The sequence below is a fragment of the Barbus barbus genome, assembly GCF_936440315.1.
Source record: "Barbus barbus genome assembly, chromosome: 18".
Lineage (NCBI taxonomy): Eukaryota > Metazoa > Chordata > Actinopteri > Cypriniformes > Cyprinidae > Barbus > Barbus barbus.
In genome coordinates this window covers 1079845-1186888 of record NC_136746.1, presented here as the reverse complement: position 1 = coordinate 1186888, position 107044 = coordinate 1079845, and the positions used below count along the sequence as shown (strand labels likewise).

At 39.8% G+C, this 107044-nt stretch overlaps 1 protein-coding gene across 2 annotated transcripts; it reads right to left on the bottom strand.

Moving 5' to 3' along the window:
* Nucleotides 1-5951: 5951 nt before the first annotated feature.
* heatr5b (HEAT repeat containing 5B) lies at nucleotides 5952-81935 on the bottom strand (the record flags this gene model as incomplete). 2 transcript variants are annotated; one of them, XM_079439597.1, is made up of 35 exons in its annotated part: nucleotides 5952-7274; nucleotides 8318-8531; nucleotides 10980-11131; nucleotides 11200-11418; nucleotides 13102-13365; nucleotides 13834-13978; nucleotides 15218-15345; nucleotides 15432-15659; nucleotides 17583-17814; nucleotides 20390-20569; nucleotides 23126-23194; nucleotides 24538-24719; nucleotides 26765-27025; nucleotides 30447-30626; nucleotides 33976-34123; nucleotides 35746-35915; nucleotides 39355-39544; nucleotides 41841-42000; nucleotides 44043-44233; nucleotides 45074-45179; nucleotides 46193-46368; nucleotides 48296-48455; nucleotides 48545-48658; nucleotides 49879-49978; nucleotides 50069-50221; nucleotides 51902-52013; nucleotides 54363-54613; nucleotides 55891-56046; nucleotides 56667-56916; nucleotides 59892-60046; nucleotides 66082-66253; nucleotides 67163-67312; nucleotides 72527-72635; nucleotides 80882-81093; nucleotides 81810-81935. In XM_079439597.1, 35 exons carry the CDS (start codon nucleotides 81933-81935, stop codon nucleotides 6967-6969), a joined length of 6123 nt encoding a protein of 2040 aa, XP_079295723.1. In that variant the 3' UTR covers nucleotides 5952-6966. The 2 variants fall into 2 exon arrangements, with proteins under 2 accessions (XP_079295723.1, XP_079295724.1); XM_079439598.1 differs by having other exon boundaries at nucleotides 13102-13359.
* Nucleotides 81936-107044: the final 25109 nt, after the last annotated feature.

The following is a 107044-nucleotide window of genomic DNA, read 5'->3' as shown; positions in this document are numbered from 1 at the left end:
AAACAAGCAATTGTCCACAATGAACAACTGATTGATTTCCCTCATTATACATTGGATTTGATATAAATAAATAAACAAACAAAACTGTAATCAAGGTTTTGTGATGCATGTGCTGCTTAAATCATGAGCAATCAATCTTAATGTAATAAGTTAATTAACAGGCTCGTCTAAGTGTTTCATTCTACTATATGTTTCTATTACATTCAAAAACCCTTATAATATAAAACCCCTTTACTGTTAAAAAGGGTAACACTTTATTTTAAGGTATCCTTGTTACATGTTACATGCAAGTAACTCTAAACCAAACCCTAATCCTAACCATATAGTATGTGTATGAAGTTAATTAATATTACTCCGTACTTTACTTGTGTAATTACACTGTAACAAGGACCCCTTAAGATAAAGTGTAACCAATATATTATATATTATCATGTACATTTATGTGTAATGCTAGATATCATGATTCAAGCACTAAATATGGAGTTTAAGTCCAAAAAGAACCAGTTAAAACACACAAGAACAGCCCAAAAAAAAAACAGGCAACCAAATCCAAAATGTAGCCTAATCAAATAAACACAAGAACTGCAGATTAGAGCCATAATCAAACATACAATACCTGGAAACACAGGAAACGCAGCTCAGCTAATGAGACTTTGCAGTGAGTGAATGAACGGGCTGCTCATTTGGACATACAAACAGGACATGAAGCACAGGTGATGGAAATGAGGGCGTGAGAACCAGTCAGTGATCAAACAAACACATACTGTTTTCTACCGAACACTGACTCCTGACACCCGGAAACTGTTCACTACATTCTCCTCTCTACGCCAACCACCTCCCACTTCCTCTGACTGCTGATGACTTTGCCAGCTATCTGATACGATGGCATCCATCAGCAACCAGTTCTCTACAGCCAACCTCCACCCACATATTTCCCCTCTGCTTTCTCACCCTTCACAGAGAACAAGGACTCCAAAGTTTTCTGTGGCAGCCTTCTTCTGTCCGATCTCACCCACACTGCTACCCGCTCTGACTCACTCATCAGCACATCTTTCACTACTGGCAACTTTCCCACTGCATTTAAGCAGGCTGGGGTAACCACTGCTCAGGCTACATCCACAGTCATCCAGATAAACTTTTTCTTTATGTTTTAGCCTCTGGTCTACACAGAGTCCAGCGAAAACAGAGGATAAATTAGAAAATGCAGCTTTCATGTTGAAGTGTGTGGACTATGAAAACGGAGGTATTCGAAAACAATGACGCATATCACAGTATGTCATGATGCATATTGTACCCACACACATCTGTATGTTGTGCCTGCTATTCATTTCATTAATTCATGTTAGTAAATATATGTTTATTTCACTTTACATAAGATTCATATTACATTTCTGCAAAGATATTTACTCACAATTGTTTTTCTGTGGGAAAAGATGACGACAGCTGTGTTTTAGATCGTACATGGAATGGTGATTTTGAGTGATTCTCGGTTCTGTTCTTTGTAACCTGCTCATTGCTTCTGCAGAACAAATGACAAATGCAAGATCTAATAGCCTAATAGTGCTAATTACGTTCTGGCTAATTAGGTTCTTCGAGAACAGATGCAGATTTGATTAGTATAGCTGGATTCAGTTGCCCAAGATGTGGTACAGAGGTAGAAAAACATTTGATTGATTATTTCTTTTGAAAATGTAGTCATCCTGTTACTTATATTAAATAAAATCTTGTTAAAAGAGACTAAATATATGGAACTTACATGAATTTTTGCAGCATTTTCTGCTTCTTCCATATAACTAAACAACTTGAGGACAACAAAAATTCAAATGAAGATACAGTTGCTTAAGTAGCTAAAAATACCACAGAAACCCAACAAATGTGCTTAAGGACCAGGTACACTTTGTGAATGGCATGGCATACAGCACTTTTCACTAGTCAAGTCAAGTCATCTTTATTTATATAGCACTTTTAACAATACAGATTGTGTCAAAGCACTTAACAGTATCAGATTGGAGGATAGAGTGTCAGTAATGTATAATAATAAGATTAAACTCTCAATTTTCAGTTAAAGGCATTTCATTATTGAATTCAGAGATGTCATTGTCTAGCTCAGTTTAGTTTAAATAGTATCTGTGAAATCAAATCGATGATAATCTCTAGAAATGAAGTGTCCCCAGGTTCTCTACATCTCCAATGCTGTACAAGAAAGTGCTAGTCCCAAAGAATCTCAAGAGGATGCATACTGTCTTTGGTGAAGTTAAAGCCTAGCTTTATTAAATTATTCATTTGTGACAAAACAAAAACCAGCAAATCAATACTGAAACACCAGGACATAAATACACAGAGGAGAACAAAAAGGCATGAATTGCCATGGATACTAACTGTCACACACAAGTACTTTTCTGGTGTGTTTTCTTTCCCCTATATCAGGGGTGTCCAAGCTCGGTCCTGGAGGGCCGATTAGCTGGTTTAGGTGTGTTTAATTAGGGTTTGAGCTAAATTCTGCAGGACAGTGGCCCTCCAGGACCGAGTTTGGACACACCTGCCCTATATGCTCTGTGATTCAGTCCTGATCAGACCATATCTGATATTCGTTTCGTTCATCTGTGTCTCATTGTGCCCTCATTAGTTTATCCTCCTCACCTGTCTGTCCCTCATTAGCACCCCTATTTAAGTTCATTCTGTTCAGTGTTTCTTTGTCTGATCTCGTCAATGTCTGCGCGTATTTCAAGCCTTCCTGTGTGGATTATATTAAAGACTGTTTAATAGTCTGTAATATAATAATTTAATACTTTCATCTTCATCTTTGTGCGAGTTTATTTGACACCGAAACTTGACACTAACAAATACACCGAGTAGCTAATGAAAAGTCCTTTCCAGAAGACAAAGGAACACAGACAAAGGTCCTGTATCACCTCTCCTTATAAAGGCGCAACCCAATCCTGTTTATGAGAAATAAGCCTGCTCCCAAGTTTACAGGCATTTCTATGACAGCAACTTCAGGATGAGCTTCGAGGAACCAAACAATCCTGGATCATGTCAAAACACCAACAGGTAAATCCACATAACTGAGTTATCAAGGTACAAAGAACAGACCCCTGAACACACACACACTAGAAAGTGGTGGGATATTTGCCAATAAAATAATTGTGCCCGAAGAATAGTGAGAGAAGTATTTCTAGTCTCTCTGTATCATCTTGGTGAGCATTTTTGACATTTTATGCATGCACAGAAAGGTGATTTAAGTGTTTTCAGATGTATCAATGGACAACTACTGGAAAATGCTACTGGAGAGCATTTTTTTTTTGTTTTTAAGTTTTAAAATATATCCAGATTAATGTGGACGTACCCTCAAAAAGCCACCACTCAATCCTATAGCAGTTAAAAACAACAGAACAATCTCTTCTTTTTCAGTCAAAAACTCTTGAAAGAGTTCAATTATCTCTTTGCTTTTCTCCAGCAGAACAACCTACTTCACGGCAACCAGTCTGGCTTCAGACTGCCTGCCCTGCTGACTATTGTTGAAACTCTTTGGCTGGCCAGAGCAAACTCCAAATCATCTGCCTTTATACTGGACCTGTCTTTCTCATTCTCTGTAATGCCAGTCCAAGCCAGCAGGTGGTCCATGGCTCTCTTGGTGGTGTCTCAGCAAGCCACCAAAAAGTGTGGTGTATATATATTTTTTTTACAGAAAATTACTGATTGTTTTGCTAGATAAGACCCTCATTCCTTGGCTGGGATCGTGTAGAGCCCTTTGTATCTGCACTGAAACTGCATTTTGGACTTTCGAATCTTTGGCCACCATTGAAGTCCACTATATAGAGAAAATCCTGGAAAGTTTTCCTCAAAATAAAAAATAAAATAAAATAAAATTGCATAATCGTGGATGACATGGGGGTGAGTAAATTATCAGGAAGTTTTTATTCTGAAAGTGAATTTATGCTTTAAGCCCTGGACATTTTTCTCCAGGGCTTAAAGGATAAGTTCACTTCCAGAATCCCTGCACTTCCTTTGCTGCAGAAATCCCCAAAATCTTTCTGACACTGAACTTAAGTGGCCAGTTTGCTGAACACCTGGCACTTGCTCCTTTCTGTCCTGGTGAAATTGGATGCTTCTGTAAAAGGCAAGTAGTGGAGTCTTTATAATAGGTGGATTTAGTTTGGAAAGGCACACACCTGGGTATATAAGGGCCCACAATTTACACTGCATTATCTAGACAAAACTCAAGCCATGAAGTCCAAGGAACTGCCTGTTGATCTCTGAGATCAAATTGTGGCAAGGTATAGATCAGGCCATGGATAAAATAAATGATATTTTTTAAATATTATTATAAAATGATATAAGGCTTTGATTAGAACTCAGTGGTCATTCTGAAAGATCTCCAAAAGTCCTTTGCCATAAGGGCCTAATGGTTTTCTGTCCAACAGGTTCTTCCATCTCTGCAGAGTGGCCAGACAGAAGCCACTGTTATATAAAAAGCATATGACAGCTTGCCTGAAGTTTTCCAAACAGCATGCAAAGGATTCTGACAACATGGGGACAAATATTCTCTGGTCTAATGCGATGAAAATTTAACTTTTTTGACAGAATAGTAAGCACTATCCAATCCGATGGACCTTGAGAGTGTCTGCCATGAATGATGGTATAAACCAAATTGAGGTATGCAAAGTGCTGGTGGTGGAGATGATGGTGAACCAGATGACCAAGGTGAATAAGCTGGAACCCCACAGGGGTTGGTGGAGGAGGAAAGCACAGGGGAGCTGACAGGGCAGCAGGAGATCTCTGGAGTGTTGGCAGAGATGGTGACCACCATGCTGAAGCTGAGGGACATTGTGGAGCAGGCATAACTGAAGGAGTATAACTCTTGGTGGAATCAAGGGACTCAGGCTGAACCGACACAGGAAGAAGAGCTTTCCTGGCCATGATAAAGAGAAGACGTGCTAACGAACGAACTACTGACCCTCACACTAGGAATGGACTCAGGACCTCCAGGATCACTGGACTTCTGGACCACTGGACAGTTTCCACCCCTCCCACTGTGAAGGGGATCCTCATAGGAACACCTATTTAAAACACGCAAAAAAAGTTAAACTGAGGACTATCTGGGCAGGTGTGCCTTGGTCTGGGAATTGAGTTCCACATAGAAAATGCACATAAGTAGTCCTCTAATGCAACCTTGTGTATGGTCCTCGATTGAGCGATTCCCCTGGGTGAGGGGGATTTGTACTGCTGCAAGATCCATTATTGGGTCGTTATTCTGTAACGTTCAGGTAAGAAGAGGGATTGAAGTGCACTAATTTATTAACCAAAAAACTGAGGATCACGATGAAGACAAAAATTGGCCAAATGGCAAAAAATCAGTATTGATAAGAACAAACACAATAAGCAACAGTGAACTGAAGCAACTATACACAGAGGATAATGAGTAACAAGGAGTAGGTGAACATAACCAAATACTTTGGCAACCAATGAAACCAAGCAAATGCAGGAAACAGTAACCTTAAAACTCAGATACAATAGAATGAAATATCAAAACTTGGAACATAAACTAAAGTAACAATGAAATTAAGACAAAACTTAGGTTACTCAACATGTAAACTTTATGTCTCAGTTGAAGGTTTGTTTATGTTAAAGTTTGTGGGGTTCATCATTTAGAAGGTTAAAAGGGAAAGGAAGTTTTGTGCAGTGCTGCATGTTACAACAGCACAGCTGCAAGGTTTTACCAGACAGCCAACAAGAGAAGTTTCCCCAGGCCAATGACATGTTCGACCACCAGATGGACCCCACAGAGTCTGTTCTTGTCACATCTAACAGCCAATTGGCACATTTAATGTATTGTCTGCATTACTACAGTATATGCACTTCTGGTTAGATGCTTGTGTACTTGTACTCTTTCACTAGCCACTATTGAAATGTGAAGTGGAAGTCCACTTAATTTTTTTTATAGACTAAAATCTAAATATAAGTTTATTGGAGATAGGAAGTCAGTTCATGCTTAAAAGTGAGGTGAAGATGACATCAAAAAAAATAATCTCAGGATTGTGTCACAACACCTCCAAATTACAATATAATGAACACACAGACTTTTGATGGCATGGACTACTTCAGCAGAGAACTCGCAACAGTACATTTTTAGAAGGGTTCTTTATATGACACCCATTTCAGATCTTTGAGTCTAGTTAAATCAGGCGTTGATTCGGGTGCTTCATGATCAGCACAAACAAACAAACTCAGGTAACACTATCGTATTTTAGGTTTTACACCTGTTAGCTCAATTACATGAGAACAACTGTGCAGCTGTTGCAGCTCATCAATAATCGTCCAGTCTGTTATGGAAAGTTCAGAAATATTGATTAATACATTACTTGTGGACAGACAAAAAGGTATATATTATATAGTTTTACGTTATGAATAACCAGCAAACATCTGACATTACAATCAAGTTATTAAAATCTCAAACAAAACCCTAAACACATACATTAGACCCACAGACTGCAAATCATTTAAAGAGATTCAGATTCTGTATACACTGACATTCACAACACAAGTCAAGTAGTTAACACTTTCAATAATCTTGAACAGTAGTTCAAAACAATGCTCATCAGTTACCAAAATCACAAGCATAATTAAAAAAAAAAAAAAGGTAATATGAGATTTAAATGATCATCAGATAGAAAATAATAATTAAAACACAACACCATTGCAGAACATAGTTATAAACAAAAAACATGGGAATGTGGTCAAGAAATGGGAATTTTTTATATTTCCACCTGTGTTATTTGAACTTTGAAAATGAAGTTCATCAGTTTGACTTTAGGTGCATTTCAAAACAAACAAGATGCACTAATGCTTGTAACAGACCCGAAGCTTATGAGAATGTCTCTGTAACCTTTATTCACTTTATAAGGGTGACTGCATTCACCCACATGACATGAGGCAGCGCTGTGGATGGACAGGTGTGTACAGTGACTAGAAGAAGCTGGTCTTGAGTTTGATGGTGGGAGCCGCTTGTACAGTTGGCTGCGTTTGTCTCGCTGCAGTCTTGGCTGTACTGTTGGCTTGTCTGGATCTGATGGCCGCCTCGAGTCGGGTCTTGAGTTCCGGTGCCGCCCCGATAACAGTCTTGAAGGCAGCAGGGTACAGAGGACCAGTGTGCATCAGGTTCTGAAGGGCAAACTCATGCAGGCCTTTAGAGGCGGTGGAGGCCGTGGAGAAGGTCGTCTCATCCAACAGGTATGAGATGAGGGTCGGGACCAGCAGAGCCAGTAACTGAACTCCTGTTTGAGACAGGAAGATGGATCACAACTTAACATGAAGGTGCTCATTGTCCTATTTTCAAATGAATTATTCTGTTGAAAGGGTGTTAAATAGTGATGAAAATGTAAACGCATTAGTAAATAGACTGCATAACTTTGGAAGGCGTGATTTTGTTTTTAATTTGCTTTTATTTAAAATTTTGGAATATAAGTGTATTGAACCTTTAAACAAAAAAAAAAAAAAAGTGTGAATGTGTTTTGCTGAGTATCAAATCATATGTAGCATGATACAGTGAATAAAATTGAGCTGTTTGAGCTCCACATTCTCAGACTCAAACTAAGAAATAATATGAATTTGCTGCAGATGCTGATATTTCTATGATGAAATTCTGCTGCTTGTAATGTACATCAATGTTATCTTTATAACAGTGCGGCAGACACTGACATAAACTGATCTAAATATCAGTGGTTGCTCTATCTCCCCAATAATATATCTGAGTAAGATGACATTGAAATGATTCAAACATATAATGCAATGCTGACTGAGAGATGAAGAAATAAGCGCTCCTCAGAAGATGTGAGATGAAGATCATTCCTCCGCTGAGGAACAGAGAAAGTAAAGCTTCTGGAAACAAACGCTCCTCAAAAGATCCTGATGATCAGATTTGAGACGCACTGATTTATCTAGAAAATGATTGATGGAGAATCAAGTAAAGCTGAGCTGCTTCAGTCCAGTAAGAGTTCATCTGGAGATATTACTGCAGTTATTCTGACGATCAGTTATTCAAGTATTCAGAATCAGTCAAGATTTGACGGCAGAAAGACACTGAAGCAGCAGCTGAAGCTGGATGTTTGTATGATTACACTAAAAGAGCTTTTACTGGATAAAACACTCTAAACTATCAACCAGAGACAGAAGATACGAGGAGATTGAGTGAAACATGTTTAACAGCAATGTTTTAATCATGCTGAACACTTGCTTAGAAACGTTAGAAAGTGTCAGATGTGTTACTGTAGCTTTTTAGGGTTAATTGCCAAAATCATTGTCCCAACAAAGCACTTACGGTTCTGTTCCTCTCCCATGGCCACAAGGCTCTCCAACACTTTAACTCCTTCCTGCACGGCCTGTAGCTCAGCAGGTGTGGACGGTCTGCTGTGCTCAACGGCCTTCAGCTTCTCCACCAGCACCGGCGCCAGCGAGTGAATGTAGGGTGTGGAGAGACTGCGACACGAGTGCTGGAACACAGACAGCAGCAGCTGATAACAGCGGGCCTGAGTCTGCAAAACACACACAAACAGTGCTTTCATCAATACAACATTCATCCTCCTTGGCCTTCATTCAGGTTTTGAATATTTGCTATAGTGGTGTCAAAACTAGTACGTTTTTCCAGTTTAACGATGGTAAAAATATGTAACGCAGGGGCGGAGCTAGGGTTGGCCACCCTTCTCATGAATGCTGCTTCGGTCTCTTTTTTCTTGACAAGAATTGTGTTTATTTAGATACAGAGCGTCTTCACGAGCACATCAAACAGGAGACTTTCACTCCAGCTTCGTCTCGTCGTCAGGCGCGAGTCAAACGAGTGCGGAAACGGTACAGGTGACGAGGAGCTTCAGTACTGAGATGCTGTCAGGCCATGTGTCAGTAAAAAACAGTTTTCCTGTCCTGTCAGCCGTTACACTGCGCTCGTAGCACGTGCTCTGCAATTCATAGCTTTCAGTCACGTGGGGTGGTGATGGCGCAGTGGATAAGACACATGCCTTTGGTGTGAGAGACCCGGGTTCGAATCCACTGTGAGACACCAATGTGTCCCTGAGCAAGACACTTAACCCCTAGTTGCTCCAGAGGCGTGCGACCTCTGACATATATAGCAATTGTAAGTCGCTTTGGATAAAAGCGTCAGCTAAATGAATAAATGTAAATGTGACCGGCTCGACGGCCTGGAGGGCAAAACATCCATAGAACTGCAGCTCAAGCCTGTCAGTTTCCCAGCCGCATATATTTAGATCACCTCTCAAAAGAATAAAAGAAAGGTATTAAACAGTGCAACAATAGGGTGTAAAAACACATAAGTGCCTTAATATATTTGAAACAGTAATATTAAAAGATTTAATTGTTTTTTTGATGAATAGTTGAAAAAAAGTTGTTTTTTTATTTTCTTTGTGTACAAAGTATTCTCATCGCTTCATTAAATTCAGATTAAAGCACTGATGGCAGATGGACTATTCTGATGATGTCTTTCATACTTTTCTGGGCCTTGACGGTGTTAATTGTTTGGCAGTCAATGGGACAGTCACAAGCCTCCCGGTTTTCATCTGAAATATCTTAAACTGTGTTCCGAAGACAAACAAAGCTTTTATGGGTTCGGAACGACATGGGGGTAAGTGATTAATGACAATTTTGATTTTAGAGTGGAGTAACCCTTTAATGTTTTCTTTTTCACTAAAAGTTTAGATTTTATAAAATTATTGTGTACTCATGATTTTTCTAGAGTAACTTTTGCTACTGAATTATCCACTAACCTTGTTCATAATAGTAATTGTGCCATAGAATATGATTATATATATTTTTCTGTTTGTTATTTTTTCTTTATTATAAGAAAGTTGTTTATATTTAGTAGATTGTGTGTAACACACAGAGTGATGATCAGTTCAACACACATTGAGGTATAGAAATTCTACACTGATTAAAAAAAACTGCGTTGGTATCGGATCGATATCAGAATTGGCCGATACTCAGAATTTTTGTTATCGGATAGGTTCTGAAAAAGTGATATCCAGCCAGCTCTTCGACAAACTTTGCTCAGGCATTTCAGAATGACCATAACAACATATAGATGCTGTGAACGAGATCAGTCCGCTGCTAGTCAATTCTCTCGTCTCATAGCGCAAAATCCCATGACTTTTTCAATGTGCATGGAAGAATTTGTTCAGTAAGAGCGTTTCCATAATTTATGCACATTTTTTTTTTAAATTGGATAAAAAGTTTATACTACTCAAATTTTTATGCGCATTTTTAAAATGTATGCGCATCTTGCATGTTTTTTTTTTTATGTAATATTCCAAAATGCACACAAAAATAGAAAAAAAAAATGAAAAAAATAATGGAATGTGAAAATAAAAATAAAAATAATTTAAATAATAGAAAAAAAAAGAACAATTTCCTAGAGACATCAGTAGTATTGGTATCAATGATACTCTTCTTCAGTCATAAAAAAAGCCAATAAACAAATAAAAAAAATATACTCTATGCTGTTTCTACATAAATTTGAAGATTAAATGTGAAATTATTGTAATATAAAATATATTTTAAAAGAATTGTTAGGTGGGATTAAATCGCAATTAATTTCAGAATAAAATGTGCAATTAATTTTTATTATTTTTTTTTTAAATCGACTGACAGCCCTAATTTGCTACTAATCAATGCAAAAGCACTCTATAATTGCAAAGTGCTGCACTAATCCGGACACTGTATTAAACTAAATTAAATTATGAGGTGGTGATGGCGCAGTGGATAAGACGCATGCCTTTGGTGTGAGAGACCCGGGTTCGAATCCACTGTGAGACACCAATGTGTCCCTGACCAAGACACTTAACCCCTAGTTGCTCCAGAGGCGACCTCTGACATATATAGCAATTGTAAGTCGCTTTGGATAAAAGCGTCAGCTAAATGAAGAAATGTAAATGTAAACTGATTAGATTAGAACAGCACATAGCACATCTACTCACCCAGGGATCAGCAGAGTTGAGTCCATGTCTGAAGCGCTCAATGCAGCCTTTCTGCAGGACGGAGACGCCAACCAGATCACTGCTGGCCGACAGCAGAAACAATGTGACGGCCGTCAGCAAACTGACTTCATCCACCCCGGCCCCGCATGCATCTACAGGACAGAGAGTGTCAGAAACCGCCGGGTCACTGCTGCTAAACACAGACATGCGTCGGTCTCACCTGGCTGTGAGTGCTCGAGGACGGTGGCCAGACTGCTCCTGACCAGAGCCCTCCACTGCGTCTGGCTCTTGGGTGCCAGCGGAGAGCTGAGGATGGTTTTGATGGCCTGCAGAGCCGCAGACACGGGCACAGGGACCGAGTTATCAGACGTCTTCACCGCCGTCTCTCTCAGCACACCAGTGATCAGGAAGAGCACCGTGGGCAGAATGGTCATGCTTCCTACAGCAAGTAATAAAACTTACTTTAGTTAAACTGATTCATTTAACCCTATAAAGTCTGCTGTATCAGATTTAATAGCTCTAAAACTCTAACAGCTGATCATAGCTAATAATAATAATAGTTTAAATATTAAATCTAATAGCTCTAACTCAACAATCTATTAGCTGCTCACATTAAATTCAAGGCATTAATGTTTGCCTACAAAACCACCTCTGGCTCTGACCCCTTTACCTAAATTCATTACTTCAGACTTATGTGCCTCTAGAAGCTTGTGTTCTGCAAGTGAACGTCACTTTATTGTTCATCAAAATCACTTTCACAGACTTTTACATTAACTGTTCCCTCCTGCCCAACTCAATCCCAGCAGCTGAGTCCTGAACCATCTTCAAGAATCGGCTAAAACACATCTCTTCCATCTTTACTTGACCCTCGAACTCCAGCACAGAAATGGTCCCTTTTAGACTTGCACTCTCTTCATTTACTAACTGCTTGTTTTCTCTAAAAAAATACTAACACTAGCTTCTTTATTCTTTATGTATTCCATCTATGTTTTAGTTTTATTCATTATAAAATTAACAAAAAGAAAAAAAAAGGTCTCTAACACGAGCTTGCTCGATTCTTTTTCTATTCTATCAGTTTTCTTTTTATTTATTATATAATAAAAAATCAAAAAAACTTGCTATGTGTACTGTGTTAAGTTAACTGAGACTTGTTATAGCTTGCATATCATTGCTCTTTTGTTGATTTTTATTGCTTCTATTGCCATCATTTTTAAGTCACTTTAATCAACATGATCAAACTTCACGCTCAATCTCCTCGTATCTTCTGTCTCTGGTTGATAGTTTAGAGTGTTTTATCCAGTAAAAGCTCTTTTAGTGTAATCATACAAACATCCAGCTTCAGCTGCTGCTTCAGTGTCTTTCTGCCGTCAAATCTTGACTGATTCTGAATACTTGAATAACTGATCGTCAGAATAACTGCAGTAATATCTCCAGATGAACTCTTACTGGACTGAAGCAGCTCAGCTTTACTTGATTCTCCATCAATCATTTTCTAGATAAATCAGTGCGTCTCAAATCTGATCATCAGGATCTTTTGAGGAGCGTTTGTTTCCAGAAGCTTTACTTTCTCTGTTCCTCAGCGGAGGAATGATCTTCATCTCACATCTTCTGAGGAGCGTTTATTTCTTCATCTCTCAGTCAGCATTGCATTGCATAAAACTGAGCTGTTTCCCTCCATATTTTCACTATATCAGACTATATGAGCCATAAAATCTTGATGGATCAAATATGATATAAAACATAAAACACATATGCAAACCTTTTTTATTATTTAGTCTAAATGGTAATACTCTGTTCCATTAAAAAAAAAGAAAAAAGAAAAGTCAAATTTTACAGGGCTAATAAAAGGCAGAAATAAATATTGTTTAATAAATTCTATATTATTGAAATTGTAAATTATTTGTAAATGTCTGTAGTGCTTGTTTTATGCTTATTTAAACAAAAACTAATCATTGCAATGATACAGCAGATATATCTTTAAGACTCTCATCTCAGGTACTGACTTTTGATGTTTTTGAATGTGTCATTGCTGCATAAAAGCTGCACAATAACATAAGAGCATCTGTTGTAAACTCTGAATGAAAGTGTCGGGCTAAGTGCGGTGTGAAGCAGGTGTGTGTACCTGCAGGAGAGCAGAGCGAAGGCAGCTCGGCGAGGACCGTGACCGTGGCTGCCACCATCCGGTTGCTGTCGTCAGACAGGTGCTGAGGTGCTTGTCTGACGCTATCTGTGTCCTTTACTTTCAGGTGAGGCACATGACGCACCAAGATGAAAACCAGCAGCTCCATCGCAGCAAACACCAGAGATTTTCCTGGAAGTAGCTCCCCGGTTTCCCCTCCTTCCCCGAGCACTGACACACACTCCTCATCTCCACCGTCCTCTGCAGCTGCCACAAAACACACACACACACACACACACACACACACAGTGATGCTAATGCCAAACACAGGCTACACTACACCACCACTAAATATTGCTGCCAGTCTGTAGAACATGTGACCAAATCATCAATTATCAATGTATGCAAATTCAACCACAGCATTTGTGGTAGTTTGCAATTATAATTTACCATTATGTATACACACACACACATACCACAAACATATATACACAGCCAAAAAAAGATCAAAAGTTTGGAATAATAAAGATTTTAATGTTTTTGAAACAAGTCTATTATTGCTCACCAATGCTACATTTATTTGATCACAAATACAGTAATATAATATAACTGTAATATAATTTATTTATAATTTTGACTCATACAATGTATTGTTGGCTATTGCTACAAATATACCTGTGCTACTCATGACTGCTTTTGTGCTGCAGGGTCAGCTATAACTGTGACTTTACTCACTCTTGCTGCTTCTGATGTGCTCCAGATGCTCTTGGGCAGCGCGGATGGTTTTCTGCACGACTGTGGTCACCTGCAGCTGCACGCTGGGAGGGTCGCGTGTTAACAACAGCCGGTGAAGCACGTTGAGCAGCTCCACAGCCAGCAACTGCCACACAAACAAACCATCAATTACAGCCTTTAAAAAGGGTACTGCGTAAGGGTGTGCAATATAGATTGTCTGCGGTAATATCGTAATTGTTGTTTTAACCATGTGTGGTTTGACATTATAGAGTATATCGCAAAAACCAAACAAAACACACCTACAGAGCGCAGACTTACATTACGTGATGAAGTCTAGTAGGTTAGACTAGTGCGTGTGCGAATGAGCTCTTTCATTGCATGATTCAGTTAAAATGCATTTAGAATTATCAACATTTAAGACATGGGGGCAGAAAACATATAATTTCATATAGTTAACATGAATAGTGCCATTTTTTTCCTTCAAAAACCAGCATTATAACAAATGTGATATTAATTTTTTACAACAGTTCAATAACTAAGAAGTTAATTAAGAGAATTACATTTTAGACACCGTATTGCCTGTTCTTGTTCCATTTCGACAGCACTGTTTTGCGTCTCTGAGCAACATGACGGTGTTTTGTTCCTGAATGAATCAACCGTTAAATGATTCGGTTCAATTGCAACGACTCACTTATTAACAGTGACTTGCTGCCACCTACTAGCAGTTTTAATTTCACATTTAAAGTCTATTTTCATTTTTTAAATAATTTCAAATATCAGTATTCAACATTTTATGTTTAAAATATCAAAACATTTATGCATTTTTAACTGCAGGTTAAATGCATTCATGTCCTGCATTAAACAGTGTGTGAATACATCTAAATGCCACTTCAGATGCAGCTTTTGTGTTTCCTCTGCATTGTAAAAATTTATTTTGTTGGTACTGATTTCATTTGCTTAGTAACAGCCCAAATGTCTCATTATTCTAATTCGCTGATTAAATGTAAGAATTTTACTCAAACGATAATGCACACTTTTAGAAAAATGGCTTTATATATAGTAAAAAAAAAAAAGCCCATAAAATGTAAAAATCAATTTAAACTTTTTGGAAAAGATACATTTATATCAGTGTGAACTGACCAGTACACAGAATATGAAGAATATCAGAAACTTCAGGAGTCAGCTGTCCACAGTAGTCCTTAAGATACCAGCACAATAACACACTCAGCAAAATATCGTCTGATTATCGTTATCAATAAAATCCCAGAAAATAGAGATATCATTTTTTTTTTCCAATATCGCGCACCACTAGTCCTGCGTTTAGAATGCTTCACTACTGCCTGAAGTAAAAGGAATGATAAAGGTGTGGAGAAGCTGCTCTGACCTGGTCCTCTGCGATGTGCGTCCGAGCGCTAGGAGAGTCCAGCAGTGTGCAGAGAGCAAACAGACACGACATCACATCCTCAATGGGCTCCTCGGCCCGAGGGAAACACAGGAACTCAATGCTGATGCCTGAAACAACGCCAGAGACATCAGAGCCTTTACATACTTGAAGAGGACCTGTTCAGAAGTCCAAACGAGTCACATAGACAATTTACCCAAGAGAAGGTGCAATCGGTCCTTCACCAGGTCATCAGTGTTTTTGGCTGGAGCAGAAGTCACTACAGGTCCTGTGAGGGGAGCACTCTTGCCCTCCGCAGAGTCTTCAGCCGAACCGAAGCCTGTGCTGCTGAGCCACAGGGCCTCCGCGTGCAGGACAGACGCCCAGGAGCTTCGGTAATGAAGCCGTGCTGTGTCTATGGTCTCAGGAGTGTAGAAAGCCCCCCCTGATCAACACACCATTAAGATAAACTGGTGTTACTGGTTTCCACTGAGCAAGTACAACAATAAATTCAATTCAATTCTATTCAGATGAAATAAACACACTATAGCTTGATCTCAGCCAGTTGATCATGTAAGCAACCCACCACTCAGAACAAACATCTGAAGTTACACGAAATGTGCAATTCGCCCGCAAGTGCCCTGCAAAGTGGACATCACATTCCGCCACGATTCCAGTTCGAAGAGAGCGTATATGTTCCATTCAAAGGGCATTAAAGTGTGTGAGATGTGAATTTAAAAATGGTATTTATTTACAGGGGTATATTATGTCACACACAACACTTGTCTAGTAAGTTTTGTCTGTGTGTGAAGACGCTGCGCAGCGAATCCATGAATGAATGTTCTGAAGTGAAGTAAACTTCAACGGATTTCCCCCGCTCAGGGAGTAGGGAGCAGTGAACACTGTGTAGGGAGCATGTCAATCGGAACACAGTTCATGCATGGAGCTCTCTTCTAACGAGCTGGTTATCTGAATCAGGTTAAACAAAACAGACATGCAAAATATGCAGAGCGGGGGTAATCATCATATCGCCTTTCTCAATGTTAAAGCATTACGGATAAATAACAGTACGACCCTCTGTAATGCAGCTCAAAAATTAATTGTATCATATCAAATCAAATCAAATCACTTTTATTGTCACATCACCACAGCACGTGTGCCTTCGTGAGTGAAATTCTTGAGAGCGTGCTCCAGACACTGCAAAAACAATTTACATATAGACATTACCATACATACGTACAGACTTATACAGATGACAATGTGTAATATACACATACATATACTCAGTACACACAGTATTGTGTATTGTGAAAACGCTACACCAAATAGGTTTTACTGGACTTAAATGGAATAAATTCATGATTTCTTACAAAGAGTTGCTAAACAATGAGTCCCTATGAACACAGAGTTATATCACACATAACATTTCCAAACTGTTTTCATACATTATTCATAGCGTGAGCACTTATAAGTTCAAGCGGATCGGAAGTTATGAATCTGTAATAAATAACAAATACAAATGATGTTTATTTTCATAGAGCTATACTTTCATCATTGTGTTGTTTCAAGCTGAAAAGCAGAAAATTGTAGATCCGTCTCCACTAGCAGATATGGCAGTTCATAACACAGCACGCGTTCTCAAATTCTAATGTGTTTTTAACTGTATAATATCAATTTTAACATCTACCTCCATTATTACCCAGTTTCTACTGTAGTGTCCGTGCCCCAAAGAATCAGAATGCTGTGCGCGGTCACATTCCCATTCTCTATATTTTCAAATGTACATCAAACCTATCAAAATTTGAATACAAAAGGAATTAGAGGTCAACCGGAGGTGTTTAATGTGTTTAAAGAAAGGCAATAAACAGATTATTGTGCAGATACTAATACAATCTATATGCTGTTATATACACACTATATTGCCAAAAGTATTGTAATGAACATGTTTGACTACTTTAGTAATTTCTATGAGTTGCTGAACTCCTCTGGTGTTACTTTATATGCAGACCTTGAGCCAAAAACTCATCACCAAACACCAATGACTTGTGCATAAGGGTACTGTCCTTTTAGACACGTCCAAAAAAAAATAATAATAAACATAAATATATATATAAATAAACATTGATCATAAGCAATCACTTGGCATAAATGTGCAGTATTCACTGATTGTGAACTGCTCTGAAACCGTGAGCCTGAAGAACCAGAAACAGTGCAGCATTTTGACCTTTGAAACACGCAGTGCTCACATTTATTCAGTTATAAAATAAAGATTTTTGTTGCAACAATTTGACTTCTTATGTCATTAGATTTGATCAAATTTAAGGCAAGACATTAAGAGTTAGTAAGGACTTGCGGGGTTTGACTTTACCTTCAGGTGGCAGCTGGCTGGAGAACTCTGCAGGCAGAGTGAGCAGTGCATAGTCGCTCAACACAGCCAGCCACAGACGGCTGAGAGACGGCAGCTCCGGCTGAACTAATGTCATCAGGCTGTCCGGAGGAAGAACATCTCCTTCATCTCCCACATCCTCATCCTCTCCCTGAGGAGGACACGCCGGCATGCACTGAGACTCCTTCTTTATGTTCATGGCCACGACGAACACCTGAAACCAGAGACGGTAAGTAATAGGGGCGTAACGATCCATCGATATGGATCGATACAATGTGTCAATGTCACACATAAAATATTGATACCTGTAGTATAAATAGGCACCTTATTTTGGCACTGTCCAGATTTTCACGCAATGTCCGTCTATGCATTACCACCAAAGCATGCATTCTCCATTAAACTCACGATTCAAGTTGTGTAATCAGATTACTTTTTTTAAGTAACTAGTAAAGTAACATTACTTTTTAATTTAGACGGAAATATCTGAGTTACTTTTTTAAATAAGTAACTCCAGTTACTTTGTTTCCCATGTATTGACTGACACTGAATTGAGTTCTCTTCCACTTTTTTTGTGCTTGGATGAACAAATACAGACAAAATGACATCAAAATGCGCGTCTTGGCGAATATCCTAGTAAACACCGTCGAATAGGCCTTTTTTATTAACGTAAACAGTTGAAAGAGAAAACGCATGTGTATCAGTATATTGGATCTGTGCTTTCATTCTTAAAGTAAAAGCAGACCAACAATGAACCCGTCAAAGAAAAAGTAGTGCTCACTGCTCCTGACTGATAGCTTTTGGACCGTTAATAATGATTAATCTATGTTTTATTTAGACAGTGAAGACTATGCAGTGTTATTTTACATTTGATTATGAAATATTTGTATATGAAAATTTATTTTGGACCCACCCGAAAAGCCTAAAAAGCAGAGTTTATTTAATTTGTGTCTTTGTTCTATTGTATTGCGCTACTTGTAAGCGCTGCCACGAGGCACTTTAGCACTGAGCCCATAGTAGCAGCTAAAAAAAGTCTCAAAATTAACTTAACTTTTGTATTTTTTTATATTTATTTTTCTACATTAATGTATTTTTCTACAACTGGAGTACCTCGTTTTTGTTGTTTCCTAATGAGGATTGACACTATTTTACACATTGCACATTTTAGCACAAAAGCCTGAAAAACTTTCTTGACTGTTGTCATGTCACAAGATTACTGATCTTATGTATGACTTGCTTTTATTTTTCCAATTATTTATTTTTTTGCCAAGAATTGGGCTACTTTAACACTGTTGCAGCATGTTGTTGTTTATGTCCGCAGCAGTGTTAATTTTGGCAGGCATTTTTGATTTAGTCTTAATCTTTATCTTGAGACGAAAATGCTTAATAGTCTTAGTCACATTTTAGTCATTTGAGTCTATCATAGTTTTAGTCTAGTTTTAGTCATTTGAGTCTTTCATAGTTTTAGTCTAGTTTTAGTCGACGAAAAGTCATTGCATTTTTGTCAACTTTTAGTCATTACTTTTAGTCAAACTGCAGTTACCAACATTTATTTTGGTAGCTATTTTATATGTAGTATTCAAACAAACATAGTCATCAATACTTCTCTCTTTAGACCAAATCAATTAAGCTTAGTTATGAGAAATTTGAATCAAGGATTGAATTTGGAAAAACTGGAATAAATTTTCATTTTTTGGTAGAAATATAAATTAAACTCATTTTTCAGATACAGTAGGTTTACTTAACAAGTATACATTTATTTAACATCTTTTGTTGGATAACATTAATGACAGATAATTAGGAATGCTGTCCATTTAAGACGGAAGGTATGTATGTAATAGCCTACTGACATACATTCAGTTTTCATCCACCTGTTTAAGCTCACTTAAACCATAACGGACTGTATTTCCGTGAGATGCTCTACATGAGAGACATGTGGACTGCTGTGTGTGTATTTGAGCGCTGAGAACTGATCGCGCGCTGTATGAGAACTGAAGAAGTGGAGCGCGCGCGAGAGAGAGCACTTCTATCAGCGTGTTTCCATCTATCGCACCTTCACTGACTTTAAGTTAATCCACAATGAATTGTGACTCCCGGGAACGTCTGGTCACTCACTCCCTAACCCTTCGGGTGCTGAGGCCATTGTTTCAGATCGCTAGTTCGCGTTTTGGTAGGCTATCCGTCCACCGCGGCTGCCATACTGAGACTAGATATGCAAACGCCCCTTATCCAATGACAGAGACGCACATTTTGAAAGACAAGGCAGTTAACTTAGCCTATAGGATGTATTTTGAATGTCCGGTAGTCCTCAAATAACATTTTAGTCCCGTCTCGTCTTGTTAACGAAGACGCGCATAAATTTCGTCATAGTTTTTATCATCAGATATTAGTTTTAGCTCGTCAACGTCTCAGAAAAAATGTTCGTCGACGAATATTTTTTGTCGTCGTCTTCGTCAACGAAATTAACACTGGTCCGCAGCGGGTTGAAACAACCCCGATAATGTGATATTTAGCCCCTGGAATACGAATTTTACCAGAGAAACCCCTCCAAAAAAACATGAATTTTATCCCCCAAAACGCTATTTTTACTGGTGGACCCCCCTCGAAAAGCGATTGGGCTAGTTTTGAGTTGCAATTGTGTGGGTTTTGTTGTGAAAAAACCTGACAACCCATCCAATGAAGCTCTAGTAAGTAAAACACTGGGAGGATGTTGATTTATATTAAAAGGCCACTATCATTGCTCTTTGTAAATGTAGGTGCTAAAGGGGCACAGCTGTAAATATTTAACTCACCTCGGCCCATGCTTTCAGCACAGCCAGTTTCTCCATAGTAGTGGCGCTCTCACTGTACAGCTGGCTGGACTGGCCCTTGCCAGCCTGGACTTTGTCCAGAGAGGAGACCAAGAGGGTGTGGACGCGCCGCAGGTCATTGAGGTCACTGACAACACCGCTGCCTATCCATGCACTGCACACCTGTACAGCGATATATGAGAGGAACCACTGTCAAACACTGAAGAGGTATTCTTTAAAATGAAGTCAAATTCAAAGCAAGAAACTACAGGTGATTTTAAACTAACAGAAATCACCATACTTTGGCCAGATGATTAATCACAGCACACAAAGACAATAATGTTTTGTATTACAAGTTTTCTGAAATGTTATGTTTAATTATGTAATTGAGGCATTGTCTAATTTAAAATGCACTCGTTTGAATGAATGTTCAGAACAAATGTGATCACTGGATAAAGTCAGGTTCAAAATTCTGGTCTCACTTTGTTGACATGTTAAAGGCTTTTCCAGGGGGATTTTGGATTTCTATTTTCATCACTCCATCAGAAAATACTGCCAACAGCCCGAACAACATATATTTCCATCATGTTTTTAGGAATAAAATGCCATATGAACAAACCCCACTCTAAAAGCCTTAAGAATATAGATTAATAAATAAAAATAAAAAATAAAAAAACTGGTGTATATAAGCGGTATATAATAACTCCTTGTTCAAGCTCTTGTTGTGTCCAGGCTGGACTATTGCAATGCTCTCTTGGCAGGTCTTCCAGCCAGTTCTATCAAACCTCTACAATTAATCCAGAACACGGCAGCATGATTCATCTTTAATGAGCCAAAAAGAACACACATCACACCTCTGTTCATCAGTTTGCACTGGCTACCAATAGCTGCTCGCATAAAATTCAAGGCATTAATGTTTGCCTACAAAACCACCTCTGGCTCGGACCCCTTTACCTAAATTCATTACTTCAGACTTATGTGCCTCTAGAAGCTTGTGAACGTCACTTTATTGTTCATCAAAATCACTTTCACAGACTTTTACATTAACTGTTCCCATCTGGTGGAATGACCTGCCCAAATCAATCCATATTCAAAGGCCATCTTCAAGAATCAACTAAAAACACATCTCCTGCATCTTCATTTGACCCTCTAACTCTAGAATTCTCTATTCTAATTCTATTCCAATAATAATTTTTTTTTTTTTAAATGCCCCTTTTTAGACTTTTAGCACTCTATTCATTTGCAAACATTTCTTAAAATAAAATTTTTTTTAAATAAATAACACTAGCTTCTCTATTATTTTTGTATGCTATCTATTTGTTTCCTTTTTATTTATTATACAATTAACAAAAGCAAAAAAAAGACCTAACACTAGCTTGTTATATTCTTTTTCTATCCTATCTTCGATAGCAGCCATATAACCCTGCAGCCCAAAACTGGTTGCTCACTGAAGCCAAGCAGGTTTGAGCCTGGTCAGTACCTGGATGGGAGACCTCCTGGGAAAACTATGTTGCTGCTGGAAACCGAGGTCCTGACTCTCTGTGGTCACTAAAAATCCCATGGCAATTCTCGTAAAGAGTAGGGGTGTTGTCCTGGCCAGAATCACCCATAGACCTCTGACCATCACAGCCTCCTAATCATCCCCATATCTACTGGCTTCATCACTCGGTCTCCTCCCCACCTGTAGCTGGTGTTCTGGCGCACTATGGCTGTCTTCGCATCATCCTGGTGGATGCTGCACACTGGTGGTGGATGAGGAGATACCCCTTCTATGTAAATTGCTTTGAGTACCCAGAAAAGCAGTACCTTGCTATGTGTAATGTGTTAAGCTAACTGAGACTTGTTGCAGCACTTGCAAATCATTGCTTTTTTGTTTATTCTGATTGCTTCCATTGTCCTCATTTATAAGTCGCTTTGGATAAAAGCACCTGCTAAATCAGTGGTTCTCAAATAGGGGTATGCGGGGGTACTGCAGGGGGTACGTGAGAGAAAGTGGAATCTGACATTTAGGAATAAATCATGAAAATAGGTTATAGTATTTTTATATGAAATTAGGACTACACAAAGATGCATTAAAAATAAAGTCATAAATTAAAGTTATTTATTGAGAACAGGATTTACATCTACTTCACACAACCCTCCCTCAGCACTGTGCTTTTTAATCGGTGAGCTCTTAGCTAACAGCCATCTCATCTTCAACGGCATCTCCAGACTAAACACCCACATCAGGTCGGGAACTCACTGGAGTTTTTCAGAAGACAATTTCATGAATTTACATCATGCCAAGAGAACATGAAAAGAGACACCATATGCTGTGTCTTTACTTTTGGCGAAAGCTAAAAAGCCATTTAGCCTGGCTGAGGAACTGATAATTCCTGCTGCAGCTGTGCTCGCTGAGACCATGCTGGATAAAACAGCAGCAGACAAGATCAAAACTGTACCACTGTTTCGCGTAGAATTGACAAGATGGGGACTGATACAGTTGAGCAACTGGTGGATAAACTCAGGGCTGGTGAATCATTTTCACTTCAACTGGATGAATCGGTTGATGTCAGTGGACAGATGCAATTGGTTGCTTTTGAGAGATGTGTGGACACCAGCAACATTCGCAAACACATACTTTTTTACAAAACACTGAAGGGGAGAACAACTGGACAGGATTAGGGCTGTCAAAACAATAAATAAATTAGAATTTCGAATATTCATCAAATTTAAAATAATTTATTTTTTAATTTTCACCTGGCAGGCTTTGGCAGTGATGTCTGAGGGTGTGTCTGGGGAAAAGGCTGGTCGGAGTGCAGCGCCAACCTGTGGTTTAAGAAAATAAAATGAATGTCAGCAATCAGCATGGAATGAAAATACACCCCATCTATTTTCTGAAAGCATGTTACACTGTAGATCTTCTGGTCCATGCATAGGTTTCAAATTTTATCCTCACTGTTTTGACCTCATAATGCATTAAAAAAAACAGTTGAAGACAACTTCTCTTGTGACGTATGCAGGACTACTCCAATCATTCAAACCTGCCCCTGAAAGCTCATGCTACACCCTACATTACTTCTTTATCAATAATCTGTTCCACCTGGAAGAACAGATCTACTTCCGTTTCATTGCAACTTCAAAATGTGTATACTAATGAAACGATACCAAAACAAAATATCAAAAGGACACAGGTTTGATAATCTCTGCAGCTCAGTTCATTTTGAACTTGAACATTTGGCTGGAACTGAACTAAAATAAATGAGCATGTGCTAGCAAGGGGAAATCATTCATCAGAAAAATCTTTAAAATGTGCTGTGTTTGAGCAGAAAATACTACTTAACGGACATGTTCGTTCAAAGTGTGTTTGTCTCTTAATGGGGTTTCTAACAAACGAGTGTCTACCAGTGCATTAACACATATGAGTGAACGGAATCAGCCAATCAGTGTTGGGTAAGATACTCTAAACAAATAATTCATTACTAGTTACTAATTACATCTGCAACAGTGTAATTACATTACTGTACAAATGACTCTCCAAAAAGTATTTAATTACTTATTAATTTCTAAATCCTATATCAACCTCGACAAGTTAATGATACGAGGATAGACATAAAACAGCTCTTTTAATTCTGTCAAGTAACCATCAATTATTCTGCTCACACTTTAGATTAGAGTCCAATTCTCACTACTAACTAACTATTAACCATGACTTTTGCCTCAATATACTCCTAATTACTGCTTATTAATACTTGGTAAAGAAGTTAAGGTTAAGAATTGGGTAGGATTAAGGATTTAGAATAAGGTCTTGCAGAATAGGACATTAATATGTGCTTTTTAAGTAATAATAAACAGCCATAATAAACCGTAATATTCATGCTAAGTTAATAGTGAGAATTGGACACTAAAGTGTTACCAATATAACTCAAAGTATTTAAAGTGAGAAGAGTACATAAAAAGCATGCATTTTAAGGTTAGACTTGACATTTTGATGTTAAATCCACTAATGTTGTGTATAAATGTTCTACAGTATTAAGTTCAATTACATAAGTAACTAATTAAATTAGAGTAATCCCTTACTTCATTTTTTCAAAGGAAAAGTAATTAAATCACAGTAACTAATTACACCCAACACTGTATTTCCAGCACGAGGCACAGACTGAGGAACTGACATTGGCCTGGTACTGCTCCAGTATCACATGACCAGGGAACTCTGGCTCCGGCACAGCGGCGAACTTCTTAATGATGTCCTCGAGAGCCTGCAGACCAGCCATGCGCAGCTGGTTACTGTGGTCCGTGGCAGCCATGAACGCCATGCGAATCAGATCACACAAGTGCAGCACCAGGAAGTCCCCTGCACAAGACACCACAAACATATTCAATTCACTCCCTAACTCACGCCACGCACAGGTCAATCACACGTTACACTTCATTCATACTTCACATGTGCCTTGCAATTAGGGCTGGGCCATATAGCTAGAAATGTATTACGATGTAATGTTTCATATCATTCGACAACCATAATTATTGCATTTGTTTTTACCTTTTTTTTTTAAAACAGCAGTAGAAAAAATATTTAAATGTAACCACTGTATTTTTAAATTACCCAATTTATTGAGTCAGACAACAACTAATTTTAGTTTTAACAGTCAAACACAAAATAAAATGTCTTATATTTTACATGCAGATTAAATGAGTGTCAAGGAAACTCTTGGCTTGTCCCCTGAGGCCACAGGAGGGTGCAATGAGCAAAATAATGCAGCGCATTAAACGGTTTATTCAATGCTATGAAATAACAACTGTCAATTTAAAACAAATTGCATAATGTCTAAACTAATATTTATGAATCAAATGATTTCATAAATTGCATAAACAATCATGAACAAAACAGCATCATGTATTTATGCATAGCTTCATACCAACAGCCAAAGCAATTCATCTTTTCAATATTCCATACTCTTCCAGACTCAAATTTACAAACCTCTCAGTAGATTTTTGAACCATATTTATGGTTCACAGATTATTATTTTCAGCTTTATATTTGGTATATATTACAGTCATCTGTAAATATTTGTATTTTTTCAGGGTTTTTTTACATTGATTTTCTCTAAGTGACTTTTGCATGCACACAAGCAATATTTTTGTGCCCTCGAGAAACTATTCACACGCACATTTTTTTGCATGCTTACGCATTACAATATCTACTTTTATATAACATTTCCTTAATTAACAGATGTACTTGCTCAAAATTTGGCTTTCCTTACGGTAGTCCCTCTAATATCAAGGCCTACTGTCCAGTTTAGCACATCCTCTGACAAACCATGCAGACAAACCATGACATGAAATGAGCTGATGGCAGAATACAGCTGTGTGCATTGTCCTGTTTGCCAACTTCAAGGGTCTATTAAAAAAAAAAAAAAAAAAAGGTGTTCAAATGATGGCTTTGGTTAGGGCAGTGTGTCATATTTCAAGGCCTTAGGTCTCTTTAATGCATACTCCATGTCGGCACAACAGGTGTCTCAGTGTGCATCGTCCTATATGCTTAAGTTTAATGGTTTCTCGTGCACACATTAAAGTCTGTATATTTTTTATTTTTGCAAAGGTCTTCGAGGCTATGTCATACGGTGCTTTTTGTCTTTTTATCCTCATTCCAAATGATCAGAAAAGAGGAAACCAACAACAAAACAGGAGAAAGTACTAAATTATTAGAATAACATTTGCAACATCCTCACGGTACAACTTTTTATTAGCCATTTGGTGATTTTCTCTCACAAATCTCACAATTTACTCACACGCTATGAACTGAACTGCTTCCGCATCAATGACACAATAGCTCACTTGCTCTGCTATTTCCTCCAACACTTTGAATAGGAACATCCAATCAGAATAGGTCTAGAATCGAAGTACTACATGTCTGCCATCTAGTGGTAGGGAATACAAATGAGATATTACACCATATTAGGAACTACAGTCTATTTTATTAAGTATGATGTCTTGTCGCAATTTTGCGACTTTGGCGCTTAGAGGGTTAAGCACACTTAACATTTGATTGCACCGTTTTTGCATTCGAATACAAATGTTTATTTTAAATTCGACTAATATTCCTTTGTTTGATTCACAGTCTCCTCATCGCAGGCAGACACGGCACTCATTTCAGCATGTGTTCGCGTGTTCTGTTGGCTGTCTGCTTGTCACTCATAATGCACCTTTAAATTAAAAAAGCATGAAACTATCATGCACCATATCAAACATTTTTTTCTACTGCTACCGATGATAAATATATCTTCGATAAATATCAATGCTGTTTTATCGCCCAGTCCTACTTGCAATGTTCAAATAAAATGGAAACTCCTTCATTTTTTACTCCTAACTACTGCACGATGAGTCATAGAGGTTTACCTTCAGGGTTTTTAGTCTTGGCGACACGTGCATCGGCCAGGTCAAAGTGGGCCTTGTCTGCATTCTCACAGAGATGAATGATACGGCACAGACAGTCGGCAGCAAACACTCGTGTGACCCAGCGCGGCGCCACGGACGGCTTGGACTTGTCATCCTGACCCAGTGATGTGAACATGATATCATCATCCATCTCATCCTTCTTCTCAGAGTCTTCATCCTCTTCCTTCCTTCTGCCACCAGACGCAACAGTCCCACCGACCTCTGCAACAGAAGCAAAGAGGGAATACAAGCTGGAATGAGAAAATCCTGCAGATTACAGTACACCGTTTCTAACATCCAATCAATCTCAAAATAAAGGATCACCAACAAATAAAATACAGCCTGAGCCAACACAACATTATTACTATAAAACAACGGTAGCATTTTATTTTACAGTCCTGTTCTGCATGTACATACTGTACACTTACTATAGTAATACTTCAGACTTATGTGCCCTCTAGATGCTTGCGTTTTGCAAATGAATGACGCATTATAGCACCAACCCAAAGAGGTATGCAGCAGAGTCCTTCTTCAAGAAACAGCTAAATCACATCTCTTCCGTCTTTATTTGACCCTCTAAGTCTAGCACTCTCTATTCTAATTCTATTTTAGGGGTTCAAGTGCATAGTGCTATTGTAATTGTTAGAATGGTCACGGATGAACGATTTCCACGTAAAACTGATCGTGCAGACCAAACCGTAAGTCGTAGAAATTTGAAACTTGGAGGGATGGTAGTACTCACACCGCCTACAACATGACCAAGGATTGCCCCAATCGGCCTGACGGGGGCGCTACAGCGATCGAAAGTATTAAATCACTCATAACTCCTAAACCGTCAGTCGCAGGCTCATTTTTTGCAAAACCTACTTTTGCGTACTAGTCCTAGCTAGGTTTTTTTGCCTGATCAGAACCAAAAAAAGTGCAGAAAAATGTTCTGGAGAGTGAATATTAATAATTAACTAAATAAAATTGAACCTTCGACTCACCGTCGCAAAGGAACACAAAACGTTTGAAGGGGGGCAGGGCCACTTTTAGTAAAATGCCTATAACTCCTGAACGGAATGAGATATCTTTGCCGAAACTTGGAACACTTATGTAAGAGCTCAAGCTGAGGTCACGGGGGGGGTTTGACTATAACTATTTTGTTATAGTCAAACAAAAATGACTATAACTAGGCAAACATCTGTCCTAACAACATGAAATTCACTGTGCACAGTCTTGGTCCAAAGTGCCACAAGTGTCTATGGGGACATTTGCATATCTCAAAAAACATAGCCACCATTGGCCGACAAATTTTGAGCACCTGTTAGACAAGGTTAACAGAGGCTGATCAGAACGAAACTTGGTGGGCCTGTTCAACTCACAGGCCCAAAAATCAGAGAAATTTGAAAGAAATCATTCAGTGGGTGGCAGCATCACATTTTTCAAGTGCGTAAACGATTGTACGTTGCACTGTTTTCCGCACATTCACGCGATATTCGTATCGTATGATAGACTTCCTCGTTCCGATAAACTTTGCCTCTAGAACCACTGCTCAATCAAATCGCTTGTTAAATGATTGAGAAGATGTAAAAAAAAAAACTACTTTTGCGAATTTGTCCTAGGTTTTTTGCTCAACCTGGAAAAAAAAACACTGCAGTGCAATTCTCTGGACTCTCTAGGTCAATAATTATCAAAGAAAAAAAAACAGTTGAGATTTACCCTTTGGGAAGCTTTAACGGGGTTGTTTAGAAATTTACCCAAGATCCTATAAAGCAGGGGTCTCCAACCCTGCTCCTGGAGAGCTACCGTCCTACAGATTTCAGCTCCAACCCCAATCAAATACACCTGGACCAGCTAATCAGGTCTTCAAGGCTACTTGTTAATTTCAGACAGGTGTGTTGGAACAGGGTTGGAACTGAAATCTGCAGGAGAGTAGCTTTGGTTTGGAGATCCCAGCTATAAAGCCTATAGGAAAATGCAAAACTTCACAAAACCTGGTGACCACGGCTGTGTCCAAATTCAGGGTCTGCATCCTCCTTAGGATCCTTCCTACCCGGTTGAAGGAGGAGGGATCCTCCGACGTCCCCAAAACCCGGAAGTCGGTGTTTGTGAATTTGGACAGCCTACCCTTCTTTCAGTTCCCTCCCTTACCCGTTGCTCATATCCTGTCGCCTAGCAACCGTGACAGCGCCAAGCAAGAAGCGGGAAAATGGACAAACAAAGAGTTATTCTCCTCATTTTAATTATTTTGGAAAAAATAAAGCAATTAAATAAATTAAATACTTTCTTTGCTCGTTGTCGGAGAGTTTTTTATATCAGACTACAAGACAGTCACATCCAGGTAAGCCATTATAGCCTATTTTTATTTGTTTTTAAGTATTCTACTAATTTCTCCTACAAATTCATTGAGCCGAAGCATAAACTTTAGCTTGTTTTGTCAGAGAAACTCCTCTCCCACTCCGCTACCGCTCGCTTCGTCCGCCATTACGCTCTGCCGAAAAGAATTATGGGATAGGTAGGACGGGAAAGGATCCACCACACCCATCCTTCCAATTCGGGGAAAAGGAGGACGTATTTGTGGGCCGCATTTGAAGGATCCTACGAATTTGGACAGCCTTCGTCGCGGCGCTGTGACGTAACATCCTTCAAATGAGTACTCCGAAGGATGCAGACCCTGAATTTGGACACAGCCCACATGTGACAGGTGATTCTAAACAAGCATGCAAAGTTTTCAGGAGATCGGACCACAGCTGGCGCTATAACAGTCATAAACATTAAAAAACATCACATGTCTATGATAAATTACCTGGATTTGCCAAAAATGCTTTTAAATCACTGATTTAGGTGAGTACAGTCTTTCTAAACAATATGTAATGTATTTTTCCTTATATGCTTAAATGCCTTAAGCTTGCACCTATATAACCTATTTGTTTTCTTTTATTTATTTATATAAAAAAAACAGTTGATCCTTTTTGATCCTTTGAACACTTGATCCTGCTTCAGTTGTCCTCATTTGTAAGTCGCTTTGGATAAAAGCATCTGTTAAATGCATAAATGTAAATGTAAATGCAACTGGGTAACGACTAGGTACTAACCTTAAATCTAACACTTAACCTGTGTTCCAAGTTCATGTAGTTACATTATTTATACCTTATAGTTACCTCACTTTCTAGAACCTTGATGTATGCATCGCCTTTTATGTCAGATTACTAATTTAATCAATAAATGTATCAAACTAAATTTTTGAATCTTTTGGTTTGGTTTTGGTCAGCTCGCATATTGTTAAAACAATAATTAAGATATTATTGTAGATGATATATATCTCTCACACTCATATCCCTAGGATAATAGGCATGTCAAAATGACAAGAAAAGCTCAGAAAACTTAATAGTTATTACAGTGAGAAAGTTGGCTTGATTTAGTGAAAACCAATCTAAAGATTTAGGTTAAGTAATCCAAAAGATATCTGGATAAATGCATGAGGATGCTTTATTAAGTCCTTATGGCTGCACTTTTAGACAATTTATTTGTATCCTACCCTGTAACTCATTAGAAAAATGCAATACTTACAGGTGAAACCTGTAATGTATTGGTTAATTTGATTCTAGTCATAAAGCACTGTGACCTCAGCTCACAAACAGTGCCAGAGAACGGCTGTTACCTGTAGTAGCTGCCAGAACATCTTTGCAGAGCTTCAGCCAGTGAGGAAGTTTCTCCACAGCCAGAGATGAGAGCATGTGACCTAACGTGTCATGAATGTCCGAGCACAACTTCCTGTCCGTCTCACGGTCCAGCATTCCAAACAGAACACCTTCCAAACCAGTCTCTGTGATGTTCAGATCTGAAAAATATTAAATGACCAGATAAAACTGAATAAATGTGACCCTGGACCACAAAACCAGTCATAAGGGTCCATTTTTTTGGAAATTAAGATTGAAAGCTGAATAAATAATCTTTCCATTGATGTATGGTTTGTTAGGATAGGACAATATTTGTCTGAGATACAACTATTAGAAAATCTGGAATCTGAGGGAGCAACAAAATCTAAATATTGAGAAAATCTCCTTTAAAGTTGTTCAAATGAAGTTCTTAGCAATGCATATTACTAATCAACAATTAAGTTTTGATATACAGTGCACAGCATAAATGGGTACACACTGAAATTTAAATTCAGCATTTACTCTTTACTTAGAAGACATGTTAGGGTTCTTTAGAGATATAATATTCCAGCAGGTTGGCTTTACCAGTTACCAAAGAAGAATGTTACAATTATTCAGGAAAATACAATTTTCTTATCAAAATGCTAAAATGTTGGGTTGCAAAAATGAGTAAACCCTCCTGAAAGTTACTAAATAATTTCTAGTGTAAGGTTAAGGCAAGTTTTGATCAACAGGTAAGTATGTTGAAGCAAAACGTATTTCTTGACAATTAAAAGTGTTGGTGGTGGTTTGAGGAGAGATCCCCATATGATTGTAAAGCTTTTTGGGTGTACAACAATACACTTTAAAGCGCTATATAAATGCCTCATTCATTATATAGCCCACTGAATCATACTCCGACTTAATGCTGACAACAATGAAACCACTCGGGAGAGAACTGTCAGGAGACTTATTTCTTAGCATAAAAGAAGATAATGGTACAAGAGGAATACCAAATTATTGTTTTAAGTGTGAAAATATAGCAAAAGTAACGGAAATTCAAAAACAATGGACTTGTGAAAAGGCCCCTGAAATAATTAGTTCTTCACTTTAAGCTTTCATTTAGTGAGGAGTGAGTTTTTGCTAGAAAAAGAGCAGGAGAAACACCAATAAAGCGTCTCAGAGCCGGCAAAAGCTATGAAAAGAGTGACACTTTGTCACAGAGTAAGAAGCGGCCTGCAGGAGTGACTTGCATGCTTGTTTATTCACAACAGAATTACTGTAGCCAAAGCACAATAAACTCATTTAACCTTTTCCGAGGCACATACGGTGCCCTCCATAAGTATTGGAACAGTGAAGACAAAATTGCTCTGTTGGTTGTGGAGTTAAGACATTTGTAAATATGATTAAAAGATGAATATGAGACAAAACTACAGAATGTCACATTTTATTATTAGCCGTTTCAACACATAGATGTTTTAGCAGCTAAGAAGTTCAGCACTTTTAGAGTTCATCCCTCTATCTGATGAGAGCATAAGTATTGGGACAGTTGAACATAAGGCAGATATAAAAGATTAAAAGCTATTATTTAGTTGCAGATCCCTTGCACACAATCACAGCAGTGAGTCTGTGACCCATAGACATCACCAGACTCTTTGAAATACTTTTCCCAGCCTTTAATGCAGCCAATCCCAATTGTTGCTTGTTTTGGGGAGTTTCTGCCTTTACTCTCCTCTCCAGCTGGTGAAATTCATGTTCAATCGGATTTAAATCTGGAGATTGACTTGGGCAATCTAAGACTTTCCATTTCTTTGCTCTTATAAATTCCTTGACTGAACTGGCAGGGTGTTTTGGGTCATTGTCCTGATGCAATATGAAGCACTTCCCAATGAATCTGGTGGCATTTTCTTGAATATTGGTAGGCAAGATGGTCTTGTACCCTTCCAAATTCATTCTGCTACTATCATCATACATTAAGTCATCAGTAAAGTTGAGAGGGCCTGTTCCAGAGACAGCCATGCATGCCCATGCCATGACACCACCTCCACCATGCTTTACAGATGAGGCTGTATGCTTGGGATCATTGCAGTTCCCTTTTTTTCTCCACATTTTTGCTTTCCCATCACTTAGATAAAGGTTCATCTTTGTCTCATCGGTCCATAAACACAGATCCAAAACTCTTCTGGCTCACCTTTGTGCTTTTTTGCAAACTCTAATCTTGTCTTTCTATGTTTGGTGCTGGTCAGAGGTTTGCATCTTGCTGTGTAGCATCTGTAATTCTGTGTCAAAGTCTCCTGAGGACAGTAGATTGTCAGAGCATCACCCCAGCTTTCTGGAAGTTGTTGGTGATTTTACAGACACGTCTTTTAGGATTCATTTTCACAGCTTTTATGATTTGTCTGTCATCAACTACTGTTGTTTTCTCAGCCGATCAGGTAGTTGTTGGTTGTTGGTTGCTGGTGGTTTCCAAACTCTTGATTTCTCCATGTCCTTTGTTTTTGCTATAGCTCTAACTGACTTCCTCTTTTCTTTTAGCATCCAAATTGCTTGCTTTTCTCTCAAAGTCAGCTCCCTCATCTTCATCCTGGTTTGTGTGTGTCATCATCGAATGCAAGATTCAGAATACAGAAGTAATGGATATAACTGATACGACACATTCCCTGCTTTTAATATCTGAAGAATTAATGCAACAGGACACAGCTGATCACTTAGAAAGACCCGTGAGGCAACTGCTCCAATACTTATGCTCTCATCAGATAGAGGGATGAACTCTAAAAGTGCTGAACTTCTTAGCTGCTAAAACATCTGTGTGTTGAAACGGCTAATAATAAAATATGACATGTCTTAACTCCACAGCCAACAGACGCAATTTTGTCTTTACTGTTCCAATACTTTTGGAGGGCACTGTATTTACACAATTCTGTAAATCCATACTCTTCTATTCTTCTGGGAATCCATACTCTTCTATTCTTCTGGGAATCCATACTCTTCTATTCTTCTGGGAATCCATACTCTTCTATTCTTCTGGGAATCCATACTCTGGTCTCATGAGACAACATTTCAGATCTAACAGCAGTGTTGCTAGTGGAGGAGTACAGTGAGAAGTGCCTGGTTCCCTCAGTGATGTTCAGTGCTAGTAAAGCTCTTCTATAGGGATGAACGAGTGCTGAAGTTGTGAGGGAGTTGTGCTTTATCAATGCTGTCATCAGTTCACACACCACTGAGGGATGTAATACAAAAACTTGAAACAGAAGATGCTACCCTCCCCTTATTCCCTACATTGTATGGCATTTTTTCAACATGATAATGAAGATATTCATTCTCCCAAGGTGAAAATCCTTCAGTGGACATGTATTTCACTTAATCTTAACACTCTTGAGCAGCTGTGGGGGATTCTGGAGACGAGCTGAGCAAAACTCCCCATTAAAGACCAGGGCATTTAAAGGGGTGGTTTCACTTTTTTAACATTAGTTGGTGTGTAATGTTGCTGTCTGAGCATAAACAATATCTGCCCAGTTTTGGAACATGAACATGATGAGGCAGGTTACGCACTGATGCTGGTGTTGTTTTTGCCGTCTCCGGCCCTCCTGGCGAGACTCATGGCGTATTCGCAGACCTCTGCAGCCTCGCGCTGAGCCAGCTGCCGGAGACACGCCACCGCGGCCCGCCGTAACAGCAGGTGAGAGCTGCACAGATGCACCTGTGCACACACACAAACACACATCAGAACCTGCTTCTACTGTTCAACTGCATGTGCTCTCCATATATTCACAATCACCTATTTATTATTATATGGCGGCCAAAGCTGGGTAGATTACTTTCAAAGTGTAATCGGTTACTGATTCCAAACTGAAGTAAATAACGTAATCCACTGCATTACAAAATTTGGGTAATATAATCAGAGTACTTTTTGATTTAAATAGGATAATCTTCCTAATCTACAATTTCCAGTGTTGGGAAGGTTACTTTGGAAATATAATCGGTAACAGATCACAAGTTAGAATGTAATAAGTAGTGTAACTATTTCAATTACTTTATTCAAGTAATGTAACTGGTTATATCCGATTATTTTTTTTCTAAATGTCTAATGTTTTGAACTGATAATCATTTTGAAAGCTGTAAAGCAGGCAGGGTTAACCTTACAGTAGAACTGAACACTGATTACTGTCACTTTCAAAATCCTTCATCACTTTAATTAAGATTATAATCATTTCATTTTAAAGCACAGCCACCACAAAATCAGACTTACTTTAAGATCGATCTGAGGTTAAATACAGATTTAAAATCATAAATAAATTTATGAAATAGGGTAACACTATTTTAAGGTGTCCTTGTTACACATGTACTTACTATTATAATAACAATACATTATGCATAATCACATGCAAGTAACTCTAAAGCAAACCCTAAACCTAACCCTAACCCTATAGTAAGTAAATGTAGTTGATTAATATTACTCAGTACCTAAATGTATAATTACACTTAAACAAGGACACCTTAAAACAAAGTGTAACCAGAAATAGGTTAATATCTATAATACTGTTTTTCCAAATCAAAACTTGTATAGCTATGACAGGAAACACTGGCATCTAACAACGCCTTGGAAAAAAACTGTTAATCTTAAAAAATAAAGCATATGCATAAACCCAAATAGAAAATAAAACTGTTACCAAATAAGCACGCGTCCTATTCTGTCCTGAACTCGTGAAACATTGCGTCTCATATTTTTGAACAGTCACTGCATTTATGAAAGAAATCAATTAAATCTATGTGTGTGTGGAAATGATGTAACCCCCTTTGTAATCATTAACATTTTCATAAGTAGCTAATTTAATTACACATTTTTCTCAGTAACTGCAACTGATTACAGTTGCATTCATTTTGTAATTAAATTACGTAATTTAATGACATGTAACTAGTTACTTCCCAACACTGACCATATCGATATAAAAATGCAAAGAAAAAGAAAATATATTCCAATCATTGTTATTGATAAAATGAAGTGCATTAAACATTACATTATCAAGGTTTCCCCAACCTGGAGTTCATAAGGGAACTGCGTGTTTGTGAGTTGAATGAAAATCAAATAATTAATGAAAGCATACAAAATGTAAAATTATTTTAATATGATTTATTTTAATATCAAATTAAAACTGTACGAAAAATGTAAATATTTTATTTGTTTACCTGCATGTCATGTGACAATTAATGTCAGAGGTACTTTAAGTTGAAAAAAAAAAAAAAAGTATATATTTTTTTTCATTCCCAAGAACAAGTTAGTTAATCCCTCCATTACATGTAAAAAAGAAATAGCAGCCTTACACAGAGGCTGGGCACCAGGCTGGACAGGTTGACGTGTCGCGGTGCGAACATGTGCAGCTGCTGCAGACAGGAGATGGCCGCTGCCTGGACCAGAGAGTCAGAGTGATCCTGCATGATGGCACAGCCCACCAGACACGACGAGCGGATCGTAGAGATGCTGCCGCTGTTCCCTGGGATAAACAAACCAGAAATAATAAAAATACCCTTTTCCTTTTCTGTTCACCTATGTCAAACCGACAGAGCTGAGGATGCATGAGACAGTGGAAAATGTGAGATGTGATAATATGCCCGATCACTTTTTAATCATCTTTAAGTAGCTTTAAACACGTTCTCTGCTGAAAGAAAACCTAAACTAACTTCCCAGAGTGCCTTGCCAGTTTGAAGACAGTGCAATAAGACAAAAAAACTTGCATGCTGTCTAACAGGCGGTTTCTATGCAGTTTGCGTTTATTTAATTACCTATTATTAATATTAATTACCTATTAAGAATAATAGGTTGAGAAATTTTTACTTACATTGGTTAGGCTAGGTTTTTGTTGTTGCATTGAAATTGGTGTTGAGAGTTGTGAAATTCCACTGGAATCTAAAATGTTGCAACAACCTAATTTCCAGCAAAAATAACTATATTGTGATTTATTACTCATATCGTGACAGCATTTTGGTATCGCCCACTCCTAGCATTAAAAACTCTCAAATAGAGGTATGCGCTGATTTGTGACTGTGTTTTGAGTTTGAGCTCCATCAAGTTGATTCTTTATTGTCTATTTTCTATCTTAAAAACAATTTTATACACTATAACGTGTGAATATATCCCATAACACTCCCCTAATACTCCGTGTGTTTCTCTGCACAGACCCTGTGCACCCAGGACGCAATCTTCCCAGATGTCCTTCACTCCGGCGCCAGGACGCCACGGACCCTGGGTGCACCAGCACCGAAAGACACGAGCCAGGCACCGGGCGACGACCTCTCCCGCTCCACCGCCTCCGGTCTTCGAGATCTCCACCCGGAACCACTTCGCTCCCGTCCGCGAGATGGAACGCGACGCTGTGATCCTTCCTCCCGGGTTTCGGCACCAATGTAACAAAGTTCGTAGGTCGGGAAGGAGGAGGCGGGAACCAGCAAACATTCACGTATTTAATAATCAAAATAAACAAACGTATAAGTACAGCGGCAGCCCCTCACGGACGACTGCCGCACACAAAACACAAAATAAAATCCAGGCCTGGTCCTCTCTCGTCTTCCACTGTCATCCCTCCTCCTTTTATCCTTCCGGAGCTCCTCCGTGGGACTCGAGACCGGTGAGTGGCGCAGGTGTCGCTCATTATCATTAACTCCACTGGCCTCGCTCCGCTCCCACGGCTCTCGGCCCCGCCCCACTCACTACTACAAATAGATAATAACCAAAACAATCCAAGGTTCTTATTTAGCACAGTGTCTAGATTAACAAGAAAACAGACGTCACCCGATCTAAAGATTCCCTCACAGTTTAATAGTAACGACTTTATGAATTTCTTTACTGATAAAATAGATAACATCAGAAATACAATATCAAATGTATATTGTACTACGTCTAGTGTTTCAGCTTCATTCATCGCACCTATAGAGCTTGGTCGAAAAAAACAAGAACACATACACCGGTCAATCAACAGGACGGCAACATTCCGGAAGAAAATAATACTCACACTATCTGTGGTCATAAAGTTAATTAACGACCAGCACCGCGCTCAAGCATCCTGCTCTGCTCTCCCTAACGCCTCACGAGACCCCTAAAAGAAAGGCATATGTGTGGAAAAATCTGGAACGTATTTAAAACAGGACTTCACGGTTGTTTCTTATCACTTAAGCATAATTCAACCAGAAACAGGACAAGACCTTGTCATTTGGAGAGACTCCGGCACAAACCCTCCCCGATTCCCTGACCATTAACGCAGTAATTCAATGATGTTATCTACAGGGAAGACGGTTTTACAGCCGACGTCCGAACTAAGCAAAACACCAGATCTCCAGAGAGTGACCTTCCCGTGACCTCGCGTTTCTCCCCATTTTAAAAGGGACAAATTATACTAATTTCTGCTATTGAAGCAATATATTCAAAACAATGTATACAATATATATTAAGGTTGTTTTCATGTCATTTATAAGCTTGCTGTGTTATTGGAATCTATGTTATTGTTGTAATCTTTTGATGTTTAACTTTCCCGATCACTATTGTTTAGTTTCACATGCTTGGTGTGATTATTTAGAATTAAGGATTGTTTCATGTATGGCTTAACCGCGTAATAGATACAGCTGATTTCATTAGCAGTAATCTGGTGTGGATGAGAATTGTCTTTTCTCATCAAGGTATGATTACAATACAAATAGAAATCTGCTGTCAATAATTTCTTCATGTGATAAAATAACTGAACAGATAATGTATGCACGGAAAAAAAGATGTGCAGGGCGGGGCTCCGCCCCACAGGAAGAATCCGATTGGGTCCGTCCCAGTTTAGTCCCAATTGGGGATCCCAAATCGGCCCGTTAAAGACAGACACCCAACTGTGTCTCTATTGTTGGAGTTGGAGTTTTAAGTTCGTTGCTTGCGCGTGCTCTCTGGTTGCTCAGCGCTCCCAGCCGTTAAACATCATGGCCGAGCAGTGACCAACGATCAGGACTCAGTCAAAATTCCCAAGCAACTTTAACATCTAAAGCCTCAGAAACCGGGACAATGATGCTTCCTGAGAGCATCATCAAGTCAGAACGAAGCCAACCAACCACTGAAGAGTATTCCCGTGACGACGACCTACCAAGCCGCCAATCCGCGCACGATCTTTCCTTAACCCGGAAGGAACTGAACTCAACTGAAAGCAAGGAAAGTAAAACAATATTTCCTAAATCTGCTGGAAACAGGTTGTATTTATCTTTTAAGAGTAAAGATAGTAAAGTTCCATGCGTGTGATTCCCTCAGGTTGAAGTCAGAGCATTCTTGAAAACGAGCATTAGAGCCTAGAACTCTCTTCAGATCAAAACAATTAATTGCCTGCAATTTGTGTGCGTTTACGTCTTCTGTTTGTGTTGTGTAGCTTAGTATTGTGTTACAGTAGTGAAATAAACTTTGATTCTATTAAGAAATCTCATGTCTGTTGCTATATGATTTTTCAAGTTTCAAAGTATTCTAAACAAATGTTAGACTTATAGACAAAAAAAAGATAACACTATTTTAAGGTGTGCTTGTTACACATTACATGTACTTACTATTATAATAACAATAAATTATGCATAATTATGCAAGTAACCCTAAGGCAATCCCTAATCCTAACCAAATAGCAAGCACATGTAGTTAATTAATATTACTCCGTACTTAATTACACTGCAACAAGGACACCTTAAAATAAAGCTTAATTCTATGAACTAATTCTTAGTTCATTAACTTAAGTAGGTAAGTAATGAAACCTTATAGTAAAGTGTTACTGTCGTTTTCAATTAAATCAAAGCCTTTTGTGATTTCGTTTTTAGTTTAATTGACAGATGCTTTACTAAAACAATGGCCCAAAACACAATAGAGATCTTATGTTATAATGAGAAGTGTAAATATTTAAACTCAATGGGAAACACTGATGTGTTTACCCTGTAGTTCTGGGCCCACGGTGGTGATGAGCGCTCCGAGGCAGCGGCCCAGACACTGATGCACCTCGGTGTGCGAGGGAGGGACCGTCAGCAGCAGCGTCAGCACCAGAGACAGGGTGGGCTCCACGTAACCGCGGTACATGGGCCCGCTGGAGTCCACGATGAGAGCCAGAGAGTGCAGCGCCCACGTCTGAAACCACCAGAGGAACAAGTCACTAGGGGTGTATAATTTAATCTTTGAATAGCGACGCAGACGTGGACAATTCTGCATCGATGCAGTGATAGACCGTAATCCATTATAGCTTGCTGGCGTTATGCTCATACGTACTTGTCACGCCAGTATTAAAAAAATGCACCCACTATTTTTAAAGGGGTCATGTGATGCGATTTCTTGTTTTCCTTTTCTTTAGTCTGGTATGTAGCCGTTTGTGTATGTATACGATCTGCAGAGTTACAAACTCAAAGTCTCCCACAAAAGGATTTATTCCATCTAAAAGAGAAGGCTGATCCAGACCGGGCTCCTCATTCAAACACACCCCACATGTCTACGTCACGATGTGGAAATATCTGTGTAATGTCACGCAAAGAAAGAAGGCTTGGTTTCAGTAACCGCAGTAGTGTTGATGCAGCCGTGTCAGGGAGACGCTGTGTGTTTCTATGAGAAAGCAAAAACACTTTATTTATCCTTCCCAAAGTAGATGCATTTAGGAATCATTGTTAAGATTTGTTTACAACAGAACAGCACAACCCAGATGTTCGAATATTCTGACTTTGCTATGACAATCTGGCGCTTCTGAATCAGCGTCTATAAGTATGTTTTGTTATTATTTTAAGTATTTGCTATTGACTGTTCAAATGCGGAGTTTTGCACAGTTTAGAGTAACTTGTCGTGTGTGTGTGTGTGTGTGTGTGTGTGTGTGTGAGAGAGAGAGAGAGAGAGAGGGGATCAAAGTGGAGTCAGCTGTCTTAAATCGCGGTTTGTGTGCAAACACAGACGAGCTTCATCACTGTTTGTCACGCGACTCTGTTCCCCTCTCGGGTTTGAACTGATGTTAAAGCTAAGGACATTAACAACTGTCTTTATATTTACTTTGCAAGCTGAAGCTCGCGATTATGGTAAGGAGCGTTACATTTCCGATGCGTCCTTGTGGTGTTCGGCCAATCACAATGCAATGTGTCAGCTGACCAATCAGAACAGACTGCACTTGTTGGAAGGAGGGGCTTTGTAGAAAACGACGAGAGAGGCGGGGCATAGAGGACCTACAATAATGTACAGTAATTGAAAAATAATGTGTTTTTTGAACATTAAAGCATGTCAACATATTCTGTAACACCAAATACACAAAATAATGATCTTTAAAAAAGCATCATATGACCCCTTTAAATCTGAGATCTGGGCACATTTTGGAAAACACAAGCTTAGTGTGTGCGCTAGAGACAATCACGGCGGGCTTCATTGCACAGAATATACAACAATATGTAACAAGGACACCTTAAAATATTGTTACAGTTTTAGTTCATGTTAACTAAAGTAGGTAACTAATGTTAACTAATGAAACATTATTGTAAAGTGTTGCTGATTTTTTCAGTTAAATCAAAGCCTTTAGTGATTTGATAAGCGCACTAAGCCATATCATGATTTCGTTTTTAGTTTGATTGACAGACACTTTACCAAAACAATGGCCCATTGTGAGACACGTGTGCATTGCTTGTTATTTCAGAGTTTTACTTTAGATATGCTTTCATTTCTGCCGTTTGTAATGCAATACCCATTAGATGCCGTAAACTTGTGTACGGACAGACTTTCACAGCGCTTTGGTTTTGTCCTGAAGCTCAATCACGGCTGCGCTTAAATTAACTTGCATCTCCGCATCCAAAATACTTTTAAGATTCAGGATTTTTTATTTGTCACATACACAATACGTGACATAAAATGAAATGAAAGTAAACACAGTCGGTTATGTTTTCAGAGCATAACATCTGATATGTGGAAACAGATCCGTGCATTAATGCAGCCTATTAAAGCTGCCGCTGTCTATGATCTCATCAGTAATAATCAAATGGCAATAATGCTGAGAAAAAAAGAAAAGAAAAACCCATAACTATGATTATCTGTGAACATTCGTATACTTAAAGCACACTCAGGTACTGAAAGTACTTTTTGTTTATCACTTGTAATTGCCTTTTTCCCCTTTATTACTTTATATTTGCTTGTATGTTTTGAAGCTATATTTATTTGGTTAAATTCTTAATTATTTTGACTTATTATTTGTAATTAGTTTTAAAAGTAGCCTGCTTATATAATTTATTAAAAATACCCCAAATAAATTTGATATAATCGTGAAGCATTGGGATATCGAATTGAATCGCTGACATAATCGGATCGAATCGTGAAACCAGTGACGGTTCACACCGCTACTCATCATGCATCTGATTGGCCCAGCAGCAGAGCACGGTCCAGACACCTGTGCTGTCTCAGAGCTCACCTGGACCTCGTGACACGTGGCGTCTTGAGCCAGGGCCAGCAGGATGCTAACACTGGTCTTGAGGTGCTGGCCTGACCCAATGCCGCCCACATAACGGTGCAAGCAGCCCAAAGCCAGAGAGTGACCCGTCCTGGACACCACGTCACGCGCCGACTTCAGCCTGCGCAGAGCATCGCAGACAGAAAAACTCAAACACCGAGACAGACATAAGAAACGGCAAGAGATCTCACAACATCCATGCCACGCTTCGGTCCTGCACAAAGTGACAAAGCCACAGCTGATCATTAGGGTTAGGAACCGAGACCCAGGCCTTAATCAGAGCCAGTGATTTTCTTGATGATTTTACAATGTTTGCATTCTTTTTCTAGTCATTATTCTGTACAACACAATAAATGCTTTTAACCCTTAAATACATACCTCTGGTCTTTAGCGACCCGGGACATCATTCACTACCCTCTCGCTCCTTCATTTTTTAAAGTTAGACATTATTAATTCTAAGTATTCCTCAATCTATTCACTATAAACAATAAAAAAAAGACTGCCTGTTTTCAGATTTTTTATTTTTTTTTGTAAAAAGTGTATAGGGTCACTAGTAGGGATATCTTATCGTTTCTGACATACCGGTAAAAAAATCTCCCCACGATAAGAACTTGTCTTCCTGCGGTAATAACGATAAAGTCTAGTTGTTGACATATTTCTGTGTGTGACCGTGCGGAGCAACATCGCAGAAGGAGGACATGAAACTGAGGAGGGGTTTAATCGCTAAATGAGGAGCTGCCTCTACAATCTAGAACTTGTTTGGTCAGGGCTGTACAGTCCGACAAATTTTTTTAAATATATCGGTCTGTGCAATGAATAAATGTACTACAGAAGCATGTGTGCGGTAAAGTTGTGTATGTGTATGAGCCCGTTTACAAACCTGTTGTCCAACAAAGAGATTTACTGACATACTTTTACTACAAATTCACTACATAACATCAGTCTATTGTTTGAAATAACTTATTTTTGTAAGCAGACGTGGTTTCATATCACAAAATAAGGCAGAAATCATACATATTTGTAGTATTCTATATAGTGATAAAGACTATGTCAATTAGCATTGCATTATAAATATACTTATTCTTACAACAATACCCTAGATGGCTTGAAGAACACAGATAAACCATATGTCGTCAAAATTGTGTGTTTGTCTTCATGTTTGATCAGTTTAAGCATTTCTATCATCTTTTTACTCCACTACAGCGATAGCTGGATCGGTCGTCATCAGTTCTATTACTTCTGTGATGCATATGCTGAGTTTATGAGCAAGGGCGCCCTCTGGTGTCCAGTATGAACAAAACAGACATTATATTATATGTGTGCTCACACAACACCCTATTTTTGGTAAAAATAGGAATTATAATACTTCTCTCTAAAGAAACAGGACTTTTTTTGTCTCTCAGTGGATGCATATGATTTATCATCATTGATGTCGTTATTGCAATAAATTCCAGAAAATATCACCCATCCCTAGTCGCTAGAGACCCGAGGTATGTAAATGTGCAAGTATATTTTTCCTGCACAACAACATTTACATATCTGATGACTCAATACGTGCAATGCATCTTTATTCCTCGAGGTGGCACTGTTTGATACACAATGACGATGTGATGTTTCACTCGTAATTACCGCAGGCCTAAAACAAAAGAATATCAGCAAAAATTGAACTGGTTTGAATGGCTTTACTGCAGAGCAATCACTGTATGCAACGAGAAAATATAAATGCCACTGTCATGGTGGATGTGGTGAATAAGCTGCCAAAATACTGATTTTGAAGTCATTGAAAACGATAGTTTTGAGAATATGGTTAAGATTGCGAATATGAGCCAGATGCTGGATGTACTGTGGAAGTGCGCTCTGACGATGACCTGTTTCGTTATCTTCTACATTTCAGAAGATAACGAAATATACTTTATTTGATTCTTCTGTAATTTTTACTTAAAATATATGAGAGGTTTTTGCTATTGCAGCAGCAGTTAGAGATCCATCCATGCTAGATATATAGGTCTGGGTCGCTAAAGACCTGAATATGTAATAATGATTGGTGAAACATTCATGCATTTAAGGATTAAATGTGATGTTTTGAATGTGAAGAGGAAGACTGTATGCAAGACACGTTCTTGTATTCAGTCATACTGTTGCTGGAGGTTTGCGCTTGCATACTTGTCAAAGCTGTGCTGTGCCATCCTGGCGATGAAGGAAGCTTCTCCCACGACTTGTGCCATCCGGCCCAGAGCCTCTCCAGCAGCGCAGCGCAGGATGGGGTTGGGGTTGTCCAGCGCGCCCATCACAAGCGCTAGAGCAGATTTACGCACCTCCTCCGGGCCGAGACTGCTCTTGTTCTCAGCCAGACCCTGTACACACACAGAGGCCAATCAACATTATTAATAGAGATGAAACGGTATGAAAATTTATGATCACGATTATAGTGACCTAAATCATCACAGTTATCATCAGTATCAGTGTGCTGGAAATGTTCAAAAAGTACTGACACAAATCATTTCATGAAGTTTTGTATTTAAAATCAACAAACAATAGATAAAATTACCTTTTGTTTGCATAAACACTAAAACAATAATATTACTAATGATGTCTTGATTTTAAAATGAGAACATGACATTGTCATTTAGCAGACGCTTTTATCCACAGCGACTTACAGATGAGGACAACAGAAGCAATCAAAATCAACAACATGCAAGTGTTATGACAAGTCTTAGTTAGCATAATGCGGTACACATAGAAAGTTTTCTTTTTTTTTTTATAGAAAAAAAAGAAAGAATATAGAATTTTTTTTTTTAATAAGAAACAAATAGATAGAATAGAAAAAAATAAATCTAGTGTTAGTCTTACAAAAAAAGCAAGCAGTTAGAGAATAAATATGCAATTGATTTTAGGGTTTATTGAGTTTAGGGTTTATCTAATAGCATGAACAAAATGTTCAAATAAAGCTTTGTAAAAGTTTCATAAAATTATAACCTTTTTATTGAAAGGCTGAAATGTAAGGTTTAAGTCAAAATGATAATTGATTAATAAATGATGTATTTTATCTGCTCCATAAATAATTCAGCATTGAATTCAGTGATGTCAACGTCCAGCTCAGTTCAGCTCAAATACTATCTGTGGAATCAGGTCGATATAGCTGGAAATTAAATTCTTTATGTTGATGAAGTGAACTTAAGCAGATATTCAGTCACCTTGAGAGCGCTCAGCACCGCAGTGAATATGTTCAACTGCACAGCCTGCTGACGGACTCCTTTAGCTTGTTTAATGCATTCAGCAAAGTGATCCAGCATTTGTAACCTGGAATAGACAACAAGACATGAAGTAAATCACAAACAATGATCTGTAACGAGAGGAATGGCTAATGATATGAACCTGTCAGACCAAGTCATTTTTTCTTTATTGAACCAAACAAAGCCAAGCATTCTTGCTAAATAAAAATATTGATTTCTTAAAGGGGTCATCGGATGCAGAATTCACTTTTACAAGTTGTTTGAACTGAAATGTGTGTTGGCAGTGTGTGTACACATCCACCCTATAATGATGAAGATCCACCCAGTGTTTTTAAAATCCCCATAAGTCATAAGCAGCATCTCAGATCAAGCTGTTCACAGATGCTTGGCAAAGTTACATCACTTTGCACAGGCCCCTCCCACGATTGTTGATTGACACTAGCGTTTTACCTTAGACCCGTCCTGAGTGAACCGTCATCAGTCCGCCATTGTTTCACCGCCGGAGCAGATGTAGACAACACAACAAATCCCGACAAATGATGCCTCGTTCTATTTATGATCTGCAATGGTTGCTACGTCTCGTTCACTACACTACATTAAGGTTGCCTTTGTTGAGGGTTTATAAAGGTGTTTGTTAATGGCTAATAAATCATTTACAAATGCATTTTAAATCGTTTTTGAGCAATTATAACTGCATGAATAAGATTGGTGACTTTAACGGAAGAGAGGGGCGGGGTGAGCAGTAGCTCATTAGCATTTAAAGGGACATGCACTGAAACGGCTCGCTGTGAACAGAGCTGTCAAGGTAAAAAGGGTGTTGTTTTACACTACCATTGAGAAATGTTAACCAAAGCATGTTATAGACTTTTCATTAAGAGCCTAAAGAATCATACCAACTTGTGGAAAATGGGTGAAAATCCAATGACCCCTTAAAAAAAAAAAAAATGTACTGACCCTTTTTATCTTTTATATGGTACTGTATTTGAACTTTAATATACAGATGGACTCCAAGTCCATTTGTATGTGACCCCAAGTAAAATATAGAAAGCAAAAGGCCAACACAATACTGAGTGGAAGCACCTGTGTTTGAAAGAGACGTGGGGAAAGACGACTCCAAACAGAGCGACAGAGGCGTCTATCACAGACACGCCGAGCGGCAGCGGTCCAGGCACGGCCTCCACGGCTGGGATGCGCAGGTAAATGGAGGACGGGTCGTGTTCGAGAGCGCCGCTGCCTGACGCACTGTTGGGCTGCAGCTGTGGCACAAACACATCACAAACACTGTGTTAAAGTCATGCTGAACAGATCCTGTGCACTAAGAAAACTGCAGAGAAGGCCAAGCACAGGGGTTATAATGTGAGATATAAAATGCACAGTTGCCAGTACTGGAGCTCCACACACACACACACACACATATAAATATATGTATATACACAAACATATATATTATATACAGAAATTGAAAATATAAATGAATCCTTAAATCTATAAAAGTTATTGATTTCCTCTTTTATCTTTGATTAACACATCACAGCAGCTATTAGCTGCTATTACTTTAAGAGCTGCTGCTGAACGTGACGTGGATCTTACATGCTACATGCACAGTTTTAAGGCAGCTTTAATCACCTTTTTGTAACTTCATGACTTAACTGACCACGACAGTGCAGGCATGTAGTTTATTTTGCACGTTGATATAAAAAAAATACAGGCTACAGAAAGCACAGTACAGTTTCTGCGCTCATTTGACTTGAGCCTGGCGCTGAAGTGAAGCTGGAGCACGCGTCTGAAACGTCTCCAGATTGATGTGGTCGTAAAGACGTCCTGCAACTGAATAAATGCACTTCTTATCAAGAACAAAAGTGGCAGAAACAGCAGTTGAGAGTGGGGTGGCCGTCCCTGCGTTAATTGCGTCAAACATTTTTAACGTGTTAAACGGAAAAAAATAATCGGCTGCGTTAACGCGTTAATTTTGACAGCACTAATGTATATGTGTGTGTGTGCATGTTTATGTGGTTTATGAGGACACAAATTTGTATAATGACATGGGTATGACAGAGGTACAATATGAAGGTGGTTTATGAGGACACTGCCTATGTCCCCGTAATTCAAAAGGCTTAAAAAACATACTAAATGGTGTTTTTTTTTAAATCTAAAAATGCACAAAGTCTCCTGTGAGGGCTAAGTTTAGGTGTAGGGTTGGTGTAGGGCAATAGCACACACAGTTTGTTCAGTATACAAACCATTACGCCTATGGTGAGTCCCCATAAACCACAAAAACCAACGTGTGTGTGTGTGTGTGTGTATATGTGTGTGTGTGCGTGTGTGTGTGTGTATATGTGTAAAAAATGCATTTTACGGAGGCAGTAGGCTACGCACATGTGAAGCATCATTCCCGCATCCATGCCCGCCCTCACCCCATGTTTGCGGTTGAATGCAAATGATCATAACTGATAGACAACTATGTCCAGGAAAAGACATCAGCAGTCCGCCCCCGAAATAAGAATGAAAAAGAAAAAAAAAAAAAAGAAGCCCAAGATGAAGCCTGTGCATCACTTTCAGGTAAATCACGTTCATAATCCTGTGAAACGTTTTTTAAGTAATAATTTCACCACCAACAACGCATCTGCTTTTATATTCTAGTTTGCATGACTTAAAATGCATTATATAAAAACAATGAGGCAATAATTATTGGTAAATTAATATTAATCAGGTTTCACTGAATAACACTGTTAAAATACATAATGTAATACAAAATAAACAACTTATGCGCATTACATTATTAAAAATGCCAGCAAGGTGAGCCAAAGGCCTGATAACTGCTGTTGTTACACTAACAGGACAAACAAATCCTTGTTTAATATTGAACAAACATTTCATTCAAAAATCCACTTAAGCTTTCATTTCTGGCCACCTTTACGATAGAAATGCAACAGCCTCTTTTATCATAGTTTTATCAGGTTTTATCATAGTAAAACTGCTTAGTTTTCTTTTAAGTGATATCTGAATGCTTAAGACAATAAAATCATAGCATTATGTAACTCTATAGAGCTACAACTGTAATTTATAAATAATAATTTTCTTTTATGTATTATTAAAGTTCTATTTTGACCCCCCATTTGGCCGGCAGCGGCCCTGGCAGTTGCTATTATTAATCAATAAAGGAACATCGTTAAAATAAATTACCTGATCTTCAATGGACTTATGATCTGTTTCCTGAAGCCACGAGCCCATCAGCACGCTGTCGTCGTAATGACAGAGCGAGCGCAGCAGAGATGTGGTGGTGTTGGCCGAGTTATCTGTGAGCGTGAACTCTGCCACCAGCTCCCTCAGAAGAGCGTTAAAACTGCCTGTCAATCATGGGGAAATCATAACTCATAATCAGCTCTCATGTCATCAGTGCTGTCAGCAGCAGTGCAGCTGTTTGTGAAGGACTTGCCTTCGTATGTCTTGGGCGGCAGCAGAGCCAGTATGTCGTAGAGTCGCAGTCGAACCATGGCAGCGCTGGCCTTCAGATGAGCTCCGTGAACCTTGATCACTGCAGGAACGCTGCACAACAAAAACACGTCTGTGATGCGGTTTGTGCATTTTAGCACAACGGTGCAAAAAATAAACACTGCCACAGCACAACATGAGATGACTCAAAACATTTTAAAAAATCGTACAAACTGTACACCACATTTTATCCAGGTGTTATGAAAAAAAATAGTAATTTTGACTTTTCATACCTTAATTCCGACTTTATTTCTCACAATTCTGAGTTTATATCTTAAAATGTTGAATTAACTCAAAGAATTGCCAACCTGCCTGATTTTGTCGGCAAAAGGATTTGTCCGAATCACAAAATGTATTTTATGAACAAAATATTAATTTTGTGAATGGAATATGTGATTGTTAAAATGAAAATGAAATGGAATGTACCAAGACATTTTGGGATGCAGACAGATTACATAAAAATGATATAAACTCAGAATTCAGAGGGAAAAAAGGAATTGTCAGATTGGAACTCTGAACAAAAACCTCACTGGATTATTACAATTAATGGCTAAATGAATGTTTGGAAATGTAAACTGATATTTCCTACTGACACACTACAGCAGAAGATAGAAATAACTGACTTAAAACCATTTTTAGCTCCTGATATACTAGTGTTCTAATCATTCTGGCCATCACTGTAGATATTATGGATTCGCTTCATAAATAAATTTGTATGAAATTGACATCACTGTAAATGATCCAGATGTTGATTTTTAGTTTTAGTCGCCTGATAGAAGCTAGATGAAATGTGTCCCTGCAGCACAAAAGCAGTCATCAGTAACACAGGTATATTTGTAGCAATAGCCAACAATACATTGTATGGATCAAAATTATACATTTCTCTTTTATGACAAAAATCATTAGGATATTAAGATCATGTTCCATGAAGATATTTAGTAAATTTCCTACCGTAAATATATCAAAACTTCATTTTTCAATATTACACAATATCCACAATATTCATTGCTAAGAACTTAATTTGGACAACTTTAAAGGTGATTTTCTCCATTTTTAGATTTTGTCCTATCGTAACAAACCAGACATCAATGGAAAGCTTATTTATTCAGCTTTCAGATGATGTATAAATCTCAATTTGAGAAAATTGACCCTTATGACTGGTTTTATGGTCCAGGGTCACAAATATGATATCATACACCAAGCACTTCTCAGTTCCTATGATTTCAGCTCATCAGTGCTGAGCGGTGGCATAAACACTGTGCTGGGTCACTGACTGAGACATCATGGTCATGGCACACTCGATGGGCGTCATCAGTCTGCGGATCACGTCCTCCGTCAGCAGCTCCGGACAATGAGCCACGAAACTGCGCATGGCTGCGAGGAACAAGCAATATGAGTTTTTCACAATGCAGACTGAGAAACAGAGCAGAGAGGGTGATGGAGGAATGGTTTGAGGTGTTTTACCGCACAGAGCGCCGGCACGACCCTCCAGCATCACCTGCCAGCTGAAGGAGTCTCCTCTGGCCTTCTCGGCCTCCAGCTCCTTCTGAGAGCGAGGAAACACGTTACGCCACAGCAGCAGCATCTTCGGCAGGTGGTAGCGCACTAAAGACGGCCCTGAGAGGATGACCACAGGTTCATGTGTTCAGGTTAGGGCTGCAACATTATATTCCAGTATTCGGTTTTAAAAAATAATTTTGCCCGAGTCGAGTAATCTGCTAAATTTTGTTGTGTCCAGGCTGGACTATTGCAATGCTCTCTTGGCAGGTCTTCCAGCCAGTTCTATCAAACCTCTACAATTAATCCAGAACACGGCAGCATGATTCATCTTTAATGAGCCAAAAAGAACACACATCACACCTCTGTTCATCAGTTTGCACTGGCTACCAATAGCTGCTCGCATAAAATTCAAGCCATTAATGTTTGCCTACAAAACCACCTCTGGCTCGGACCCCTTTACCTAAATTCATTACTTCAGACTTATGTGCCTCTAGAAGCTTGTGTTCTGCAAGTGAACGTCACTTTATTGTTCATCAAAATCACTTTCACAGACTTTTACATTAACTGTTCCCTCCTGCCCAACTCAATCCCAGCAGCTGAGTCATCTTCAAGAATCGGCTAAAACACATCTCTTCCATCTTTATTTGACCCTCGAACTCTAAAAAAAACCCTTGCTGCATGTATTAGGCTAACCAGGACTTGTTATAGCACTTGCATATCATTGCTCTCTTGCTGATTTTGATTGCTTCTATTGTCCTCATTTGTTAGTTGCTTTGGCTAAAGCGTCTGCTAAATGACTAAATGAAAATACCAGAAGTGGTGTATTTCACAGACAAGAATACATGAAACACATTATTAGACCGTTTTCCAAGACTGCATGATATTAAACCCATTTAAAAATCATAAAGCATAATGCTATTGTGAATTCACAAACGCTACGACTCAATTAAATAAATCTGCGATGCAGGTTTAACATGCTTTAATTATTAACATGCGTGTAGGTTACGTGCGTGCGTCTCCGTTCACAGTAAACGCTGCTCTGCACAAACTCTTATCATTTACATGTGTGGAGCGTCTCAAACTCATCTCTGCATGCTGTTGTGAGTTTGAGTTTATTATAACCTTCATCTGGGAACACAACGTGCACCATTTCATCAGATTTGTAAGGTAAATCACCTACGCAAACACAGGAGAATACATTAATATCTTTCTCAATATGCTAACGGTTTATCAAGATTTAAAAATAAAAGCTCAAACCCTCGCTCTGAGTTTACACATTCTGATGTCCACATATTCAAGAAATTACAGCAGCTACAGGATTTCTGTCACAAAGAAATGGCCAAATATGAAAGATTAAGTGGACATTTGAATCAAATGATGTTTGGTCAATATTAAATGATTAGATCGCACAGGAAACCGTAAAACAATCGTCAGGCCATTGGTGTCCTCTGCAGGCCTTTGTTAATGTGTAATGTGCATTAGCTTTGTTTATAATACATTATGTATTTTAAAAGTTTTGTTCAATAAAACCATATGATTACTTGCAGTTGATACTTTATTAGAACTGATTATTATTGCCTAATAGCTATAATGCATTTTATGAAGTCATTTTAAAAGCTATTCTTCGCTTAGGTCTATTTTTATTAGCACAAAAAATGAATTATAATTATCAGATTACTTGATTAATCGTCAGAATAATCGACAGATTACTCGATTACCAAAACAATGTTTAGTGACAGCCCTAGTTCAGGTGTCCTTGTGCTTCTAGCCGGAGTCTGAGGGAAGGGATGGACTCACCTAAGGTCATGAGGGCTCCTAACAGCAGCCAGCCCGCTTGAGTGCGCTGCAGAGACAGACGGCTGTTCTGGGCTGCGGAGCGCAGCAGATCTTCTGCTATACTCACCACCATCTGAAACACATCCAGCTCAGTTACACTACAGTAATCTGACAGCAGAAGCATAGGTGTTGCTCTAAAGGAATCTGCAATAGTAGCTTGAGTTTCTGCAGTGATTTAGTTTGAGACAATTTTTTAGCTTTTTTGTGAAACTTCTGATAAAACTGGCTTCTATAGACCAAGTCTGTGTTTGCAAACAGTGATGATGTTTCTTTGTGGGCGGAGCCTATCTGGTGGCAGACCATTTCAGTTTTCAAGTAGCAGTCTATGGAAGGCATGAAATAATAAAAGAAAGGTGACGTAACTGCTGCAAGTGATGTAACTGTGCCGTCTACTCTGAATCGGTCTATTACTCTAGCTTTAAAGCAGGGGAGTCCAATCCTACTAGATAGTACTAGGATAGTAGAACAGAATTAATGCTTTTTCACTGGGCAATGTAAACTGACTATCGCAGAACTGTAAAGCCTGCCACTGACGTCACTGCCATTGTATGAATGTCTTCAGGTGTGTTTATTTAAGGTTGGAGCTAAACTCAGTGACAGTGGTCCTCCAGGAACAGGACTAGACACTACTGCTTTAAAAGGAGTGTTTCATGCCGTTTATTATCACAATTATTGTCCATCAGTTTGTAAATATGAATGTAAGTCACACTAACAGTAATGCATGCTATGGATGTCTATAAAGCAATACACCAGGATAAACATCCAAACATGATTGCTTTCAGACTTCTGTGTGTAAAAGACTTTATTATAATCAGCGGCCCTTCATATTTGAGAGATGTGGTTTAAACTTGCATTCATCTGGGCCTAGTTTGCTGGATACTTTAAGGGATAGTTCGCCCAAAAATGAAAAATCTGTCATTAATTACTCCCGTAAGACCTCCATTCATCTTCGATGGTCAGAAAGCTCTTGAATTTCATCAAAAATATCTTAATTTGTGTTCTGAAAATGAACAGAGGTCTTACGGGTTTGGAACAACATCAGGGTGAGTAATTAATGACAGAATTTTCATTTTTGGGTGGACTAACCCTTTAATAGTTATAAAAAAAAATCATTTTTATAAAACTGAATTTTGGAATTGCGTGATTTGTAGGGCTGCATGACATAAACAACTCACACTGAGACATGTTGAATAGCTATATTTGGAAAAAACTAATAATTTGAGAAAGATTAGGGGTGATTTTGTTGGAGTGCATCAGCACAGCACATTAAAAAAAGGACAGTTTTCTTCAGGGCTGAACGATTTAAAACAAATATGGGTTTTCCAAACATGGCTATACTCTTCACAAGAACTAACTCCAATCTCTTTTAGTATCCATAAAGTGAGTTTAAAAAAATGGTTATTATTAAATCAAAATATTAAACAAAATAAGAATTATATTGCAACAATACTAGAGTACTGTAAAATAAAAAATAGAGTATCTAATTAAAATGACCTTATAGTGCAACTGTAAAATCACAATACTACTATTTACATCTTCATTTTCAAATGTTAACCCATCAAGCTTTTTTTGGCTGTTTACCAGCAAACATGTGCTGCAGGTTTCAGAGCAAAGCGTGGCACTGTGTTCATTTACACACATGCAGCTCACAATATAGTATTTATAAGCATAAATGGGTATCATGATCTGCACGCGTGTAGATGAACACAGAGCTGTGCTTTACTCTGAAACATAGTCAAATCAAAATGTATTCAGACACCTTCAACATTTCTCAAATTATATCAGTTTATTGCTATAGTTTAGAAAACGGTAATAAAATATGAGAAGAGCTCAGAGTTAAACTGTATCAGAACAAACTGATCTTGATAACGTCAGATAACTTTGACAGAAAAAGTATGTAATGAATTGGGTTGAATAGCTGTCAGCAAATTTTAGTACACAATTAGATAATACCAATTTAGCTCAACCAATTACCAAGCAATGCTTCATTCTATTCAGTCTATGGTGTAGAAAGATCACATTAGCAATTAAAGAAAAAACACTTGAGCAAAGCATGCTCAGGTCAAAGTCTCGGAATCATTTTTACTCCCAAATTTGACTGCTAGTCCACTGTATGAAGAATCTTTGTGTATAATGTGTCACAGTTTACTTTATTTTGCTATCCTCACTTACAGAAATTAACTATAGTGCCCTGCACCCACTAGTACAATAAATAAATAAATAAATATAAATATATATATATATATATATATGGTGTCTGAATAATTTTTGGATTTAATTAATTTACTTAATCAAAATCACAACTTTTGCAATTTGATAAATTTGCATGCCATAATGCACTATTGACTGGGTGTATAGTGCAGCCCTTGTTATAGTCTAGATGACATGTTTCACTGGCAGTGTGGGGACTGTAGAGTCAGACCTTGCCCTTGGAGTGTGGGATGCCCAGAGGACACTGATGCACGCCCCCCAGCAGAGCGGCCATGGCGAAGCTGTAGCCGCTCACAGCCTCGGGAGAGTTCTTCAGGTTGTTGATGCACTCGGCGCAGCGCTCCAGGAGAGGCGTGAGCTGGTACGGCAGAGCCACAGCGACGCAGCGCAGACACCAGGCCGCAGCCAGACGCGCAGCCATGCTGGGGTGCAGCAGCACCGACGTGACCGTCTCCAGCAGACCTGCCAACACCAGCACAACATGCCCAGAGAGTGAGTCTGTGCACAGGGACAACGCTGCAGAGCTCAAGAGTGCACCAGTGCACATGCGGAAGACTTTTGCTTACCTTAAAACACAAATGTGACCCTGGAGCACAAAACCAGTCTTAAGTCGCTGGGGGATATTTGTTGCAATAGCCAACATTATATTGTATGGGTCAAAATTATCCATTTCTCTTTTATGCCAAAAATTATTAGGATATTAAGATGATATTTTGTAAATTTCCTACCATAAATATATCAAAAATTCATTTATTTTTGATTAGTAATATGCATTGCTAAGAACTTCATTTGAACAACTTTAAAGGAGATTTTCTCAATATTTAGATTTTTTTGCTCCCTCAGATTCCAGATTTTCTAATAGTTGTATCTCAGACAAATATTGTCCTATCATAAATGGAAAGATTATTTATTCAGCGTTGTATAAATGTCATGATGTAAAATCTCATATGATGTAAATATTTCTAAAAAGTGACCCTTATGACTGGTTTTTATGGTCCAGTATAACAAATTATTTTTTAATGAAGACAGATTTCTGTCCCTCCATTTAAAGTCCATCTCTCTTAAAGCTTCAAGAAGTTCATAAAGAGATTGTCAAAGAAATCCGCATCAAATATGGTAAACATAAGCTCAAAAGACATGACAGAGCAGTCCTCATTGGTTCTTGCATGTCAAGCACACACATTTGAACTTTGCTTTACCATATTTCATGTGCTCAGCAGCACACGTACATGTGAATAAAAGCTTAATCTGTTCATCATCAAGTGTCTCTTCAGAAGACTTGGATTAAGCTGCTTGATTCATATGGATTTTTGAAGGGTCAATCGTTTGGTGGAATGGACTTTCAATGGAGGGAAGGCAATGTCTCAGGTTTCATTACGAATATCTTCATTTGTGTCTTGAAAATTAATGACAGCCTTATGGGTTTGGAGCGACATGATGACATGAGTCGTCAGTTTTGGGCAAACTGTCCCTTCAAATAAGTGTATGATTTAGTGTGAAAATGATTATATATAAAAACATTACTGGTGTTACTGGTGGCAGTCCTTTGTTGTTGTTCACATCAACATTTCTAGTAATGACTGAGATAGTTGTGGCTGATATTTCACTTGAGCATTGAAGGTAATAACATTTAAACATCCAAAGACTTCTGATTTTGAATTTTGTCCAGCTTGGACAAGACTGGCACCCTGTTTCTTGTACCATAATGCAACACAGTGTGGTTAAGTGCTCTTTCCTACCGACAGACGGCTCCTGGATCAGAGGGGAAGCTGTAGCGCTCAGACTCTGGACCAAACTGCCCAGCTCTTTCAGAGCACACACCATCACATGCTGGCTGGCCGACACGTCTGCGGCCCCGGCCCGGCCCTCACCGCTGGGGTCATTCACTACAGACTCTGTGAGAGAGAGAGAGAGAGAGACGACACACGGTCACGAGAACACAGCTTGCTGTCTTTAAATCAGATTTATTTGAATCTCTACAACTAATGAGTATGTAGATCTCGTCACAACTATTAAAAAACATAGGGTAACACTTTAATTTAAGGTGTCCTTGTTACACGTTACATGTACTTACTATTATAATATAACAATAAATTAATTACATGCAAGTAACCCTAAACCAAACCCTAATTCTAACCATAAGTACATATAGTATGTACATGTAGTTACACTACCAGTCAAAAGCTTTTGAACAGTAAGATTTAAGAATTAGAGAATTAAAGTAGTTTTTTATTGTAGTGATGTTAAGTAGTGATGTTATTAAAAAATTATCTTCTGCTCACCGAGCCTGCATTTATTTGATCCAAAGTACAGCAAAAACAGTACAATTCTGAAATATTTTTTACCAATTAAAATATTCTATTTGAATGCATTTTAAAATGTAATATATTCCTGTGATTTCAAAGCTGAATTTTCAGCATCATTACTCCAGTGTTACAGCAATCGGACAATGCCAATGTAGCTCAAATGCAGATTTCAGACACACGGATGAGACTGACTGAGATCTCCATCTTACCCACGGCTCTCATCTGTTTACTGATGGCCAGGCAGATCTCCTTCGCTGCAGCTATTTGAGCTTTCTCACCCAGCAGACCGCCCAGCGTCGCCCGCAAGGCGAAGGACACGCAGCGGCGGGAATACACAGCCTCCACGTGAGTCTGCGTGGCCCGCGGATGAGCCACCAGCTCCAGCAGGTGAGATAAAAACACCGCAAAATTACGCTCCAACCACTGCCCGCCCAGAGTGGTGACGAACACAACATATGCCTGTGCAGAGAGACATGAGCAAACCATACAGTCAACATAACTCCACTGAAACAGCTTCTGTTGCTTTATGGTTAATCAAATCAAAATTAGAGGTCGACCGATGTATCTGTTTTGATGATTAATCGGCACGATAGTTGATTGCTGGTAGTGCAACACGATATATCGGTACTAAAACTGTATCGCAATACCCTACTTTTAAAAACAGCACGACTCTGCATTTTACTAGTACTGTTACTTTAGGAGTGCATTTTAATAAGAGCCATATTTCCTGAGTAAAACACTGGGATGAATAGACTAAAAGTGACAATGAACATTAAGCTGTAAAACACTATTTAAATATGAATCCTGCATGCTGTGCGTGTCTCTGTGTGAATGAGTGGCGCAGCCGCACAGATACTGAAGCACGCGCGTGACTCTCGCAGTGATTGCCGTCTCAATATCGGAGTACAGGAACACATGAACATGATCTCTAGAACTGCTGTGAGAGTCACTTCATGAGCATTTCACCGTTTCATTTCAGTAAAACTATCGTCATATCATATACAAACAAACTTAAAGGTTTCAGAGCAACCTGTCAAAATAAAAGTTTGGTTTAACTTGACAAATATATTACTTCATGTAAATGATAATACTACTACTACTAATAGCCAACAGAAAATCCTGCCGCGCCACAGAGTGCCATTCACAGAGTTCTCCATTAAATTACATTATATTTGTGCCAAATCGTTATTAAGGTACAAAAAGACCTCACGCTAGGCTGTAAAGTTGTGTATTGCACCTTTTTCAGCAGAACGTTTGTCTTTCTGTGGCTCTAATAAAGTCTGTATGCTTCATATAGAGTTATAATATAGATTGCGCTTTCTCTTTCCATTTGCTCTGTTTATTTAAAGAACTTCGAACTCATCCATGCCACTTTGTTCATTCCTGAAGGTAACTTTTGCCTGTTTGTTGATTAACTGTTTTAGACCGCCGCTCGAGTTGAATGTGACGTGCCCGGTGTGTGTGATACCTGGTACCTGTGAGTAGGTCCTAGAGATGCAGCGCTGCACTTTTGCCCGGTGTGTGACAAACATATTGTTAATTTGATTAGATAAATCACAAGTGTTCTAAAACGGAAGCATATAAAGTGTGAGAGTATGCATACAATATCCATACGTATGTAATGTCAATGTTATGGCCTTTGTGTAGATATTTAAAAAAGGCCATCTTTAAGCATGACTGTTGAAATGAAATGGCAACACTTTAAATCCATTTGTAACATTAAGATTTAGGGATGCATGGTATTATCGAACCAATATCGGAATCGGCCCGATATGAAAAATTAAGCCGATATGTCTTGCTGATAAGAGGAATACTTTAACTCACATGAGCTCAGGGTGTGCTAGAGATTAGATCACGTCAACAGTGTGGCGCATTCTTGAAGCAACGTTTTGCCTGAATGATGATTAGATTCACCGTTTTGAATTACTGCATATAAACTGTGAAAACATGTACAGAATGATGCATTGGGTGTATGATAGAGTAAACAGTAATAGCACATGCAGCGGCAGCCTCCCCCGGGTCCTAACGCCCGCTCAATAAGGAGTTTTAATTCCCTAGGGAGCACTGTTGGCCTACTTCTAATTAAATGAAAGCAAAATACACAAATTACATTTAGACTGTGTTTCTGATTAAATGAAGCAGTAATTGATGCCATAAAATCATGAGTTTTGATTTAAAAAGGTCAGACGCTATAGCTTACGTGAACAAAAAAATTAAATAAATAAATAAAAATCACTAACCACTAATATGACACTTAAATTAAATAATTTTATATACTGATGTAATGTTATATTTTTTAAACAAATTATGAGCTCTAAAAGATCATCAGAATTTTTACAACTCTTGCTCTAGACCATTTACAAATGTTAAATCTTAAAATAAAATGTTAAGGTTACCACTGCATCTTTCTGAAAAAGAAATGCAGCTATTGAATAGTTTAGTTATTTTCAAACCTTCATTGTACTGTCATTATAAGAGAACTTCTTTACTCTTTATTTAATTCTAACAAGTTATTAATAATAATAATAATAATAATAATTCATTATATATAGCGCTTTTCTGCTTTTTCTAAGCACTCAAAGCGCTCTACATTGTGAGGGGTGGTGTCTCCTCGTCCACCACCAGTGTGCAGCATCCACCTGGATGATGCGACGGCAGCCATAGTGCTCCAGAACGCCCACCACACACCATCTTACTGGTGGAGAGGAGACAGAGTGATGAAGCCAATCAGTGTAAGGGGATGATTAGGAGGCCATGATGGTCAGAGACCAATGGAGAAATTTGACCAGGATGCCGAGGTCACACCTCTACTCTTTTTGAAAGACATCCTGGGATTTTTAATGACCACTGAGAGTCAGGACCTCGGTTTAACATATCATCCGAAAGACGGATAAAAACTTATTATTTATTGTTAAAAACTAACTAAAATTTAAAAATAATTTGCTTATAATTTCTGCACAGAAGAGACTTGGTATTGTTTCCAAACAAAAAGAAATATCGGTATCGGCTATTGGACAAAATGAGTTGAAAAATATTGGCATATCGGGAAAATCCAATATCATGCATCCCTAGATTAATGAAAGCTGTATAAAGTATTGTTCCTTGTTAGAGTCAGTTCATTTGAACATTTACTATCACTAATACATTTTACATGTTCAAGTTTCTTCTGTTAACATTAGTTATTAAACTAACTTTAATGATGAATATAATAATCAATATTAATATCTTTGTTCATTTACAAAGTATGGTTCAGTACTGTGTTAAAAATAGTAAAGCACTATCGGTTGATTAATCGTATCGGCCAGTGTGGTCCAACCTTGCTATAGGTAAAATCCACTATCGGTCGACCTCTAATCAAAATCATGGTTTACCAGACTGAATGTTAAGCACTAGTCATGAGTTTCCGAGGTCAGAGCGATTGTTTCTGGTCTCACCTGAGTGACGCCGACCCGCACCTCTCGGCTGACTGACGCTCCTTTCAGCATCTCTCCTCCGCTCTTCAGGAAGCCAGAGCCTCCTCGCAGGAAGCCTGTGGCCATCAGCTCCAGAACCTCCTCTAGAGTCGCCCGCTTCACGTTCTGACGCATGACTGACACGCAGCAAACACAACAGCTCAACTCACATATCACTGACAAATCACTCCCAATGAGTGTGGAGTACAGACACAACACTGGGATCTCTGTGTAGATCACACTAGAAAACACTAGTAGCTTGACTGATTTAAGTTTATTGCCACATCAGCTTCACAGGCTATTTCATGGCAAACAAAGACTATACATTAGATAAACAATACATTAATGCACAATACAAAACACAAAAACTAAAAGCAATGTTTTGAAAAGTTTTGTACATAAAATTCTATAAAAGATTTTTTAAATTTACTATTGAAAAAAATTAATTTTTAAAGTTTTTTTGGGTTCATCTTATAAAACAAGTCCTTAAAATAACCTTTGTCTCATGACATTAACTATTGGGCAGACCAAAAGCATGTTTCACCATTAAGTGAGTCCTGCAATATGGATATTTTGGTGCTTCTTCACCAATTAATAAATGTCGATGAGCTAATCTAGTATGTCCAATACGACACCCTGTATACAAAATTTGGCCATTCCTAGATTTAAGAGAATAAATATTTCTTGTTCCTACAACAGAATTTATTTTAAAAAGTTTGTCATTTTGACATTCTTCCATTCCACTTACCATTTCTCCAATATGTGAGAACACCATTAACGTTTTGTGTCCCGCTAATACAGTAATTATTACAGTTGAGTGGGAGCATCTGAATGCAGATACTGGCTGCGCACTGAATAGTACACCAGAAGTATCACACACTACACTGTACTTGCATGATCTGAGAGTTCTGCATGTTTAGTTTAGGAAGTGGCATCCAGATAGCTCATAAATAATAATGTAATCATTTTTTAATCCAAATTTTTGTACAAACGTATTTGCTTCCATCCATCGGATCAAATAATGAGATAACGTATTAAATTATGGGATACGGTTTTGCGCAACATGCTCTGGTTGTAAACTGTACAGCATTCCAGTTACACCTTGCATACCGAAATGTGACTCTGCAGCACAAAAGCAGTCATGAGTAACACGGGTATATTTGGAGCAATAGCCAACAATACATTGTATGGATCAAAATTATACATTTCTCTTTTATGACAAAAATCATTAGGATATTAAGATCATGTTCCATGAAGATATTTTGTAAATATATCAAAACTTCATTTTTGATTAGTAATATGCATTGCTAAGAACTTCATTTGAACAACTTTAAAGGAGATTTTCTCAATATTTAGATTTTTTTGCTCCCTCAGATTCCAGATTTTCAAATAGTTGTATCTCAGACAAATATTGTCCTATCCTAACAAACTATACAACAATGGAAATATTATTTATTCGATACTTAGATGATGTACAAATCCTGATTTCAAATTGAAATTGACCCTTATGACTGGTTTTGTGGTCCAGGGTCAGAAATACTGTGCAATAGAGGTGGGAACCTTCAGGCACTTTACGTTCCGATTCTGGGAGTCACGATCTGATTCCAAAACAATTCTTGATCTACATTTTTTCCCCAATTAATTCTTCTGCTGTGCAAATACATCTTTACAAATTTACGTTTTAACCAAAATTGGAGTTTCAATGCTTTTTGTTTATAGTTGGAATATCTGTGTATCAGTACTGCCATTTTAAAAGAAGGGGTGTGAATCTTGGTTTCACCATTCATTTCAAATATGATTATCATTATCAACTCAATAACACGATGCGTCACATTCTCAGTTTTCAATATTACTGCACACGACTACATTTTCATATAAATTTTAAATAAAATGTATTTTGTGCAAAATTTTCTTTATTATTTGTTTTATTATATAAAGCAGGCTACTTTTTAAAACAAATACTTATTTTAAATAAGTGTTCCTTAAGTATCCAAAAGTTTACAGACAATGGTTATGGGTTTTTCTTCTTTTTTTTCTCAGCATTATTGCCATTTGATTATTACTGATGAGATCATAGACAGTGGCAGCTTTAACAGGCTGCATTCAGACTAATGCACAGATCTATTTGGATATATCAGATGTTTTGTCCTGTTCTGAAAACATAACGTAACCTCGGTTCCCTTAGATATGGAACAAGTACTGCGTCGCTAGACGCTATGGGGAAAACTCCTTTTTCTCCGAGGACTGAAGACTTTTTCAATCACGCAGTGTGACTGCACAGCCATTGGTTCGTGCAGTACTAAAAAACGAACCAATGGCTCGTCAGCGGCGCTGCACGAGCCTATGGCAGCAAAGCCCGCCAGAGCCCGCCAAAAGGGGTGGGGTCATCTGGCTATACAAGCGGGCGCTTCGCCATAGGAAAACAGGCCAATTCGACTGAAGCGACGACCTGAGTTGTGCAGCTGCATGGCATGGCATAGTACGCAGTACTCATTCCGTATCTAAGGGAACCGAGGTTACATTAGTAACCGAGTACGTTCCCTGTCGATACTTCACTCGTACTGCGTCGCTAGACGCTATGGGGAACAAATACAATCCCGCCATGCCATGAAGAGAAACGACAAACATAAACTGGCCTTGAGCAATAAGGCTCAGAGGGACCAATTATAAGCAGGAAGAATCCTGCAGGAGGCACGAGGACCAAACTCTTATAGGTCAGTCCAGCCTAAAAATCGTTTCAACGGTCATAAGTACAGCCTAAGCACCAGAAATGGGCCCAAGAGCGTTCCTAGACAATCAGGCAATGCCTGAGGGGACCGCTTAAGACAGGCGTGTGCCCTCTAAGCAGAGAGAACCCGAGCCTGTAAGGCTGGGACATCCAAGCTATAGAATCTGGCAAATGTGGACGGCGAGGCCCAGCCGGCCGCCGCACAAATATCTGCCATGGACACACCACTAGACCACGCCCAAGAAGAGGCCACACCTCTAGTGGAATGGTCTCTCACTCCAATGGGGCTCTGGAGGCCCAGGGAGGAGTATGCTAGTGCGATAGCGTCAACTAACCATCGAGATATTCTGTGCTTTGTGACCGGAGACCCCTTGGTGCGCCCGCCAAAGCAAACAAAGAGTTGTTCCGTCTGCCTAAAGGGAGCGGAACGCTCGATGTACATTCTCAATGCCCTGTCCGGGCAGAGAAGGTTGAACTCTCGGTCCTCCTCAGAAGAGGGGAGCGCAGAGAGCGTAATAACCTGGGTTCTAAACGGAGTGTAGAGCGCCTTAGGGACATAGCCGTGTTTTGGTTTTAGGACGACCTTAGAGTCGTTAGGCCCAAACTCAAGACAGGCAGGGTTTACAGAGAGAGCCTGCAAGTCACCTACTCGCTTCACCGATGCTAACGCTAGTAGCAGAGCGGTCTTGAGCGACAGTGTTTTTAAGCTTGCAGATTGCAGTGGCTCAAAAGGAGGGCCCTTGAGGGCTCTCAGGACCGTGGGCAGGTCCCATGCAGGGACTGTGAGGGGTCGGGGCGGATGGAGCCTACTAGATCCCCTCAGGAAACGGACAACCAGGTTGTTCCGGCCCACCGACTGTCCGGCTATAGGACCTGCTATAGCTGCCACGTAGACTCTGAGTGTGGAAGGGGCGCGGCCCTTGTCCAACAGCTCTTGTAGATATGACAATATCGCTGATATGTCACATGTTGTCGGGTCTTCACCGCGGGCTTGACACCAGGTGGAGAAAACCGACCACTTAGAGGCGTAGAGGCGTCTCGTGGACAGGCCTGTTCAATGGTATTCAGGACATTCTCGGGGAGATCTATTGAGTCCCATCGAGTGCCCATAGATGCAGGTCCCACAGCTCGGGCTGGGGGTGCCAGATTGTTCTGTTCGCCTGAGAGAGGAGGTCTCACCTCAAGGGAATGGGCCACGGAGCCGCTATTAGCAGCTGAGATAACTCCGGGATCCAAAGCTGGTTCTTCCAGAGTGGGGCCACTAGAAGCACTTTGTGCTTGCATTCCCTGATTCACCTGATTACTTGAGGAATCAGAGCAATCGGGGGAAAAGCGTATAGAAGGAGGTTGGGCCATTCGTGGGCCAACGCGTCCTTGCTCTTCGAAAAATAAATCTGGCAGTGAGAGTTGTCTTTGGAGGCGAAGAGGTCGACCTCTGCCTTGCCAAAGATTCGCCAGATTTCCTGAACCGTCTGTGGGTGGAGCATCCACTCCTCTGAGGGGACGTTGTTCCGAGAGAGCATGTCGGCTCCTTGGTTCAGTACGCCGGGCACATGAGCTGCTCTCAGTGAACACAGGTTGAGATGTGCCCATAGTAAGAGGCGCTCTGCCATCTCGAAAAGGCGTTTCGAGGTGAGCCTGCCCTGGCGATTTATGTATGACACCACAGTCATGTTGTCCGAGCGGACTAGCACGTGGTGTCCCTTCAGGACTGGCAGGAAGAACTGAAGAGCTCGACATACTGCCGTCATTTCGAGGCAGTTGATGTGCATCTGTCCTTCTGCGTCCGTCGAGGAGCCGAAGGTCGGATTGCCATTGCACAGAGCTCCCCAACCTGTGTTGGAGGCATCTGTTGTAACAACTTTCCTTCTGTAAACCAAACCCATTGTCACACCTTGTTCGAACCAAGGGGAGAGAGCCGCATCTATGCAACTTCGTAAAAGTGCAGGGAGCTAGAGCCAGCCCGAAGGGCAGGACCGTGTATTGATAAGCCACACCCTCGAAGGCGAATCTCAAGAATCGTCTGTGATGGGGGGCTATCTGGATGTGAAAAGCGTCTTTCAGATCCAGCGAAAAGAACCAGTCCTCTGGGCGAATTCGCAAGAGGATCTCCTTCAATGTAGTCATTCTGAACGGCCGTCTCAGACGTCTGAGATTGAGGATGGGCCGGAGGCCGCCATCCTTTTTGGGGACGAGGAAATTGAAGTGTGTAACCTCTTTCTATAATGCCCAGAACCCACTGTGACACTCTGGGGATGGCCCGCCAGGCCTTGGCCCGTGTGGAAAGGGGTTGGATTAGTTCGGGTGGTGAGTCGTCTTGTGGGAACTCGACACACTCTGTAATTGGAAGAGGAAATTTGCTCTTTTTTTTTTTTTTGTCGGGGATTTTTTTTTGTCGGGGATTTTTTGTCAGGCCTCGGCCCGTGTGGCAAGGGTGTTGGAATTCATTTGGGTGGTGAGTCGCCGTGTGGGGACTCGACACACCTGTTAAGAGAAAATTACTCTTTTGAAAATGTTTGTGTTTTATTTTTCCTCACTATAGCAGTGATCGGCTGTGTGGGCGCTATATGAATGGGCCCAGTTCACAACAGTATGTATACAAACACATTGCCGTCGACACGCCGAGGTTTCGGGTGTTCCAGAGGCCGTTTTGCAGCGCTAGACTCAATGCTTCCATCAGGAGAGCAGTTAAATTCCCTGCGCGAGCCACACTCGCAGTGCGACATTTGCAACAACGTCGCTTGAAATTTTGCTCTTTCAGAGAAATTTGATTTTAGACTCACCGGATGGCCACAGGGGACGAGGCTGGCATCTGCACAGTTCGCTGGAGCAGCTCGAAGAGCAGGAAGAGCAGCGAGAGGGAGCAGAGGAAAAGGCAGCTTCTATCCGCAGCGAGGCGTTTCTACGGATAGTGTCTTCCAGTCTCGAGTGTCAGCGAAGGGATGATCGTCGTCGCTGAAGGAGAATTGGCTTGTTTTCCAATGGCGAAGCGCCCGCTTATATAGCCAGATGACCCCGCCCCTTTTGGCGGGCTCTGGCGGGCTTTGCTGCCATAGGCTCGTGCAGCGCAAAAACGCAAGTTTCGTGCATCTAATAGTACTGCATTCCAAACGGTATAAATGAAAGCATATCTACAGTAAAACACGGCAGGTGGAAGCACACACTGTAAAGCAATTTGTACGCATCTCACAGCGCAAATTCTGTGCAATGAAGCCTGCCACGTCTCTAGCACGTACACGTGCTATATGCAAGGAAAAAAAAAAACAAGCTCAGAATCTATTCAGAAATATTCAGAATCGTTGAAGAGAGAATCGCGATGCATCGGAGAATCAATTGTTTTCTCCCACCCCTACTGTGCAATGTAGATTGCAAAAATAATATGATTGTGTTATTTCCTGCCTAGGCATGGTTGATGAAAACGTTTACACAAATCTGCAAACTGACCTGTGGCCTGTTTGGGCATGAGCGCTGTGGCCATGGCGGTTCCCAGCAGCGTGGATACAGCCACACGCACACTGTACGTAGAGCCTTCCAGAGCTTTAAAACACAGCGTGGCCACATTCTCCAGCTCGGTGGTCCAGATGAACACGGCCTCGTTCTGCAGCTCTAACAAACACTGGCCGATCACAGGAACGATCACATCATCATCAGGCCAGTTCACATTCAGCTCTGATAAACATCCACTCACAAGACCTGTGCATACACTACCATTCAAAAGTTTAGCATCAGTAAGATTTTTGTTAATATTTTTATAGAAGTCTCTTCTGCTCAAGGCTGCATTTATTCAAAAATACAGTAAAAACAGTAAAATTGTGAAATATCATTGCAATTTCAAACAGCTGTTTTCTATGTGAATGTGTTAACCTGTAATTTATTCCTGTAAAGCAAATCTGTATTTTCAGCATCATTACTCCAGTCTTACATGATCTTCAGAAATCATAATAATATGCTGATTTACTGCTCAAGAAACATTTCTGATTATTATCAATGTTGAACACAGTTGTGATGCACAATTTATTCTCATGCATTTTTTCAGATGAATAGAAAGTTCAAAAGAACAATATTTGTTGTTTTAACAGAAATGATTTGCAACAATATACTAATATGATATAACATTAATAACTGCAAGCTTTTAAATTATATAGTGTATACTCTATTTTTATCAATATTATTATTAGCAAGTGAAAAGCAATAATCCACTTAAAGGTGTGTTACAGTGATCTTTACCACAGTTAACAGGTTCTCATGCTGAATCCTACCACTCTTGACCATGGTAAAATCACTGTATAATGCACAGTGTCTTGTGGCTTATTGCTTTATAAAACAGCTGCAAAATACACAAGACAGCCATGTTCAACAAGCAGACCTAATTACATTTATTAATAAATAATAGGAAATGCAAATATACAATTATTGTGCCAAGAGTGTATACATCCAACTATTTTCACTAGATGTGCTGTTCAGACTAAAAGACGGAAGACTGGAAAACACAGAAAAAAGCCCCATCTCTCTTTATAATGCTTACCTTTGCGACGGCACAGCGCACCGCCATGGATCTGTCCGTCAGCAGTGAGCGGGCATTCTTGAAGATGTCTCTGTGGCAGGAGGCCGCCGCGCCGCCGAGACCGCTGAGCACTTTCTGCAAACTGAGCAGGATCTCGCCTCGACCCTGAGACTGAGACAAACATGCTCCAGCTTGACAAACCAGCACACCCAACTAAATTATTCACTGCATGGATGAAATCAAGTTAATTGAGGGCAGGATTTCCATCCAATAAATGTGTAACCACAACTCATAAAAAACAAATACATGCAATGAAATGTAATTGAGTTGGGCCAACTCAATTTGATTAAATATAGTTTAAATGAAACAGATACATTTATGAAGTAATATTTATATGCTTGTTAAACTAAAATAAAACATTTAACTGAAAACTAAATTATTAGGCAGAAATTAGGGATGCACGATATTAGATTTTGGCCGATATGCAATATGCTGATATTTTTCAACTCATTTTGGCCGATAGCCATTGCCGATACAGATATATTTCATTTTGTTTGTAAACAACACCCCATCTCTCCTGTGTGGAAATTATAAACAAATTCAGGGGCGTAGCGTCTGGGTACGCAGGTACATATGGGCCCGGGCGGATTGGGGGCCCACCGAGCCGGGGGGGGGACTTTTATTGAAACAAGGGAACGAATATAGAGCCCTGCACAGGCCCGGCCCTTCTCTGACAGCTGATGAGAATTCTCCGCCCGAGTCCGACCTGAGCCTGTGTCTCTTTTCTCAGCCATTAGCCATCAGTTGTAGTCATTAAAATAGTTCAGTTTTGTTTTTTAATGGCAAAGTGGTTATATTTAGTTTCTTTATTAAGTTAATTTAGAAACATGATGGGGGGGGGGGGGGTGTTTTTAAATACCAACCTGCCAACGCCACAGTGAGCTGAGCATATGTTTGATCAGTTTAGCTTTCTCAAATAAACATGATTTGAGACAAAAAGGTTCATGCATGTCACAATATAAAATAAACAAATTAAGATAAATGTGTGATAAATATCCAATCGTTTGTGCGAAGAGTGGAAACTGAAGCGCACTTTGAAGGATATGGAGGCGCTAGTGTGATCACTTGCAATTTTTTTTTCTTAAGAGTGGAAAATTAAAATACGCTGTAATTTTCTTTTTTTTTCTTTAAAATTTTGTAATTTGAAGTATACATCATTCGGAGCTGCAAATAGTTTTATTTGTGTGCACTCACAATATCAACAAAACATTGTGCCTTTGTAAAATAAAGAAAACAAACAGGGCTCCGTTTCCCAAAGGCATCTTAAGTTTAAGTTGATCATAAAAAATATTGCACGAATCATCTTAGACTTGCGTACCGTATCCTAAAACCATCGTAACTTAAGTAGTAGGCCTACTTGGCCTAGAATCTATCTTCGTAGATTCATGGATCGATTCTGATATTTTCCGAATGCATCGCTATTCCTCTGGAGTCGCTTCTGAGGTTAGCTTTGAACAGCAGGTGGCGCTGCATGCTTCAGAATCAGCCGTACTCTGCTTGTTTCCAAATCCTTACTCACTTCAACCTAAAATAATCATTCATTAAATTAGAAAAGGTTGAAGTGAATTACAAGGGTGTTCCCAGTGGGCTGTGTTTACATTTATCAGGCGTCATAGAAGCATTCTGAGCCGAGGTGAGATTACAGACTCAGCCGTACACACAAGCGCTCTTCTTCATCAGCATTTGAGTGTGTGGATAAAAACTAGAGTAGAGCACCATGTGCTGTTAAAATATAAGCTCAGAATCCACTCCAGAGAGAATCACGATGCATTCGGAAGATCTCAGAATCCATCCAGGAATCAATTCGGCATCGATTTATCATCCCAGCCCTACTAATTTCCCTATTATAAAAGACAAAACCTTTCAAGGTAACAAAAAAATAAATAATAGCAGATATTTAGGCCAAAGTGGGCGAAGATAAAAATCTGTGTCATTATTTTATCTTTGTTATTAAAAAATAAGAACAAAGATACACATTACAAATACACATAATATACAAATTAAACAAACAGTGCTTTATTTTCAGGTACAATAGGTGTATTTAGCAGAGCATTCAATGAGACTGAATGAACAAATATAAAAATAAAACACTAGATAGACTGATTCCTAAAGCAACTGTATTAAAGATTTTCAGTCAAGAATAGTGAGTGATTTTTCTCTTTGTGTTTTGTTGTTTTGTTAATGTTAAATGAATAGTTCCCCCACAAATTAATATTCTGTCATCTGTCTGTCAATTCTGTCATAATGTTGTATTTTTATACCATCATTTACTCAAAAGTAGTTTTAAACCTGAATGGGTTTCTTTCTTCTGCTGAACATAAATGCTATTTTGAAGAAGGTGGAAAACCAAACAGTTGCTGGTCCTCAGTGACTTCCATAGGATTGTTCTTTCTATCAAAGTCAATGTAGACCAGCAACTGTTTGGTTACCCTCATTCTTCAAAATATCTTCTTTTGGGTTCAGCACAAGAAATTAATAGAGGTTTGGGACAACATGTGAGTGAGTAAATGATGACAGAAATTAAATTTTAGGGTGAACTATCCCTTTAATGACAGTCGACAGCATGTTTAGTGTCCTGTCCCTTTAAGAGCTGCACGCATCTAATATACAGACACGCATCCGTTTCTCTCTTAACTATTTACTTTCATTTTAGAGATAACCAACTGAGTCTGTATGTAAATGTGTTTTGACAGTATTAGCGCAAAAGATAAGTTAGTTGAGTAATCAGGCGCTGTTAGACAGGGTTTTTAGTGCGCGTGCTTCAGGTGTATGCGCTCAGAAAAAGCTCAGACCAGCACGCGAATTAAACATTTAACCAGCAAGGCTTGTGTGCAAATAATGTACTTTTGCGATCGCGAATAAGTGCAGTGTCCTGTCAGAGTAACTCTACTGCTGTATGTGGTGTTGTACAGTATATAGAGACGGAGACCAGAACTGTATTTGATATAATGTGTGCTGCAACACGATACTACGATATTTCTTCAAAAGCAGATCGTGGAGACATTTTTATCGTCCACGATCAAAAATCGTCATATCGCACACCCCTGGTTGGAGCTAAATTGTGCAGAGCTGTGGCCCTGCAGGAATTGAGTTTGAGACCAATGGTCTAAATCAGGGCTGCCCAATTTCGGTCCTGGAGGGCCAGTGTCCTGCATAGTTTAGCTCGAACTTGCCTCAGCACACCTGCGAGAAGTTTCTAGTATGCCTAGTAAGAGCCTGACTAGCTGGATCAGATGTGTCTAATTGGGGTTGGAGCTAAACTATGTAGGACACTGGCCCTCCAGAACAGATTTTGGGCACCCCTGGTCTAAATGTTATTTGTGTATTTTGCTTTCATTTTATTAGAAGTAGGCCAACAGCGCCCCCTAGGGAATACAAACTCTTACTGAGCGGGCGTTAGGACCCGGGGGAGGCTGCCGCTGTTTACTCTATCACACGCTCAATGCATCATTCTGTACATGCACAGATTATATGCAGCCATCATCTGTGTCCTTACCTGCAGCAACATATTTTTGGGCTTCTTTATTTGGAAACTGCCAAATAAGTTTTGTATCAATAACAAAATTAAGGAAGTGTCTTACAAAATACTTGATAGAATTTATCCTGCTAAGCATGTTTTGGAAAGATTTAAGCTTAATATTTCATATACCTGTGAATTTTGTGGTCAAGAAAAAGAAACTATTTTGCTTTTTTCCCATTGTATTTACTCAAGATTATTTTGGAAGGATTTGGAATTTTATATTAACTGAAAAATGGAATGTATGATAGAAATTTGTATATTTTATGTACTTTTTATACAGAAAACAAAACTTTTAATTGTAAAGAACATGTTATATATGTGACCCTGGACCACAAAACCAGTCTTAAGTGTCAATTTTTCAAAATTGAGATGTATACATCATCATCAGCTGAATAAATAATCTTTCCATTGATGTATGGTTTGTTAGGATAGGACAATATTTGTCTGAGATACAACTATTTGAAAATCTGGAATCTGAGGGAGCAAAAAAATCTAAATATTGAGAAAATCTCCTTTAAAGTTGTTCAAATTAAGTTCTTAATGCATATGACTAATCAAATTAAGTTTTGATATATTTACAGTAGGAAATTTACTAAATATCTTCATGGAACATGATCTTAATATCCTAATGATTTTTGTCATAAAAGAGAAATGTATAATTTTGATCCATACAATGTATTGTTGTCTATTGCTACAAATATACCCGTGTTACTGATGACTGCTTTTGTGCTGCAGGGACACATAATTGTTTATTTTGTCAGGAAAATTCAATAGCCTATACATAAGAAGAAGTGGTCCCAATGTAAACCAAATTTTGCACATTTTATAAATGACATGTAAATCTCTTGAAACAAACAAAAAAGCATTGAAAACATGTAATGCTCTGAAAGAATTGAAATTGATGTAATTTTCTTCCTTTATTTGTTCTCTCTCTCTGGCAGCTAATGTTAATTTGAGCAAGTGAATAGGTAATACTTCTTGTTTTTGTGGCATTGAATCAGCAAAGCATCAAAAGAAAGGCAGTGATCCAAAAGAGTGAATCTAATCATCATTCAGGCAAAACGTTGCTTCAAGAATGCGCCACACTGTTGACGTGATCTAATCTCTAGCACACCCTGAGCTCATGTGAGTTAAAGTATTCCTCTTATCAGCAAGACATATCGGCTTAATTTTTCATATCGGGCCGATGCGGATTTATACATTTAAAGCCATTATCAGCCAATTCCGATGTTGGTCCATTAATATTGTGCATCCCTAGCAGATTTACATAACTTCAGGCATTAGCCATGAGAAGGTTGTGTTACATCTGTGGCATGCCCAAAGTAGTTGTTTTTTTATTATTATTAAAATGACTTTAATTCATGTTATCAGGTCCTCAACCACAATCGTAACCCCACAAACACCAACATACCAGAAACTGTTTTAAATACAAACATATAAGAGCACTAAACATTAACAAGTCTCCCAATAGTATCATGTTAATAAAAAAATGCATAACATAACATTTTATTTCAACATTTACTCTCCTTATCCAGCCCAAAATCATTTATGTACTCTCAACTTGATTTATGTACTCTCAATTGAACAAGCATGACATTTTATTTTTGCTCTACTTAATTGAAACATGTTCTTTCTAAATGAAAATATGGTTTCAAAATGCAGCTCAGTTTAACACAATGCAATTGTTTAAATGGGAAACCTAACATACTGGTGTTAAATACATTTTTTTTTTAATAAACTGAACAGTGTTGTAAAATCTTTTTTTGTTGATGTTTTGAGTGCATGAGCAGGTGAAAGGTCTGTACCTCTGCACTCTTCAGAGCCTTCAGGAGGTTACTGATGGTTTCAGGAAAAGAGCTGCCCAGCATTCGGCCCATCCGCTCATAAAACGCCCCGACACACGCCACCGCTGCACTGCGAACACACAGAACACAGGACACCTCACACACACATATCTGACGCTCCAATACACCTCACCCCTCTGGTACTCTTCAGGCACTTTTTACAGAAAAACATTGTGTGTTTTTTATTTAAGATAAAATGGCGCCGCTGATGGCAGCTATTGTGCGTTGCTCCTCAGTGTTTGTATTGTTTTTGTTTGTTTTTCCTGTTTTTTGTTTTTCAAATAAGATCAGCTTTACCAGGGATGATCTGCTGAACATTCGGCAGAACACACCACAAAATCTTCTACCGGTTTTTGATTTTTCGGACGTTTTGCTGGACATTGTAGTTGGCGGAGCCATAGCTCTGGTCAAACGCTACAGGAGGCGCAGACGGGGAAAGCGAGCCGGCGCGCTCGTGAAACTTCGTCAGCGCGGATTTAGAACGGCGTTACCTAGCATCCATCTGGCGAATCTCCGCTCTCTACCCAACAAAACGGACGAACTCCTTCTGCTCTCCCGGACAAACAAGGACTTTTCTAACTCTGCTGCTCTATGTTTCACGGAAACCTGGTTGAATGGCGACATACCGGACAGCGCGATCCATCTGCCTAATTACCAGCTGATCAGAGCAGATCGGGACACAGAATCAACGGGGAAATCGCGCGGCGGCGGGACATGCTTTTACATCAATGAGAGGTGGTGTACAGATGTAACTGTGTTAAAGAAGATGTGCTGCTCAGATCTAGAAACGCTCTTCATTAACTGCAAGCCGTTCTATTCGCCGCGGGAGTTCTGCTCGTTCATTCTCGTGAGTGTCTACATTCCACCGCAAGCGCACGTGACCACAGCTCTACAGAAACTCACTGATCTGATCACAGAGAGTGAGCAACAACACCCGGACTCTGTTTTAATCATTCTCGGGGACTTTAATAAAGCAAATCTCTCCCGTGAACTGCCAAAATACAGACAGCATGTTACATGTCCCACCAGAGACAGTAATATATTGGATCACTGTTACACAACAATAAAGGACTCATATCACTCTGTTCCACGAGCAGCTTTAGGACTCTCTGATCACTGTTTGGTTCATCTTATTCCATCCTACAGGCAGAAACTTAAGTCTGCGAAGCTTGTATTAAGATCTGTTAAAAGATGGACTAACGAAACAGAGCGGGATTTACAAGCCTGTTTCGACCTGACTGATTGGACTGTTTTTGAAGCTGCGGCAAATGACCTGGACGAGCTCACAGAGACTGTAACATCTTATATCAGTTTCTGTGAGGACATGTGCATTCCTACCAGGACTCATCTATTCTACAACAATGACAAACCATGGTTCACTGCCAAACTCAGACAGCTCCGTCAGACCAAAGAAGATGCTCACAGAAAGGGGGATAAAGTCTTGTACAAACAGGCCAAATACACACTGGAAAAGGAGATCAGAGTGACAAAGAGGAATTATTCTGACAAGCTCAGGAACAAATTCTCTTCCAGCGATCCGGCTTCAGTGTGGCTAGGATTAAAGGACATCACCAGCTACAAAACACCACCCCCCAGTACTGTGGAGAATCAACACCTGGCAGACGACTTAAACGAGTTCTTTTGTCGTTTTGAACGATCACCCCACACCCGCCCAGAACACCCCTCCACACAACCATTCACACCTCCAGCAACCCCTCTCTCCCCCACACCTACAATTCAAATCAGCGAAGACGATGTGTGCCAGGTCTTCAGGAAAAACAAAAGAAGGAAAGCACCTGGTCCAGATGGTGTGTCACCAGCCTGCCTAAAAATCTGTGCTGAGCAGCTGGCCCCCATCTTCACACAGATCTTCAATAGATCACTGGAGCTGTGTGAAGTCCCCTCATGCTTCAAACGCTCCACCATCATCCCCGTCCCAAAGAAACACAAAATTACTGGACTTAATGACTACAGACCTGTGGCCCTAACGTCTGTGGCCATGAAATCATTTGAAAGACTGGTTTTGGCTTATCTGAAGGACATCACTGGACCCTTACTGGACCCCCTGCAGTTTGCCTACAGAGCAAACAGGTCTGTGGATGATGCAGTCAACATGGGACTGCACTTCATCCTGCAGCATCTGGACAGACCAGGGACTTATGTGAGGATCCTGTTTGTGGACTTCAGCTCTGCTTTTAACACCATTATCCCGGAAACCCTTCAAAATAAACTAACTCAGCTCTCCGTCCCCACCTCCGTCTGCCAGTGGATCAACAGCTTCCTGACAGACAGACAGCAGTTAGTAAAGCTTGGCAAATTCACATCCAGCACTCGAACCATCAGCACTGGAGCTCCTCAGGGCTGTGTTCTCTCCCCACTGCTCTTCTCCCTCTACACCAACGACTGCACATCTAAAGACCCCTCTGTCAAGCTCCTGAAGTTCGCAGACGACACCACACTGATCGGCCTCATCCAGGACGGTGACGAGTCTGCTTACAGGCTTGTAAATCCCGCTCTGTTTCACCATCATGAACAGCACTGTGACTGCAGTGGAGTCATTCAGATTCCTGGGCACCACCATCTCTCAGGACCTGAAGTGGAATATTCACATAGACTCCATTGTCAGGAAGGCCCAGCAGAGGTTGTACTTTCTTCGCCAGCTGAGGAAGTTCAATCTGCCACAGGAGCTGCTGAAACAGTTCTACTCTGCCATCATTGAATCCATCCTCTGCACCTCAATAACTGTCTGGTTCAGCTCAGCTACCAAATCTGACCTCAGAAGACTACGGAGGGTAGTCCGGACTGCTGAGCGAATCATTGGTACAACCCTCCCCACTCTCCAAGAACTGTACTCATCCAGAGTGAGCAAAAAGGGCTGGTAAAATCACTCTGGACCCCTCACATCCAGCACACTCCCTCTTTGAACTGTTACCATCTGGTCGACGCTACAGAGCTCTGAGCACCAGAACGACCAGACACAGGAACAGTTTCTTCCCTCAGTCAATACATCTCATGAACACTCAATAAATAAACGTGGAACACACAACTAATACATTATCCATTCACCACACTCACTTATTTTATTTTCTCATTTCTAATTTGCACATACTTGACCTGTACATACATAGTCGCCTATATTATATATTATATATTGTGTATTTCTTTTTTTTTTTTGCTGCTTGTACATTGGTTATTGGCTATTTCTTGTTATTTTGTTTCATTACCTGTGTCCTGTCCTGTTACTGTCCTTCTGTTGCACTGTAGAGCTTCTGTCACTACAACAAATTCCTTGTATGTGTAAACATACTTGGCCAATAAAGCTCATTCTGATTCTGATTCTGATTCTGATTTGGAAAGGTACAAAATTGTGTGACTTCTGTGCTACTCTTGCTATGTGAACGCACTCACAAATAAAAGGACATGATTCAAACAGGCTAAATGTGTCCCTGCAGCACAAAAGCAGTCATGAGTAACACAGGTATATTTGTAGCAATAGCCAACAATACATTGTATGGATCAAAATTATACATTTCTCTTTTATGACAAAAATCATTAGGATATTAAGATCATGTTACTTTACTTTTAGTCATTTAGCAGACACTTTATCCAAAGCGATTCACAAATAAGTAGTAACTAAAACTATAAGTTAAAACTCTATAAATACTATATATACACATTTAAGAAAATAAAGATATTAAATAAAAATGAGAAATGCATACAACATTTCAAAGCTAAACATTTAAATGACAACAAAAAATAAAGCTAAAACAATTCAAAATATTAAAACAACAAAAGGCATGAGTAGAATAATGATTTTAACATAACACTAAGCCAAACACCCATATATATATATATATATTATTTCATTTCCATGTAGCATGTTGAAGTACTAAAATAACTCAAATTAAATAAAACTAAAACTTAAGAAAAAACATATACAGACATAAAAAAAAAGATTATATATATATATAAATTCTCAGACGCTCCAAGAACGACGAATGCTAATTCAATGTGTTCAATCAGCAGAAACAAGAGCCTATCAACAGCAACGGACACCTACAGGAGAAACGCACTGATCAGACTAGACCAGATGAATGCGTCTGTTGCAGTTTGTCAGCGCGGTGTGACCGGTGCACATAACAGATACACATATACTCACTGATAAACCGGTGCGCCTGAAACAGTGGATAAGATCAATAAGTCACCACAATGCACAAAAGAAATGTGCATGGCAACGAGGGGGTTAAACTCAAAACCATCAAGAAGCAAAAGCAATTAGTACAGACTACAAAAAAAACTCCTCTGTGCAGCCCTGCATATAAAGCTACATTCATACACAGAGCTATACAGCCATCTAGCTGTTACACTAATGCATTACATATGAATATCATTTTTTCAGCCAACCGAGGTCTCTAATTTTCCTGTTTGAATTAGATTTTAGACCATTTCTCTTTTAAAAACTCCATTAACTAAAAAAAATTAAAATATTAGAAAATGTAACCAAATGGCACATAATATTATTAAGTACTGTAATAGCCACTCAAAATATGAATGTAAAAATATTACTGACCTCAAATATTGTACATTCATTTAACTGGGGAGAATGTGGTACTTTTTGCCCATCTGTGAGTGAAAGTGAGAGCCATAAATTCTTTGGAGCCAAATGGCATTGTGTTTCTTTTGTAAACAGGGTTTCTGTAGGATTTTTAAGCTCAAATTTAAAACGTTTTTAAGACCTGCACAAATAAAATGAATGCCATATGAGCAGGGTAGGGCAATGTCTATAGTACCATCATAAACTGAAAAATGACTGTAAAAAGCATGATTTAGAGTTCAGATACAAGTTTCCACAAAAGGTTTTATAAACTTCACATTTCAGCCTGGATCAGTCAAAAGTATTAATTCTTCTATTAATTTAAACAATTATCATCAATAATATATTATATTAATTAAATAACAAATACATTTTACCATTTAGACTTTGATAATGCATCATCTTCTTACTGATCCACCCGTTCACATTTACAGGGTGAAAACATTGGTGGATTTTCCCTTTGGTCTGAACAAAAACAAAACTGCAGATTCATTCTCTGCCAGCAGGTGGCACTTTCAGAACGGCAGGAACAGCCCTTTCCCCGGCTGTACACAAAGCAGCAGCACCGGACTTGTATATTTTTGATTTAATGAAATCAAAGCCTTTTGAGGTTTAATTGTCACATCAAACCATATCGCAATTCTGATCGCAATTCAAATGCTTTGAAACTAGCTGCATTGGGACTTGACTTGATTTAAGTTTATTGCCACATCAGCTTCACAGGAAAACAAAGGCATTTTATGGCAAACAAAGATTATACATTAGAAAAAATGTGCAAAATACAAAATATAAAAATTAAATAAAGCAATTATATAAAACAAAGTTTTATACATTAAATTCTATAAAAGATCCTTTAAATTTACTTTTGAAAGAAATTGTAATTTTTTTCTGGGTCCATCTTATAAAACAAGTCCTTAAAAGGCACAATATGTACAGGGCTCGAGACTGCGACCTGAATGAAGTTTTTTGAGAATGTGTGAGTGCATGGTCTGCACTGCTCCATATACAGCGAGCGCTACAGAGCCGTGGCACATACAGTACAGCAGGAGTCAGATTTCACCGATTACATGAAGAGACTGACAGAGGCGCTGTCATGAGCAGAGCCTGGTTTATACTCACCACGTCAGACCGAGCGCTTCAGATGCGAGGAGCTAAAATGATGCACATACTGAGGAAACGATGGCTGACGGAGGATTTGGTTTTGGATTTGGTCATACTACAGTAAAATAAAAGACCGCTTCTTAAACCAGAGAAGGTGAACATGCTGGTATTCTTGTGGAAAAAAACAAACATGCAAGTCCCGTCAGCCACAGCCAGTTTAGTTTCTTTTTCTTTTCGTTTTAAAAAGCTTGTTATCTTTGCTGTTTTCTTTGTTAGCTTTCCTGTAGCTCCAATAGTAGAGCATGGTGCTAGCAACGCCAAGGTCATGGGTTCGATTCCCAGGGAAAGCCAGAGCTGATCAAATGTAAAAACTGTAACTTGAATGCAATGTAATTCGCTTTGGATAAAAGCGTCTGTTAAATGCATAAATGTAAATGTTTACCTCATGTTACGCTATGGAGGCTTTCATTTTTTTTTTGGGGGGGGGGGGGTTATTTATTTGATTCCTCCGTGTTTTCTAAACATGCTGTAATTTATTAGTCGTATATAATACAGCATGTGGTGTATGCTATGCCTCGTCTTATTCGTTTTTTAAAGTTAGTGTGTAATGTTGCTGTCTGAGCATAAACAATATCTGCAAAGATACGATGCTGAAAGTTCAATGCGAACGGAGATATCTTTTAAAATTATGGCAGTTTAATGCCTACAAAAACGGCTCGTATGGACTACAACGAGTTACTTCCTGGGTTTGTGACATCACAAACGCAGATAAACCCCCCCCCACCACCACAGCAAAGGGGGCGGAGCTATGTTGCGCTGCTTTAGACAAGAGGAAGAGAATTAGGGCTGCACGTAAAAACCTATTCATATATTAATCGCGATTCATCAGCTCAGTGAAACTGTATATTAAAAGCTACCAGAAGCAGTAGCATTTACAAATAACAGCGTATCTAAAAAGTATGAGACAACAACAAACAAACATACCATTAAGAGCCGTGCTTGCACAAGTTCTGCGCGATCCTCTTCGTCTCAATCAGGCTCAAATTGATAAGCAATATACACGACGCTATTGTTTACAATACAACCAGAGCACATGCACCCGTTTAGATGCGCACTAGAGGCAGTTTATCCAATCACAACACACTGGGCCAGCTAACCAATCAGAGCCCATCACGTATTTCTGAGGGAGGGGCTTCATAAACCAGGAAATCATCGGAGCATTTATCAGTGAAAGGACCGAGAAGTGTAGAATAAAGGTGAATCATGTGAAAAATAATGTGTTTTTTTTAAACGACGTATTAACATGCACCCTATAAACACAATCAATCCTAGAAAAAAAACAGTCAACCACTGATTTAATAAAGATTATGTAAGCGAGTTTGTCATTATAGCCTAAAGCAAAACAGACAATTATCTTTTTTTGTAAAAGATTGCGAAGCCTGGCTTATAATGCAGCAAAAGAGGAAGTCCTGTTCACAATTTAAATCACAAATAATAGGCCTACTGATGAAAAAGAATGGGTTGGGTGTTGAACACTCGCTACCATAGAACTATAAACTATGATACAATGCATCAGCATGCATTAATTAATCCCATGTTGTAGCAAAAAAATAATAAAATAGCGACCAAATAATGTGCTCGTGCGACCAACTGAGAAAGTTAGAGGCAAAAGAGCGAGCATTGGGAAGAATGAGTCTAGAGCCCGGATGTAACATTTTCACAATAAAATATCCAAAAAGTACTTGCACAGCGTGATATATTTCATGCAGTTGTGCATTTATGCCATCTCAAAAGTTCCCAAGGATTTGAAAATCCAGAGAAATTCCCATTTTAAATAATGGCTCGTCCCTGGTCATTATCGCCTATCAATTACGTAATATCCACATATCCTCAGTTAAATGCTGCTGCACAGTTAAACTAAATCCATTACAGCTGTCGCGGATAAAATCGACATGAAACGAAAGGTGTTGACTGCAGCATTAAATTTAGACGTTTTTTCACTGTTGCACATTACAACCAATCACACACAAGTCTGTTGAGCTTATGAAGGCAATGGCCAATCAGAGGCGTTCAGATGAGTTTTTTAGCTCGCTGACTGAATTCAGATCTCACGTGAAATTTGTCATCATAAACAACAAAGTGCAGATGTACGTATGATGTAAGACATTCATTCATCAGTGTATAGACATCTTTACTGATTATAAGGGGAGTGTTTTGAGTGCTAAAACTCACACTAGACTCAAGTCACTCATAATGTTCTTTGCTCGCTTTCTCTGTATAATTTATTTGCTGTTTGAATAACTGTGGAAGGAACACGTAATAGAAAAAAAATTATTAATTACCCCATCTGTGAACATCCTCCTTCATAGCATCATCAAGCTTTGCCTTTGTTTGTGAAAACTTACATATTGTGCCTTTAAGAGTTTGTCCTGATAATAACCCTGGTCTCATCACAGTAAATACTGGGCAGAGCAAAAGCACATGTTTCACTGTAAAGTGAGACCCGCAATATTGACATCATGCTGCTTCTTCAGCTGTATTGTGAAGAGCACTACACAAATAATGGTGAACTGAACTTCATCAGTTATCTCCACACTGCTCGTGCTGTCGTGTTCACTCACAGTTTGGTGGGCAGATACGCAGCGGTGTCATCTTTGCTCTTGATGATGTCGTTGCACTTGTCGAGCGTCTGGAAGACGGTGAAGGTGTCTCCGATGCTGTAGAGCACAGCCAGGTTCTTGGCCAGCAGTTTTCTGGTGGGCGGCCCGGGAGAGCTGCTGATCAAACCCGTCAGCTGCTCCACCAGCTTCTTCTGCTTCTCCTTTACATCCACCTGCGGACGAGCATCAGACCAACAGCCTCCAGTCACCTCTCCTCACACACACAGCTAACACACGCTCTGCAGAACTGCTGCACTGCTTCACACTAGATAATAACACCCACTACTGCTGCCAAGGAAAATACTTCCAGAAGCAGAATTAACACCTTTTTGAACGAATCAGTTGAGTGAATGCATAGATGCTTGCGCACCGTTTACTGGTGTATCAATGTCCCTGAAAAACACTAACACTAACACACACACACACACACGCAGACACACAAAGACACACACTGACACACACACAGACTTGTTTCGCTATCCTTGTGGGGACTTTCATAGGCATAATGGTTTTCTACTGTACAGAACGTATATTCTGTTGCCCTACACCAACCCTACACCTAAACTTAGCCCTCACAGGAGACTTTTTGCATTTTTAGATTTTCAAAAAACTTAATTCTGTGTGATTTATAAGCTTGTTTACCCATGGGGACCTCAATTTAGGTCCCCACCGTGACACAAGTCCCCATGATTCTGTGTGTATTCAGGTTTAAGTCCCCACCGGAATATAAAAACAAAAACACTCATACACACACACACACATACACTCTCACACAAAAACAAACACACACACATAAGACTCTAAAGATCTATGTGATGTAACACAGGAGCCTGACGTTTATGAAACATGCATTTGTTCTGACAGACAGAGTGTTTCTGGTGGTGTTTACCTTGTTGGCAGCTATGAGCACTTTATCCAGGAAGCGGAGCCACTCGAAGATGAAGACGGCTCTCTTGGCTTCAGTGATGTGAGACAGAGCCTCTTCATTCAGCAGCAGACTGTGTGCCAGCTCCATCCTCACAAACACACACAACACCTCTGGAGTCAACACAACATTATCAGCTCCATCCTCACAAACACACACAACACCTCTGGAGTTAACACAACATTATCAGCTCCATCCTCACAAACACACACAACACCTCTGGAATTAACACAACATTATCAGCTCCATCCTCACAAACACACACAACACCTCTGGAATTAACACAACATTATCAGCTCCATCCTCACAAACACACACACAACTCTGGAATTAACACAACATTATCAGCTCCATCCTCACAAACACACACACACAACACCTCTGGAGTTAACACAACATTATCAGCTCCATCCTCACAAACACACACAACACCTCTGGAATTAACACAACATTATCAGCTCCATCCTCACAAACACACACAACACCTCTGGAATTAGCACAACATTATCAGCTCCATCCTCACAAACACACACCACACCTCTGGAGTTAACACAACATTATCAGCTCCATCCTCACAAACACACACAACACCTCTGGAATTAACACAACATTATCAGCTCCATCCTCACAAACACACACAACACCTCTGGAGTTAACACAACATTATCAGCTCCATCCTCACAAACACACACACACCTCTGGAATTAACACAACATTATCAGCTCCATCCTCACAAACACACACAACACCTCTGGAATTAACACAACATTATCAGCTCCATCCTCACAAACACACACAACACCTCTGGAATTAGCACAACATTATCAGCTCCATCCTCACAAACACACACCACACCTCTGGAGTTAACACAACATTATCAGCTCCATCCTCACAAACACACACAACACCTCTGGAATTAACACAACATTATCAGCTCCATCCTCACAAACACACACAACACCTCTGGAATTAACACAACATTATCAGCTCCATCCTCACAAACACACACACAACTCTGGAATTAACACAACATTATCAGCTCCATCTTCACAAACACACACAACACCTCTGGAATTAACACAACATTATCAGCTCCATCCTCACAAACACACACAACACCTCTGGAATTAACACAACATTATCAGCTCCATCCTCACAAACACACACAACACCTCTGGAATTAACACAACATTATCAGCTCCATCCTCACAAACACACACAACACCTCTGGAGTTAACACAACATTATCAGCTCCATCCTCACAAACACACACACACCTCTGGAATTAACACAACATTATCAGCTCCATCCTCACAAACACACACACACAACACCTCTGGAGTTAACACAACATTATCAGCTCCATCCTCACAAACACACACAACACCTCTGGAATTAACACAACATTATCAGCTCCATCCTCACAAACACACACACACCTCTGGAATTAGCACAACATTATCAGCTCCATCCTCACAAACACACACAACACCTCTGGAATTAACACAACATTATCAGCTCCATCCTCACAAACACACACAACACCTCTGGAATTAGCACAACATTATCAGCTCCATCCTCACAAACACACAAACACAACACCTCTGGAATTAACACAACATTATCAGCTCCATCCTCACAAACACACACAACACCTCTGGAATTAACACAACATTATCAGCTCCATCCTCACAAACACACACAACACCTCTGGAATTAACACAACATTATCAGCTCCATCCTCACAAACACACACAACACCTCTGGAATTAACACAACATTATCAGCTCCATCCTCACAAACACACACCACACCTCTGGAATTAACACAACATTATCAGCTCCATCCTCACAAACACACACAACACCTCTGGAATTAACACAACATTATCAGCTCCATCCTCACAAACACACACAACACCTCTGGAATTAACACAACATTATCAGCTCCATCCTCACAAACACACACACAACTCTGGAATTAACACAACATTATCAGCTCCATCTTCACAAACACACACAACACCTCTGGAATTAACACAACATTATCAGCTCCATCCTCACAAACACACACACACCTCTGGAATTAACACAACATTATCAGCTCCATCCTCACAAACACACACAACACCTCTGGAATTAACACAACATTATCAGCTCCATCCTCACAAACACACACAACACCTCTGGAATTAACACAACATTATCAGCTCCATCCTCACAAACACACAAACACCTCTGGAATTAGCACAACATTATCAGCTCCATCCTCACAAACACACACACAACACCTCTGGAGTTAACACAACATTATCAGCTCCATCCTCACAAACACACACAACACCTCTGGAATTAACACAACATTATCAGCTCCATCCTCACAAACACACACAACAGCTCTGGAATTAACACAACATTATCAGCTCCATCCTCACAAACACACACACACCTCTGGAATTAGCACAACATTATCAGCTCCATCCTCACAAACACACACAACACCTCTGGAATTAACACAACATTATCAGCTCCATCCTCACAAACACACACAACACCTCTGGAATTAGCACAACATTATCAGCTCCATCCTCACAAACACACACACACAACACCTCTGGAATTAACACAACATTATCAGCTCCATCCTCACAAACACACACAACACCTCTGGAATTAACACAACATTATCAGCTCCATCCTCACAAACACACACAACACCTCTGGAATTAACACAACATTATCAGCTCCATCCTCACAAACACACACACACCTCTGGAATTAACACAACATTATCAGCTCCATCCTCACAAACACACAAACACCTCTGGAATTAGCACAACATTATCAGCTCCATCCTCACAAACACACACACACAACACCTCTGGAATTAACACAACATTATCAGCTCCATCCTCACAAACACACACAACACCTCTGGAATTAACACAACATTATCAGCTCCATCCTCACAAACACACACAACACCTCTGGAATTAACACAACATTATCAGCTCCATCCTCACAAACACACACAACACCTCTGGAATTAACACAACATTATCAGCTCCATCCTCACAAACACACACAACACCTCTGGAATTAACACAACATTATCAGCTCCATCCTCACAAACACACACACACCTCTGGAATTAGCACAACATTATCAGCTCCATCCTCACAAACACACACAACACCTCTGGAATTAACACAACATTATCAGCTCCATCCTCACAAACACACACAACACCTCTGGAATTAGCACAACATTATCAGCTCCATCCTCACAAACACACACACACACACAACACCTCTGGAATTAACACAACATTATCAGCTCCATCCTCACAAACACACACAACACCTCTGGAATTAACACAACATTATCAGCTCCATCCTCACAAACACACACAACACCTCTGGAATTAACACAACATTATCAGCTCCATCCTCACAAACACACACACACCTCTGGAATTAACACAACATTATCAGCTCCATCCTCACAAACACACACACACCTCTGGAATTAGCACAACATTATCAGCTCCATCCTCACAAACACACACACACAACACCTCTGGAATTAACACAACATTATCAGCTCCATCCTCACAAACACACACAACACCTCTGGAATTAACACAACATTATCAGCTCCATCCTCACAAACACACACAACACCTCTGGAATTAACACAACATTATCAGCTCCATCCTCACAAACACACACACACCTCTGGAATTAGCACAACATTATCAGCTCCATCCTCACAAACACACACACACAACACCTCTGGAATTAACACAACATTATCAGCTCCATCCTCACAAACACACACAACACCTCTGGAATTAACACAACATTATCAGCTCCATCCTCACAAACACACACAACACCTCTGGAATTAACACAACATTATCAGCTCCATCCTCACAAACACACACACACCTCTGGAATTAACACAACATTATCAGCTCCATCCTCACAAACACACACAACACCTCTGGAGTTAACAAAACATTATCAGCTCCATCCTCACAAACACACACAACACCTCTGGAATTAACAAAACATTATCAGCTCCATCCTCACAAACACACACAACACCTCTGGAATTAACACAACATTATCAGCTCCATCCTCACAAACACACACAACACCTCTTGAATTAACACAACATTATCAGCTCCATCCTCACAAACACACACAACACCTCTGGAGTTAACACAACATTATCAGCTCCATCCTCACAAACACACACAACACCTCTTGAATTAACACAACATTATCAGCTCCATCCTCACAAACACACACAACACCTCTGGAATTAACACAACATTATCAGCTCCATCCTCACAAACACACACACACACACACACACCTCTGGAATTAACACAACATTATCAGCTCCATCCTCACAAACACACACAACACCTCTGGAATTAACACAACATTATCAGCTCCATCCTCACAAACACACACCTCTGGAATTAACACAACATTATCAGCTCCATCCTCACAAACACACACACACACAACACCTCTGGAATTAACACAACATTATCAGCTCCATCCTCACAAACACACACAACACCTCTGGAATTAACACAACATTATCAGCTCCATCCTCACAAACACACACAACACCTCTGGAATTAACACAACATTATCAGCTCCATCCTCACAAACACACACCACACCTCTGGAATTAACACAACATTATCAGCTCCATCCTCACAAACACACACAACACCTCTGGAATTAACACAACATTATCAGCTCCATCCTCACAAACACACACACACACCTCTGGAATTAACACATCCTCACAAACACACACAACACCTCTGGAATTAACACAACATTATCAGCTCCATCCTCACAAACACACACAACACCTCTGGAATTAACACAACATTATCAGCTCCATCCTCACAAACACACACACACCTCTGGAATTAACACAACATTATCAGCTCCATCCTCACAAACACACACAACACCTCTGGAATTAACACAACATTATCAGCTCCATCCTCACAAACACACACACAACTCTGGAATTAACACAACATTATCAGCTCCATCCTCACAAACACACACAACACCTCTGGAATTAACACAACATTATCAGCTCCATCCTCACAAACACACACAACACCTCTGGAGTTAACACAACATTATCAGCTCCATCCTCACAAACACACACAACACCTCTGAAATTAACACAACATTATCAGCTCCATCCTCACAAACACACACAACACCTCTGGAATTAACACAACATTATCAGCTCCATCCTCACAAACACACACAACACCTCTGGAATTAACACAACATTATCAGCTCCATCCTCACAAACACACACCACACCTCTGGAATTAACACAACATTATCAGCTCCATCCTCACAAACACACACAACACCTCTGGAATTAACACAACATTATCAGCTCCATCCTCACAAACACACACAACACCTCTGGAATTAACACAACATTATCAGCTCCATCCTCACAAACACACACCACACCTCTGGAGTTAAAGCAACATTATCAGCTCCATCCTCACAAACACACACCACACCTCTGGAATTAACACAACATTATCAGCTCCATCCTCACAAACACACACCACACCTCTGGAGTTAACACAACATTATCAGCTCCATCCTCACAAACACACACCACACCTCTGGAATTAACACAACATTATCAGCTCCATCCTCACAAACACACAGCACACCTCTGGAATTAACACAACATTATCAGCTCCATCCTCACAAACACACACAACACCTCTGGAATTAACACAACATTATCAGCTCCATCCTCACAAACACACACAACACCTCTGGAGTTAACACAACATTATCAGCTCCATCCTCACAAACACACACAACACCTCTGGAATTAACACAACATTATCAGCTCCATCCTCACAAACACACACCACACCTCTGGAATTAACACAACATTATCAGCTCCATCCTCACAAACACACACCACACCTCTGGAGTTAACACAACATTATCAGCTCCATCCTCACAAACACACACCACACCTCTGGAAGTAACACAACATTATCAGCTCCATCCTCACAAACACACACAACACCTCTGGAATTAACACAACATTATCAGCTCCATCCTCACAAACGCACACACAACTCTGGAGTTAACACAACATTATCAGCTCCATCCTCACAAACACACACCACACCTCTGGAGTTAACACAACATTATCAGCTCCATCCTCACAAACACACACAACACCTCTGGAGTTAACACAACATTATCAGCTCCATCCTCACAAACACACACACAACACCTCTGGAGTTAACACAACATTATCAGCTCCATCCTCACAAACACACACAACACCTCTGGAGTTAACACAACATTATCAGCTCCATCCTCACAAACACACACACACCTCTGGAATTAACACAACATTATCAGCTCCATCCTCACAAACACACACAACACCTCTGGAATTAACACAACATTATCAGCTCCATCCTCACAAACACACACACACCTCTGGAATTAACACAACATTATCAGCTCCATCCTCACAAACACACACAACACCTCTGGAATTAACACAACATTATCAGCTCCATCCTCACAAACACACACACACCTCTGGAATTAACACAACATTATCAGCTCCATCCTCACAAACACACACAACACCTCTGGAATTAACACAACATTATCAGCTCCATCCTCACAAACACACACACACCTCTGGAATTAACACAACATTATCAGCTCCATCCTCACAAACACACACAACACCTCTGGAATTAACACAACATTATCAGCTCCATCCTCACAAACACACACACACCTCTGGAATTAACACAACATTATCAGCTCCATCCTCACAAACACACACAACACCTCTGGAATTAACACAACATTATCAGCTCCATCCTCACAAACACACACACACACAACACCTCTGGAATTAACACAACATTATCAGCTCCATCCTCACAAACACACACAACACCTCTGGAATTAACACAACATTATCAGCTCCATCCTCACAAACACACACAACACCTCTTGAATTAACACAACATTATCAGCTCCATCCTCACAAACACACACAACACCTCTGGAGTTAACACAACATTATCAGCTCCATCCTCACAAACACACACAACACCTCTTGAATTAACACAACATTATCAGCTCCATCCTCACAAACACACACAACACCTCTGGAATTAACACAACATTATCAGCTCCATCCTCACAAACACACACACACACACACACACCTCTGGAATTAACACAACATTATCAGCTCCATCCTCACAAACACACACAACACCTCTGGAATTAACACAACATTATCAGCTCCATCCTCACAAACACACACCTCTGGAATTAACACAACATTATCAGCTCCATCCTCACAAACACACACACACACAACACCTCTGGAATTAACACAACATTATCAGCTCCATCCTCACAAACACACACAACACCTCTGGAATTAACACAACATTATCAGCTCCATCCTCACAAACACACACAACACCTCTGGAATTAACACAACATTATCAGCTCCATCCTCACAAACACACACCACACCTCTGGAATTAACACAACATTATCAGCTCCATCCTCACAAACACACACAACACCTCTGGAATTAACACAACATTATCAGCTCCATCCTCACAAACACACACACACACCTCTGGAATTAACACATCCTCACAAACACACACAACACCTCTGGAATTAACACAACATTATCAGCTCCATCCTCACAAACACACACAACACCTCTGGAATTAACACAACATTATCAGCTCCATCCTCACAAACACACACACACCTCTGGAATTAACACAACATTATCAGCTCCATCCTCACAAACACACACAACACCTCTGGAATTAACACAACATTATCAGCTCCATCCTCACAAACACACACACAACTCTGGAATTAACACAACATTATCAGCTCCATCCTCACAAACACACACAACACCTCTGGAATTAACACAACATTATCAGCTCCATCCTCACAAACACACACAACACCTCTGGAGTTAACACAACATTATCAGCTCCATCCTCACAAACACACACAACACCTCTGAAATTAACACAACATTATCAGCTCCATCCTCACAAACACACACAACACCTCTGGAATTAACACAACATTATCAGCTCCATCCTCACAAACACACACAACACCTCTGGAATTAACACAACATTATCAGCTCCATCCTCACAAACACACACCACACCTCTGGAATTAACACAACATTATCAGCTCCATCCTCACAAACACACACAACACCTCTGGAATTAACACAACATTATCAGCTCCATCCTCACAAACACACACAACACCTCTGGAATTAACACAACATTATCAGCTCCATCCTCACAAACACACACCACACCTCTGGAGTTAAAGCAACATTATCAGCTCCATCCTCACAAACACACACCACACCTCTGGAATTAACACAACATTATCAGCTCCATCCTCACAAACACACACCACACCTCTGGAGTTAACACAACATTATCAGCTCCATCCTCACAAACACACACCACACCTCTGGAATTAACACAACATTATCAGCTCCATCCTCACAAACACACAGCACACCTCTGGAATTAACACAACATTATCAGCTCCATCCTCACAAACACACACAACACCTCTGGAATTAACACAACATTATCAGCTCCATCCTCACAAACACACACAACACCTCTGGAGTTAACACAACATTATCAGCTCCATCCTCACAAACACACACAACACCTCTGGAATTAACACAACATTATCAGCTCCATCCTCACAAACACACACCACACCTCTGGAATTAACACAACATTATCAGCTCCATCCTCACAAACACACACCACACCTCTGGAGTTAACACAACATTATCAGCTCCATCCTCACAAACACACACCACACCTCTGGAAGTAACACAACATTATCAGCTCCATCCTCACAAACACACACAACACCTCTGGAATTAACACAACATTATCAGCTCCATCCTCACAAACGCACACACAACTCTGGAGTTAACACAACATTATCAGCTCCATCCTCACAAACACACACCACACCTCTGGAGTTAACACAACATTATCAGCTCCATCCTCACAAACACACACAACACCTCTGGAGTTAACACAACATTATCAGCTCCATCCTCACAAACACACACACAACACCTCTGGAGTTAACACAACATTATCAGCTCCATCCTCACAAACACACACAACACCTCTGGAGTTAACACAACATTATCAGCTCCATCCTCACAAACACACACACACCTCTGGAATTAACACAACATTATCAGCTCCATCCTCACAAACACACACAACACCTCTGGAATTAACACAACATTATCAGCTCCATCCTCACAAACACACACACACCTCTGGAATTAACACAACATTATCAGCTCCATCCTCACAAACACACACAACACCTCTGGAATTAACACAACATTATCAGCTCCATCCTCACAAACACACACACACCTCTGGAATTAACACAACATTATCAGCTCCATCCTCACAAACACACACAACACCTCTGGAATTAACACAACATTATCAGCTCCATCCTCACAAACACACACACACCTCTGGAATTAACACAACATTATCAGCTCCATCCTCACAAACACACACAACACCTCTGGAATTAACACAACATTATCAGCTCCATCCTCACAAACACACACACACCTCTGGAATTAACACAACATTATCAGCTCCATCCTCACAAACACACACAACACCTCTGGAATTAACACAACATTATCAGCTCCATCCTCACAAACACACACACACACAACACCTCTGGAATTAACACAACATTATCAGCTCCATCCTCACAAACACACACACACACCTCTGGAATTAACACATCCTCACAAACACACACAACACCTCTGGAATTAACACAACATTATCAGCTCCATCCTCACAAACACACACAACACCTCTGGAATTAACACAACATTATCAGCTCCATCCTCACAAACACACACACACCTCTGGAATTAACACAACATTATCAGCTCCATCCTCACAAACACACACAACACCTCTGGAATTAACACAACATTATCAGCTCCATCCTCACAAACACACACACAACTCTGGAATTAACACAACATTATCAGCTCCATCCTCACAAACACACACAACACCTCTGGAATTAACAACATTATCAGCTCCATCCTCACAAACACACACAACACCTCTGGAGTTAACACAACATTATCAGCTCCATCCTCACAAACACACACAACACCTCTGGAGTTAACACAACATTATCAGCTCCATCCTCACAAACACACACAACACCTCTGAAATTAACACAACATTATCAGCTCCATCCTCACAAACACACACAACACCTCTGGAATTAACACAACATTATCAGCTCCATCCTCACAAACACACACCACACCCCTGGAATTAACACAACATTATCAGCTCCATCCTCACAAACACACACAACACCTCTGGAATTAACACAACATTATCAGCTCCATCCTCACAAACACACACAACACCTCTGGAATTAACACAACATTATCAGCTCCATCCTCACAAACACACACCACACCTCTGGAATTAACACAACATTATCAGCTCCATCCTCACACACACACACACCACACCTCTGGAATTAACACAACATTATCAGCTCCATCCTCACAAACACACACAACACCTCTGGAATTAACACAACATTATCAGCTCCATCCTCACAAACACACACCACACCTCTGGAATTAACACAACATTATCAGCTCCATCCTCACAAACACACACACACCTCTGGAATTAACACAACATTATCAGCTCCATCCTCACAAACACACACAACACCTCTGGAATTAACACAACATTATCAGCTCCATCCTCACAAACACACACACAACTCTGGAGTTAACACAACATTATCAGCTCCATCCTCACAAACACACACAACACCTCTGGAATTAACACAACATTATCAGCTCCATCCTCACAAACACACACACAACTCTGGAATTAACACAACATTATCAGCTCCATCTTCACAAACACACACAACACCTCTGGAATTAACACAACATTATCAGCTCCATCCTCACAAACACACACAACACCTCTGGAATTAACACAACATTATCAGCTCCATCCTCACAAACACACACACAACTCTGGAGTTAACACAACATTATCAGCTCCATCCTCACAAACACACACAACACCACTGGAATTAACACAACATTATCAGCTCCATCCTCACAAACACACACAACACCTCTGGAATTAACACAACATTATCAGCTCCATCCTCACAAACACACACCACACCTCTGGAGTTAACACAACATTATCAGCTCCATCCTCACAAACACACACAACACCTCTTGAATTAACACAACCTTATCAGCTCCATCCTCACAAACACACACAACACCTCTGGAATTAACACAACATTATCAGCTCCATCCTCACAAACACACACCACACCTCTGGAATAAACTCAACATTATCAGCTCCATCCTCACAAACACAAACCACACCTCTGGAGTTAACACAACATTATCAGCTCCATCCTCACAAACACACACAACACCTCTGGAGTTAACACAACATTATCAGCTCCATCCTCACAAACACACACAACACCTCTGGAATTAACACAACATTATCAGCTCCATCCTCACAAACACACACCACACCTCTGGAATTAACACAACATTATCAGCTCCATCCTCACAAACACACACACAACTCTGGAGTTAACACAACATTATCAGCTCCATCCTCACAAACACACACCACACCTCTGGAGTTAACACAACATTATCAGCTCCATCCTCACAAACACACACAACACCTCTGGAGTTAACACAACATTATCAGCTCCATCCTCACAAACACACACACAACACCTCTGGAGTTAACACAACATTATCAGCTCCATCCTCACAAACACACACAACACCTCTGGAGTTAACACAACATTATCAGCTCCATCCTCACAAACACACACACACCTCTGGAATTAACACAACATTATCAGCTCCATCCTCACAAACACACACAACACCTCTGGAATTAACACAACATTATCAGCTCCATCCTCACAAACACACACACACCTCTGGAATTAACACAACATTATCAGCTCCATCCTCACAAACACACACAACACCTCTGGAATTAACACAACATTATCAGCTCCATCCTCACAAACACACACACACCTCTGGAATTAACACAACATTATCAGCTCCATCCTCACAAACACACACAACACCTCTGGAATTAACACAACATTATCAGCTCCATCCTCACAAACACACACACACCTCTGGAATTAACACAACATTATCAGCTCCATCCTCACAAACACACACAACACCTCTGGAATTAACACAACATTATCAGCTCCATCCTCACAAACACACACACACCTCTGGAATTAACACAACATTATCAGCTCCATCCTCACAAACACACACAACACCTCTGGAATTAACACAACATTATCAGCTCCATCCTCACAAACACACACACACACAACACCTCTGGAATTAACACAACATTATCAGCTCCATCCTCACAAACACACACAACACCTCTGGAATTAACACAACATTATCAGCTCCATCCTCACAAACACACACAACACCTCTGGAATTAACACAACATTATCAGCTCCATCCTCACAAACACACACCACACCTCTGGAATTAACACAACATTATCAGCTCCATCCTCACAAACACACACAACACCTCTGGAATTAACACAACATTATCAGCTCCATCCTCACAAACACACACACACACCTCTGGAATTAACACATCCTCACAAACACACACAACACCTCTGGAATTAACACAACATTATCAGCTCCATCCTCACAAACACACACAACACCTCTGGAATTAACACAACATTATCAGCTCCATCCTCACAAACACACACACACCTCTGGAATTAACACAACATTATCAGCTCCATCCTCACAAACACACACAACACCTCTGGAATTAACACAACATTATCAGCTCCATCCTCACAAACACACACACAACTCTGGAATTAACACAACATTATCAGCTCCATCCTCACAAACACACACACACCTCTGGAATTAACAACATTATCAGCTCCATCCTCACAAACACACACAACACCTCTGGAGTTAACACAACATTATCAGCTCCATCCTCACAAACACACACAACACCTCTGGAGTTAACACAACATTATCAGCTCCATCCTCACAAACACACACAACACCTCTGAAATTAACACAACATTATCAGCTCCATCCTCACAAACACACACAACACCTCTGGAATTAACACAACATTATCAGCTCCATCCTCACAAACACACACCACACCTCTGGAATTAACACAACATTATCAGCTCCATCCTCACAAACACACACAACACCTCTGGAATTAACACAACATTATCAGCTCCATCCTCACAAACACACACAACACCTCTGGAATTAACACAACATTATCAGCTCCATCCTCACAAACACACACCACACCTCTGGAATTAACACAACATTATCAGCTCCATCCTCACACACACACACACCACACCTCTGGAATTAACACAACATTATCAGCTCCATCCTCACAAACACACACAACACCTCTGGAATTAACACAACATTATCAGCTCCATCCTCACAAACACACACCACACCTCTGGAATTAACACAACATTATCAGCTCCATCCTCACAAACACACACACACCTCTGGAATTAACACAACATTATCAGCTCCATCCTCACAAACACACACAACACCTCTGGAATTAACACAACATTATCAGCTCCATCCTCACAAACACACACACAACTCTGGAGTTAACACAACATTATCAGCTCCATCCTCACAAACACACACAACACCTCTGGAATTAACACAACATTATCAGCTCCATCCTCACAAACACACACAACACCTCTGGAGTTAACACAACATTATCAGCTCCATCCTCACAAACACACACCACACCTCTGGAATTAACACAACATTATCAGCTCCATCCTCACAAACACACACACACCTCTGGAATTAACACAACATTATCAGCTCCATCCTCACAAACACACACAACACCTCTGGAATTAACACAACATTATCAGCTCCATCTTCACAAACACACACAACACCTCTGGAATTAACACAACATTATCAGCTCCATCCTCACAAACACACACAACACCTCTGGAATTAACACAACATTATCAGCTCCATCCTCACAAACACACACACAACTCTGGAGTTAACACAACATTATCAGCTCCATCCTCACAAACACACACAACACCTCTGGAATTAACACAACATTATCAGCTCCATCCTCACAAACACACACACAACTCTGGAATTAACACAACATTATCAGCTCCATCTTCACAAACACACACAACACCTCTGGAATTAACACAACATTATCAGCTCCATCCTCACAAACACACACAACACCTCTGGAGTTAACACAACATTATCAGCTCCATCCTCACAAACACACACAACACCTCTGGAATTAACACAACATTATCAGCTCCATCCTCATAAACACACACACACCTCTGGAATTAACACAACATTATCAGCTCCATCCTCACAAACACACACAACACCTCTGGAATTAACACAACATTATCAGCTCCATCCTCACAAACACACCTCTGGAATTAACACAACATTATCAGCTCCATCCTCACAAACACACACAACACCTCTGGAATTAACACAACATTATCAGCTCCATCCTCACAAACACACACCACACCTCTGGAATTAACACAACATTATCAGCTCCATCCTCACAAACACACACACACAACACCTCTGGAGTTAACACAACATTATCAGCTCCATCCTCACAAACACACACACACCTCTGGAATTAACACAACATTATCAGCTCCATCCTCACAAACACACACACACAACACCTCTGGAGTTAACACAACATTATCAGCTCCATCCTCACACACACACACACAACACCTCTGGAATTAACACAACATTATCAGCTCCATCCTCACAAACACACACAACACCTCTGGAGTTAACACAACATTATCAGCTCCATCCTCACAAACACACACCACACCTCTGGAGTTAACACAACATTATCAGCTCCATCCTCACAAACACACACCACACCTCTGGAATTAACACAACATTATCAGCTCCATCCTCACAAACACACACCACACCTCTGGAATTAACACAACATTATCAGCTCCATCCTCACAAACACACACAACACCTCTGGAATTAACACAACATTATCAGCTCCATCTTCACAAACACACACAACACCTCTGGAATTAACACAACATTATCAGCTCCATCCTCACAAACACACACAACATCTCTGGAATTAACACAACATTATCAGCTCCATCCTCACAAACACACACACAACTCTGGAGTTAACACAACATTATCAGCTCCATCCTCACAAACACACACAACACCTCTGGAATTAACACAACATTATCAGCTCCATCCTCACAAACACACACACAACTCTGGAATTAACACAACATTATCAGCTCCATCTTCACAAACACACACAACACCTCTGGAATTAACACAACATTATCAGCTCCATCCTCACAAACACACACAACACCTCTGGAGTTAACACAACATTATCAGCTCCATCCTCACAAACACACACAACACCTCTGGAATTAACACAACATTATCAGCTCCATCCTCACAAACACACACACACCTCTGGAATTAACACAACATTATCAGCTCCATCCTCACAAACACACACAACACCTCTGGAATTAACACAACATTATCAGCTCCATCCTCACAAACACACCTCTGGAATTAACACAACATTATCAGCTCCATCCTCACAAACACACACAACACCTCTGGAATTAACACAACATTATCAGCTCCATCCTCACAAACACACACCACACCTCTGGAATTAACACAACATTATCAGCTCCATCCTCACAAACACACACACACAACACCTCTGGAGTTAACACAACATTATCAGCTCCATCCTCACAAACACACACACACCTCTGGAATTAACACAACATTATCAGCTCCATCCTCACAAACACACACACACAACACCTCTGGAGTTAACACAACATTATCAGCTCCATCCTCACACACACACACAACACCTCTGGAATTAACACAACATTATCAGCTCCATCCTCACAAACACACACACACCACACCTCTGGAATTAACACAACATTATCAGCTCCATCCTCACAAACACACACACACCTCTGGAATTAACACAACATTATCAGCTCCATCCTCACAAACACACACACACCTCTGGAGTTAACACAACATTATCAGCTCCATCCTCACAAACACACACAACACCTCTGGAGTTAACACAACATTATCAGCTCCATCCTCACAAACACACACAACACCTCTGAAATTAACACAACATTATCAGCTCCATCCTCACAAACACACACAACACCTCTGGAATTAACACAACATTATCAGCTCCATCCTCACAAACACACACCACACCTCTGGAATTAACACAACATTATCAGCTCCATCCTCACAAACACACACAACACCTCTGGAATTAACACAACATTATCAGCTCCATCCTCACAAACACACACAACACCTCTGGAATTAACACAACATTATCAGCTCCATCCTCACAAACACACACCACACCTCTGGAATTAACACAACATTATCAGCTCCATCCTCACACACACACACACCACACCTCTGGAATTAACACAACATTATCAGCTCCATCCTCACAAACACACACAACACCTCTGGAATTAACACAACATTATCAGCTCCATCCTCACAAACACACACCACACCTCTGGAATTAACACAACATTATCAGCTCCATCCTCACAAACACACACACACCTCTGGAATTAACACAACATTATCAGCTCCATCCTCACAAACACACACAACACCTCTGGAATTAACACAACATTATCAGCTCCATCCTCACAAACACACACACAACTCTGGAGTTAACACAACATTATCAGCTCCATCCTCACAAACACACACAACACCTCTGGAATTAACACAACATTATCAGCTCCATCCTCACAAACACACACAACACCTCTGGAGTTAACACAACATTATCAGCTCCATCCTCACAAACACACACCACACCTCTGGAATTAACACAACATTATCAGCTCCATCCTCACAAACACACACACACCTCTGGAATTAACACAACATTATCAGCTCCATCCTCACAAACACACACAACACCTCTGGAATTAACACAACATTATCAGCTCCATCTTCACAAACACACACAACACCTCTGGAATTAACACAACATTATCAGCTCCATCCTCACAAACACACACAACACCTCTGGAATTAACACAACATTATCAGCTCCATCCTCACAAACACACACACAACTCTGGAGTTAACACAACATTATCAGCTCCATCCTCACAAACACACACAACACCTCTGGAATTAACACAACATTATCAGCTCCATCCTCACAAACACACACACAACTCTGGAATTAACACAACATTATCAGCTCCATCTTCACAAACACACACAACACCTCTGGAATTAACACAACATTATCAGCTCCATCCTCACAAACACACACAACACCTCTGGAGTTAACACAACATTATCAGCTCCATCCTCACAAACACACACAACACCTCTGGAATTAACACAACATTATCAGCTCCATCCTCATAAACACACACACACCTCTGGAATTAACACAACATTATCAGCTCCATCCTCACAAACACACACAACACCTCTGGAATTAACACAACATTATCAGCTCCATCCTCACAAACACACCTCTGGAATTAACACAACATTATCAGCTCCATCCTCACAAACACACACAACACCTCTGGAATTAACACAACATTATCAGCTCCATCCTCACAAACACACACCACACCTCTGGAATTAACACAACATTATCAGCTCCATCCTCACAAACACACACACACAACACCTCTGGAGTTAACACAACATTATCAGCTCCATCCTCACAAACACACACAACACCTCTGGAATTAACACAACATTATCAGCTCCATCCTCACAAACACACACACACCTCTGGAGTTAACACAACATTATCAGCTCCATCCTCACAAACACACACACACCTCTGGAATTAACACAACATTATCAGCTCCATCCTCACAAACACACACACACAACACCTCTGGAGTTAACACAACATTATCAGCTCCATCCTCACACACACACACACAACACCTCTGGAATTAACACAACATTATCAGCTCCATCCTCACAAACACACACAACACCTCTGGAGTTAACACAACATTATCAGCTCCATCCTCACAAACACACACCACACCTCTGGAGTTAACACAACATTATCAGCTCCATCCTCACAAACACACCTCTGGAATTAACACAACATTATCAGCTCCATCCTCACAAACACACACCACACCTCTGGAATTAACACAACATTATCAGCTCCATCCTCACAAACACACACCACACCTCTGGAATTAACACAACATTATCAGCTCCATCCTCACAAACACACACAACACCTCTGGAATTAACACAACATTATCAGCTCCATCTTCACAAACACACACAACACCTCTGGAATTAACACAACATTATCAGCTCCATCCTCACAAACACACACAACACCTCTGGAATTAACACAACATTATCAGCTCCATCCTCACAAACACACACACAACTCTGGAGTTAACACAACATTATCAGCTCCATCCTCACAAACACACACAACACCTCTGGAATTAACACAACATTATCAGCTCCATCCTCACAAACACACACACAACTCTGGAATTAACACAACATTATCAGCTCCATCTTCACAAACACACACAACACCTCTGGAATTAACACAACATTATCAGCTCCATCCTCACAAACACACACAACACCTCTGGAGTTAACACAACATTATCAGCTCCATCCTCACAAACACACACAACACCTCTGGAAGTAACACAACATTATCAGCTCCATCCTCACAAACACACACACACCTCTGGAATTAACACAACATTATCAGCTCCATCCTCACAAACACACACAACACCTCTGGAATTAACACAACATTATCAGCTCCATCCTCACAAACACACACACACAACACCTCTGGAATTAACACAACATTATCAGCTCCATCCTCACAAACACACCTCTGGAATTAACACAACATTATCAGCTCCATCCTCACAAACACACACAACACCTCTGGAATTAACACAACATTATCAGCTCCATCCTCACAAACACACACCACACCTCTGGAATTAACACAACATTATCAGCTCCATCCTCACAAACACACACACACAACACCTCTGGAATTAACACAACATTATCAGCTCCATCCTCACAAACACACACAACACCTCTGGAGTTAACACAACATTATCAGCTCCATCCTCACAAACACACACAACACCTCTGGAATTAACACAACATTATCAGCTCCATCCTCACAAACACACACAACACCTCTGGAGTTAACACAACATTATCAGCTCCATCCTCACAAACACACACAACACCTCTGGAATTAACACAACATTATCAGCTCCATCCTCACAAACACACACACAACACCTCTGGAGTTAACACAACATTATCAGCTCCATCCTCACAAACACACACACACCTCTGGAATTAACACAACATTATCAGCTCCATCCTCACACACACACACAACACCTCTGGAATTAACACAACATTATCAGCTCCATCCTCACAAACACACACACACCTCTGGAATTAACACAACATTATCAGCTCCATCCTCACAAACACACACACACCTCTGGAATTAACACAACATTATCAGCTCCATCCTCACAAACACACACCACACCTCTGGAATTAACACAACATTATCAGCTCCATCCTCACAAACACACACACACAACACCTCTGGAATTAACACAACATTATCAGCTCCATCCTCACAAACACACACCACACCTCTGGAATTAACACAACATTATCAGCTCCATCCTCACAAACACACACACACCTCTGGAATTAACACAACATTATCAGCTCCATCCTCACAAACACACACACACAACACCTCTGGAGTTAACACAACATTATCAGCTCCATCCTCACACACACACACAACACCTCTGGAATTAACACAACATTATCAGCTCCATCCTCACAAACACACACACACCTCTGGAATTAACACAACATTATCAGCTCCATCCTCACAAACACACACACACCTCTGGAATTAACACAACATTATCAGCTCCATCCTCACAAACACACACCACACCTCTGGAATTAACACAACATTATCAGCTCCATCCTCACAAACACACACACACAACACCTCTGGAATTAACACAACATTATCAGCTCCATCCTCACAAACACACACCACACCTCTGGAATTAACACAACATTATCAGCTCCATCCTCACAAACACACACACACCTCTGGAATTAACACAACATTATCAGCTCCATCCTCACACACACACACCACATCCGGGGCCTAAACCGAGCAGCTGACAGACTGCTTTATTACTAAACTACTGCAGAAGAAACACACCTTTATCAAGAATAATGGCGCGCGGTCTAATCAAACCAGATTTAGTTCATCTTACCTGTTCTCCGTGTAGTAGTGAGTTCTTATGTTTGTATTGAGATCGATGGAAGGGTTACGGCGAGTCACTTCCTTTTCCGCAGCCAATCAATGGAGAGAACGCCTTCACGCCGGTGGAAGTGGGCGTTAACCTCCGCCATTCAACTCTAGAGACGAATTTGTGCATACACTGAACACTAAAATGCTTAATAACTGAAACATATTAATTACACAGGTTCTTGTTTGTAAAATGAAAATTCGTCCATCCATAACTGTGAGTTTATTGGTTTTTCCTACCAGCGCTGAGGAAAGAAGCAGGTGTCACGTGACCGCGTCATTGTGGGCGTGTCCAGTCGCAGCGCTCCACTTCTGCAGAAATGATGCATTTCTATAAATCCATTATCTTTGGTTTTTAAGGGAGCTGTCTCTTATAGAGGTACAGTTGTTCTGTCAAAAGCAGAAGGAATTCCTAGATTAACCTCTATTGCTTCAACTATACATTTAGACGGGTGACCAGACGTCCCGAAAAATTCGGGACAGTCCCGAAATCTAAGCTGCTGTCCCGAATCCCGAATCCCGCTCTAATTGTCCCGAAAATTATACTGAAGCTAAATCTTAAATAGTTATTGTCTGATAAAATATAAAAAACTGTCCGTGGAGCGAGGTTGAGTCATCCTGCAGCCTGGCAACCAGCCCCCGCCGGCTGCTCATTGGCTGCAGCATCTTGTTTTTTTTTTTTTTTGGTTCATTAACTTCAGTTTGAAGTATAAAAATAGCCTAACGTTACTTCTATATTATATAAAATTATATGTATGTAGGCTACTTATATTAATAAAAACATGATTGGTTCAGTCACTTTCGTTTGAAATTCATTATCTTTATTATTCATTATTCATTCCCCCCCCCCGTCCCGAATTTCAACCAATCTCATCTGGTCACCCTATGTCGATCAGATGTGATTTTATTTTTATGGAAGAGTGTGCACTATATTCCTAAATCTGTTGTCATATATTCCCTTAAAAGGGTGGGCTTGGCTTTCTAGTTTTCTCTATTTTAAACAATACTCTCAAAATTGATTGGTTAAAATGTTGTTTGAGGAAACGTTGTTTGTGGAATTGTATTTTTGACCAACTCAGGGGTGTTTTAATAGTAATGTGTGATTATAAGATTGAGAAACTGCTGTCAAACTATCTGCCTTTCTCTCCGCAGCCTTATTTCAGCTGGAACAACCTCTGTATTGTGTATAAACACAAACGTCTTGGCGTTTGTTTGTTTGGTTTTAAAGCTTGTCTGATAATTGTTGTAGTTTTTCATTGATTTAACACTCAAGCGTATCTCCTATCTTATGATTTATGAGTTTAATTTTCCTGTGACTCCTAAGAAATTCTCCCTTGTTTTCTCTGCAGTTTATTCTGGTATAGTCTTCTTATGTAGAGATATTAAATCAGTTCATATGCTTATAATTAATCTAAATGATACAATATGTTTTTCACAGTCCAACAATAACAAATCTATCCATTCAGTCGTCACCAAGCTCTAATGCCTATTGGTCCAAATGTGTTAATAATCTTAAGTGGGAAAGCGTTTGGTTATTGCCTCACAGGATGTTTCTTTATTATTATTATTTGTTAAAAACAAGGTGAAAGAAATCTCTTTCAAAATAATTAATAAATGCTATGCTGTGAAGCATGTTGTCAGATATTAATTCAGAAGGATGATGTTCTGCTCTTTGACCTGGAAATGAAAAAGCTACGGTATGATCTCTGTTTATCAAAGAAAAGGTACTCTTTCATTTGCGTTCTGAAAATGTAGTTTTTGGATTTTAATTATTATAATGTGAATAACGAAGCTTTTGCTATTAATCTGCTTATTTTATTATTCAAGTTACACATTCATTGTACTATTCAACATAGTAAACATATAAAGGAAATTAAAACTGTCTTGTGTTTTATCTTCTAACTCTTTAAGTGATAGAAAGGTCCTACAGGTCTGTGGTTGTCATTTATTTTGTTCTCTCTCCTTCTTATATTGTCTTTCTCTCTGTTGTTCCTCTGGCTTCATAATGTTTTGTTTTTGTCATTTAAAGCATAATTATATATAATTATATAATGAAAGGTTGAGAGTCAGCCGTTTTTCTTTCAAATGAGGATTTGTTTCTGGCTGCTGTATGGGTTTCTGGTTTCAGAGCCGAGAGGAGAGCGGGTCCATCTCAAGGCTTTTATTCAGGGACGTGGTCACAAAACAAGAAAAAGCTAACAATCAAATAATAACAAGACAAAAAGAATAATAAAATAAATAAATAAAAAGACATAGCTGACTTAACGAATAGTATTTTAAACATTTCCCAGACTTTTTGTTTTTAACAGTCTTATTGGAGAAACATAAGAGTCAGAAAATAACTTTACCATAGGAGATGAATTAAGAAAGTTTTGTTTATGTGAAATTTTGCTAATAAAATAAAATGGTTAACAATAAATTCTAGATCCTTATTGCTTTTGTTTTCATAATACAAGATAACATCCTTTTAAAGTAATTAAATCTAAAATCTGCCAAATCAATCCAAAACTTGTTTACGACTGTACAGTCAAAACGTTTTTTTTTTGAAGAAGAAGAATGCTTGAACATTACAAAAAAATTTACATGTAAATCTAGATACACAAAATATAATAACAATCTCAAACTATAAAATATTGTTTCAAAAGCGAAAAGTAAATAAAGAAATAAAATAAAAATAAATAAAAAAAAGTGCAGATTTTCTTCCTTTTTCCTTAGGACAATTTCCCATGAAATCCAACAACAAGTCATTCTTTTTGTTATTAATTTGCATTAGAGACTTTTCAAGAGCATCCATTTCTAATAAAAATAGATTACAATTTGGTGTGCGTTTTGCAAATTTATGTTTATGAATATAATATTTACCTTGCAAAATGTAAAAGTTAACAACATACTCAAACATTTTACTTTTGTGTGAATAAGTACAACCAGTGTTGGGGAAAGTTACTTTTAAAAGTAATGCATTACAATATTGCGTTACTCCCTAAAAAAGTAACTAATTACGTTACTTAGCTACTTTTTATGGAAAGTAATGCGTTACTGTCATGATACTGTACAGATGAGGAAGCAAGTTGCAGGTAAAGAAATGATTTATTGTCCAGAAACTGAATATACAGACACAGGATGGAATGATGATCGGTGACGCAGGAATGGATGGGCTGCACGGCCGGTGAGGTGAAGAGTGTCCAAGGTGGTGTGGGAATCCAGTACAGGAACGACGAACACACGACTACACGGACAGACCTTGACACCGGGAACCAGAACTGACGAGAACACACGGGAACTGGAGACAGAACAGCACGGGAAGACATCCAAAACGATCTGACAATGAGAAGAGAATCTGGTGATTATTTATGTGTGTGGGAAATGGGCTGCAGCTGCCGCTGCTGATGAGGCACAGCTGAGAGGAGTGAGTGGTGAATGCTCGGCCACGCCCACACACGTACGGCACGCACACACATGACAGTACACGGGACAAAGAGGACACAATGGATGCGCGAACCGTGACAGTACCCTTCCCCTAAGAACGCCTCCTGGCGTTCCCAGGTTCCCCTACCTGTCGATTGTAGTCATCGATAAGGGAGTGATCCAGTATGTCTCTCGCAGGTACCCAACTTCTCTCCTCCGGACCGTAACCCTCCCAGTCCCCCAAGTACTGAAATCCGCGTCCCCTCCGTCTAGAGTCCAGTATACGGTTTACCGAAAATGTGGGTTCCCCGTCTACGAGTCGCGGCGGGGGGGGAACCGGGGCTGGCGGATTAATGGGAGAATGAAACACGGGTTTAATTTTGGATACGTGAAAGACGGGGTGAATCCTCCTGTACACCGGAGGAAGGTTGAGGCGGACTGCCACCGGACTAATGATCTTGGTGACAGTGAACGGGCCAATAAATTTGGGAGCAAGCTTATTAGAAACGGAGCGGAGAGGAATGTTCTTGGTTGAAAGCCACACTTTTTGACCAACGACGTAAACGGGGGGCTTAGACCGGTGGCGATCGGCTTTAGCCTTGGTGCGCGCCCCCACTTGGAGTAGAGTCTCACGGGCTCTAGTCCATGTGCGGTGACACCTCTGGACAAAGGCGTGAGCGGAGGGGACCGCGACTTCGGATTCCAGACTGGGAAAAACTGGTGGCTGGTAACCTAAACTACATTCAAACGGAGATAGGCCCGTGGACAACACTGGCAACGCATTGTGGGCGTATTCCACCATAGAGAGTTGTTGGCTCCAAGAGGAAGGATTCTTGGAGACCAGACATCGCAACACCCTCTCCAAATCTTGGTTGGCTCTCTCGGTTTGGCCATTGCTCTGGGGGTGAAACCCAGAGGACAGACTGACAGTCGCTCCCAGCAATTTACAAAACTCTTGCCAAAATTTGGACACAAATTGGGGTCCCCTGTCAGAAA